Source organism: Pogoniulus pusillus, chromosome 3 (genome assembly GCF_015220805.1).
Source record: "Pogoniulus pusillus isolate bPogPus1 chromosome 3, bPogPus1.pri, whole genome shotgun sequence".
Lineage (NCBI taxonomy): Eukaryota > Metazoa > Chordata > Aves > Piciformes > Lybiidae > Pogoniulus > Pogoniulus pusillus.
Genome location: NC_087266.1, coordinates 23,900,046 through 24,044,224, shown reverse-complemented (window position 1 = coordinate 24,044,224; position 144,179 = coordinate 23,900,046). Strand labels below are relative to the sequence as shown.

The window sequence follows — 144,179 nt, the reverse complement described above, 5'->3', positions numbered from 1 at the left end:
AACAAAGCTCAGGAGCTGCTGCATTCCACATGGCACCAGTTGGGTAGAAAAGCAAATAGCCCCAAGTGCTGGTGACTGGAGTGCTACTTTTTTTTTTGTGGCTGGAAAACATTCTATTTATTGAACATTTGTTCACACTTGAGAGCTAAAAGCTTCTTTTCCCCACCTTCTGTTGGAGACGCATGCACCTCCAGTGTGTAACCAAGAACAAGCTGCCTCATGGGGGAGAGGAGGCTAAAGACTCCTGGAGATTTGCCTTTTGCTCAGCTTGTGGGCTGTAATGCCCATGCAGAATCACAGAATCACAGAATGCCAGAGGCTGGAAGGGACCTCGAAAGATCACCCAGTCCAACCCTCTTGCCAGAGCAGGATCACCTATACCAGATCACATGGGAATACATCCAAGTGGGTTTTGAATATCTCCAGAGAGGGAGACTCTACAGCCTCCCAGGGCAGTCTGTTCCAGTGCTCTGTCAGTCTCACAGTGAAAAAAAATTCCTCCTCATGTTTATATGAAACTTCCCATGCCTCAGCTTCCACCCCTTGCCCCTTGTCTTGTCATTGGGCATCACCGAGCAGAGCCTGGCTCCATCCTCCTGGCACTCACTGACACAGAGGCAGGGAATTAATGTGGCCCAGTCAGGAATGATAAAAACAGAATCATTTTATTTTCCTGAAAACTTCACCCCCAAACTGTATACAAAACTAGTTTAGGTTTATCTATGGATTTTATTTCAGTTGGGAGTTCTTCAGAGGATGATATGGACAAATCCAGAGATTTAGAAAGTCAGGAAATGGAAAAGGCCAAGCTATGAACACAGCTTTACCCCACTATCCATCAGGCTGAGCAGAGAATTAAGGGAACAGCAGGCTTTACTCACAGAGGTGAGATAGGTGTTGGACAATGATCCTTTGCTGGATTTCTCTGCTGCTCGACTGCCTTCTGAGCTGCAAGCAATATCCAATAGACTGGATCCACGTGGCAGAAGCCCAAGGCAAGTGGCAAAGCTGCCAAACTCACAAATGTCTCAAGACACAGCTGCCACAAGACAGGGATTCATGGAAGTGATGCTGCCTCAGCAGTGGCAGGAGAGAGCCAAACTGCTTGGGTCTCTCCAGTTCAGAATGGCAGCCAGGAAGTTGGCTGTGATATGGTCCGAGAATAGCTGGGTCCAGGTGCTGCTGGGAGCCCTCTCAAATGGACCCTGAGACTTGCCAAGCTTGCAAGTTCGCACAGAATGGTGCAAAAGTGGGGAAAACTGTCCAAAAGCAGGGACGGTCCAAAACAGGAGTTCTGTCACAGCAGGAACCTGTCCTGCTGGGAGCTCCGTCAAGGCGGGAACCACCTGGTGCCTTCTCCCGTGCTCTATTTATGCTTTCCTAGGCAAAGTGTCCATTTGCCATTTTATACTGGGCATGAAAACCCAGCCAACCACCAGCCCCACTCCAGAGCGGGCCTCCACACGGATCAATACACATGTGGAAAGGTGCCTCCTGCTGTTACCCCTTCAAGCCTGCAGTGTGGGTTGGGGGAAAGCTGTTTTCACGCTTTCTTCTTCTCCCCATTCAAACCCACGTTGAGGAGGGGAGAGAGAGAAGAAAGGAATTTGGAATGCTCTGGAACATTCACCTCTTACATATTTATGAACATTGATGAGGTCACTTCTCAGTCTCCTCTTCTCCAAGCTGAAGAGCCCCAGCTCCCTCAGTCTCTCCTCATAAGAGAGATGTTCCATTTCCTTAATCATCTTCATGGCTCTGCACTGGACTCTCTCAAGCAGTTCTATGTCCCTCTTGGACTGGAGAGCCCAGAATTGGACGCAGTACTCCAGATGTGACCTCACCAGGACAGAGTAGAGGGGCAGGAGAACCTCTCTTGACCTACTAGCCACAGCCTTTCTAATACACCCCAGAAGGGCATTGGCCCTCCTGGCCACAGAGTGCACACTTGCAGCCCAGAAGGCAAATCACATCCTGGGCTGCATTAAAAAAGCATGGCCAGCAGATGGAGAGAGGTGATTCTGCCACTCTACTGTGCACTGGTGAGACCTCACCTGGAGTACTGCATCCAGCACTGTGGCTCTCAACGCAAGAAGGACATAGACCTGATGAAGTGGGTCCAGAAGAGAGTCATAAAGATTATCAGAGGGCTGGAGCACTTTTCCTGTGAAGACAGGCTGAGAGAGTTTGGGCTGTTCAGCCTGGAGAAAAGAAAACTCCAGAGTGCCCAATGGCCAGGTCGGTGTCAGTGAGGACTTTTGTTTGGGTTCAAGGATGAATAAGGATGCTCTGAGAGCCTCCAGATCTCCTCTAAACTCAGGGGTACCATTATAACTGTGCTAGTTTGAGGCTAGCTGGAATATTTTGGTAAGGAGAATTAGATTGTAGGCTCACAAGCCATCTTGATGGAACATGATCCTGGGCAACCAGCTGTAGATAGCCTTGCTTGAGTAAGGAGGTTGGACCAGGTGACCTGCAGAGGTCCCTTCCCACCTCAGCTCCTCTGTGACTCTGAGATAAACTGCCTTGGGTTTACCAGAGACTGAGTTGTCTCAGAGGCACACTGGTCTGGCATTGCCCTGGCATTGCCCATCCTCACTTGCACCATCACCACAGCCGTGCTGCTGCACAACCTTGTCTAGTCTCACTGTAAACCAGGTAGGAACCTGTCGTTACCTTGTGCTAACAGGTGCAGCCTGATGCCTACTCCCTCTGAAGCAGAAGACTCCACATTTTTATATGAGCTGTCAGCCCTGGTCAGACCGCAGCAGGGTGATCCCCACCAGGAGATGGGCAACACTGTGCACTGGAAATCTGCAGAGATCTCCTGCCACAGTGAAGTGAAGGTCCTTGGTTTTCAGTGCCTCCCAAATACTGGCAGCTTTACATTGCTGCACAAATACACACCTTGGATTTTAAACGTGGTGCAGATCTCCATTAGGAAAAACCATGTTGCAACTGCCAGGTGCCTGTGCCACTGGACGTGACCCAACAGTGCTGCAGCTGAGCAAGCTCCTCATGATATGCTGCACCTAGGCTTGCTCCTGGCCATGCTGCTGTACCACGGTCTGGACCATCTTGAGCACAAGCCCTACGAGGAGAGGCTGAGGGAGCTGGGATTGTTTAGCCTGGAGAAGAGGAGGCTCAGGGGTGACCTTATTGCTGTCTACAACTACCTGAAGGGAGGTTGTGGCCAGGAGGAGGTTGCTCTCTTCTCTCAGGTGGCCAGCACCAGAATAAGAGGACACAGCCTCAGGCTGCACCAGGGGAAATTTAGGCTTGAGGTGAGGAGAAAGTTCTTCACTGAGAGAGTCATTGGACACTGGAATGGGCTGCCCGGGGAGGTGGTGGAGTCGCCGTCCCTGGAGCTGTTCAAGGCAAGGTTGGACGTGGCACTTGGTGCCATGGTCTAGCCTTGAGCTCTGTGGTAAAGGGTTGGGCTTGATGATCTGTGAGGTCTCTTCCAACCTTGGTGATACTGTGATACTGTGATACTGTGATCTTCACCATGTGTGTTATGTGCCTCTGGTCCCACTGGTGTGGATGACACCTCTGGGATGAGCGGTATGTTCTTCCTTTGTGTTTCCTTACAAATACAGTGGAGAGCCAATGCAATGAGCTGCAGGTGCTTTTCTGTCCTGGAGGTGCAAAACAGCAATGGAGATTGTCAAATTAATTCTCATAGTTAATTAGTTTTCTCAGTTTAAACCTGCTTCAAGGGACGTCTTCCCTGCTGACTTTTCAGCACGCATACGTGGGCTGTCTCCATTCACACTGGGGAGTCAGGCTGTATGTTGTGGATGAAGCATGATGGTTGTGGTCACTGTGTGCTGTCTGCTTGCTTCTACAGTAAAACCCTCCTGGGAAGTATTGCACATGCAGATAAAGCACAAAGAAAGCCAGAATTTAAATTCTGAAATGGACCTCAGGAGAGAGGAGAGAGAGAACACCTGTGACAGAAAATGGACCCTGGTGGCGCATCTCTGCCTTCGCCTTTGGGAAGGTAACAAAATCACTGCTGAAGGCAGTTTAAATTTGTTTGCCACACATGGGTGCTCATCACCCAGCAAATTGTCTGGGTTCTGGGTATCAGGTAAAAAAAAATCCCTCAAAATAATTTCTGGGCTGAAATTCCTCCCACCGAGGCTCTTTGCTGATGTTTCTGTATGAGTCAGGACTCCTCTGATCTGTTTACTGAGGAATGATTTGTCTGTAACAAGGTTGTGCCCTTCCTTGTGGCTCTGTGGTGCATGAGGCAACCCTGCTGACCACTTCAACATGGCAGAGCATTTTTTGGGCAGGGGGTGGATGACAACAGGACAGCCTTCCACACAGGGGAACGTGAAGGGCATAAACTGTCTCCATCAGAGCCAGGATGAGGCCAGCATCCCTGCTGCCCTCACCCACCCTTGGGTCTGGGGCATCCATAGGCACAGGAGGGTAACACGTGCCCACTCTATCCTTTCTTGACGAGAGGCATCCCAAGGGCCAAATCGAGCCCTCACCAGGCAGTTGATCCATCCCGAATGTCCAGCAGTCCCCAAAAACATGGAGCATTCTTGTCACTTAGATCACAGATTATCCTGCAGAGACGACGAGCAGGCTCCACACTGCAAAGCAGCACTGAGGATGGGGAGCGAAGGCAGACGACAGCGCCTACCACCATCTTCCCTGCTGCTTTCCTGATCCCATCGTGCAGGATTATCCCCCTCACCTTTGCATGCGGAGTGCGCACAGCTTGGCGTTGCAGCCTTCGCTGCGTTAGGCAGGGTGGAGCTGCCCTCTACCGTCTCACTTCCATACAACTGCTGCTTGGTTATGCCTTGGTATGGATACGCTGCTCTGCAGTGAACCGGGCTCTTTGGGAATGTGCCAGGCTTCCCTGCCATGCCACATCTGCTTGGGGAAGTGTTCAGAAATGGCATTTCTGCCGGCTGGCAACTTCCCCAGGCTCAGTCGTCCATTGTACGGTGAACGAGTAAGCGAAATCGAAGCCCTCAGTGCTGGGGCACCAATACTGCACAGAGGAGGACAGAGGTGCTTGGTGCTATTCAGTGCTTCAGTGCCCCTGGATGCTGCTTATGCTTCTGGATTTCCCGGTGTTCTTGTGTTACCCCCAGCCATTTCTGCTCCCTGCAGAGGAGATCCGGCAGAGAGCTGGTTTAGCTGGATGTAAATCCAAAGTCCCATGAATAGAATAAACCCAAAAACCCACATGCAAATACTAGTTTAAGTAAATCTGTTGTCACAGAGGAGAATTGATGCTTTCATGCTGGTGTGTTCAGCAGTGAGTGTTGTATTGCAGGCTGTCTACATTTAGACCGTATCTGGGACTAAACTTTAACAGTCACTCTCTTGCCCAAAGACCCCTTGGGAGCAGAGAAGCAGTTCAGGAAAAGGAGAGGAGACCACGGGCTGAAGTGAAAACAGATTGGATGAAGCAGAAAAACTGATACCCATGCAAGTGTAATGTGAAATACACAAAGTTATACTCAACCCAGCAGTCATAATAAACAGGAAGGTAATCTTCAGGAGCAGAGTGATAAGCAAGCCCTTCCAGGGATCCCCATCTAGAAGCAAGAGGAGAGGGAAGATGAGGAGCAGGAAGAACACAGACAGGAGGAACCTCCTGTCGTCAGCAGTCTTCCCCCTCTATAATAATCATGATGTTTATGGTTTGGGATACACCTGTGAGCCAGCTCAGGTCGGGTGCCTTTACTGACTCCAAATTGCTGGATGCCTGCAGACCACGTCTGGCGTGGGGTTCTGTCCCAGCAAACCCAGAACACAAGTGAACACAAAGAAAGCAGAAAGGGATGAATTCTCCTGTATTTACTCTGCACTGCTCTTAGTGTTTTGGGGTCCAGAAGTTCAGTGCAGCAGAACAACACCAACTACAGGCACATGGCCTGCAGAGTATCCAGCCCTACCATCACCAAGCAAATGACAATGCTGTTGGCTCCTGTGGTCTACATTCAAACAGGTAACAGAGCTGTTCCCGATCGCTCACACACATTGCTCAGGTTGTGGCAGTGGGACTTCAGAACCTGGGTTTATTTATTACCTACGACCAAAAAGCAGTTTTTCCTGCCTTTCTGAAGACTGCTAGGTCTTCTTAAGGCATTCTCAAAGATGCTATGAGAGATGCTCTATCCATCCATGCCGAGGTATAGACACAGATGGGAAACAGAGGGGACAGCTGTGACTATAAGCTGGGTTTTGAAGCTGCACTGCTACTGAGCTTCAGCTGACACAAGGATGCAGCGTAACCCCAGGTTTTCTGTAAAGCCTGTAAATGTGAGAGTGGCTGAAATGAGATAGCAGGTGAAAAAGTGCCTGGCTTTTTAATGCCCAGACAGGTGTTCTCTCCAGCTGTTACAGTGCCAGGCTTTGCAGGGAGAGCTCTGGAAATGCAGTCAAAACGATGAGTCAAACCAGGAAGGCCAGGCACAGAAAAAGACAGCCTTTGCCAATAGTGCCTGTGGGCTGTGGAGGAGAGGAGAGGCAGGAGCACCACTGAGCCAGGGACTATGGGGATGCCTGGGTGAGGTGTTCAGCCACAACAATCCATGGAAATCTCAGATCCACTATGGCATCTAGTGGAATATCTATGTGGACAGCTTTCTTCTGCTGAGCTTCATTTTTTTTCTGTTTTCTCTTTCTCTCCATCGCAGTCCCCAGCGGGCTCAGCTCTCACTGGAGCTTCCTGGATACCCCAGCCTGCATTGCTGGGTGCTAGGCGAGCACCATTACAGCTTCCCTTCCCAGCTCCTATCATCCTCAAAGGAAAACCCTCACATCTGGAAGCACCTGAAGGCATTTACACTGCGGTGTAGTCTTGTGGTTCTAATTGGAAAGAACAGACACTTTATTTCTTTTGCTCATTTTGGAACAAAAAAAGGGTGATTTAAAACGGCACCGTTGCCTTCATGTCTTCTAATTTAAGGTGATTGATGGCAATTTGGCTGGACAGCTGCAATTCTCACACACACTTTGATGTCATTTCATGGAATGGAAAAAAAAAGTGTTATGTTGGTTTGAGCCACAGAATTACCAGTGGCTGCTGGTATACAGAGCATACAGATAAAAGTAACACCTCTGGGACAGTTTGGGATTGGGACAGTAAAGGTAGCAGTGGTTGCTGTTTTCAGGAAGTTGTAGATGGAGTGATTCAATGTCAAGTATTTCAAACATAACCAGCAATACAACGATGTTTTAATTAGAAGTGCCCAAAAGTAATGAATTGTTTTAACAATTCAAGCAGGATATAAAAATCAGGTTCTCGCCCTTTTGTAAGTCACCATACTGCGCTGTGTGAAGCAGGAGGCTGTTCAGGGATGGTCTTTTTTTCTGGAGAAATGAAGAATTTTTCTGGACCTAGACTGTGCATCCCCTCCCACTCCCAGGGTTTGAGGCCAAGGTGTCCTGGTCTGGCAGTTTTGTGAGATGCTGCAGAACCAATATCTCCACGGCTGCAGCACTTTGCAGCCATTTTGCCCTTGTGCTTTAGAGGGAGCAGCTATAGGAGAACCCTGGCAGGGACACCCAAGGACCGGGTCTGGTCCAAAGAATCATAGAATCGACCAGGTTGGAAGAGACCTCCAAGATCATCCAGTCCAACCTAGCACCCAGCCCTAGCCAGTCAACTAGACCATGGCACTAAGTGCCTCATCCAGGCTTTGCTTGAACACCTCCAGGGACGGTGCCTCCACCACCTCCCTGGGCAGCCCATTCCAATGCCAATCACTCTCTCTGCCAACAACTTCCTCCTAACATCCAGCCTAGACTTCCCCCGGCACAACTTGAGACTGTGTCCCCTTGTTCTATTGCTGTTTGCCTAGGAAGGAGAAGAGGCCACCCCCCACCTGGCTACAATGTCCCTTCAGGTAGTTGTAGACAGTAATAAGATCACCCCTGAGCCTCCTCTTCTCCAGGCTAAACAACTCCAGCTCCCTCAGCCTCTCCTCATAGGGTTTGTGTTCCAGGCCCTTCGCCAGCTTTGTTGCCCTTCTCTGGACATGCTCCAGCACCTCAACATCTCCCTTGAATTGAAGAATCATGTATCAACATCCTTCACTACTGAAAATGCATCTTCAGGACAAAGTTATTTTAAGAAGAAAGAACTACTGTCCTCTGATGCCTGGTGAAACTCCATGAACTGCTGACAGCCTCTGGGGCTGGCAGCTGGTGGCAGCCTGCGTAGGGTCTTGCCATGATTGTGAACCACAGGCCCTCTGTTTTTACTGTTGCTGGAACCTGGCTGAAGTTGAGCATCTGTTTAAAAGCTTGAATGCAGGGCTGTCCACATGAGACCTGGTGATTTGCTTCCCCCGTCAGACCTCACGGGGACTCAGCATTCTCTGGTCTAGAGTTATATAGAAATTAACACTAAATCCACCTAAATCTGACAGTTGTTGCTGCTCTGTACAAATGGATTTTGGAAAAGAGTCCTCATCCTCGCTGCATTTCCCATCCCAGAGAGGGCTGTAACTCTGACACCATCTCTGCCTGGACGGCAACACAGCAGAAGCAGAAATGATGGGAAAGGGAACAAAGATGCTATTCTTGTTGCATTTGTTACCCAACCCTTGTTTATAGAAGTGAGTATTTGTAGTCATTTCTCACCAGCCCTCCATAAGGAGGCACCAATACACATTGCATGAGGTTTTCTGCCAAAGCTCTCACTCAGCTGCGCTCCTGCAAAGCCTCCTTCGCCTGGCGCTTCGCTCGTGCTGGCGGCTATGTGTAATGCACTGTGTGCATAATTACCAACACAGATGCCTGTGCCAATGTAGCAAATTACAGGACAGATAGCACATGACAGCCTCTAATTGCACTGCCAGCCTGGGCACCAGCACCGAGGGTTTCTTGCACTCAGTGCATGTATTGTTGCTGAAGAAGACGACTGTGGGCACAGGAGAATGAGGAAGGCTTTGATCCTCAGCGGTTTTTTGCTTTTTAAAATGAGTTTGTTTGGCTTTGAGGAGGGCCAAAAGAAGAGCTGGGTGAGAGATGGTAAACTGCTGGCTAGGCAAGCACATGCTCAAGTTTCACTGCTACAGCACTGCTGATCCTGTGTGTGCCTCAGCAGCCTCTGAGAGCAGCTGAAGGGCTACAGCAGTTAAAAAAAAAAGTGTTCCAGCCTTTTGTTCAAGGACTTGAGAGCTGTCACACATTCTCTGCCAGGCAGTGAGCTGCAGGGCAGAGAACTGTTCCCCCTTCCCATGGAAACACCACCCTGAGCACCAAGATGAGCAGGCTGTTCCCCACCCCTAGCACAGGCAAGCAGCAAGCAGTGAACTAGTCTAGTCTAGGGGGTAACACAGCTGGCAGAGGCATGCCCATGGGGGCTCAGGAAAGGTGGGGAGCGGTGGGGAGAGGTAAAGTTATGCAATCTGCTTCTCCATCCTTTGGGAGTCAGGTGCCAGGGAGGGAAACAGCGCTTTGGTTAGGCTTGGGGGAGCTGCTGCTGCAGGACTTCACCTGCATGGTGCGGGTAAAGAGCACCGTGAATATGCTCTGCTCATCTTGCTGTGTCAGTGAGATTTTTTCAGACATTCGGCCTACATTTCTGCTTTCTTAATTTCACTCCTAATGCTCTTTGCATAAGCCCTCAGGGCAGTAAATAAGAGGCAGGTTAGCAGGAATAGTTAAGTAGCTGTAATGAGATTTCTCTCAGGATGGTCTTGCCTCCTTATTCATCTGCATCATGCCTGAGTCAGCGTCCCCTAGAGACATGTCACTTGCCAAGGTCTTCCCCCGGGATTTATTTTTAGTTCTTTCCAATCAGAGCCAGTTTGCTCTGTATGCCTCTCCCTCTGTACCTGTGTTTCACCTGCAACTGCCGCAGGTTCTTCAGCTCCTAGGAAACACTGGACACCGTAGGTCCTTCCCAGCTCAATTCTGCCCATCCTCATTTACAGCTGCTGCTCACAGTGAGGTGATTTTCTGCAGTGTTTCCAAGTGTAGCAGGAGAGACACTGATGTATTGGCTTTGGCATCAACTTCTCACAGACAGGGAAGAACTTTTGCCTGTCTTGAGCTTCTTTTCTGCTGTAAGAGCCACTCTGTCCTCTTTCTTCCCAAGTTTTACAAGATTCCTGTAAGACTCCAATGGTTACTGCTTTCCAATGACTTTATTTACTTTTCACTTTTGTCCTACCTCATTCTTTCTTAATTTGCAATTAACTTCTCTTCAATTAAGTGGCTCCTCATCCCCTTTCACACTTCCTTTTTCCTCCCAGGATTGAGATATTCACTGGATTGAGTCAGCTGCTACAAAGGCCTATAGAGACTGGAAACTATTTTAAGCCCTAAAATGCAACCCTAAATGAGAGCTAACATCCTGTTGGCCTCAGTTTCACCCAGCTGATGGGAAATTTGCCTCCTGAGACTGCTCCAATCAGCCCACACTTAACTATGGCATGTCAAACCTGATGATCCCCCAGTACAGTATTCCTGCAGCACTTCTGCTCTTCATGATCCACAAAGGCCTTTTGCTACACCCCAAGGCATGCAAAACGCACCCTTGGCACCCACTGCTATGAGAAGGCATCACTCTAGCAGGATGTGATGTGGATCTTCTTTTCTTTCGGACTCTTTGAACTGGAAAACCAGAGAAAAACAGCAATTACACCTGATGATTGTGGGGACATGGTGCAAGGGCCCATGCCTATGCCAGCTCTGAGAGGCCAGGACACCTCCCTGTGGGCTGGGCACAAGCCACCCTGCACCTGTGGGGATGCTGTCTCCATCACAAGGAGAAGGTCAAAGTGGCTGCTGTCAGATGGGGAAGTGCCTGCATTTGAGAGCTCAGGCATGCTTAGAGGCATCATCGATGTGATGGTTTGGGTGTACCCCATCCCCCCACACTTTAGAAATACCCAGACTAGACTCAGCTGGCTCTGGGAATATAAATAAAGCTATTTATTTACAGCTAGCACAATGTACAAGCAGATATTTACAGTATATACAGTTACAGACAGACATATACAAGGTAAAAGGTAATACAGAAACACAGCTCCCCTCCCAGAAACCTGAGTCCCCAGGAGGGGCTCTCAACCACCCCTGCACCTTCCCCCTGCCCCTCTCAACCTTACCCCAGTCCCAAGGAAGAATAGAGGTTCAGCCAAGAGGTTAAGAAGCAAAGGTGAGTGGAAGGTGAGGTTAGGGAGATGCAGCTCAGCCAGCAGCCCAAGGCAGAGTGAGTGAAAAAAATGGCGAGAGTGTTAGCTAATGTTTTCATTTCTTCATCCCAGACTCCTTTGCGAGACTCTGAGGGGAGCAGACATCACCATTGTTTTCCTTCCACAGCCTATGATCTAGTTCTTCTCACCAAAACATTCTAGCCTGCTTCAAACTAGCACAATCAATATGGGCTTGAGCAGTATGAGCACAGTCTCCTGATCCCATAGGGTGCTAAGATGTGCTGCCCGAGTTGGCTGACCTCACATGGACCAGCTTCTCCTGCAGTTTGCAGAGCCCTCCCAGGTGTCCACTCTTCCTGGAGAGGACACTGAGGTGCAGAGGGGCTGGGTTGGCAGCACAGCAGCAAGGAGGTTTGTTCTGCATACAGCGATGAGTACTAATGGATGTAGTGTCACTCACTTCTCCTCTGGCACTGGGTGGCCTCCTGCTCACCTGCTAGCTGAAGGGAGCCTGCCACCACCTGAGTGCCCAGCACCCAGATGAGGAGCAGGGTGAATTTGTTGAAGGGAGCTATCGAGGGCAGTATTAGAGCATTTCTTATTCAATGTACTTTTCTGGAACCCTCACTTCAAGAAGGGCAGCTTGAAAGAGTCCGGCGCAAAGCCACAAAGGTGATTAAGAGAGTGGAGCATCTCCCTTATGAGGAGACACTGAGGGAGCTGGGTCTGGATGAAAAGCCTGGATGAGGCATTTAGTGCCATGGTCTAGATGACTGGCTAGGGCTGGGGGATAGGTTGGACTGGATGGTCTTGGAGGTCTCTTCCAACCTGGTTGATTCTACGATTCTTCGTTTTGGAGGAGACTGAGGAGTGACTTCATGGCTGCTTACAAATATGTGAAGGGCGAGTGTCAGGAGGAGAGAGCCAGGCTCTGCTCAGTGATGTCCAGTGATAGCACCAGGGACGATGGTTGCAAGCTGGAGCATGGGAGGTTCCACATGAACAAAAGAAAAAGCCTTTTCACTGTGAGGGAGACAAAACACTGGAACAGGTTGTCCAGGAGGGTTGTGGAGTCTCCTTCTCTGGTCACATTCAAAACCCAAATGAACGCATTCCTGTGTGATCTGGTGTAGGTGATCCTGCCCTGGCAGGGGGGTTGGACTAGGTACTCTTGAGGTCCTTTCCAACCCCTAATGCTCTGTGAGTCGGTGATATTCCTTGCTATTGCACAAGGTTTTGACACAATGGTGTGTTTAGCACAGTCTAGCTTTGAATGTGGGTTTTTTTTCCGCTAGAGGTCTGAAGTTTTTTATAAGATGCTGGGACCTTTCATAGCCTGTAGGGTGTGAGGACACGTGAATGGGCTACCCCCAGGGTCTCCGTTTTCCGTCAGTGCGTTATCTCTGATGGATGTTGTCCCTCACAGGTCCATGCCTTTGCTATTGTATTTTCAGCCTCAGGCCTCCTCCCATACTGTTTATCACCTCTGAAAACACCCACAGCAATTGAACCAGTCTGTTTGGGAGGTAATTGATGTTATCAGATGTGTGTGTCAGATGGAATTTGTCCCTGGAGCAATTAGGTTAGGTGGTTGTCTTTCATGGGATCTCTCTTGATTTATATAAATTGCAGTAAATATAGGCTTGGCCTCCTGTTAGTCAGGATGAAACAGGTCTGACCAGGGTGATTAAAGGCTCCTGGGTTTAATGTCTCTATGTATTTTCTTGTAGGCAAGTTCCTGTATTCGGTGCCTGCGTGCGTGCAGAGGTGGTCCTGCCTGAGCCCTGCAAGTGGCGGCCGCACACTGCAAGGTGGAGCGAAGCAGCTTCGCATCGCCCCGAGCCATCCCATAAATCCTAAGCGGACAAGCTGGGTTCAAATTCCTCCTCAGAGCAGCTGGCATGAGATGTCCTCTTTGGCTCTTCCTGCTGTGCTACAAATTGATGCCTAAGTAGTAAGCGATGCAAAGTGCTGCCCTTCCTGTGGCAGCCGCGGAAGAAGGCAGCCCCTGTCACACGCAGGCAGGCTCTGATCCAGGCACTTCAGGGTCTGAGTAAGCTCATTATTGATGTGCTTCAGATCTATCATGTCTGCTAAGTGCTTGGCTGTGTCATACCCTGAGGAAATGCCTGGCGGTCCTAGGAGACAAAACAGCCTGGGATGAGCTGGGGCAGTGACCTGAGGAAACGCTTGCCCCAGGGTGAGGGTGTGCTGCGGGCACGTTTGACCTGCAAGCAGCTCCCCTGGATTCCAGGTCTGGAGGCCCTCCCCTTGCGGTGCTCCTGCTCTGGGGGAGCAGCGAAGTCGTGCCTCTGGTCACAGGGCAGATCAAGGCATCACTCTTCCAGGGAGCACTCCTGGAAGAGCTGAAATTGTGCCAAGACAGAGCTGGCAGAGCCAGTTTGCCCTCATCAGCCAGACCTCAGACCTGACCCATCTTTTTGCGAGCAGCCAGATCCCCTCAAACCCTCCTTCTATTGAGGCGTCTCCTGATAGTGACAGCCTCCCCCTCCCACATGGGAGACTCTACTTGCAGGTTCTCAAAGAGCTGAGCTGAGGTCTTCAAGCCTGTTTCTGCCATCCCAATGGTTTGGAAAAACATGAAGCAAGCGAAAAATGAACCAGTGCTAAGGGCCCTGGCTGCAGGGGCTGGGACAACTCATGGACATGCACAGTTTCCCAGACCAGAACTACTTCCACCCTAGCAGAAGTCATGATGAGATGCCTCCTCCTTCAATTGCTTTCTTCTCCTGTGCCCTCCCTCGTTATCCCTCCTCCCCTGGCCCACATACACAGCCTGTGATGCCCACTGGCACAGAGACACCCGCTGGGGTGGGTGAGCATGCTTCCTGCAACCAGGGGCTTTTGCATGGCCCGTTTGCAGCAGGAAGGGCAATTTGGCATTTCCACCCTCACGTCCTTACTTCTCTTCCTTCTGCCACTCTGTAGCTCGTATGTGGGTGCTCACCACCAAAAGCCATGCCACTGCCACCAAATGAAACCTTGTGGCACTAACCTACATGTATGCCCTTGGCTTACCTACTTGCACCAGCAAACACTCCCGTTTAAACTGGCCAGACAAACGTGCTCACAGTGAGTTGTTGCAGCACAACTGACAGGTACAAAGAACTTCCTGAGGTGCCACTCTCTGAAACACACTAGATTTGTTACTCAGGATGAAGAACTATAACCTGCCCCAAAATAGAAATCTTGGCCATGGTCAAGTGATGCTGTAGGTGCCTCAGTGAACGTTGCTGATGGTGCTGCTCACGTATCTTACTGCATCAGAAGATAATTTTAAACACCCTAAAATGTCTAAGAGGTTGCATAAATAGATGTTCTGGGCAATGTTCATGCCTCACATGCAAACATAACTGTTAAGCAACAAACAGTAGGTGAGTAAAGAGAGGAAGATGCTTGATTGCTGTCCTAAAGGACACTGGAGGTGCAGAGCAAACTGGGTTTTTTTCTGTCTTTGCCCAGAGGCAGTTCTTTAGATTTTCATTTTCAGACTTCATGTGTTCTCTAAGGTGAAGGTCTTGAGTCAGGTGTTGTTTTCTCTGCAGCCAGCCAGCAGACAGCAGAACAAATCCCTGGATTTTTTTCTTGCTGTGACTATTGCATGTGGGTGTTTACTATTTGGTGTTTAATTAAACAGGAACATGCGTACATTTAATTATAGTAATAATGATAAAAGACAAACCCAAACGACAGAGCACAAGAAAACACCACATTGGCCTGAAATTAGTCAGACTGTCAAAAATGAGAAAAATGCTAGATGTCAGTGGAGCCTTAACTCCCACTCACCTTGGGCTGACACAGGTTGAGAGTTTGTAATTGCACTGTGACACACAAGGTTGCTTGCAAGGCTGGGGTGAGGGGTTTGGAGAGGAAGAAGGTATCAAAAGAGGGGAAGCAAGCTTCCCAGTGCCAAGCATAGCCAGCAGCAATGGTCACCCCAGGTCCCAGCTGGGCATCCTCTCCTGCATCAGTCATGGGACTGTGTCTGGCATCTTCATCTCCTTTGCTTACCTGCTTTCTGCCTTTACTGTCCATCTCCAATGTGTGGCTTGGTTGTGTGCACCCAGACAATCCCTGCACAGGCTTTAATCATAAAATGACTAATTCCCTCACAGGTGATTCTGCAGTGCTGTCGTTGTGGCAGCAATCTGCAGCCAATAATGGTGGTATCTTTTCTGTCCCTTTGCAGGCAGTCTTCCCCTCTTAGTTTCGCAGCAGGGGAGCTGAGGTCAGTCTGTCCATCCATCTGGGATGCTCAGGACAGGATATTTTCAGTGTGCAGAGCAGATTTCAGCACAGCTGTGTGTGTATAGCTTTCCTCAAGATCACCCATCCCTCTCACTGCTCTCTGGATGTCTGAGAGATGGGGAGGTCAGGCCACCTTTGCGCTGATGGGTTGGTAGCACAGCTTAGAAACACGATAAGTTCAGCAAGGGCAGAACCCCATTCTTTAGCAGAGCCATCAGCTCCTTTAACCATTCAGTTTAACAAGTCACTGTCTCTGTTGCCTTTCAGTCTTCTTCTTCCCAACTGCAACACACAGGCAGGGATCCTGCAGGCAGGAGCTTTTCTTGTGCACAGTTCAAACATGTTCCCTCCTGCCGCAAGTGGGAGCAAGGGTCCCAGATGATTTACTGTGTCACATGTAATTAATCTTCCTAGTGCACAGGTTAACTGAAAGCTGCACAAACAACTTTACTTGCTGCCAAAATACTGCTAAGCAAGAGGGAGAATGTATTGTACTTGTGTGCCTTAGACCAGGTATTTGTTATACCATACACCATGCTGGTAGAAACATGTTCTGAAGGATGAGCCTAGTGGTATAAAATGCTGAGTTGTCATTTTTTTCTCTCAGCACTTTGATTACTTTTTATTTTCTGTTTGCACACCACCACCTAATTCCAGCTTTCCCTCGGGTCTTAAACTGTAAAAACTGCCAACAAGCCCTGCTTTAAAGGGAGAGCCAACCCTTCACAATGGTCTTCAAAAATGCAGTTGCTATGAGAGAAAGATTACAGGTGACCCTTGCTATCCAAGTAACAGTGCTGCCCTTCAATAGTCCTCCCAAAGCAAGGCAAAACACTTCAGCATCTTCCCCATCCCCAGCTCTTCCATGGTGATGATTTCATTGTACACCCCAGTAAACCATACATTTAGCAGCAGAATTATCCACAGTGTAATGACACCTTCCAGGCTGGTGACAGGAATCTTTCTGCACTTTCTTGTAGTGGTATAAAAGCACAGACAAGTCAATGGGATGTAGTTTTTTGAAAGTTTACACATGAGGGCAAACTCCTGCTGAAAGGCAGCAGCCTTGTCTACTAGAGCCATAGGCCATGCTGTTAGCACATGTCTGGATGGGGATCCTGGTATGGCCTGGGTGGAGACAGGCACTATGTGAGTGTAAATGTGTGCAAGACAAACATGAAATTACTTAGCAGCTGGGACAAGTGAATAGAATTTTGTGATGGTTTGGGTATTCCCCACCCCCCCACACTTTAGAAATCACCCAGACTAGACTCAGCAGGCTCTGGAAATATGAATGAAGCTATTTATTTACAGCTGGCACAATATACAAGCAGATATTTACAGTATATGCAGTTATAGACAGAAATATACAAGGTAAAGGTAATACAGAAACACAACTCCCCTCCCAGAAACCTGAGTCCCCAGGAGGGGCTCTCAACCACCCCTGCACCTTCCCCCTGCCCCTCTCAACCTTACCCCAGTCCCAAGGAAGAATGGAGGTTCGGCCAGGGGGCTAGGAAGCAAAGTGGATTAGTCCAAAATGGAGGCTGAGGTTAGAGAGTAAGATGCAGCTCAAAGTTCTCCAGCAGGAGAAGTGAGACTCCCTTATCTATGTTTGGATTTTTGGTTTTATACATCTCAGCAAGCCAATGAGTGAGGTAGACATCAGCCTTGTTTTCCTTCCACAGCCTATAATCTAGTTCTTCTCACCAAAGCATTCTAGCTAGGCTCAAACTAGCACAAATTTAAAGAAAATCATGTTGCTACCTGCTTAGGCTTAGATCAGACCCAAGGAGCCTCTGTCACTCAGTGTGCTCCAGTTGACCATCTTCTGGTGGTCCAGCCAACCTCTCCTGCAGACTCAGCTCTGTAGTCATGGATGAAAGGCTGCTTGGAGCTTAAAGCTCCTTCGCCATGAGAGAAAACCCCCTCTCCTTCCTCTCTCAGTGTTACTGATTCTCAGCTTACACAGGGAGCAGTTTGTAGCATCCCTGTAACACCTCATTGGCAGCATTTGTAATGGAGGCTGGGTGCAGTCATCCCCGGAGCAGTACCCTTAGCAACTTCTTCAATGCTTAACTAAGTCCCTAACCCCTGAGAGTCTTAAACACCAACGTTCAAAGCTTCTGTGCAGCCATAACTTAGTCCAGTGAGAGGGATCCTCCTGATGAGTCACATTCAAATGCTGTGGACACCCTGAAGCACAGTATTTTGGATAAACTCACTGATGGAGCTCTGCATGGTGCAGGCAGCGGCTGACAGGCTTCCTTGCCTTGCTCCAGCACCAGTGTGTCCCCTGCACTGTGCTGCCCTTACACTGAAAGCACAGTACTGCAGAGCTTCTCCAGAAATTCAGCTTTTGGATGAACAGGCAAACTTGAAACCATTTTGTTTGCAAATGTGGAGACATGTCAGGAGCTCAACTGAGCCTATGGTGGTAACTGCCCACATTATGATGACAGAGGCACTGGAGCAACTGACCTCCACCCTGGGATTCAGGGGACACCAAGACATCTAACTGAGGAGTGTGGGTGGTGGGAAGCCACCTCACGTAGTCCAGAATGTACAAAAGGTGCATTCATAGAATCACAGAATCCACCAGGTTGGAAGAGACCTCCAAGATCATCCAGTCCATCCTATCACCCTGCCCTAGCCAGTCAACTAAATCCATGGCACTAAGTGCCTCATCCAGGCTTTGCTTGAACACCTCCAGGGACGGTGACTCCACCACCTCCCTGGGCAGCCCATTCCAATGCCAATCACTCTCTCTGGCAACAACTTCCTCCTAACATCCAGCCTGTACTTCCCCCGGCACAACTTGAGACTGTGTCCCCTTGTTCTCTTGCTGGTTACCTGGGAGAAGAGGCCACCCCCCACCTGACTACAATGTCCCTTCAGGTAGTTGTAGACAGCAATGAGGTCCCCCCTGAGCCTCCTCTTCTCCAGGCTAAACACCCCCAGCTCCCTCAGCCTCTCCTCATAGGGTTTGTGTTCCAGGCCCCTCACCAGCCTTGCTGCCCTTCTCTGGACACGTTCCAGCACCTCAACATCTCTCTTGAATTGAGGGGCCCAGAACTGGACACAGCACTCAAGGTTTGGCCTGAGCAGTGCTGAGTACAGGGGCAGAATAACCTCCCTTGTCCTACTGGCCACACTGTTCCTGATGCAGGCCAGGATGCCATTGGCTCTCTTGGCCACCTGGGCACACTGCTGGCTCATCTTCAGCCTACTATCCACCAGTACCCCCAAGTCCCTTTCCTCCTGGCTGCTTTCCAGCCACTCAGTCCCCAGCCTGTAGTGCTGCTTGGGGTTGTTGTGGCCAAAGTGCAGAACCCTGCACTTAGCCTTGTTAAATCTCATCCCATTGGCCTCTGTCCACCTATTCAGGTGTTAGGTGCAGCTTGTTGGGTACTCTGAATGTCCTGTGCCAGACACACTGGCAGCTGCAATGGTCTGTAATTTTGACTATTCTGTTAGGTTGTATGGCAGAGAACAGTAACAGTGGGACACAGTCTCAGGTCCCTGCCACCCCCACTTTGGGCATGCAAGTGTGCAATAAGTGTGCAAAGTGGTCCAGATGGCTGCACGTCCACAGTAACACTGTCTTACCTGTGTGTCCTCTGGCCTGAGTTCTGGTCACCTGGTATGTTGGCTTTTTGTTGTTGTTGCTCTAGGAGAGCACATCTTAAACATTTCAGTATCAAGAAAATAATGGTCAAAATGAGAAACTTGGGGTGGATTTTCCTAGCTTGGATCTGAATAGTGACTGAAAGGAGAAGCAGCTGTGGCCACCACTTTCTGGGGAGCAGCTGTGAGCAATCCTCATGCCAGCCACTCCTGAAGCCCACTCCCAAAAGCAGGATCAGTTTGTCACTCTTCCTGGCTGCAAGAAACCATTCCCTGGAGAGACAGGCAAGGGCAGAAATGTGAGGAAGAGTGAGGCAGTGGTTCCCTGCCATGGCAGTCCTTTGCCATGCAACAAAAGCCATGGTGAGGGTCTAACAGGGAGACTCTGCCTCCTCCCCATACAGACTTTGTTTCTTGAAATTAAAAGCTTTAAACCAGCTTTTGCTGCTGTGATGGAAAGCCTTGGTGGCTCAGCAGGTGCACTGCCATGCCTGGAGCATAGTGTTTTGGCGGTTCATCACTCGGGGTTCCTCTTTCTCTGAGGTGAAGCATGCCAGTGAGACAAAACAGTGCAGTAGCAAGCCCAGAGGCAGAGTGATACAGAGTCCCCACCGGAAAGAGAGCAGCTGTCACTGCTGCTGTCTGCCTTACTGCTGCCATCCCACCACATGACATTGACCAGGACTGGTGCCAGGCCCAGCTCCAGAGACACTGGAGCATCATCTCCACTAAGCAGCCTTTATTACACCTCCTACAGCAGAAATCAACACTGAGGGTGAGTGGAGGCCACCTCTGCAGCACAGGCACAGGGGGCACCATGACTGGTGGTGGGTTCAAGAAAGCCCTCCTTCACAGTGAGCTGTGGGCAGCTCTGGGCTTGCAGACAGCAGGGAGACCAGAGACTGGTGCCCCATGCAACATGGTCATGGCTCTGTGCTGCCTCTTTTCTGCTACCACATCCATTTAGTCCCCTCTCAAAGGAGCCAGCAAGGCTCTTGTGCCTGGGTGATGCACTGGCCCTTGCATCCTGAGAGGGGTACATGGGGGTGTGGATCACTTCATGCAGAGACATCTTGCTAGTCCAGTGCAAAAGCCAGGCCAATTTCCACCTTGCCACAGGGCCAAGAAATCAGCATATTCACTATAATGTCTGTTTTGGTTTCCTCATCTGCAACACTTGCATCCCTCCCTGAAATGGTGATTTGTTTCTGTCAGGCACCAAGAGCTGGTTCTTTCATGCCAAGTGCACTCATAAGTCACCGTATAATTTGAATTTGATGTGGGACACAGAGGAGCTGTGCATGGTAGGACCAGAGCATTTTGATCCTCTTAAGGCTGAGCACATGGAGCAAAGCCTAGAGCACCTTTCTCTTAGAGAGAGGAGCATGTTGGAGAGGTAAAATTCATGAAGGGGCAAAAAGCAGCAGAGGAAAGCAAGTTGGGAGCATACAGTATCTGTTCATGTCCCTGATGTCACTCTGGTAAGACAGCAAGAGTCAAAATTCTTAACAAGTGGAGCAATTGATGGAGCTGACAGCAGAGATGGAGCTCAGATATGGTCTACCTTGTCTTTCCTGGCTGATGCACAGCTCCTGGGCACCTCATGCCACAACAAACCCTCTGTCCACACAGTGTGGGCTCTCACTCCCATCTGGAATGTTTCTGGAAAGGGAACAGTGGGTTTGTTGAAAGGAGAGGCGGTATGCTGGGGACTGTGCCTATACACTGTGATGTGGCTACTCCCACACAGTTCCTCCTCTTTCACCTGGAGCCAACCATCCCAGTGCTTTCCTGACTCACCTGCCCAAACCACCTCCTCCTGCTCTGCTCCTGGGAGGAAGCTGCAGTGTGAATTTGCAGATTTAGCAGAGGTGTGATGCTAATAATGAGGCACAGGGCAATGTAAACAGGAAATCCTGCCATGAGACACCTCAGGCACATAATCAGGCTTTCAGAGCCAACCATTACCCCAAAGAGAGGGAGCAGCCCTATATCCACTTGTAATGCCGGGTAGGAATGATGTCAGGGTGACAGAGCACAGTGCCTGGCTCAACTGTCCTGCCTTTGGCAACTGTACTCTCCCAAAAGCGAATGCAAATGGGAGTCAAATATCTGGCAAATCCAGGGGAGAAAGGTTGACTTGTCAGAACTGTTTAGTCTACTCAAGGCAGAGTAATAGATGCTTGTCTGAGTTGTGTCTACTATTAGTGGACATATTCCAGGCTGGTAGGAGATGTGACAGGAAACAAAAGCACTTCCATTTTAATAACTAATTAAACAGGCTAATGCAGCCAGGAACCACTGCCGTGGAATTGAATCCAAAACCTGAAAGTAGTGGTGGTAGCTGTTGCCTGAAGCCTTACCAGTGAATAAGCGATAGAGCAAAAACATCTGTCCCTTGGAAGAAGGTCAGAAAAGCCTGATAGTCCTCTTGCAAATGGAGAAAAACCTCTCCAGTCTGGGAAACAAAATTGCTTCTGTTGGACCTGTGCCCCTCAGTCACTCACAAGCCAGCCAGCACGGTGACAGATGCTCTGTCTGCTGCTGGGGTTCAGGCATATGGCTGTGTGTGGGCTGTGATGGTCAGAGGTTAGCATGAAGCTGGGGGATGCTGTGCTGCTGCCAGAGTGGCCGAACTGCTCCAGTCTGGAGCTGGTCCTTCTTGTGGTGTTGCAGGTTTATTAAATCATTGGATGAGCTGACAGCTCCCCGGCACCCTCATGGCTTTGCCTGCAAAGATGGCTTAATTTCTGGTCTTGAAACAGGCTGGGAGCACAGTGTGTGAGGACGTGCAGTTCTCAGTGCATTTACTGGGGAACACCTGGCCTTTTCCATCAGTGTTTGGGTCATCGCAGCCTCCCTCATCATATTACACCTGTGCTAGGGATCACACTCACCTAGGCTTCCTGAAGTTCCATTGACACCAGCTTTTTGTGCAGTGCTCCCCAGCATAGAGGGCATCCCATCTTCCTTGAGTGCCTGTAGTTACTGAATTCAAACAAAAGTGCTTCCTGGGTCACCTTTGCCTCACCACCATGTTGGCTGCAGTTGGTCAGTAAGGTCAGAAATTACTCCAGAGAGGAGCAGGAAGGCAGGAACAGATGTTCGTGTGTATGCTCAGCCACAGGAAAGCAGGCTGGAAGTGACAAGGTGCTGGGGTGTCAGAATTCTCAGGTGCTGGGGTACATCTGCCAGCACAAAGGGGCACAAGGCCAGCAGGGGGGCCTGGCAGCAGCAGCAGCTACCGAAGGACAGGAAGAAAGCTCATCCCACCTGGTTTTGCAGCCAAATCAGGTGGAAAAAAAAAGACTCAGCAGGCACATCTGACAGCAAAATCTTCTTTTCTTTTTCTCTAACAGGTTCCTCAGGCAAATCTGGAACGACTCAGAAAGGATGAGCTGACTGCAGTTTATGCTTAAAGTGGGCAGTCATCTCTTCAGTGATAGTGTCTTATTTCTCTCTGCAGGCACAGCTGCCAGGCAGAGCAATAAATCTTTCAGATGGAAGGTACTTGGCATGGACCTAAATGTACTTTCCTCTCTGCAGCCCTCTCAGCTGTGCAGCAGTAGCTCCTAACATTGCCCTCAGCCCAGTTACCTGAGCTTTTCAGAATGCTAAAATCTGGCAGCCCTGGGTCATATTTAGTGCTGTTAGTTTGGGATGAGGCAAGAAAAAAGGGAGTCTTCTTGCAGAGGTCCAGACTGAGTTATTTGAGAAGGCAGTGGCTGGACTGTGCTCTTCTCCATGAGAGATTTGCAGAGCCTTAGACTCGTGGATGCGCACAGAGCAGCCCTGGCACAGCCCTGCCACCACGGAGGACTGGAACCAACTTGGTAATTTTCTGGCAAGGATGTTAGGAAGCAGTGCAGCTCTAGGTGCAATGCATGATTGTTTGTTTCAAAATAATCCACAGGGTACTGGTTGTGCTGCTTTGGGACCTTGGAGCTGTGGTTTGCTCAGAGGCCTCTTCTCCTGACCTCCAGGCTGCCAGGATAACAGCTTCTCTCCTCTTATCTCAGCTGATTCTATCACTTGTTCCTCCCATGCCTGCAGATACATGTCGTGTGGTAAAACCTCTCTCCAAGGGAAGCTGCTTTCCCAGGCCAGCGTGATCCTTCATCCGGGAGCGGGGAGGGAAGAGGTCAGAAATAGATGCTTCTTTCCCTTCTAAAGCATCTTTGATCCAAAAAAGCCTGCACAGTACACTGCCTTTTGATCCGTGTATGAGAGCTGGTGAGGGAAGATTTCAGCTTAAATCCCTCCTGGTGCAGAGTGTGACACCAGACTGTAAATCTGAATTGTTCCTGCTGCCAGCTCCCGTGTGAGGCTGGGCAAGCCACTCACCCTAGCACAGGGAACCAGGGCAGAGGTGGCCCTGCAAACAGTGGTTTTCTTTTGTGACAGTTTGGGTGTTACCTGCACCCCTACTCTTATGAAATCACCCAGACTAGACTCAGACGAGCTGGAAGTTAAGGAATGAAGTTCTATTTACAGATCAGCACAATATACAAGCAGATATTTACAATGCATCACAAACAGATACAGAAAATATACAAGTTAAAGGCAATACAGAAACACAACCCCCCTCCCAGAAATCAGAGTCCCCAGGAGGGGCTCCCAACCACCCTTCCACCTTCTTTCTACCCCTCTACCTTATCCCAGAGTTTGTCTTATGTGCAAGATGAGGTTGGATGTGCAAGATGAGGTTGGAGGATCGGCAATGGGGGTTAGAAAGCAGAAGGATTAGTTACACAGAAGCAGCCCCAGGGAGAAAGTACAGATTCTGACTGAGACCCACACACACTGACTTATCTATGTTTTGTGTTCTTGTTTTTATACATCTCAGCAAGCCTGTGAGTGGAGTAGACATCACCATTGTTTCCTTTTCACAGCCTGTAATCTAATTCTTCTCACTAAAACATTCCAGTTAGCCTCAAACTAGCACATCTTTCTTTCCAGTCTCTGCCTTTTGCCACGTGGGGAGAGACTGATTCCGTGAAAGCCACGTGCTAGGGAAGCTGGTCTCTGGACTGGAGCTGGACATCCAGGCAATTGCCTGTTTTGCACAGAAAAAAGCCCCTGGTTATTGTACAGATGTGCCTGTGTGCACACCAACAGATCTTCTTGTGTGTGCTCCTTCGACAGCAGCTCTCAGGGTTTTTGCTGAGACATTGGTATTTTGCTGAACTCAAACAGCCCTGACAGAGAGAGCTTTGGCAGCATCACACCTGAAGGGACACAGAGCCAGCAGCTGACACCAAGGAAGGAGAAATGGCAGCAGAGCTTTCTGCTGGCCAAAAAGATGAGTGATTTGGGCTCTTCCACTCTCTGCTTTTTAAAACACAGTAGTGAGTAAGCCTTGCAATATGCAGCTCAAAAGACAACTCTGCAGTTGAAAAAATAGTAGAGAGCAGGATTCCTGTATATACATCTTGCTGCTGTTTTCCTGTGTGCCATAATCACTGGGTGTACATGTCCAAGAGAACCAGGGGGATGGAAGGTGAACAGAATCACTCCTCCTTACCTACCTAGTGATCAGTAAAGTCTCCAAAGATGCTGAGGCAATGCTTAAACATCCCAAGCAGATGGGCTGAGTGGCTTTTCTGTGCAGGAGGGTTTGGGAGGGCAGCTGTCCATCTGGGCTCAATAGTCTTCTTGTAACACACAGGTGAGATCCAGGGCCGAGCACCGGGCTCTTGATTATAAAGGACACAACATCCCAGAGGGTTTGGGTGAAGGCCTAATGATGGCAGGGCTGAGCCTGGAGAGAAGGCACATTCCGTGCCTTGCATAACCAACTCTCCTGACTCTGCTTCAGTAGCCTGGTTAGGGGCTGTGCCAGCAGCCAAGGCTGCAACTGGTGGGAGCAGGACCTCCAGAGACAGTCATCCTGTCCTGCAGGCTGACAGCCACCTGTAGGTAAATCTCCTGGAGTTGAGTTTCTCTCTCTTCAATGTGCTGCCTGGACCCCTCTTGTTTTTTTTTTTTCCACCAGCACATCTCTTGGAGAGATGTGGGTTGTGTTCCTTCAGTCCTAGCTTTGTTCTCGATTTGACAGGGCTCAAAATAGTAAAAGAAAGGGAGTATGTGGGAATCATCTCATTTTTATGCCACATCCTTCTCAGCACAGAGGTTTCAGGCAACCCCCTGCCTGCCCGAAGAGCTCAGGACCAGGGATCACTTTGTGCTTTGTGAAGAGACACCAACACAGAGGAGCTGCCAGAGCCTTGGAGCTGGAGGCAGAAGTTCCATCTTTGCCGCCAGTCTGCCCATGCCCAGTCAGGGCTGTTGGGTGAGGTGCACAAACTCTTTGCTCCCTGCCCCGCTGTGACTCACAAGGTGCCTGCTCTGCCCAAGCTGCTGTAACCGTTTCAACACACACTGCAGTTTGACCTGTTTCTCTGGCAGGTGTTGCCTCAGCAGGTCTGTGGTGGTCCAGTGTCCCTTGCAGAGCACCCTGCCCAGCATGGACAGCTGCTTGTGGACTGATGCAATGCTCCTCCTAAAGCCCTGTGTCAGTCCTTGTTCCCAAGCTCCATGAGCAGCTGTGAAAGCTGGCACCACCTGTATGCCACAGAAACAGGGCACAGGTATTGCAGAGATACCTCTTTAATTGTCCTGACAACTACCCCTCCAAAGTCACAATCATCCTCTGACCTGTCCAGACAATCATGATACTATTTTTGCCTTATCTGGATCTGTGCTGCAGTATGTCATAGCAGCGGAGCTTGTCATCATGATAGCTCTCTTCCTTTCTTATCTGTAGTCACTGTTGATGATCATGCACAAGAGAGTGACTCCTTTCCTGTGATGGAGGAATTAGTTCCTGATAACCCATAGGAGAGCCTTCCTGGCAACTGAGTTACCCTGTTTTACACTTTCTGTCCTGAAATCCACTGTTTTGGCTCCCTGCTGTCACACAGAAGAGATATCCAGGCCCCTGCTTTACTTTCTCTGCTACCTCTCAGGACATCTGGCTGCCAAAACCACACTGGAGTTTGCAGAGCTGTGCGTTGCTGTGGAGAAGCAGCGGACAGCTCCTGGCAGCAGGGACTAGCTCAGGGGAGCTATCAGGAGGGATGCCCAGAGGCGTTACCGTGAAGTGCCCATGGCATGGGGCAGCTGAGCTCTCCAAGCCATCTTTCTGTCTGCAGTATTTGAAGGGATCTGCTGGGAGGTGGTCAGGGGATGTTCAGTCACCCTAGGCTCCCCACCATCTTAAACATCTGATTAGACACAGGCCAGCCTCACTCCCAAGGAAGTAAGGAGCTGCAGACATTCACACCATGCCTGTGCCTACATCTTCAGCATGGCTGCTGAGGCATGTGGTATTAGGAGAATCACAAACTGGTGGGACAGAAAGGACTCTCTGTGTTTGCACTTGCCAGGAGGCTGAATGGAGCTCTGGGACTTCTTCCAACACACCAGTAATGTCATAGTCCCCTGATGCAAAAAGCATGTCTAGAATAAAAATGCCCTGCTGGTGGGAACTTGTTTGTTTGAAAGCTCGTGGATTAACTCTGTGTCACATCACAGACCATCTGTCCCCCTGCAGCTGGTGCAACCCTGTGCCACCTCCTTGGCTAGACTGACAGAAATGCACCCGTGTATGTGCCTGTGTCTAACCTGCTGTGTCTAACCTGCTCAAATGGGTGATTTTGTCACATTTACTAGTGACAGAGCCACAGGCTCCACCCTGGGGAGCACATCTTATCCCTGCAAGGTTTCATATGTTCTCCTGGAAAACCCCTCGAGTTTCCAAAGAGACAAGAGCGGCCAGAAACACTACCTTCTAGAGAAATTAGGCGTAAAATCCTCTTGGGAGAGGGCAGCACTTGAATCTGAACCACATCCCTGAGAGATTTCAAGAAACTGAAGGAGTTTAAAGGCTGCTGTGAGCGAGGTTTTCACCTTCTGAAGGCAGCCCAAGGACCCAGGCACACAAAGGCACCAGAGGAGTTTCTAGTAAAGCAGTGGGAATAAAATAGCTTCATTGTTGGAGCCAGTGCCCTTGGCTCACTCTGCAGAAAGACTTCACAGAGGGTAGGTGTGGGGCCTTTTTTCTGCATATACATTTGTAGTGGTAAGGCTGTGGTTCTTGAGAACACCCAAGATCAAGTGTGAAAATCAAAAAAAGGCTTTATTTCAGTTCCAGGACAGGAGCAAATAAAATGGCCACCCTGCCATAATGAGTGAGCATTATCAGCCTCAAACCAGGTAGCTCAGGCTCTGAGCTTTCACAAAGTGAAGCAAAATCTGTATTTGATATGTGTGAAGTTAGGAGGGCAGGAGCACTCTGTGAGAATCCAAAAACTCATAAGGGGGAAAAAAATTATATATCTCTTGTGTTAGGCTTACAACCAGCAATGCTCAGCTACCTTTCACTAGGTTTGCTGTTCTCAGGCACAGCAAGCAGCATGCTCACCAGACTGAATCGCTTCAGAGCCGTGCTCAGGACTGCTGCTTTGCCTTTTTACTCTCAGTATTTTAAAAAGGAACAATGTTTACTCTTACTTTCACTTTTCACATAATTTGTATGTGAATTATAGATAGAATCATAGAATCATAGAATCATAGAATCAACCAGGTTGGAAGAGACCTCCAAGATCATCCAGTCCAACCTAGCACCCAGCCCTAACCAATCAACTAGACCATGGCACTAAGTGCCTCATCCAGTCTTTTCTTGAACACCTCCAGGGACGGTGACTCCACCACCTCCCTGGGCAGCCCATTCCAATGGCAAATCACTCTCTCTGTGAAGATCTTCAGAGTCACAGAATAATTCCAGTGGGAAGGAACCCAAGGAAGGATCAGCTCCTAAGATGGGTCCTCAGGCCTTCAGTTCTGAGTTTCTCCAAGAACAAAGATCCCATTTCCTCTTTAGGAACTGATGGCAGTGGTTGACCACTCTCATGGTTAAATACTTTCCTTAAATCAAACTAATTTCCCTTGTCACAGCTTCTGACCATTGCCCTGGTCATTTTTGTGTGGATTTCTGGTAAGAGCCTGCTTCCATCTGCCATGTATAATCCCTTTTAGACAATGGACAGAAACAGTAGGTCCCCCTACCCTGTAGATAGCATTAACATCCAGCCCTCAGGCTCTCTGCTCCCAGTACATCCACGTTTCCTTCATAGTGGGCAGCCTAAGACTGGGCACAGACCCCAGATGCAACCTCATAGATACCATGTAGATGGGAATTATAATTTCCCTCTGTGTACTGGGTATGCTTTTGCTTTTAACAAGCAATGGTGTATTGGTCACATAGTTTAGAGGGAAAATGCCATCACTGAAGACTTCCTTAAGTATTTGACTTCTTAAGAAGCCTAAACCCTGTATTTGCTTAGAATAAGAGTAAGAGGATGACTTGAGAACTGAGAAAGAAGGAAAGGGACATAATCTAGTAAAGATACTCAGTCTTGGTGAAATGTATGAATAAATATTTATCATGGGTATTAAACAAGCTTATTTTCCACTGAAACCAAGTTTCTCCTACAGCTTAAGTGGAAAAAAATAGTTCAGCTATGAGGATGAGCACATGCTGTTGCCCCAAAGTCCAGGCTGCTGGCCCATGAAGAAAGACCCAGCCCGAGTGACATGCTTCCCCTTCTTCTCCTGTCCCTCAAAGCATTTCCAACCCACAGGAAGCCAGGCCAACCTCCCTTTCTGCAGGCTGTCCAAATCCTCAAACAGCTCAGCACAGACAGGAAGCCTCAGCCTGTCTCCTGGGCTCTTGTATTCCCATCACTGCCAGTGTGCTTGTAGCACAAAGGCTTGGGCTGCATCAGTCTTCCTGACAACTTGTCCCTGCAAAATAACATCTCTCTTCCTTCTGCTGTCTCTTAGTTTTAATCTGTACTCCAAATATATTTAACCAGGCAGGTTTTTGGTCCATGTATGACACTGTGACTAGCCAGTGATGGTAGGGCTGCTATATGGAAAAGTTCATGGCATGAAGTGGAATCTGTCCTGGGATCCCCAGCATCTCAAGAGGGACAGCCATTGGAGAAGATGTGGAGAACCTCCTGCACATGTTGCTGCTGGGATCAGCAGTCTCTTGGAGTGCTCCTCATTATGCTGTCTCAAATTGGGAGCTAAAAGGCCTGTCACACAGAGTACCTTTGAAGCACTCCCTCTTCTTGTTTCACACTGCGTCACTGCCATCACCTTCATTGCTCTGACACCACTAGAAATCTGGCTGTACCAGAGTAGCCATGGCTTGTGCTGGCCAAGTGGGCAACAGCCTTTACAAGCAGCTGGTGGATATCTCAACCAGCCAGTTCACAAACACACACCCGTTTTCTTCTTCACTTCTTCCTCAAGCTACAACAAACCCATGACTGTTGGCATGGCTTCTTGCTGATGTCTGATCTCTCATGCTTCATCCTCTCCCCTCACAGCTTGGACCAAGACTGCAGAGAGGGAAGCAGGGAAGGTAAGGCACATTTGCTATCTGCTTGATAACAGGAAAGCATGAGTACAGCAAAGCCAGCATCTCCTATCACTCCTCCCAGTCCTTGCTAGATCACTCACATCATCTCAGACCTAGTGTATGCTCCCTGGTGCTTCAGTGAGTCACTTGAGAGCCTTCTGACAACATGTGCTCATTCACCAAATGGGGCTGCCTTGCCATCATGTGCTGCACATCATGACTCACGCCTGACTGCCCTCCAGTAGAGGCACCAAGATGCCCCAAAGGGGTTTCATGGTGGCCCTCTAATTCCTGTGCCTTGTTCTCAGGGTGGCTGGACAGACTGCCAGCACTGTTGGCAGGCATCTAGTTAGAAGTGGATGCTGTGAAGAGGGCTTCTGGATGTACTGGTGTCATTACTGAACTACATACACTGCTATAGAAATTTAGGACACGTAAATCTGACTGACAATTGGCTTTTACCACCCTTTTTTTCCTTCCCCCCCCATCAATTAAAGGAAATTGCACAGCTAGACCTGCTTTTCTGAGGAGCTGGACTGGGAAATCTTGGCTGTCATGTGATGGTTTCAGATGTTGCTGCTGTGAGCAGCCATATGCATGCTGACAGACCAGGGTAGCACTCAGGGAACAACTGATCCAGAATGGGTGCTGAAGAGGATCTGGAGAAGCCTTTTGCTCTGCTGGGACCTTACACTGCTGCTAGCAACACAAGACGGAAGTGAGATCAGATCCTGGGTTTACTGTGCACCTTTTCTCCACCCCCAAAATACGTGATCTCGCAACAGCAGAAATACTCCTTCCTAATTAATGATCTACCTCTGAGCCTACAAAGCTCTGCCAAGTGTTTCACAACAAATGCTGTTTGCACTTTACAGCATGCTATGATAAGATCTTTAAGTATATAAATTTGATTTCCTCCTGTAGATCCTGGATAAAAGCAAAATAAGGCCTCATTCGCCTTCAGAAATGCCAACTGCTCCACAAACACCACTGATTTGTAACAGCCATGCTAGTATTAGTCCCACTGCAGTTGTGCTTTTGACCTGCCTGTTTCTTTTGCTTTGAAAGAGAGACATCAGGGCACAAATAACCACACAGCAAAGAACCATTCAAAAGTTTAACCAAGGACTTTAACAGAAGTGTTTAGGAAAGAGTTGAAATGGACTCCAGAAGAGTTTAGGAAAGAGTTTGAAGAAGTGGGACTTCGTGCCACAGCCAGAATTTGGCTGCATGATGCCCTGCCAAAACAGAGCCTGGACCAAACCTGATGGCTGTTGTAATATGAGCCACAGTCGAAACATCCAAGACAAGGAACCAGCAACAGAACAAGGGGACACAGTCTCAAGTTGTGCTGGGGGAAGTACAGGCTGGATGTTAGGAGGAAGTTCTTGCCAGAGAGAGTGATTTGCCTTTAGAATGGGCTGCCCAGGGAGGTGGTGGAGGCACCGTCCCTGGAGGTGTTCAAGAAAAGCCTGGATGAGGCACTTAGTGTCATGGTCTGGTTGACTGGCTAGGGCTGGGTGCTAGGTTGGACTGGATGATCTTGGAGGTCTCTTCCAACCTGGTTGATTCTATGATTCTATGATTCCATGTCTGTCTGAAAATGTTGCTATTTCTTATACAAGTCCAGAGTATCAAAATACAGTTTGCATCAGAAAGGGCCTTTAGAGGTCGTCTCATTCAATCCTCCTTGATGTGGGTTAGGAACTTTTCCCCCAACACCACTATTGAAATTTACTAGATCAACTCAGATGGCTTGGAAGTAAGATGAAGCTATATTTACAGTATGGCAAAATTCACAAGCACATATACACAACATATTTACAAGTGTGTACAAGTATTTACCATTATATACAAATCAGAAATAATACAGACATCCAAACTCCCTCCCAGACAAAGGAAACCACCCAGAAGAGGCTCAAAGCTACTCTTCTTTCTCCTTTTCTGTCTCCCATCCCAAACGAGACCAAAAGCAGCAAAGCTTACATTGTTGTTTGCTAACTGAGAGCTTAGAGCAAAGTGAATAGGGAAATGCCCCAGGACAGAGTGAGAGATTATTTACACTTTAGCTTTTTATCCCTCTCAGCAAACCAGTGAATCATATAGACTTTGTCAGTATTTTCTTTTCACAATCAGTGATCTAATTTCTCTCATTAAAATACTCCAATTAGCCTGAAAGCAGCACAGCTCTGAAGCGAGCAAGGACATCTTTAACGAGCTCAGGTTGCTCAGAGCCCCAGTGAACCTGAGTTTGAGTGTCTCCAGTGATGGGGCATCAACCACTTCTCTGGGCCACCAAGCTCAGGAGCCATCCACTGGCTTACCTTAGTGAGTCTTCTCTCATGTGAGCACTGCCATAAATGTCAGAGGAAATGAGTGCATGCCCAGCAGCATGGGAAAGCTTTGCACAACCAGGCCTAAATATAAACTGGACATGAGAGATAAAGTCTCCAGTAAATATAATTGTGATAGCTCGGGGGCCCAGCCAGCTCGTGTTAGTGTCAAGGGGTGCTGGTTCCCTGACCATCTCCTGGCTTCCCTCAAATCAAACATCCTTGAAATTCAGCCCATGGCTAAACCCCCTTTTGTTTTCTCCAAATGAAAAGCATTCTTATGGTAGCCCCTAATAACTGGTGTTTCAAAAGTGCCATAAAATAAGACGCTGAGCATCACGGCTTCTCCTCACATTTAGCAGTCAAGGCTGTCTTCCTCTCTACATAGCAGTCAGGATTTTTATTGCAGCCAGCCTGATGTCTGCCAGCTGGTGGGATGCTCTGGCACCAGAGTTTGTACCTGTGTCATGTACACCCAGCATGCTGGACCCCATTCAGAGAGCAGAGATTCAGGTAATTGCCTCCCTGAGAGCCAGACTTCCAGAGCATATAATTGAGCTCAAATTAAATTGCTCATCCACAGGTAATCAGCTGCTCCACTTCATTTGCTAAGTCATAGAGCTGATGTTTTCCTGTGCCTATGTTTTCTTCTCTGACGTGTTGCAGAATTTAAGGTCAAGGTGGGCAGCAATGATTGGCCTGTCCTGTGTGCCAAAGCCTGGCTTCAAACTCCAGCCTCAAAATACCTTGGAGTTACTTTAGGTTGGAGGGCTCATATACACACCATGAGCAAAATTATGCTGCCACACTCTTTTTCTGACATTTCTCTTGTAAGAGACATTATTTCCCAGACAGCTTTCTGAGCATCCCAGCTGCTGGTTTGACACAGTGTGACCATTTCTGAATACACCAAAGTGTCTGCAGTGAGGATGCTCAGGCTTTTGTGCATGATACTTGAAGGGTATAAACCTATGGCATTAAAGAATGGATCTAATCCTGTGTGATGCTGTGGGTTTCTGATGATGTGCTGATGCTCTTACTTACTGCTAGTGATTTCAGGAGATGCTCCACACTTTATGACATACAGGCAGCTAGCCAGGCTCTTAAAAAAACAAACCAGCAAACCCAAACATTAAAACAATGTGCTAGTTTGTGGCCTGAGTTTCCAGAGGATTCTTAGGACCTTTTGCACTGGTTTCAGCATGAAAAATATCATCCCACAGGGCAGTGGTTTGCAGGAAAAGCAGTATGGCTTGCCTGTGCACCCAGACAGGGTTTCAAAAGTGATGCAGATCAAAGAAAAAGGCTTCAGACAAAGCCACAGCAGTGGGCACTAGGCACATTAATGATTTAGAAACAGTCGAATGTAAGAATAGTCCAATGCAGGCACTGAAGAAGTCACAGGGCTTTTGAGGTGAGTACAGCCCCAGGCAGAAGATGGGTACCAGTGCAGACTGAAGAGCTCTTGCTGCCTGGCTTTTCCTGTCTTCTCACTAAGGGAGCCGATGAATGCTCTTCTCCTCTTTGGAAAGCCTGGAGGCATGACACAAACAGGTGAGTGCATCTTTGGGACAAAAAAATCTGTTGGTTTTTTTTTTTGTGGGGTGTGTGTACAGAAGCTTTAGAAAGTCCTGAGTGCATAGACTACATCCCACTGCTATCTGTTTTGTGCTCATGTGTGACTTGACCCTTAGTGTGCCGAGTGTGGCCACCTGATAAGAAAGCATTTCCTGGATAATAATTAAAGATCATTAATAAATATTAGGGGGATGAATTTTTTCTTGGGAAATAACAGATTTTTAATCAAGCTTTGATTACCATGTGCTACAGATCTTCTTTAAACTGAAAATAATGATTTTTCAGTGTGAGTTTTATTCTTAGGTGATTAATTGGATATTGGAAAATTCACTTGGTGATTTTTAGGGCTGAGCAAGAGAGGGCATAAAAAAGCCTGTCAGAAAAATGCTGGTAATCATGCAGCACTGGTGGCACGAAGAGATGAAAATGGGAATTTGAAGTGGAGCTTCTTTACAAACTCATCTCACAATATTAAGGTATGAATTTTAGAGGCAGCCCACATAATGGCTTTGAGTTTCAAGTCACACACAAGATCCATTTTTAGTGGTACTATTTTTGTTGTGGCACTTCTGACAAATGGCCAGAGAAATGTCAGTCTTGGCAGGCCATAAAATTAGCACAATCCTCCTAATAGAGCTAAAAGAGGGAGCTGCTTTCCAAATTGGTAAGGGCCAGAGCTGCCCTGGGTTTGCAGCAAGTCTCAGGTTTCCCATTGCTGCAGAGGTGGCTTTCTGTGGCACAGGAGAATCTCTTCAGGTCCTTGTGCCGCTGCTCTTGGTCTTACTGGATGTGCACATCCTGATGTCCAAACTAAATGTATCCTCTTTCAGTTTGAAACCTTTAACCCTCATTCTGTCCTTGGTAAAAAGCCTCTCTCCATCTTTCATAGAGCCCCCCTTTAAGTATTGCTGCTATCAGGTCTCCCCTAAACCTTCTCTGTGCTGAATAACCCAAACTCTCTTATTCTTTCTTCACAGATGTGCTCCAGCCCTCTCATAATTTTTGTGGCCCTGCTCTGGATCTGCTTTAACAGGCCTGTGTTCTTCTTATGTTGGAGACCCCAGAGCTGAACACAGTACTGCAGGTGAGATCTCACTAGACCAGAGCAGAGGGGGCAAATTGCCTAGCTTGACCTGCTGATCACACTGCTTTTAATACAGCCTATGACGTGATAAGCCTTCTGGGCTGTGAGTGCATATCGCCAGCTCAAGTCCAGTTTTCATCCACCACTATCCTCAAGTCCTTCTTCACAGGTCTGCTTTCAATTCCTTCATCCCCCACCTTGAATTGATTCTGGGAGTTTCCCCAACCCAGATGCAGGACCTTGCACTCGGCCTTGTTGAATCTCCTGAGGTCCCACTTTTCAAGTCTTTCAAGGTGCCTCTGGATGTAAAATCTCCTTTCCAGTGTATCAACTGCACCACTTAGCTTGCTGTCGTGGTGCCATCTGCAAACTTGATGAAGGTGTTCTCAACCCCACTGTGTTTGGTGATGAGATTAAATAGTATTGTTCCCAGCAGAGATCTTTGAGGGGACCACTTGTTATTGGTTCCAGTTGGATATTCAGTCATTGACTATAACTTGTTGGACACAGCCATTGTGGTGGAGGGGCCGTAGGCCCAAAAACAGAGGCCTCCCTATGCCTCTGCATGCCTGGGCATGTTTTTCTGCCAGGACCCTTGGTAGCAAACAGATTGTTGTGATGGTTTGGGCTCTTACCCGCCCCCCCACACTTTGTATTTGCCCCAGCTAACTCAGACGGACCCTGGGAATATAGATGAAGCAATTTATTTACAGCTAGCAGAATTTACAAGCAGCTATTTACAATATATACAGTTATATACAATTATATACAGAAATATACAAAGGATAAACAATACAGAAGCACAACTCCCCTCCCAGAAACCTGAGTCCCCAGGAGGGGCTCTCAAACCACCCCAACACCTCCCCCGGCCCTCTCAACCTTACCCCCGTTCTCAGGAAGAAGAGAGGTGCAGCCAAGAGGTTAGGGAGCAAGGTTAGTAGGAGCAAGGTTAATGAGATGTGACCAGGTCTGAAGGCAAAGGCAGAAGAAGAAAACAAAATGGAGAAAAAGTCTTTCTTCTTCCCAGAGTTCTCAGTGTGGCTGTGAGAGAAGGAGACACCATGTTTTCATTCCACTGCCTGTTATCAAGTTCTTTTACCAAAACATTCCAGCTTGCTTCTAACTAGCACAGTTGTGTAACACACACACACACAGAGTCCGTGTATCCCTGGGGTCCGCCCAGGTGATCCCCATATTTGGGAGGGTCCAGGCAACCAGCTCCTACCTATTAAGGTAAAGTTTGGCTTGCTGCCAACCTGACTGGTCACTCTGGAATGGCCAAAGGGCCACGAATCTCGGCCCACAGTCTATAAAGAGGGGTGCAAAGGTGCACCACGTGTTCAGAGTGTTCAGATTCAGCTGTTCAGCTTCAGACTCAGCTCTGGTCAGATCTGTTCAGCTTCAGCTCTCTGACCCTGCCTGCAGCACAGCTCAGCTCTCTGATCCACACTGCAGTGTCCTGCTGCCTGACTTGCTTGCAAGGCCTAGACACAGAGTCTGGCCCTCACCTACATGCTCACTGAGGCTTAGACCTCATGCATTGATTTCAGCATGCAGTTAACCTGTCTGTGTCCCTTAGAAGCAGAGCACATTCAAGCCTGCACCTGACACATATATGGGGAGCCGACAGCCCCTAAGCCTACAGCCAGCCGTGCATACCGGCCAGCTAGCTTGCTTTATCTACGGAGCTCAGACTCCCAGCTTTGCCTGGCAAGAGAGCCAGGACAGCAGACCCCTGGATTGTCTGCACCCACAAACACAGCCTGCTAGCTGTGAAAGACTGTGCCAGAAGCTGCATGGACAACCTCCTTCTCCTGTTCCTGGAATCCTGCCAGCTGATCATCCCTGGACTCATCGTATCCAGCAGCAGCATCGAGGCAGAGATCACTTCACCAGGACAAAAGGTTAGAGGAAACCTGTTTACCCCAGAGACTGGGAAGATTTATCATGCCCCCTCAAGCTGGGAGGATTCACCTAGTTTCCCTCTCAAGCTGGGAAGATTCCAGCCCCACAGAGTCCGGACACTGGGCACAGGCTGTGACACAACCCCGGGAGGGTGACTGATAATTAACAACAACATTCATAAGTAAAGCTTTAATTCCTCTGTAATATAAGTTACCTCTGCCTTGGAGCAGACAGTTTTCAGCCCCCGCTGGGCAGACAGCATAGTTTGCAAGCGGCACTAAGCCTGAGGGAAATCTTTCTCTGTGTCTATAGTTGCTATTTGACAGTTATTAACCAGATCCCTGTATATATCATATCCTAATTGTTTTCATAACTTTGCACTAGAACTACATATTATTACACAGTGGTTGGGGGTGGCAAGAGTTTGTAAATATTGATTTTAATAATTTTTTTTTAATAAAAAATTAATACTGCCTCAAATTAATCTCTCACCTCCCCCAAATAAGGGAGCCTAGAGAAACCCCCTCCGTAACAGCCATCCAGACACTTCCTTATCCATCTAACTGTCCATTCATCAAACCCATATATCTTGAAATTACTGGTGATAATGTTGTGTGGGATTCTGTCAAAGACCTTAAAGAAGTCCAGGTAGGTGACATCATCAGCTCTTCTCTTGACCATTGGTGCAGTTACTCCATTGTAGAAGGCCACTAGATTAGTCATGATTTGCCTTTGGTGAAGCCACAGAAGGTGTCTGTGCCCACAGTGTACAGCAAACACTTTTAGGATGAGAGTTTCCCTTAGACTAGCTGCAGCAGGGCAGGATGCCAAATACCTGGGGGGAAGATGCTGAAGAGCCCCAGCACTGATTTATCAGTGAGGCAGTGGACATTGCAGCTTCTTGATGCAACTGACTGCTCCATGTCATAGAGAGGTCCGGTCCCTTGCAGACTCTTTGGACCTGACTTTGCCCATGCAATCTTGTAATACCATGTCAAGGTCCGGAGGAGCAGAGATGAACAGTATCTCTGTCCAGAGGAGCAAGACCAGTTCTTATGGATTCTGTGTTGTGAAATTAAGGTGCAAACGAGACCATATATCACCATGAAACTGTTTATTAAAGGATAAGGTTGGGCAAAACAGAGGGAGAGAGGGGAGAAGGGGGAGAGAGAAAGAGATAAAGAGAATGATGGAGAAGAGAAGAAGGAGCAGGGAAGGAAAAAAAGCCGTGATCATATTACCCTCGGTCGCAGATGGAAGGGAGAGAGAGAGACGGGTGCATGGCCCAGGGATGATCTTCTGTGGAGTTTGTCAGAGTTTCTTTGGGTGGTGTGCAGCTCTGGTGGTCTAGTGGTGGTCCTTTCTCGGTGGTCCGTAGAGGTGCCACTGGTGTTCCGGTGGGAATGCCACTGGTGGTCCGATGGAGGTGCCACTGGTGGTCTGATGGAGATGCCACTGGTGGTCCGCTGGGAATGCCACACCTTGGCAGACATTTGTCCTGCCCTTTTATACAGTTTTCTGATCAGTGTCCAGCTGCAGCTCCCCAGGGAATCTTCCTGTGCATTCTCCTGCATTCGCAGGGGTCCGGCGCCACCGGGGAGAGGGCCTCCGCCCCCTGCCGGGCTGCACTTGTCCACACCCTGAATGCACATAAACCTTTTCCCTTGGGGGTAGCTGAGATAAGATGTAGGCCTCCTGGGCAGTCCAGCCAGGCTGAGGTCCAGGAGTTTCAAAGGCGTTGTCTGTTGATTTGCATCCCTGAGCTTTGGGCCAAGCACCGAGTCTGAGTCCCAGAAGTAACAAGATTAAGGAGAGATGATGCAATCTTTATCTTTGTTGAAGAACGAGAGAGAGAATTTAGACTCTCACAGACCATAGTTGCTGGTTTTCCCCTCAGCCACCAAGAGGACACTAGCATCTCTGAAATAACCCAATGGAGACCCTGCTGTAGCTCCAAGGCATGCACAGTGGAAATGTGCTGTTTGTCATGGGCCAAACCTGGGGGCCAGCAGCCTACCCAGGGCACTGTGCAATGCCATGCTGGGTGCAGAATCAGCCTTCAAAGAGGAGGGCCAGGCTGGGGGCAATGGAGGGAAATGCTTACTCAGCACATAGTCTTGACAGGCCTTTTAGTTTAGGAGTTCCTTACTATACCTACAGCCACATATACTTATATATACACATGCTTTTATAGATCTCAAATCCAAAGTTGAAGTGCAAAGGCTTTTAAAAGCTTTAAAGGACTTAAAGGCTCCTAGTAGGCATGATGCTGGCACGAAAAAGAGAGAAAATAAAGGTTTGGACTGTCTGGGAGAGCAAAAATGCAAAATGGTTGCCATGGGGAAACCCAACGTCAGCTTCTTGTCCTTTCTCAGCCTTTTTGTCTGCACATGAATTGTGGTCCGTGTCTGTGAAATGGGGGCACTCAGCCTCTTCACCACCATGGTTCCTAGTGTCCTCTGCTTGCAGGCTACCCTGTGGTGCACAGCACAGTGGCAATCCCACTCCCTTATGCTGCTGCCATAAAAATAACAGGAAATAACAGGAAATGAAGCTTGGGTCAATAGCTGCTGACTGGAGGTGAATGGAAGGGTAGGAATTTCAGAGTGGGCTGGTACTGCACGATACAGCCAAGAGCTGATGTTTCAGGAAGCTTTCACAGGGGAACGTGATGGGTTTTCTCTCTTTTCTTTTTCTCTGGATCTTTTTTTATTGATGTGTAAGAGAGAGGAGTTCTGTGGCTGTGATATCTGAGAGCTTGTGGTATCTCATGCTTTTATCTGCAGCCCTTGTCTCTGTGATTGTTTCTGGCTTCCTTTGCACTGCATCTCGGGCTTTCTCTGGGAGGCTTTTCAGGTGTCTGAAATTGAAGTTTCTTCATCAGCCCCTCACCTGGTCTCCCTGCTTCCACTACTAACCAGCATTTTTCTTAGCATCCTGAATTGATTCAGTATTTCCATTGGAAGCCAGGTGTTTCAGATGAAAAAAACCACATTTTGGTCATGAAGCTTCACCTCTTCCTTCAGCCTCAGCCCTCCTTCTGCTCACTCAGCACACAGGAGACTGATTCAATTCTCCCACATCCTTCTCCAGCACAAGATGCTGGAGCAATACTGCAGCCTTGCATTTCCCTCATTTCAGTGGTGGTTTAGAGCAAGGAAAACACTCAGCCCCTCTTACATCCTTACACTATTTTTTTTCTGGTGAAGTAGGTGTGTGTTTCCATATTGGCATCTGTGTGCTCAGAGCACAGGAGGGAAAAGTGTTGCCCTACTGCTCATACCTTCTCCTCTCTTCTCTGAACCTCTCTGCCTAGCCAGTGTGGGCCCATGACAGATGGCTGCTCAGTTTGCATCAGCATTCAAGTCCAGAGACATCAGCATTTCCCAGGCAGAGTGGAAAGTGGACACCGGGATTCTCTGGCTTATCTCCATGCTTAAATGAAGATCCCCTAATTAGGGAAATTACCTGCAGTGACACTTAAGACTGATTCTCCCCCTCAATTCATAAAGTTCTCCTGCACCATGTTTCACACCTAGGTCTAGGCTGGATGTTAAGAGGAATTTCTTGCCAGAGAGAGTTATTTGCCATTGGAATGGGCTGCCCAGGGAGGTGGTGGAGGCACCGTCCCTGGAGGTGTTGAAGAAAAGCCTGGCTGAGGCACTTAGTGCCATGGTCTAGTTGACTGGATAGGGCTGTGTGTTAGGTTGGACTGGATGACCTTGGAGGTCTTTTCCAATCTGATTGATTCTATGATTCTATGAAACCAAGCCACAAGCTAAATGTGAGGCTTATCCCTGAGACACTGCCTGCTCTCACCTCTTCTGTAGTGCCCACTTCATATGCCCTTTTGCTGCCTCTTTGCTCAACAGATGATGCTCACTTTTTCAGTTGGAGATGTGCACATTCCTCTTCCCTTACCTCTCAGTGGTTATTCCAACATCACCAAAACCACGACTCTACACCCAAACTTTTTTAATCCACCACCCCTTGCTCAAATCCTACTAAAATCTCTTCCAGGCCAACTCATACCAAAACTTTCCTTATCTTCCTTTGCTACATGTGCATGACTTTTATAAGGCTTTGTGGAAGAACACCTTAAGGAGCTTGCATGTGTACATATTATATTGCCATATTTTTGCTCAAAACAGAGCATACTCTTTTGGGGTATGGTGAAGACTCTGTGCTCTGAGACAAATTGATCTCAGGAAAAAAAGAAGTAGAAGAGAGAAAGGAAACCAACTAAATTAGGCTTGTTAAGTTTTACAGTAAACCACTGCAAATCTGAGGCATGACATAATAGCTGGGGCTTTCAAAGGGCCCCAAGGGATGTGGACCTTGGGCTGACACTGATTTGAATTTGCCCTGTGCTAAAGGAGGCCTCTTTGAAGCAATGCCCATATGCTTACAGATCCCTCAAACAGATGTTTTACCAGGCTGAGCAAAAATTACATGCTCCAGAGCAGCCAGGGAGCCCTCATGCTGGACGGACAGCAGCAGCCAGAGAAAGGGTCTGTCCACCCTACTGCATGGTGGGGGCTCCATAAGGTCCACAGCTTATCTTTTAATAGAGATGTTGATTTTTGGGGGGAGATATGGTGGAAATGTCTCTGTGTACACAAGCAAGATAAAACATTTTCAGAAGAGATGAAAACCCACCAACCCTCAGCAGATTGCAGATTAAATCTATGTAAGAACAGGAAATGAATTTTCTGTTAATAATCCTCAAGGCTAACAAATTCCTAAGAGCCAGAGGGTGAGAAAGCTGCCCAGTTCTGACATCTGCCCTCCAAAGCACTTTTTATTTTGTGTCAGTTTTTAATTGAATGGATTTCTCTTTTTCTGTTCTTTGAATTGCAGAAGAAGCCAGAACAAACTGTAGTTGAAAGAGAATGGAGGGGAAAGTGCAGCTTTCCTGGTTTGAGAAGATTTCTTTTTAGTGTGGGAAGACACAAACCAAACAGGAGGAGTTCTCTCCAAAGGAAAAAAAAAAAAAAACCACCACCAAAACCCAATTCAAGTCCTGGCTTTCAAGCCTGGTTCCTTATCTATACAGCAGGATTTGTCATCATAACTATAGTCACACAGAGAGTAATAGAATAATAAGAGTGAAAATCCATTTAGTGCTTTAATACAATATTGTCCTCTGAATTATTGCATCTTGAATCCCAATGTCTGAAGCTTTGGTTAAGGATCAAGATGCTGCAGTCATTGTGCTAGTCTGAAGCTAGCTAGAATATTTTGGTGAGAAGAAATAGATTACAGGCTGTGAAACAGAAACAAGCATAACGTCTACTCCACTCGTAGGCTTGCTGAGATGCATAAGAGCAAGAGTATAAACATAGATAAGGTGTTCAGGCACTGCCTGGGCTCTGGGATGCATTTCTCTCTAACCTCACCTACCACCTCTCTGATTAATCCACCTGCTTTCTAACCCCCTCTGGCCGACCCTCCATTCTTCCTTGGGGCACAAGGCAGCATCTGGAGTAAGGTAGAGGGGTGGGAGAAGGTGGAAGGGCAGTTGGGAGCCCCTCCTGGGGACTCAGGTTTCTGGGAGAGGTTTTGTGTTTCTGTATTAGCTTTTACCTTGTATATTTCTGTACATAGCTGTATATATTGCAATTATCTGCTTGTATATTGTGCTAAGCTGTAGAGATAAGCTTCATTCAAATTTCCAGAGCCAGCTGAGTCTAGTCTGGGTGATTTCCAAAGTGTGGGGGGGTAACACCCAAACCATCACAAGTCATTCAGCTTCATTCAGCTTTAGCAGCATTGCAACTTTTGTTGCAGTCTCTTCTTTCTCTTCTACATATGGGGGACAAAAGCATGAAATCCCAAGTCCCAAAGATCAGACTTGAAAAAGCTTGTGAAGGATGTCCAGCTGCTGTGGATTTAAAGCCTAAGTGCTCACAAGCATGATGAGGATTTGGGGGTGTTACTGCTTAATCTTTTTCCAGAGGATGCCTTCCCCTGTTCCCTTCTCTCTGTATGGAAAAAAAATTAGGCAGAAGGGTAAAAGAGGTCAAACAACAGAAGAACAGACTTAAACTGATTTGGAATTTTAAAAGAATACTTTAACAATAAATAAAAGATATTTAAGGTAAAGGAGGTTTACAGAGATGTGAGGGAAGGAAGCAGATACAGTACATATACAAAACCAGGTTGGATGGCAGTGGATTCTCTGGATTGAGATGGATTTTCTCCTCGGATGCAGGAGGCAGCAGGGTTGGCCACATGGTTGGGCAGCCATGTGGTTATCAGGAGCAGCAGCAGCAAGGAGATATTTGCAGAGGTGAAGGCAAGAGCAAAAAAGGGAGGAGGAGCTTGACTGGCTCTTAAATAGGGTTGTGGACAGGAAATGAGAGTGGGATAGACTTTGACCTGGGGGTCAGGTCCTGCCCCTGCCTATCTGGGGTCATCAGGTTTCCAGAGTACTCCCCCAGGCCAGCTGGGCTTAACCTGGGACAGGGGGCAACTAGGCAAAGCATCTAGGGCTGACTAGCACGAGACATGAAGAAGCATTCAGGGGTGGGGAAGAATCTTCATTCTGCTTTTGCATGAAGAAGGCACAGAGTGGTCATGGGGCCATGCTGCAGGAGTGATATTCTCAGGGTGCATGCTCTCTTTTAGGGCCTTGTTGGTTCTGCCTGTGGCTACTGTCCATTTTCTCTGCCTTTAAGGAGCAAAGCCACTGCGGTCCTCTTTCTCCAGGGATCTAGCTCCAGGCTCCTGCCAAGGTATCAGTCAGTGTGGGGAGGGCACACATACTGCCATGGAGGGAAACACAACTGGGGCCCTATGCCACCTGCATCTAATGAAATTTGGAGTTTTGCATTAGCTCCTTAGAAAAGCAAATTGTCACAACATGTTGCAGCCTCTCAGTGAGCCTGAGCCACCTCTGAGCTTTGATGTGCCTCCACATCAATCCCTGCTAGCCCTGCTAGAGGCTAGCAGAGCATCTGAATTTCACATCTCAGTTGGTTCATGGCTTCCGGAGAAGAGTAAAATCATGCTCTGTAACCAGCAAAACCAAATAATGACAGTGTCATGTAGATGATTTTTTTCAAAGAGCAGGACTTGATACCAACTTTATGATGGGCAGAAAATGGCCAGACAATCCTGCCTAGATTTGTCTCAAAACCAGGATGACATGAATGTGCTGGAGGGGATAAGGTTTTGCCACCTTGCTGGAAGGGTGGGGGTCAGGTGTCTGTCTTGCCTCAGGCAGAACTTTTCTTCTCCACTGACATCCAGATGCTGTTTTGGGGGCTACATATCAACCACATTGTCTCTCCCAGGTAGTACTGCCTCTCCACAACCAGGCAGGGCTAGCAAGCTTTCACTCAAGGTCCTTGTCTCCCCCCTGCCAAGTACTTTTGCCTGGGTTTGCTTTGTGATTGGAATTAAGTGCTGGTGGCAGCGCTTAATTTAATTCTAAGTTTGCTTGGAAACGACTCAATTTCCTTGAAGCACCAGCTATTTGCAAAGAAATAACAATGTCCTGGGTTAGAGTAACTCTTGGGGCCAGTGATGAGACCACTGGCCCTCCCTCTTGCTTTGCATGATCAACACAGCATTCTAATGTCAATACACACGGCAGAGCTTTCAAACCCACTGAGTAAACACTTGCTGAGAGCAGGGTGCAGATAGGCTTGCTTGCCAAAGGCTGCTGCCCCTTTCCTCAGCTGTGTTTAGTGAGTACACAGCTTTGTTTAAACAGAACAACACATTAAGAGGCACTTCATCTATGAGAGCTCCTATGAATGCTGCCTGCATTCCTGGCCAGGATGTTTAATATACACTAAGTGCAATGTAATTGTGGGACTCTCTGACAGAAATATCAGCAGGCCAGCAGTGCCATGTTGGAGTAATTGAGGTGACTACCTAACTAAGAGAAGGCCAGTCATGTTCAGTTTTTCATCCTGTTTCTCTTTACTTAGGTTTCATGTCCATTGTCCCATAGTCCTTATGGTCATAGAATAGAATTTTGGCCATAGAATCAACCAGGCTGGAAGAGACCTCCAAGATCATCCAGTCCAACCTAGCACCCAGCCCTATCCAATCAACTAGACCATGGCACCAAGTGCCTCATCCAGTCTTTGCTTGAACACCTCCAGGGACAGTGACTCCACCACCTCCCTGGGCAGCCCATTCCAATGGCAAATCACTTTTTCAAGAACTTCCTCCTAACATCCCGCCTGTACCTCCCCCAGCACAACTTGAGACTGTGTCCCCTTGTTCTGTTGCTGGTTGCCTAGGAGAAGAGACCAGCCCCCACCTGGCTACAGCCTCCCTTCAGGTAGCTGTAGACAGCAATGAGGTCACCCCTGAGCCTCCTCTTCTCCAGGCTTCTGTTGGCAAAGAGATAAAAAAAAATAAAAGAAGGAAGAAAACCCCAACAGAAAATGATGCTTCCTACAGAGCCTCCAGTGGCTACAGCTAAGGCGCCTGGGGTAAAGTCCTCAATCACAGTTTTCAAGTGTGACTCCTAGGGTTGGGGTTGGGTTCCTTTAGCTTACACCATGTGATAGCTGACCTCAGCCTCAGCTGACCATCTGGATTTCACGTGCAGCCAGGATCAGTGCCTGGTCAGTGCCACTGCTCTCCCCATGCCCATCTTTCTGTGCTGACTGCGGACAGACACAGGGTGGCTTACCGAGGAGGGACGATGCTGCGTGAGGTGAACCCCAGCTATGAGGCTGCTCATTTTCAGATGCTTAAGTTGAGAGGGGGCAGGGTGCCTGGCTTTTGCAGGAAAGATCAGCCCGGGGGGGGGGGGGAAAGCGAGTTTAAAGTGTGCTGACTAGAGCAAAGATACTCATCACCAGGCCAGGACCTCATCCTGATTACATTTATAGTGGAAATGTAGTTTTGTGCTCCTGTGCTCAGTGAGGTAATACAGATTTACAGCAATGCAAGGCTTGCTCAGAAGTGAAAATTTACAGATGCAGCTGTTCCAGAAGAATTACACCAAACTATCACTCCAAAGCCACATTCCTTTACCATGTTCTCAAACAGATGAAACAGACAAGAAGCTGACTTCTTCAGTTACTGAATTTCACTCCCCAAACATCAGATCCACAGCTCCACAAGTATCTTGGTCTGCAAAGATAACAACAAAGCTGCTTTCTTTGCCTGACAAACATGTTCTGGGAAGAGTTTGTGTCTGCTTCATTTTCCCCCCACCTCAAAAACAAAAAAAATCCTTGCCCTCAGCCCAATAACCACCAATGATCCTGGACTTATTTGGCACCAAGAGAAATCCTTCCAAGAGCTCCCATTGTGAATGGTATGGAGAAGGTCTCACGCTACTCCCTCTGAGTTTAGATACTGGGCTTAGCTACTTTGCTATAATGCAAAGGTTCTATCTGTAAAGAAATAAAAAACCAACAGAAAGAAGAAAAGCTAGCACAATATACAAGCAGATATTTACAGTATATACAGTTATAGACAGAAATACACAAGGTAAAAGGTAATACAGAAACACAACTCCCCTCCCAGAAACCTAAGTCCCCAGGAGGGGCTCTCAACCACCCCTGCACCTTCCCCCTGCCCGTCTCAACCTTACCCCAGTCCCAATGAAGAATGGAGGTTGGGCCAGGGGTTAGGAAGCAAAGTGGATTAGTCCAAAATGGAGGCTGAGGTTAGAGAGATGCAGCTCAGCCAGCAGCCCAAGTGAGAGCGATGCCAAGTGTGTTATCTAATGTTTTTATTTCTTATTCCTAGACTTCTCAGCAAGCCTGTGAGCGAAGCAGACATCACCATTGTTTCCCTTTCACAGCCTGTGATCTAGTTCTTCTCACCAAAACATTCTAGCCTGCTTCAAACTAGCACAATGAGGTTGTTGGAGTGACTTTCCATGAGATGTGCCATACCCAGTGCTGAAGTTAACAACCACTTTTGTTGGTCCCATAGCTTCTGCTCAGCAGGATGGGTTGCAGATGTCAGAGATGTCCTCCTTCAGTCCAAGGCTAATGTGGTTCTTCATGGGACATCACAGATACAGTGATTTCAGAGACTTGCAAGAAAACTAAGTTGTGCCTCAAGACTTCCTCCTAATGTCCACAATGTACCAGGCAGTTTGAACTAAAGTGGGAGGAGAAAAGGGCACCAAGCCTAGAGATAAGCATGCCCATATCTATACAAAAATAAATACTTTGAATAACAGAACTGGAGAAGATGTAGAATGATTTGCTGAGTACATTTCCAACAGGAGACAAATCTGGCCAACAAAACACATTTTGACAGATTTTAAGCCAAAGTGTAGAGAAAGACTTTGGAAACGAGGAAGAATCTATTTGCTTGTCCTGGAAAGATAAATATTTAAGGGTCAGTGACTCTGGTTGTCAGCACCTCACCAGAAAGACTGCACAGGGCCCCATTTGCCAGTAACAGCAACTGAGTCACAGGGTTATGAGTTTGCCATGGGTTAAGACTGGCCTGGCCACTGAACAGGTGACAAATGCTGTTAAACCCTCTTCCCTCACAGAAGGAGAAGAGAAAGGAAAGAAGAAGGAATATAGAATTACAGGTTATAGAACTCCTCTAAAACAGCTTTAATGAAATAGTAACAATAAAAAGATAGCAACATTTGTAAGAAAACAATTAAATATATACAAATACATACCAAACCAGCATCAAAATCCTCCAGAGTCCAGATTGGACTTGGAGGCAAATGAGAACCGAATTCAGGAACTGAATTTAGGAACTAGATTCAGGAACTCACAGATCAGGATCAAAGGCAGAAGAACAGACAGAGTCCTCATCAGATGTCAGCCACAGAGTAAAAAAGCTTGACCTCAGCTTTATATTGACTGTGTCATACATGGAATGGAATACTTAATTTTTCAGGTGTGGGTCAGCTGTCCTGTCCACTCCCCACTGGTGTGACCTTTTTACTTTCTTGTGACCATTTTACTTACTGCACCCCCAACAGGGATTCAGCAGTGACCTTGGTTTCTATAGGAGCAAGATAAGCAAGAGCCTTTCTGCACACCAATCCTTAGCAGCAACTGTAAACATCAAGCTTTATCACTTCCAGAAGCAGACACTGAAAAAATAAGCAGTTATCTTCAGAAAGTGCAGGCACTTAGGAGAGACTGAGCCGAGAAGGAAAATCACTGAACAGAAAACTGGCTCTGTTCTAGCCCAAACCAGGACAGAGTCCCCCCCCTGCCCATGAGATAGACAAGCAAGCAATGTGATATTCTATGGCATCTCTCTGTATGCCTGCACAGATCCAGGCAGTGCTTTAGAGCTGCACAAACACTGCTGTTAGCTACAAATGCAAAGTGCCCCACAAAGAACGGGTACTGGGCAAACCAGTTGACCAAGGAAATGGAGGCTGTTGTAAGGAGAAACTTGAAGTTCGTGGTGTACCCAAAGAAAAGCCAAGAGGATCTGTCACTGCCCTCTGCAAATGTCTGAGAGAGGCAGGAAAGCTATTGAAGGTGAACACTGGCATCAGGAGCAAAAATAAATTACAACCTATCTCCACAACTCAGGCTGCAGAAGGTTCTCTCACCATCAGAGTGATGTCCTGTGAAGTTGTTCAGCTCCTCAGGGAGGTCTTGGAGGCTGAGAACCTTTTGGTGAGCTTCAGGCTGGAGCTGCCGGGTACGCGGCAGTCACTGCGAGGCAGGGGCTGGAGCATTACCATAATGCTCCCTCCAATCAGCAGAGCAACATCTGCTTATGGCACCTAACAATCAACCACTGTCCTGGAGCTGGCAGCCTGCGGGCATCCTCGAGGTAAGCTGCTGGCTGAAGCCAGATCCTGGACACTGATGATGTCTGCAACATCCATCAGACAATAAAATCAATTGACCTCTTTATCATGGAAGGGAAAATACCCAGAAGGATTAGGCCTGGGAATTGCTCCCCAGTCACATCCCTACTCCAAGACAGAAATAACTCTTGTGGGTGAGAATAACGCAGCACAGCCAGAGCTGCCCAGTTTGCAACACTGGAAGCCATTCTGGGCTCACTAACAAGGAGGGGCAAGTGAGAACGCACCGCAGAAGACGCAGTGAGCAGACGAGATGTTGCATCTGGCAAACCTCAGCGAGTCAGGTGGCCTCTGCAGGTGCCAAGGAAGTGAGCAGAGAAACGGCAGCGAATGGCACAGCGAACGTTACCCCCAGAAACCACCCTGCACACCCTGGGAAAAGCCTGGAGGCCTGACTGTGGCTGGTGGCCGCCTCCCGGACAGCAGCCTCCCAGGCAGCTCAGCCTCCTGCCCACACACACAATTTTTCCTCTAACTTTCCTCATTTTAAATCTGGTTTGATGCTGACAATTGCTGTAAACAGGCCTGGTAGTCTGCAGTCCCTGGCCCTAGGATTTCTGGTGCCCTAGATATAGCTGTCAGAGGAGATTGCAGTGACCACGTTTATTCCCTGGTTAGCTGTAGTAAAAGTGGTCTGTCCATGCCAATTCAGAGACACCCTTTTCTGCTGATGGTTTTTCCTGCTGGAGAAATCTAAGTATGCATTTCTCCTTCCATCTCATGAGGGGCTGCTTCCTTCTGAGATAGCCTTACTGGTCCAATTCCCAGGCAACTAGTGACAGGACAAGAGGGCATGGTCGGAAGCTGCACCAGGGAAGGTTTAGGATTGTGATGGTTTGGGCGTTCCCTGCCCCCCCCCCCCCTCCCCCCCCCACTTTGGAAATCACCCAGACTAGACTCAGCAGGCTCTGGAAATATGAATGAAGCTATTTATTTACAGCTGGCACAATATACAAGCAGATATTTACAGTATATACAGTTATAGACAGAAATATACAAGGCAAAAGGTAATACAGAAACACAACTCCCCTCCCAGAAACCTGAGTCCCCAGGAGGGGCTCTCAACCACCCCTGCACCTCCCCCCTGCCCCTCTCAAACTTACCCCAGTCCCAAGGAAGAATGGAAGTTCGGCCAGAGGTTAGGAAGCAAAGTGGATTAGTCCAAAATGGAGGGTGATAGGGAGATGCAGCTCAGCCAGCAGCCCCAGCGAGAGTGGTTATCTGTGGTTTTACTTCTTGTTCTTATACATCTCAGCAAGCCTATGAGTGAAGTAGACACCACCACTGTTTTCCTTTCACAGCCTGTGATCTAGTTCTTCTCACCAAAACATTCTAGCCTGCTTCAAACTAGCACAAGGATGAATATTAGGAAGCACTTCCTCATGGAAAGGGTGATTAGGCACTGGAACAGACTGTCCGGGGAGGTGATGGAGTCACCATCCCTAGAGGTCTGTAAGAAAAGACTGGACCTGGCACTTGGTGGCATAGTTTAACCGATGTTGTGGTGTTATCTTATAGGTTGGACTTGATCTTGGAAGCCTTTTCCAGCCTTGGTGATTATGTGTTTCTATTTTCATGGACTGACTGCTGGGTTAGAAAGGTAAGAGCCCCAGGGAGGTTGGCCATGCCAGGCATTTCCATATCCTCCACATGGCTTGCACAAGGAAGGTCAATGCCATCCTAGGGTGTATTAGAAGGTCTGTGGTTAGTAGGTCGAGGGAGGTTCTCCTTCCCCTCTACTCTGCCCTGGTGAAGCCTCATCTGGAGTATTGTGTCCAGTTCTGTCTCCCCCAGCTCAAGAAGGACAGGGAGCTGCTTGAGAGAGTCCAGCACAGAGCCACAAAGATGATTAAGGAAGTTGAACATGTTCCTTATGAGGAAAGCCTGAGGGAGCTGGGGCTCTTTAGCTTGGACAGGAGGAGACAAAGAATTAACATGATTAATGTTTATAAATATGTAAGAGGTGAGTGCCAGGAGGATGGAGCCAGCTTCTTTTCAGTGATGCCCAGTGACAGGACAAGGGGCAATGCATGGAAGCTGAGGCATACGAGGTTCCATGTGAACCTGAGGGGGATTTTTTTCACTGTGAGGGTGGCAGAGCACTGAACAGGCTGCCCAGGGGGGTTGTGAAGTCTCCCTCTCTGCAGATATTCAAGAACCATCTGGAAGCATTCCAGTGTGATCTGGTATAGGTGATTCTGCTCTGGCAGGGGGGCTGGACCAGATGATCTTTCGAGGTCCCTTCCATCCCCTGACATTCTATGATTCTATGTTGGGTTTTTTTGGTGACTGTACAGCAGTGCTGGAATTTGCCCAGACCTTCAAGGACTACTCAATCCTCCAAGAGATATGGCAGCAACTGTTGGGAGATAGGCAGGGGTCTGCCAAGGAAGAGCCTGATGGGGCTGTGGGAGCTCATCTGTTGAAGCTCACCAGACTCTACTCAGGTGGAAGGATCCTCCAGGCCCTGAGTTTGCCTCCTCCAAACACTGCTGTTCACCAGGACCTGGATTAGGCTGAGTAAAATGTTTTACAGAGATCCGTTAGTCCGCTAAATGTCTAATGCATTTATTGTCCATGTACACACACATGATTATTGTACAGCTCCAGAGTGATGGAGGCAGGATAATTTCTTCAGTTGTAGTCAGGGTCCTGGCCAGGAACTGAACATATGTTTTAAAAGTCATTATTTGCATCCAGAGTGGCTGCACCACAGTACCATGAGAAATAAACTGAGCAGAATACTGTGCTTTCTTTTAAGTGATCTCAGAACTGTTCATAAAAGGAGATGAGGACAGCTAATAAGCAGAGGGATCTAACATCAGTCAAAGGGAATTAAGTCCTTTCAGACAGTCAGTTAAACAAAGTAAGGGGAGGGTGATAAAGGAGAGTAGCTGATGGACAATGAAGACTTAAATGAGCGGTAACTAAATAATAATCTGTTTTGTTTTTTTTTCAACAGGCAACTTTTCTCTAGCAAAGAAATATGGCCTAGCCTCTGAGACATGATGAAGTAGGTCATCAGGATTTGTGGGATTATGTTTCTGGAGCTCCTGAATCCAGACCCAGATTTTTCAGGCCTATGATGCCATGACAAGGAATTACTTGATGGAAAGAGCTGTGCAAAATGAAACAATGCCAAGGACAATGAGGTTATAATGGGCTTGCCTTGCTCACTGGGGCTGACAGACATTGCAAAAGACCTCATTGCTACTTCATTATCAGTGGGACTGCAGCAGTCCTAGGCACCATGTTCAATGGACACAAAGAGCCTGGAAGTTTTGCTCTGTTTGCTCTTCCTGAGTAGAGCATCATGGAGCACAGAGGTGAAGGGACTATCTCAGAATCAGAGAGCAAGTTTGAAGGGAACCTGGGCAGTGAGATCAGATCCTCTCAAGGCCACTTGTTCCTATTGCATACATGTTTAGGCAGGGCTGCTTTAAGGCTTTTACATGCTGTATGCCTTTTTGGCCCAGTCACTGCAGACTTGAGCCTCAGCTTCTAGCCCTGCCATGCTTCCCTCCCAAACAGGACATTCTTCCTTTCACTTCTTCTTTCCCCAGCTGCACATAGTCCTGAGGCAAACCACTAAGGCAAGTTCTTCTTTGCAGCTTCCTCAGCTAAGTTATGAAAGCAATTAAATGGTTTATGCATCTGCCTCCTGCCTCTATTTTATATCCTGTGTCTTTTCTGTGAAGTGTATTTCTACCAAAATTAGCAGCTAACTACACTGACACTGTTTTCTGGACCTGCTGACCCACCCTCCTAGATCCAGAGTGTGCACACACAGTGCTAGGGCAACATGGCTGTCACCACCCTCCAAGTCAACACAGGTCTTTGCAGGAGTCAGAACCAACATGCCAATGTTTCATGGGAAGCTGAAGTAGTTGCCTTCACTGAGTGTCCTAGAGGAAGCTGCTGTGTCTGCTGGACATACTCCCTCTTGCTGTATTGAGCAGCTATTCCAGCTTCCAGGTAGGAGCCTGTTGTCATTAATCAAAGTCACTCATACTACAAGGGGCAGTGAGAAATTGAGGATATTATAAAACTGAAATTAGTTTTTAATGCTTTCTCTTGAGATCAGCCAGTCTCTGCCCAGGCATGAAGCATCTGTTCTCCCTTTCTCCTCTGCCACTTTGGTCCCAGGATTGTGCTGGGCACTCAGCTCCCTGGAGTCCAGGAACTCAGGGTGCTCACCTCTCCCAATCCACTTGTGTAAGTTAGCAGGGTGGTGGGCAGGGACACCCACTACAGCACCTGGTCCAGCACATAGGAGTCACCTGGTGGGTGCCTACCCTTTGTCAAGCACTGCAGTCTCATGGTGATGCCTCATCATGCAGATCCTTGCTGATACACACAGGTGATCTGCTGACAATGAGGGAGTATGGTGGCACTATAACAACCAGATACACGGGGCCATTTCCTCCTCTGTCTCTGCCATCCACCTGGCTCACTCATCTTTCTCCCTCCCATTTAGCTTGTGATGGTTTGGGTGTTCCCGGCACACCCCCCCCCCCCCCCCCCCCCCCACTTTGGAAATCACCCAGACTAGACTCAGCAGGCTCTGGAAATATGGATGAAGCTTATATTTACAGCTAGCACAATGTACAAGCAGATATTTACAGTATATACGGCTATATACAGAAATATACAAGGTAAAAGGTAATACAGAAACACAACTCCCCTCCCAGAAACCTGAGTCCCCAGGAGGGGCTCTCAACCACCCCTGCACCTTCCCCCTGCCCCTCTCAACCTTACCCCAGTCCCAAGGAAGAATAGAGGTTCAGCCAAGAGGTTAAGAAGCAAAGGTGGGTTAGCCCAAATGGAGGGTCTGTTAGAGAGATGTAGCTCAGTCAGCAGCCCAAGCAAGAGTGAGAGAAAATGGCAAGAGTGTTATCTAATGTTTTTCTTTCTTCTTCCCATGCATCTCAGCGAGACTGTGAGGGAAGTAGACGTCACCCTTGTTTTCCTTCCACAGCCTGTAATCTAGTTCTTCTCACCAAAACTTTCTAGCCTGCTTCAAACTAGCACATAGTTATGTGGGGTTCAGCCCAAAGCACACCTTCAAGGTTGTGGTGGTTTTGCATCACATAGAATTTGGGATTTACCCCCAGAATTGAATTACCATGCTCACTCAGAATCTGCAAGCAAAATGAAATCATTATTTACAAAAGTAGGCTAAATGTAAAAGGTAACAAATGTATACAAATACATATGTACAGATACAACTAGACAATAGCCCAGACACCGCTGTACACAATGGCTCAGACCCTCCTGGACAGACCAAAGCCCAGGGGCTGTTATCAGCTAACACAGTATTAACTTTCCCTGCTTCCAGTCAGTGTTCTTACCATGACCCAAACAATGGTAAGGAGGACAAGCAAGCAAGGCCAGAAGAAGAGAAAGAGGATAAAGGAAGCAAGAAGAGAGCCCAGAACAAGATGCACTTCAAACTATATAGACATTTCAGAGACCAATGGAATGGGATAAACATAGCTCTTATATTTTGTTCAGCCCCTTGAAAGTTCATCCCTCTGGATTCTCTCAGATTCTCTAGAAACCTTGTATTTACAATTTTGGACTCTAGTCCTAAAACTGTAACACAGGTGAAGATGACTTCCAATAAGTCTGCAATAATAGTCCAGGATTTTTTCAGCATCCCTCTTGGACAGGGACTCCTCTATAAGCCTCTCAACTTCCCAGACCTGATAGAAGGCCAGCAGTTCCTCTACAGGAGATTTCCTGTGTGCACTTTAGCACCTAGTATTTCTTCCAGAGCTGTGTACTCTGAATAAGCAGCTGCCACGTGTTTGCTGTGCCTGCGTGTGCCTCACCCACCCGGGGCAGCTCACAGTGCTTCCATCTCATAGTCTTTGGAAAGCCTGTAGGTACTTAAGTGCGTTGAAAACTGAATAGAGCCACACCTTCCCTAATGCTGAATTTGCTGAATCTGTCTTCTCAAGCTTACTTCTTCAACCTCCTCCCTGTTTACAGCAGAATAGTCTTACCATTTGGGAGAGAGGTGCAACCAAGCTTTCCAAGGGCAGGGTGAGAGAAGAGGCAAGTGTATGTTCAGTCCCAGCCCTGTCCCTGACTCCACGTGGGGTTCGGGCAAGTCGTGCACAGGAAGATGCACATTAAATCCCAGGCAGCAGAGTCTGTCTCTGGCCAAACTGATCTGGTGGCCAAAGGGTACATTGTGTGGCTTCTGTGGTCTTAGGTGTTCTAGAGGAGAAGGTGTGTCCATTGTGCACTGGGACAGGAAGGGCGCTGGGACTGGCATACTGCTCACCTTCCCTTCCCAGCATGGCTGGTGCAGCTGCTCAGCAATAAGAGGCTTTACAGCTCTTGGAAGCAACTTAAAGACATTCCCCATCCACTCGAAAAGGCCCTGCAAGCTATAAATGAGCCTGGAAGGGAGTGTATGGCTGCTGAAATTGCTTACCTCTGTCTAAGACAGTCAGACATAGGAGGGAAAAGAGAAGCCTGACTGTGTTGCTGAGCAGGCAGCAGACCTGGCAGAGCAAAGAACCATGATCTGCAGTCCTTGTTTCAGGGCTTGTTTCTGAGTTTCTCTCTTTTTTTTTTTTTTTAGCTTCTGCATTACCAAGGGAGATTTCTGCTGCTACCCACATAAAGCCATGCGTCAGGGGCTCAAAGGGAGCCTGTGGCAGAGAGGGAAATTTTGCATAGGTCTTCACAATGCCTACAGAGCTGTCTGAGCAGTGTTTGAGCGTCCTCCAGCACAGCATCCTCCCTCTCCACCCCAAACCCACCGCGCAGTAATTCCCCTCATGCTTGGTGACAGCATGTGTGTGGACCTCTGCTTCCCAAGGCACTAGTTACTCGCACTGGAGTGGCACACCCCCACTGGGAGTGGCACAGCCACCTGTCTTTCAGCTCACATCCACACACCCCCTACCCTCAGCCTGGGACACACAATCCGTGCTAAAAAATCACAGCAGTGAAACCAAAGACTGAGCAGTACAGGGTGCAGAGGGAGATGCAGAGCCGGGTGCTGGGCGAGAGTCAGGGAGGGGACAGAGATGTCTGTGACCAGCAGGTGGCATTGCCACGATCACCGCCCTGCACAGGGAAACTAGGCAAAACCTACTCCTTTTACCTTTCCTCCTCTCCTCTCCTCTCCTCTCCTCTCCTCTCCTCTCCTCTCCTCTCCTCTCCTCTCCTCTCCTCTCCTCTCCTCTCCTCTCCTCTCCTCTCCTCTCCTCTCCTCTCCTCTCCTCTCCTCTCCTCTCCTCTCCTCTCCTCTCCTCTCCTCTCCTCTCCTCTCCTCTCCTCTCCTCTCCTCTCCTCTCCTCTCCTCTCCTCTCCTCTCCTCTCCTCTCCTCTCCTCTCCTCTCCTCTCCTCTCCTCTCCTCTCCTCTCCTCTCCTCTCCTCTCCTCTCCTCTCCTCTCCTCTCCTCTCCTCTCCTCTCCTCTCCTCTCCTCTCCTCTCCTCTCCTCTCCTCTCCTCTCCTCTCCTCTCCTCTCCTCTCCTCTCCTCTCCTCTCCTCTCCTCTCCTCTCCTCTCCTCTCCTCTCCTCTCCCCTCCCCTCCCCTCCTCTCCCCTCCTCTCCCCTCCTCTCCCCTCCTCTCCCCTCCTCTCCCCTCCTCTCCCCTCCTCTCCCCTCTCTCTTTCCCTTTCCCTCTTTGTTTTTTCCCCCTCCCTTTTCTTTTAGCCCACACCTGCACAGTGCTTAAGAGTTACATTTATGAAAGGAAGGTATAAAGCATGCAAAGCCCAATGAAGGAATGCTGTCCCATTTACTTCTGGAAAACAAAGGGCTGGCTGTGCAGCATGCCAAGCGTCCTTACATCTTCCTAACCCGAGGACCTGAGGGTACTCAATGTCTTGGGTAAGGCCCCAAGAGGGCAACATATCTCTTGTGCAGCATCTCGGAGTGCCTGTGAGGTGACAAAGAATTGTGCTGTATGCTGAGCACAGCCTGCTTGCCTGCCAGCTCCTACATTTCACCCTGCATCGCACAAGCCCTGCCTGAGCAAAGCACTGCCCAGGGAAGACAGACTGCGCCTCCAAAAGCAAGTGAGTCAGCAAAATAAAGCTGACTAAGCACTTCCCCGTTAGATGCTGGACATCAGGAACAAAGCATCAATGACTTTGCATTTATTAAGCAGAATTACTGGGATGGCTACAAGCTAGGAGCCTTGAAGTAGCCAAGTACTGTCAAACACACCAACTAAGCTCAAGTGATAAAGATTTCAATTCCTCCCTTCCCAGAGCGAGGCAGATTTGTCCTGAAGAAGCTTAGAACAATACAGTCTGTCATCAACTCTTAAATACTTCTTCTAACACGTCAAAGGGTCAAGCATGTTATGTTTTGCACATACCATTCAAGATTAACTGTAGTCTGTAGATGAACTAGTGGGGTTTTTTGGCTTTAAAACAAACAAAAAAGACCTTGAAAGATGAAATGGAAAACCAGCCTTGGGTTGGCTCCAGTGGATGTTTATGACTACAGCATTCATGGTACAGAAGATTAGAAGGCATTTGAAGTCTCAGGCTTTTGGGTTTGGGGTTCATTTGGTTGGTTGTTTGATTGTTTTTTTGCTAGTCTGTTCCTGGTGGGTCAGAAAATAGTTTAAAAACCATAGGACAACAAAACAGGTTTGTGGTTGAGGTACATAATTTCCTGGCCTGGTTGCCACCTTTATGTGACCTTGAACAGATCACTCAGAGAAAAGTGAGAAAGGAGTGTCTGTGATTTCTATTTCTAAGCTTTTACAAGTTCAAGTTTAACTCCTAGTGACAGAAAACCCCAAATTAGGATCTTTCCCTGATTTCTGGGGCCAGGTCCCACAAAATACCATGGGCTTCCCTGAAGGTGGTCCTGTAGGTTCTCCTTACAGCTGATGAAAGGTGAATTATCCCAACTTCTTTGGGATAGGATAAAGTGTCCTCTGGGAGAACCTACTAAAAAGAACATTTTTGAAGAGAGGTTGTTACCTTGGCTTAGCTGCCTAATTTTGAGATGGCTGGAGATGGCTAGCATGAGTCCTAGCCTTTGAATTAGGAATAACTATCCCTTCTGCTGTCTCATCCCTTTGGATGTTGAGATAATCACAGAAGAGAACAATTTCTACAGCACAGTAGGAGCCTCCAGCAAGCTTTTGTGCCCACTCGTGCACACCCATGGCAGAGCTCTACAGACATCTCTGGTAGCTCTTGGCTGCATGAAGACTTTTCATACATATCTTGTGGGCTCACAAAGGTTTGGTCAGTCCACCTCCAGGCACTGCATGAATGTGGGGATAGGCAGTTACAGTGATGGTAGGAGCACAGCAACACTGGTTTGTAGGCATGTAGCTCAGCTAGACAAGGTGAGATACCTTACTGCTGACTCCCTTCTTGGTGGCCAGGGTTGGACAATACATTTACTGGCAACCCATGAGCTCTCTGTGCCAGGACTGAGAGTGCTCATGCAGGAAGCTGCCTGCTGCTTGCAGCTCTGCCATAACTGTAGAAATCTCCTCAAAATAGACCTCAAAAGGACCACAGAAAGAAGCATCTCCCAAGAGAATCATAGAACAGTTTGGGTTGGAAGAGACTTTTAAAGGTCACCTAGTCCAACTTCTCTGTAATGAGCAAGGTGGAAAAGGACTTGGGGGTACTGGTGGATGAAAAGCTGGACTTGAGCCAGCAATGTGCACTTGCAGCCCAGAAGGCAGATTGCATCTCAGGCTGCATGAAAAGAAGCATGGCCAGCAGATCAAGAGAGGTGATTCTGCCACTCTAGTCTGGTGAGACCTCACCTGGAGTATGGTGCTCAGCTCTGAGGCCCTCAACACAAGAAAAACCTGATGGAGTGAGTCCAGAAGAGTGCCACAAGAAAGATCAGAGGGCAGTAACACCTATCCTATGAAGACAGGCTGAGACAGTTGGGGTTGTTCAGCCTGGGGAAAAGAAGGCTCTGGGGAGACCTTGTAGCAGCCTTTCAGTACCTGAATGGTCCTACAGGAAAGCTGGGAGGGTCTGTTTACAAAGGCATGTAGGACTAGGATAAGGGGAAAGGGTTTAAAACTAGGGAAGGGTAGATATAGATTGGACATTAGGAACAATCAATTTCTTTACTGTGAGGGTGGTAGAACACTGGAACAGGTTTCCCTGGGAGGTGGCAGAGGTCGCGTCATTGGAGACATTCAAAGTCAGGTTTGATGGAGGTCTGAGCAACCTGTTTACTGCAGGGGGGGTTGAACTATATGACCTCTAGAGGTCCTTTCCAAGCAGTGCATTCTATGATCTTCAACTTGATGAGATTGCTCAGAGTCACATTCAACCTGATTGTCTGTTGCCAGAGATGGAGCATCAACTACCTCTCTGGGCAAGAGGTCCTACCACTTCACAGGTCAGCTTTCACATAAATATACCCTGAAGATAAAGAAAAATAGAAGTAGCTGTGATCAATTTATTATTTCAAAGACACTCTCTGGTCATTGGGGGAGAAATGAAACCGCAAATATAGAGTCACAGCTCAGTCAGTTACTGTGCACAAAGACTGTATTAATGGACATGTTAAAAATATCTGCATGGCTGTAAGCCATTAATCATCTTGTGTCTAAAATGGGATTTCATTTCCTTTTCTTTTGTTTTTGTTCCAATTTTTATGAGGGACCCTTTCCATTATTACCTACGTCAATGCTTTACACTTCAGTCGTCATGAGGTAGGGAGGGGTTTTTTAACTGCTAAGGTGCTCACAGCAACAGTTTAAATGGTACAATACAGACAAACTTGCAGGTCCAGTTCTGGTTGGTTGCTGCAGAGTGTGCTGCACTGAGGAGCAGATAACATATCACCTCTCCCTCCAGCTCTGCAGGGGAACAAAGGGGTAAAAATCATACTGTCTGTGTTGAATTGGGAAGTTTCCCTCTTTTGTAGGTTGGGAACTACAGGGTTAAAAATTCTCTAGGGATAGAGGAATCTAGGGGTGGACACAGGAAAATGTGAAATTGTGATTCAATCCCATAATTCTGCTATCTCTTTATAAGCTGTCAGCAAGGCCAGCTCGTTCTCCTTTCCTGTCCCTCCTGCCTGCTGTCTCTGGTGGGAGATACTTACCTAGGTAAACATGGAATCATAGAATCATAGAATCAGCCAGGTTGGAAGAGACCTCCAAGATCACCCAGTCCAACCTAGCACCCAGCCCTACCCAGTCAACTAGACCATGGCACTAAGTGCCTCATCCAGTCTTTTCTTGAACACCTCCAGGGATGGTGCCTCCACCACCTCCCTGGGCAGCCCATTCCAATGCCAAATCACTCTCTCTGTGAAGAACTTCCTCCTAATATCAAGCCTATATTGCCCCTCACACAACTTGAGACTGTGTCCCCTTATTCTGTTGCTGGTTGCTGTTTGGGGCCTCCAGAGGGCTTGTTTGGACCTATGGATGGCAGAGGTGCTGGGTAGGGAGGATTGGAGCACCAGGGATTGTAGATTAGTTTGGTGTTGGGGGAAAATTCAAAGGAGTCGCTGTGTAACTTGTATATGCTCTGTAATTTTTTTCCCTATATCTTTCCTTTCAAATATAATTCTGCATTCCTTCCCAATTCATTTGAAAGAGCCTCATTCTGTCAGCTCTTTAAAAAACCACAACACACACAGCCCCCTCCAATTAAAATTTACCAGACCAGCTCAGACAGACTGTAAGGTAAAGCTGTATTTACCACAAAGCTAAATTCACAAGCATATAAACAAATTATCTTTACATGTATTTACAATTACATACCATTTAGAACTAATACAGAAGTCAAATATTACTCTCCCTGCCCAGAAGGGACTGACACCACTTTCCCTTTCCCCAGACAGAAAACAACCAGCAAAGCTCATGTGTTTTCTGGTCAGTCAAGGTTAGTGGAAAAGTTTAGAGCAGAGTGTTCCCAGGTGGCCAAGAGAGCCAATGGCATCCTGGCCTGCATCAGGAATGGTGTGGCCAGCAGGACAAGGGAAGTTATTCTTCCCCTGTACTCAGCACTGGGCAGGCCACACCTTGACTGCTGTGTCCAGTTCTGGGCCCCTCAATTCAAGAGAGATGTTGAGGTGCTGGAATGTGTCCAGAGAAGGGCAACAAAGCTGGTGAGGGGCCTGGAACACAAACCCTATGAGGAGAGGCTGAGGGAGCTGGGGTTGTTTAGCCTGGAGAAGAGGAGGCTCAGGGGTGACCTCATTGCTGTCTACAACTACCTGAAGGGAGGTTCTAGCTGGGTGGGGGTTGGTCTCTTCTCCCAGGCAACCAGCAACAGAACAAGGGGACACAATATAGGCTGGGGAAGTACAGGCTGGATGTTAGGAGGAAGCTGTTGCCAGAGAGAGTGATTTGCCATTGGAATGGGCTGCCCAGGGAGGTGGTGGAGTCACTGTCCCTGGAGGTGTTGAAGAAAAACCTGGATGAGGCACTTAGTGCTATGGTCTGGTTAACTGGATAGGGCTGGGTGCTAGGTTGGACTGGATGATCTTGGAGGTCTTTTCCAACCTGGATGATTCTATTGATTCTATTGATTGAACTCAAGAGCAAAAGAATAGTGAACAGGTCAAGTGCCCAAGAGCCAAGAAGAAACAATTGCTTATACACTGCCTTTTTATACCTCTTAGCAAACGAATGAACAATATAGACTTTATCATTATTATTCTTTTACAACCAATGATCTAATTTACTTAGATTCTGCACTGGACTTTCTCAGAAAGTACCAAATTCTGTTATTAGAATATTCCAATAAGCCTTAAACTATCACATTATCCTAGAAAAGATCAGGTTGGAAGGAGCTTCTGGTGACTGCCTGGTGTGACTTTCCATTGAAAGCAGAGCCTTAGATTGGATTTTCCAATGTGCTAAGCACTGTGGCAGCCCTTCACTGCACCCTCCCTGTTTTCCAAAGTGTCTTCTGAACTGAGGGCATCAAAACTGGATCAAACCCATGAACTGAAGAGCAGAGTGCTTCAGGGACATGACTCAGATTTGAGGAGCTGCATTTCTCCTTCACAGAAACAGTTTGGGAGGCTGATTTCAGGGGACAGGTGCATAGCAATATGTGTGGCTCTGTTTGGGAGCAAACACGTGTTGAATATACACTGGATATGGCAATAAAAGATAATCTGCTGGATGCAACAAGAGTATTGCAAAAGAAGCAGGGGAATATGAAAGCCTTCTGCACAGGAGCTGCAAGTATTTTAAATGATCATCCAATGAGTTAAACCTTTCCTTCAAAGCAGCCAGTTGTAATTTAGCATACAAATGCAGTGCATTCCTCAAAATGAACGTAAGAATCAGGAAGCTTCTACCAAAGGTCCCAAATTAGCTTTCAGACAGTCTCACACCGCAAAATTCCATGACACTGTGTGAAGAGAGTAGGTAGATCTTCTCTAGCATAATGGTGGCTCTTTGTGAGATGTGGCAGCTAACTCCCCAATTAATATTAGAAATGTCAGAGCCTGCTGGAAGTAATTGGGCCTGGCAGTTCAAGGGCTAATTAACTTTAAATGTTGCATTTCCTCCTGATGCCTCCACAGTTCTAGGTGACTTGTTTACTTCTCTTTTTCTTTTAAAATACAGTTTGTAATGTCCTAGAGTGTGTCCATATCTGCTCATCTGGACATGAAATTTAAGACTGAAGGTGCTAAATTGTGTGTGTGTCACTTTCTGAATCCTCCTGGAGCATCCTGACTTCACAGAAGAAGAAAGCTGCTGTAAGCAGAGAGCTGGTCCCTGGGGAGCAGCTCATGGCAGGAGGCGCTGGCTACAGCCTCCTGTTTGCTCGGAGATATCAGCAGTACCCAGGAGCAGGGATCAGGCTGTGCTCCTGAGACCCGGCACCCCGTGGAGTGGAGCCGGTGTCAGGCACAGCATGGCCATGCCAGCGAGGCAGCAGAGAGCAGCTGTATGTGCCTCGCAGCACTGCAGTTTCGCTGCTGGGCGTTACTGAGCAGCGCTGTGTGCGCTACAACCTGCTGTCTCGGCAAGCCTCCGCTGGATTCCTGCACCAGGTCTCCTGGGGCTGGTGTCCCACTTGTCTTTCTCTCTCTGCAGTCTTGTTTGACCCTTGTCTGAAGTAAGATGAAGGACTTCTGCAGCAAATGCCATCCCCTGCTGCCTGTGCCCGTGCTGAATGACCTTGTGGCTATTGCTAGAAATGCATAAAAAGCCTTTTTTCTGGTTGACAGGCTCGGCCAGAGCACGACTTTGTGAGGGCAATGTGTGTGTGCGTGGACTCCTGAGCCGGCCCCTGCAACTCTTTGGTTTCCACATGGCCAGTTTACAAGGGTGAGTGAGGCAAAGAGCTATCTGGGAGGCATTCCCCATAGGCACACCTGTGCCAGGAGTCATGGGGGCTGCCTTCAAGCTCTGACAGCAGAAGCTCAGCACTGGAGCAGGGTCCTTCGCCAGCACTGCTGGCACTGCCCGGGTCCCTGCTGGGGCATGAGGACAGGGCAGCAGCATCCCTCCACTATCTCCTGCTGATAGGGATGGAAGACACGAGGGCCGGATGATTTTGGTCTCTTTCTGCCTCAGGCATAGCTGTGCCGATTACACTTGCCTTCAGTGTAAAAGAGTATGAAGAATGGGAAGGAAAATCTATTAAACTGCAAACTATTTGGGAGGAAGAGACAGTTTCCATCTGCCCAGGTCTGAGCACAACAAACCTGCAATTTGCGTCTCTAAGTGACTGAAGTTAAATCACAGCAGCAGCCATCTCCCATTTAGCCATTAGCCTCAGACACAGACAGCTTATACCTGAGCAGAAGGATCATCTGCTCTGGAGAACAGGAGCAGGAAAAGCTGTATCTGATTTCTTTGCTCTGCTTTTTAATCCTTGTTTCCTCTCAACTAGGGATTTCTTACAGCTGCTGTGTAACACTCTCCAGACAATCTCTAATCTCTCTGTCACAGACAAATCAAGATGTCCCTTGAGTGCAGTATCTAGGGATGACTGACAACTGTCATTAAGTGCTACTCCTCAAATGGCAAGGCTCGTTTCATTAACAGGATTGCAGATATTCAGCCTGCAATCTCAAAAGGGGGGGGGGGGGGGGGGGGGGGGGGGAAATAAAAAAGCAAAAGCCATATGTTCACACAGGATTTATATAGTGTCTCCTTTCACTATCCTTGCATTTTAGTATGTCAACAAAATGAAGAATGAGTGATGATACTAACCATACATTTAATATCTATCTTTTTGTGGTTTACTTTTAAGTGTTTTGTCAAAGAAAGGAAAGCTTGATCTTACCCAGGATGTTTTCTTTGACCAAATGCTACCCAAATCACAGTAAGTTGTCATAACCAAAGAAATAGAGGTGAAATCTTACTGGAAAAGATGTTTCTGAAAAGTTACTACCTTACAGTAAAGCAGTAGTGGTGGTGGAGAGCAAATATAATGAAACAGAGAGCAAATAGCAGCATGAATCCTTTCCATACAGACATTGTAATGTTTCCTCTGCAGTTATGCCTTTTTTTCCCACTCCTTTTTATTTTTTTTGTTTGATTTGGTTTGGTTTTGTTGCACACATTCTTCCAGGAAAGCAATATGAAAGCACCATTATTTCAGTTTTTCCTGGTCACCTTTCTATCCTGTGTTGAATGATGCCATAGTGACAACACTTCAACACCACCAACTGAAATCAGTCCTGCTATGAATTAAACTACTTATTCAAGTTAGAGAAGGCATGGATTCATCAGACATAGGAATTCAATAACAGAAGTAGTAAGTCTTTTGTTCAGGCTAGAAAGGCTCCAGAAGTGTAAGGATATCACTGCCACCAGCTTCCCTTCCTCAGTATTGCAAACAAGGCACATGGTGACATAGCAGGAGCTGGCGATGCTGAGGGAGGGGGAATGACATTGAGCAAAGAGCCCAAAGCTTCTTGCCTCTGTTTGCATGGCTGAGGTATTTATCCTTTCTTCAGCCTGAAAATCCTCCACCCACTGGCTCCAGTTACTCTGCCTGGCTCTGGGCAGCCAGGACAACCTGGAGCCTCCTTCATGTGAGAAATGGAGCAACCCCACACTGGGTGCTCTCATGCAACATCTCAGCCCATTGATGTTTTTCTGTCTTGTGCCTCTGTCCTTTGCATCTGTGCACAAACTTTACCACACGTGAAGACAAAAGCCAAATGAGGCCCATTTCTCTGTGAAGATGTTGTTATTGGGGTAGGATGCTCCTGGAGTGAAAAAATTAGTTTGCTTTCCTTAGTGAGGTCCAGCAGTGATAAAAGCAGGGAATCACTCCTAAACGTGTAGGTGCTTCCAGCAGCTGAGATTACTGCCCCAGAAATTTTGTAGGCTCATTTTCCTCTTGACTTAGCATGAAATACTGCCTGCATTAAAACAACATTCAAGTTGGGGTTTAGCCCAATTCTTCTTCCGAATAAAGCTGTTTCTTCCTTCCCTGTAACTGATGTGTGGGGAGAAATTAGGGGAAAGATCAGGGTATCTGGGTTCCTGGCTGCCATTGTGAAACCTGGCACACCACTAAGTCCAGACAGACAGACATAACCGTTCTTTGAGCTGGCTGTCAACAAACCAAACCACTGGTGTTGTCACATGAGAGAACTTCACATGGTCTGGAAATAACCAGGAAGAAGAGCAGCTACTTGTGGTTATGCCTCTAGCAAGCATTGTGCTTGCAGGAGTCTATATCTGGATACTGCTACTTTTCCTTTTTTCACTCCACCAAATCCATGACTTTTGTTGCATCTACAAAGCAGAGCAGTAGCATACAGCAGCAAGTGGAACTGATAATATTTACTTGGACCACTTCTGCCTTCTCTGTTTTATGGAGCATTGTTGGAAGAGTGTAGGAACGGCAATGGACCTTCTGTTGCTGTCCCCAGAGAGAGGAATGGTTTTGCAGGTGCTTACATTTTAGCAGATGGAAACCCCAGTGTCATAGAATCATAGAATCAACCAGGTTGGAAGAGACCTCCAAGATCATTCAGTCACTCTCTTTCTAGCAAGGTGCTCAGGCACTGGCCTTTTCCCTGATTCTAACATAGATTTGTCCTTTCTCTCTCCTCCTGCACTCCAGGGACAAGCCTGAAGTTATTCAAAGAAGTTTTTTTTCCTCTCCAAGCCAGAAGGCATTTGGGGATGGTGCTTGGAGCCAAAGCCAGCATGTGCCTTCTCTGGGTGTGAAATGTGGAGTCAAACACTGGGGAAAAAAATCCTCATGGGTTCTTGCATCTGGGTCTCAGTACAAAATTAGGTGATTACATTTTCTGCTTTGTGTGTGTTTGGAATTTTAAAAGGCATAAGCACTTTCTGGTTTCAAAGTGAGAAGCAGTAAATACACTGGAAGAGAAGTGGCTTTTGAGAGTTCTTATTGTCTTTATTTTCCAGCTCCTGCATGAGGAGAGACTGCCAGATTTTGCTTTATGGGATACACAAGCTACCTGGGGCTCTGTGCTATTGCCTTTCCCCTGACTTTGCTGTGCCTAGATGAGACCATTATTTCCATCATACACAAGTAAGAGCACATTGGTAGCGCAGGCGTTTCCAGTGATTAATGCACAGATCCTTTTTTGAGATAGCACTAGCAAGGATTGCTTTGCTGTTGTGCACAGAGTGGTTTGCTGTTTTAAGAACAATAAAAGGTTTTGTTGCTCTAAAATGATGAAGGTTGTTTTATTCCAATGTACTGGCCAATATCACTTGAGCACTCTGTTGCTCTCAGCCCAAGGCTCCTTGCTGCAGCTGGACTGGGTATTTTTCCTTGTTTTACATACCAGAAGAGCAGGAATGCTCTGGCAGCAGGAATATCACAGTACCACATCTCAGCTGAGAGACAGCCACTTTTTAAAATTGATCTGGCATGACGTGAAGTGCTTGGGTGTTTTGGAAAAGGAACAACAGACTCTGTAGGGGGACCTACAGCTACATGGTTTGACTTAGGATTAAAATTTTAAGGTTAGGTTTCCTATCACTCAAATTCAGCTTCTCAGGAGTCAGGTATCTAATCTAAGACAGACATACTGACTGCCTGTTTGGACAGAAAAGAGATGGGTTGCCAAAATATGGTTCATCCTTCCAAAACCAGCTGCCTCTGTGAATGGGATGATGTGCCCTCTGCTCTTGGTTTTCTTTGTCCTTCATTCAAATTGTAAGGTAAACATCAACATTTCTGATGGCTTTGAAAAGAATTTACTTCTAAATGTTCAAAGCTGCTGTAGAAGACTTCTGTCTGAGCTGAGGGACTGATATTTTCTCCGTGAGACTATGTTGTTGGATGGTTTTCCTGAACCAGAATGCTTTCAGCAAATGTGAAACCTGTTAAGAAATTAACAGATGGGGTTTTCTTCTGGCTTGGTTTGTGGCAGGGCTTTTTGGTGTTGGTTTCTCTTGTGGTTTTGTTGCTATTTGGTTGTTTGGTTGCTTTTTTTTCCTCCTATGTCATTATTTTCCAAGGGAGATATTTGTTCTGAGACAGGCTCGTGCATCAAAACCGGGTTGTACTGCCCTCTCAGAAAAAAAGAATTCTCCTTGTCCCTTAGGGAAGAGAAGGTGGCCACAGAGCTGAGGGCAGGAGGGTAAAAGAACAGGGCTCTTGGCATTTCCTCTCCCATTTGCTGACAAAACAAGCCTACCCAACACTTAATTTGGTAGATTAACAAAAGAAGCTATCCCTGCAGAGCTGGAAACAAGCTTCATTACGCCACGTCCTTAAAATTGCCAACAAGTCTCTACAGGACCTAATTTAACACATTCATTTGCTCACAAAAGTGCTTGAAGAACAACAAACTTGTCCTGTATAAGGACAAAGAATCTCTCTATTCACATACTTTGTTGAGCTGAACCAATCATAAAAGTAACTGTAGCCTTCTCAGCTTTATTTGCACATGTCTATCTGATTCCATACAAGTGAGAACACCCACAAAACTTTCATGGGGCCCCAGAGTGGTTTGGACTCTTAACTAAAACATGCCAAATGCCATTCACTAGAAGACTTCACCAAATATGCCAGGCTACAACAAAATATCCAGAGGATCAAGTCCCAGGTAATAGCACTTGCAGGCAGGGCACGTGGGGAAAAAATAAGCAACCACCTTACTCATGTGCACATGCATGTACATTTAAAACAATATGTATGATTTTTATGCATTTCATTTGTTTGTAGTTTTGTTTTCTATGTTGACTTATCTGATCAGTACTTTTCCTTGGCTTCTCCAAGAACTGCTGTTCTCTGGTAGGAACACCTGGACTCTCTTGGGAGAAATTAACTGATCGATACACGACAAGAGCATCCATCACGCATTGCTCTTACACAAATTCCCTGACAGTGAGCCAAAGTAAGACTGGGAAGAGACTGTCCCCGTGGGACTTCTGACAGATCTGGTCACTTACTCTGTGAGGCAAGAGCAAGGAGTGATTCAGAGTCCTTGTTGTCTAGAGCTGCAAATCCAGGAGCTGGTCTGGAAATGGGAATGAAAAAAACAGACCTGCAGCCACACTGTGGACCTTACAAGCAGAACATATGCTAAAGCATCTAAAATGGACTTAAGCTAACCTCTTGAGCTTAATATTTAGAGCAGATCACCTGAACTGCTGGAGCTGTTGAGTTTTAAAAAGAGGAGGCTGAGGAGAGACCTCATTGCTGTCTAAAGCTACCTGAAAGACATTGTGGAGAGGTTGGTGATGCTCTCGTCTCACAGGTAAATAGTGATAGAACAAGAGGGAATGGCCTCAGGCTGTGACTGGATAGGTTTAGACTATATATTAGGAAATGTTTTTTCACAGAAAGAGTGGTCAGGCATTGGAATGGGCTGCTCAGGAAGGTAGTTAAGTCATCAACCCTGGATGTGTTTAAAAGTCATTTGGATGTGGTGCTTAGGGATAGGGTTTAGGGTGTACCTTGTAGGATAAGGTTATTGGTTGGACTTGGTGATCCTGAGGGTCTTTTCCACCGGAATCTTTCTGTCACTTCTGTGATTCTGTGAACTGCTCACTGATCTCCTGAGTTTAGTTGCCAGAGCAGGTGCTTAAGATTGAACTCCAAGGTCACCTGAGGGTTGCCTCATGCCCACAGAGAGAGGATGTCTTCTTCCCACCCTTGGCCAGTGGACATTTGCCCCATGCACAGCAGATAGGATATAGGCTTTCCCAGGAGATGATGAATCCCTTCATAATCTCTGCATAGGCAAATAAAATACTGAACGGAAAAAAAAAAAGACAGACAGATATTCTGCTAGCTGGTTTAATGCAAACAAAATATTCAGGACAAGAGTAAATTAATGCTGTCCAAGCTATTCAGATACTTGTTCATCAACCTGCAGAACATCACATCAAATCCTGCTAAATTAATTGAAAAACACTTTTTAAATGGGAAAACCACTCTCACCTTTTTCATTTTGTCTAATAATTTCTGACTCTATGGAGACCTTGTCTCTACCACTGCTTTAAGTGCTTATTTGTATTTTCTAGCATGCAAATTCCTCTTAAGAAATCAGATGTCTTTAGATTAGAGGGTTGAGTGGAAGCTTCAAATGCTAAAGAAATTGGCAGATTCATTTATTTGTCAACATTCCCTGATACAGTGATCCTGTGATGCATCAGTCAGGTGCTCATTAACAAGAAGGAATGGCACTGCAGTCAGTGAAGTGAAACAGAATCTAATGATGCATGCCAGCAGCAAAAAAATCACTTTGTGAAAAAGCAAACTGTTTCAATTATTTGCTTCTTCAAACCGGTACAGCCTCTGGTGTCACCCACCTTTCCTCCTTGTTGCTCTTGATACAAGTTGCTACAGCAACTTGTTGTTTATTTAAGGATTCTGCTGCAGAAAAGGAAAAACAAATGTGGAGAAGCTTACCACTTTGCATATTTCATATTCTACAAAACACTGCCAATGGTTAAGAAAACACACTAAAAGCACCAGTCGCTTTTGTGGGTTCTTGTGTAATTTCAGGAGGGCACACACTGCTGTTATGGCTCACTGGGCAAGGAAGTGACAATTCAGTGCTGGTGAGAGTATGGCAAACACATGATGCTCAGTTCTTCACTGAACTTTCAGCTCTATATCTGTGTTAATACTTGGGCAGTACATAAAGAGTAAGCCAAAACCAGACGTAAGAATCAGCAGGGTAGTGTTGGTAAATGTCTGTTTTAATGAGAATGTACTGCCTTAGTGCCCATGTTTATGAACTGCTTAGCTTTGTGTTCGTTCCTTTTTATTGCTCTTCTCCATCTTGCAGGCTGCAAGCTACTCTAACTTAATACTCTTGCATTTCCATGTTTACGCTTTTTCTTCCCATGTCTTTTCTAACTTGACTCATATTTGCCACATTCTAGGCTCAGATGTGATTAAGAATCACCAGATGGTATTACTGGAGATGGCTTTGCTGATCTTATTTAAACTGACTTACTTGAGACCATTTCCTTCCTGAAGAAGTAAGATGCATTGGCAGTCTCAGTTGTGGAAAGGCTGATGAGTAAAAACTACTTTGTCTAAATTATGAGGAGTTTTTTTGAAGAGTGATGTGTGAGTTCTGTCTGTTGCAAGCAAGCAGCCAGGAGCCTTGTAAATGTAAAATGAATCTATGGAGAAGTTTGCCTGTATTACTTAGGTTTTTTTGGAACCTAAAAACAATTGTGAAGGTCTGGGACTCTCGGGAGATGGAAAAATCAAAGCAGTATGAGAGCTCTGCTGGATCGCTGGCAATCTACAGAAATGTGCTGCTTTGAAAACTGGTTGTTTATCAAAAGGGTTTGGGGCATATATTGGCCATGAAAGTTAAAATGGAAAAGCGTTTTTTGTTTCATCATGCTATGCACAGTAATCAGGAATAGAACAATTCAGTCTGATAACAGTTTTCACTTCTTTTCTTTTAGGAGAAAAAAAAAACCAACAAAACACAGTGAATAGCTCTTTAGTTTGCAGTACTTACCTTGTTTCTCTGCTCTAATGTGCAGCTCTCACTTGCTTTTTCAACTGCCACTTACTTTCTAAAGCACAGGGAAATTAGTTTTTCACACAAAAGGGGAGAGGTGTTTCATAAATAAGGAAAAGCAGGAGTTCACTTTTACTGCAGTCATTTGTCACAGAAAGGGCAGGGAAAGTGAACAAGATTTTTGTTTGGTGACATTTTTAATACTCTTGAAAATACTCAGTAATATTCTCTGTAACCAGTCTCTGTTTAAGAACTGCCTCTTGCTGTATCTACAAAGAAATCTACAGCAGTGAACTAGAAAGGATACATGTTACAGGTCACATTACAGCATGAAGAAAAAGAGATCTAGGCATGTTTTTTCCAAGCTTTCACATCCTCTTATTATTCTCTATCAACAAGCCTTTAACTATCAGCGCCCTCGGTGTGTCCTCAGTGTCCTAGATAAGGATCCTTCTCGAATAATGAAAGGTTTTCAGACCCAATGCAACTCTCACCTGGGTAGTGGAACTCTGTCCATACAGTTTAATAGCAGCCAGGCTGGGCCTCGAGGACCTGACGTTGCAGACTCCAGAACGACTGCTGTGATTGCTGAGTAGCCTCATTTAGTAAAGCAGCCAGCCTATAACCTCCTCACCTCTCTCAGGAGAGCACTGAGATGTTTTAAGTGATGCCATGATTGTAAAGCTTCCAAAGTTACTTCATCATTTTGAAAACCAAGCTAATTAAGTGACAATAGCAAGTTTTGTGCTGCAAAGGAAACAAAAAGAAGAACATTTTCTTGCCTCGAGGTGATGATTATTTAAGCCTTGATCCTGCCAAAGTTTATGCACCTGCTTAAGTATGTAATTAGTTCTGCTTGCTCTTAGCTCGTTCAGCCTGTGCTTACTGACGTCGGCCACAGTACTACCGCTTCCCTGCAGAAGGTCCTGCATAAATGTCTGCAGCATCCCTGGCATTGGATCTCAGCATCTTGAAGTATGAACCATGCCAGGGTTGGTACAGGGCAGCCCTGAGCTACAAATTGTGGTCAGCGTTCCAGATAAGTGGTGTGTGGAGCTGAAAACACCATGTTGGTGGGGAGAAGTGGAAGAGATTGGAGAGAGATTCACTCTGTTCATCTTCAGCTGTGTAAAACTTAAGCATCCAGACTAAACTAATTGCACAGGCTATTTCAATAGTCAATTGAGTGAAGTTAAATGTCTCATCTAAGAGGTCAAAGTGGTAGATGTACCTTGCTCCACTGATGACAGATGCAGGGTGGACAAGTAGCTTAGATAAAACAGCAAATATTTTTAGAGGAGTTGAATCCCACAATTAGTGCCTGATAAAGGGAATCTGAAAATGTGGCTTATGTTTTTCCACATGGACAAATATTGACACTACTGCTTCTCATTCATTTGTTGTGCCCACAGCTGGCACCCAAGACACCATCCCAGTGCCAGTGACAGACAGTGAGCAGTGAGACTGATGTCTGACAAATTCTTCTTTGGTTTAGCTTGAAACTAAAATAGTTTTAACAAATTAATAAAACTAAAATTAATAAAAACTAATAAATGTCTCCAACAGCAACCACACATATAAAGAACAAACTCTAATGTGGCAGAACATGTCCACTCAGTTGATTAGACTCTGTTGCCTTCTTATTGATGGTAAACCAATTAGATGATTTTTAGTTCTGGCTATTTTGGGAGCAGTTGCCTATAATACACAGGCACCTATTACTGTCTTTGTAGGCCTTGAGACTGGAGTGAGAAAGGGAGGCTAGAATTAAACCAGGCCCTCTTGGGTTTTACAGTCATGATGAGTGAAAGTGAAAGCAGAGAAAAAAATCAATCCCAACACTGGCAGCATTCAGAACCCAAGTGACTGTGAGCTTAGAAATAACATGGAATTCAAGCTCCTATTAATTTGCTCAGTTCCCCTCTCACCTTATTGTAAACCTTGAATCATTGCGATTACGTCAGTGGAACCAAACTCATATAAAATTAATGTAATATCTCAGTGCAGCCCAAAGTCTGCTAAAAAAGAAAAGATTCCTATATGCAAGAGTCCATTCCCCAGAGCTATTTTTTCTGTACTTTCCCCTTTAAATCTGAAAGAAAGGGGTCCTTTCAGCAAAACAAAAAGCAGTTATTCAGTGTTTCATATACTGACAACATTCATCGTCAGGAAGTCTTTGTTGATTGTGCCTTGCATGTATAGTAATAAAGTAAAAGCAACACAAAAGTGTGGTGTCTCCATATCCTATAGATGACATGAGACTATCATTCCATTATGTTCAAACAATGTGCCCTTGCTCCTGGAGAGTCTCCCCAACAACAGTCACCAGTTACCAGAGGTCAGGCAATCTCTTCAACCAATTAAAAATAGCATTTCTAGACACTGCTTCATTCAGATATTGTTTCTGTTTTGGAGCCCAATGAATGATAGAAAATAAGTCAGATGAAATGTTATATCACGTTGGCGCAATGTATGTAAACAACAATTATCTCCTCAGCACAGTTTTTGTTTCAGTTCAAGTAGGATAGAATCAGAGTTGAGTGCAATCTAACTGAGTGCTACAGTTCATTATAAAAAATATTCAGAGAATTATTACATGTGTACCTATAGATTTAAACCCTACCTAAACATAGCTGCAACTGGGTAGGTTTAGATTAGATATTAGAGGGGAAAAAAAAAATCACAGCAAGAGTGGTCAGGCTTTGGAATGGGCTACCCAGAGAGGTGGTTGAGTCACCAACCCTGGATGTGCTTAAAAGTCATTTGGATGTGGTGCTTGGGGATATGGTTTAGGGTGAACCTTGTAGAGTAGGGTTATTAGGTGGACTTGGTGATCCTGAGGGTCTTTTCCAACAGGAATGTTTCTGTGATTCTGTGATATGCATACATATACATGCATATGCGTATAAGTAAGAGCCTTAAATTACAGACACATGAAGATCCTTAAATAAAAAACCCTAATAATTCTAAAAGTCATGTAGATAAGAGACAGGAGAATCAGATGTGCAATAATGGTTCCTTCAATTTAGCATCATTTCTATAAATAGGAAATATGAGCTACAATGGGAGGTCACAAATGTTTAGCTGCTTACTACTGGAGATGCTCACAGTTTAAAAAAAAAAAAAGTTTAAAAATTAAACGAACCTAGCCTCCTGATAATGTAAAAAATAACCTGCTGTAGTCAGCAGGACAGAGGGATGATAGAACACAGTCAGTACTCCAAGGTCCCTGCTGAGTTTGGCTCTGCGCAGCTAATAGGCTACACTCAGCCTTAGGCTGCAGCAGCTCCTATAAGGCACAAATGAAGGCTGGGATCCTGGTGGCACCAACAAGCAATTTGAGCTTTAGCTGCTATGTTTAAGAGGTTTACAAAGCCATTTTCCTTATATATCAGACTAAGAGTAATTTCTGGTGCTCTTTCACTGTTATCTCTTGAATATTTACTATGTATTTTTCCTTCATTATTTTCTAGACAGTTTCTTTTGCAATGCTGAGTTCTGTAACAGACACAAAGTCACAAATTCTTGTTCCTTTTTTTACCAAGTTGTCATTTAATTTGATATGACACTTTTGGGAACCTTTGACCTCCCTCTTCCACAGGAAGTTTTAATATTTTTTTTCCACCACAACCCTTACAACCAGCTGCCTAGGACTTTTTAATTTCCACATATTTGATTTCCTGATATGAGGATCATTTTACTGCTATGGTTTGCAAATCCTTTGATAAACCCATTTCAAGTTCACAGTCTGAGCAGTATTTCAATGTTCACCTCAGTTCCTCTTTGTCAGGAAGCTGACCCAGGAGGGATGCTTCTTCCTGGATCTTATCTATCTTAAAATAATAAGCTTCTCACTATTGTTTTCAGGGTTATTGTTCTGTATGGACTGAACTCCTAGATGTACAGATAGTCAAACCACCTCAAGAATGCTGGTGATTTGAGTGCACTCTAGAACAGGCTTGGGGACTTTTTGTTCTTGTTTGTGTTATTCCTTTCCTTCTCCTTACTTCACCTTTGTACCCTCTTCTATCAATCTTCACCTCTGCCCTTAGGAGCTCCCTAACTTAATTTATGACATCAGTAACTTTAACACCATTATGTCATATCTCTGCTACACCCTTCAGAATAGCCTTGTTTAGCTGTGTCAGGAATAACCTCTGGCACCTGGTATCACTTGGTTCTCTCCTTTTGCCTTGTATTTGTATACTGGCCTTGCAAACGTGACAGGGGAAAATAAGTGCTTAAAGCATGTTGGGATGTTCAGGGGCACAAGGTAAGTCATTTTAAATAGCTGGGCACATTCACCTTCAAACAAGGTCTGTCTTACAAGTAACTTTAAAATTAAATAAATAACCCATTATTCTGGCCAGCAGTGTGTATTATAAACTCTACAAAACTTCAAAGATCCTTTTGTTGCCTTCTTGCTGTTCCTGAGGCAAGTGAGGACTGCTAAATGCTATTCTCAGGAGCCTTTTGGCATTAAAGGAGAGGCTGGTAGGACTCACATGCTGGTTTGGCTTGACACAGAAGCAGCAAACAGGCAAAAATTAATTTTCTTCTAATGGGAAAGGAATTGGTTTATATCATAATGGAATCATTGAATTATTTTGGTTGGAAAAAACCTCTAAGATCATCAAATCCTACTACCTTTTAGTCTCCCCCAAAAATATCTGAAAACATGAAATCTGAGATTCTTCCAGTGGCCAACATTATAAACTGATAGTCCACAAGAGTGGACAGCAGACAGCAAACATGCTGCAGGATCCAGCCCTCATTTCCAGTGTACCTTTTTGTCTGAACACTCTCTTGTAAAATGCCTGAGTTCAGTGGGACTGATTCACACCAAATGAAATGCAAAAGAAAATAAAAAAAGGCCACATGTTTCTATAGAGGCATTAAAACCATCCTGTTGACTAACTCAGTGTGTTTCTTGCTGCCCTGGATATCTTCACTCTGTGGCTGCCAGAGAGGGAAAGAATCCTGATCTGTCTCACAGCCAAACCTTGGAGAATTAAACCCTTTGTCTCAGGAGCCTTTCAATTTCTCAGGCTGCCCTGAAAATCTGGAGACAAAACAGAAATTATGGATGTTCTTCTTGCTTTAAAGGAAATTTCATGATGATGTTTTCTGTCTCCTGAAGATGCTTCTCTTCACAGCCTGCCTCAATTGGAAAACGCTGGAGTGCTGTATGGGGCTGAAAGCTTTTAATGTCAATCTGTGAGGGTAAGTTTGATGTGGTCTCTAACCCCAGCAATAACAACCATTGGAAGACAGTGTTGTTCTTTTAAAAAATGGCAATTGGTCTTTCATGTTATCTATGGATTATTCTAGGCTATAACGGACATGAAGTTTTGTGCTTCAGAGCATAAACCTCTCTCTCATAGCCTTGGCAGCAGTGGAAACTTAGCAAATAAGATGATTATAACACGATTGTCCACTGTGGAGGTCTGTGTGTCTTTGAAGCATTTCATGCTGGCCACTGCTGGAGACAGAGTATGACATTGGCTAGACTACTAACCTGATTTAGAATAACAGAGCTTTTATTCCTATTAAGCACATCTCAGTTTCAACTATTACTGATGGCCCTTGAACACTAAAATCACAGCCCAACCTACTTGTAGATACAGGCACAATTCTTCTCAAAGGGAATACTGCTTGGCAAAAGTCTACTCATTTACTTATGACATGTTGGTTTTTTTTTTTTCAAAAGAGGAGCAAAGTATCAGTTGTATATTTCATCATTTTCCTACATCAATTGCCAGAGTAACGACAACAAATGATTTTGCACCTGGACAGCTAAATTCACATAACAAATTTGAAAGGGAGATTTAATGGAAATGAGAGTTGAGCATCTGAGTACAAGATTAGGTCCTGAAAGCAGAATAGCCTTTTTAGCTCTCTGTGTTGCTAGCACCCCTCCTGAAGAGCACTGCCCTTTTTGCTTGATCCTTGGATGTGGGAAAGATTTGTTTTCAGATGCGAATGCCTGTAGCACTTTCTTGAGGTTCATCTGAAAGCTGATTCCAGACTCAGCATGCAGTTATGCTTTTTCAGGGTCTCTTGCTCCAGATGACTACTGCTGGCCACAGCTCTCATTTCCTCTCCATGCAGAATGAATGCTATCAAAACAGCCTTTCTTAATACATGCCAAAAGGACAGGATCCTTTTTAGTTTTACTTTTGACCATGCTGGATTTCAAATACATGACCTCACCACTACAAAACTGGTGGGGTTTACCCTTGTTGTCATACGTAGTACAACTTCTACCAGGATCATCATGCAGCACCTTTCTTTTTATCATTTATTTGTCCAGTCTAAAATGCTATGCAGCACCTACCAGCTGTGCTAGATCCTCCACTTTTTTGCATTGGGTCATCATAGGTGAGAGTCAGGGTAAAAAAAACATGCCAATGTGATATACATGTCAACTGTTGAGTAAATCCAGCACTGTGAAACTTTGAGGATAGAAACTGGCACATGCTTGTATTCTGCTGTGCCTAATACAGCATTCTGGCCTGTAGACATAATTGTAGAATCAAATATGTGCTACTACTACTAAGAATAATGATACAAAAAGGTATTTTTAATGTCATCTCTTGGACAGCACAGCTATGTGTCAGAGAGGAACTGATCTTCATTTATACAACACTTGGCAGAAAAGCAAACCAACTTAAGTGAATACACAAAGTAGTAAGGACAATCCCTGATTCCTTCTGCACTCTACTCCTTCATCAACATGAAGTGTATGATCCTTAATTTTAATGGATTGTTAAACTAGAGGCAGAGAAAGCAAAACCCACAGAATCATACTGGTTTAGGCTGCAGGCCTTCTGCATTCTTTCATACAGTTCTGTCCTAGGATATCTGTATGTGCCACAGATGAGCTCATCCATCTAAATAATTTAAAAGAGCCATCTTCAATGCAGTGGATGTGCCCTGATGCTGCCAGCTTGCCTTGCTGACCCCTCATACAGTTTGCCTGTGTTTGTTGTTGTCCTTGCTTGCCTGACTTGCTTGGGCACATGGGCTTTTTGATACTCAAGCAAAGGGTATTTCCACATGACCTTTGGCAATTCACCCTGTGAACTGTAAACTATTGCAAAGCCTCTGCCTGCTTGTAGCAGAGGAGGTGGGAATGGGCCATGTACCTCAGCTGTCAGGCCCCACTAAGGACATAATTTTGAGCTGCCACCAATTTCAGTTTACATGAGGAGACAGTTATGAGCTGCACTGTCTGAAAATCAGTCAATGGTACCTATTCTTTTGCCCGTACTATGGGAGTGTTAGCAGAGAAGGTATGGGCAGGATACCTCCTAGATTACACCGAGATCATCTCGAGGCACCAGCACAGGGTTGCTGTCTGCATAGAGCGAAGGGCTGGTCTGCAGGATGGCCTTGGAGTAGATCTCAAGAGTCTGTCTAAACTTGAGCTGCTGTATGAAAGAGGTTTTCATTTTTTTCAGGGAAAAGCCCACATTAATCACATTCTAAGTATAAACTCTATTCAACAAGATCTATTTATAGTTCTTCAGTCTGTCACTGATTTAACCAGAAAGGCATGCATGCCCAGGAATGCATATTATTTGAGATGGAGAGATATCCTTCAAGCCTCATCCTCTGGACCTTCATTTGGACTCTCATCTGTAAGTATAATTATTTAGATGGTTTATGAAAAAAGGGGGAAAAAAGAATAAAAAAGGAAAAGAAGGAGAAACTCTTGTGTTTTCTCTGTCCTTCAAGGATACCCAGTCAGAGAAAAAGTAAGCGATGTTCCAACAATGTGATGTTACTCCCACAAAGATGAGCCTTTTTATCCCTTCAGTGGCTAGAAGATCTGGATATGATGGAGGCTGATAAGGTACTACAAAAACATTTATCAGGGGAGAGTCACAGCCACAGCATCTTTCGTGTTGGAAGGAAACTCTGGAGTTCATCTAGTCCAATCTCTTGCCTAAGGAAGGTCAGCCAGCGCAGGTTGTCCATGACTATATCTAGTCAGGAGTTGGATATCTTCCAGATACAGACTCCACAGCCTCACTTGACAAGTTGTGCCCATGTTGGTTACCCTCGCAGGAAAAAAATATATGTATATATATCTTTTCTCGTGCTCAGATTGAATTTATTAATTTTCTTCTTGCTCTCATTGTCTCATTCTGTCAGAGGGTACCACTGGCTTGGGTTTATGCCTTTCCTTACACTTACAGTGATGAGATTCCTCTGAGACACAATCACAGAATCACTGTGTTTAGCAAAGACCTTTAAGATTATCAAGTCCAAGCATTATCTAACTCTACTGGGGCCACTACTGCACCATGTCCTTGAACACCATATCTAGATGGCTTTTAAATATATCCAGGGATGGCAATTCAACTACTTCCCTGAGCAGCCTGTTCCAGTCTTTGATAATGCTTTTGCTACAGAAGTTTTTCCTAGTGTGTAACATAAACCTCCCCTGTGGAAACGATGTGTTTTCTCTTTTCCTCTCAGTTGTGAGTTGTGAGAAGAGACTCAACACCCCCCTCTCTACAACCACCTTTCAGGGAGTTGTAATAAGCATTAAGGTCTTCCTTCAGCCTCCTTTTCTTCAGACTAAATAACCCCAGCTCTCTCAGCTGCTCCTCATAAGACTTAAGACACTTGAGCAGCTTTGTTGCCCTTCTCTGGACTGACTCCAGCAGCCCAGTGTCTCTTATACTTTGGTGTCCAAAACTGAATGCAGCACTGAAGATGTGGCCCCACCAGTGCAGAGTACAATCACCCCTCTAGTCTGCTGGCTACACTATTCCTGATGCAGGTCAGGGTGCTGTTTGGCCTTCTTGGCCACCCAGTCATGTTGCTAAGCCAAACAGCCCTAGCTCTCAGTCTGTCCTCCTGTGAGACATAGCTCGATCACTGCCTCCCCCAGAAGTGTACCATCTAAGCAAACCAATCTGACAAAGGAGAGAGTGATGTGCCTATAGTCACACAACATGTGACAGCACAAGATCCTCATGGAGGCCATGTGTGTGGGGGGCCACTTCTCCTGGCCCCCAACTCTTCTCCCAGGCATCAGGCATGGCTGCTTGCTGTCAGATCTGTCTTCTAAAGCCAGTAGCTTTGTGCTATTTTGGAACAGAATATTAAGAAAAGAATTATAACCTCTGCAAGGGCCAGTGTCATGCCAGGGATTGCCTTTGCAAGTCTTAAAGAGGAAAGGCAGCCTTGAACTTTTACTATTAAAGGGAACAACTCTTGTCTTAATTTCCTGTGGTTTTACAGGGGATCTGTCCCTGAAGGAACCAGGCTGCATCTGTCACAAACTCCATCTGGCTGATTTTCTTTCTTCTTCTTCTTTTTTTTTTCCCTTGGACAGTTTTACAGTATGAGCATATGACTGTGTTTCTACACATTTCCTCTCAAAAGGCCTACACATTTCTTCAGCAGATTTTTTGGTAGGGTTTTCTGGTGGCTTTGAGGTGGGATACATTTTTCACCAGGCCCAGTCTTTTTTTGTTTAATGCTGGTATCTGGGAGCAGCCTGGAATAAGGAATGAAATACCCACTACAACACACCATTTCAGACAGCATGGATCCATAACAAACGTGAAGCTGTCCAGGGAGTGGGATGACTTCTGAAAGGAGCATTTTATATGCTAAGTGCTCTTACTCCAGATGCTTCCAAGTTGGAAGCCAGCAGTGTGCCCAGGTGGCCAAGAGAGCCAGTGGCATCCTGGCCTGCATCAGGAATGGTGTGGTCAGCAGGAGCAGGAAGGTCATTCTGCCCCTGTACTCTGCACTGCTTAGACCACACCTTGAGTACTGTGTTCAGTTCTGGGCCCCCAGTTTAGGAGGGACATTGAGATGCTTAAGCGTGTCCAGAGAAGGGCGACGAGGCTGGTGAGAGACCTTGAGCACAGCCCTACGAGGAGAGGCTGAGGGAGCTGGGATTGGTTAGCCTGGAGAAGAGGAGGCTCAGGGGTGACCTTATTGCTGTCTACAACTACCTGAGGGGTGGTTGTGGCCAGGAGGAGGTTGCTCTCTTCTCTCAGGTGGCCAGCACCAGAACAAGAGGACACAGCCTCAAGCTATGCCAGGGGAAATTTAGGCTGGAGGTGAGGAGAAAGTTCTTCACTGAGAGAGTCATTGGACACTGGAATGGGCTGCCCGGGGAGGTGGTGGAGTCGCCGTCCCTGGAGCTGTTCAAGGCAGGATTGGACGTGGCACTTGGTGCCATGGTCTAGCCTTGAGCTCTGTGGTAAAGGGTTGGACTTGATGATCTGTGAGGTCTCTTCCAGCCTCGGTGATACTGTGATACTGTGTGTGTGAAAGTTATAATGACTTGATGATCTTAAAAACATCTTTTCCTATTGAAACAATTCTGTGGTTCTGCAATGTTCACTGTGAATCTTACAGGAGCTTTCTTCAATAAAGCTGGACATTTCAGAATAACGTTACATTTAAAAGGAAAAACCACTAAAAAAACACCAAACAAGAACCTCAGTATTTCAAATGCTAGAAAAGAATGTAAGAAATGAGAAATAGAGAGAAATGGTGTGCAGGCCTGGACGTGCCAAGCTAGGCACAAGTGAAGTAAAAGGGTAACATAAAAACGGAGCTTTTTGGGGTTTTTCTCTTTGTTGGAAGCTGCCCCAGTGTACAGCAGAGGCTTGTGTGCTGGGAACGCGGCGCAAGGAGAAGGGGCTCCACAGGAAGCCCCAGACGTCCTTGGTGAAACGCCACCTTGTGCGGTATTTGCCCAGGTGGCGGCGCGGGGTTCCCTGCTCCCACGGCGGGGAATCGGGGGCCAGACCCCGGGGTGCCCCGGGGACCCCATGCTGCGCCCAAGTCACGGCAAGGTGCATGCGGGGCGGCACGAGGGGCCCCGGGGAAAAGGAGAGCCCCCAGAGCCCGGCGGAGGGAAACCCGCATTAAGGTGTGCCGCTTCCCACCCTAGCAACCGTTGCTGAGGAGCGGGGCGGGGCTGCGGCGCGGCGCAGCGCAGCGCGGCGGGACCGGGCAGGCGCCGCCCCGCTCGCCTCGGCAGCCTACAAGCCCCATGGTGCCGCGCGGGGTGCTGGTGCGTGACGCGGCGGAGCGGGGGAGGCGGAGGCGGGGGTCCGTCTCTCCCCTGCCGTGTCCCCTTTCTCGGCTCGGCAGACGCCATGTTGGCTTGAGCCGAAGATGACAGGGGTCGGCTGCGGGCGAGGATCGCGTTGAGGACTGGCAGCTCCGGCTCGCAGCGGAGCGAAGCAGCGCGGCTTGCGGGGAGGTGGGGCGCCCGGAGCCGCCGGACGACGAGGCGAGGGAGGGCGGGCGCGCTGAACAGGCGGCGGCGATGCGAACGGAGACCTGAGGCTGCGGGAGGCGTCCGCCGTTGAACGCCCCCCGGTCCCCGACGAGTGCTGTCGCTGCCAGAGTGCCACGGGGGAGGGCTTTCCCCTCCGGCCATCCCTCAGGCAGCTCTCCCCGGCACGTCGCCCTGCCGGACCCTGTTGAATGTCGCATACCGCCTAGAGGGAATCCGAAGCCCGGCGTCCTGCCCTCCGGCTGCGGGCCCACCCCGGCCCTCCCGTCTTCCTGCCCCGCCGCCGAGGGCAGGACCGAGGTTCTGCCTGCCTGCGCGACCGGGTCGCCTGCGCTGACTGAGGAGGTGACTTGGACGCACCATTATCCCGTGAATCATCCCCTCGTCATTTGTAAAGACTTGGAGAGAAGGAAGAGGGAGAGAGGGGGGAAAAGCCCGCACGCAGCTCATGTGGCGGTGTAGTCCTGCCTGGTCTACCTGGCACCGCTGGTGCTGCTGCTGCTGCCGCCGCTGCTGACAGGGATCTGCTGCCATCTCTGGTCTCCCGCTGGCTCCTCTGGTACAGCCTCGGCACCGCTTGTCCCTGGATATTTTCCTCCTCGGCCGGCCGTCTTCCGCTGCACATCGGGCACCTCTTTTTCCTGGGAAACGTGGAAGTTACTGCCTTGGACACTTGACACTGGTTTTGCTTCGTGAAAATCTCCGTCGGGCTCTTCTTGGTGCTGCTTTTTAAAATTTTAAGTTGATTTTAAGCCATTTAGGGTAACATCAAGATGTCCAGCAGCGTTCCAGCTGATATGGTAAGTAGTGTACTCCTTATTTGAAAGTATTATGTTTAACGTTTACTTCGACCTGTTTTGCCAGAGAAGATGGAAAAGGGGGGGGGGGGGGGGGGGGGGGGAAGTGGGGGACAAAAAAAAAAAAAAACCAACGAGGGGGAAAAAAAAAGTCATGGTTACATGTTTAGGGAACAGAAAGTTCCCAGTTCATACCGCCCTACCCCGCACAAAACCAGAGTGCTGGTTCTGCTTCGCTTTTGGTAGTAGCTACGTGGGAAATCTGCAGCGTCGCCTTCTGTGTAGCAAGGCATGGGGGGGATGTCTGCTTTCTGTTGCCGTTGCAGTTAATATCTGACTGCTCTGCATTATTTTGTATAGCAACTGCTCTTCAGCTCTGCCCGATATTTTGGAGGGGGGAAGAGAAAGGAGAAGTGTAACATTCAGAATGGTTTAAGCGACCAATTTCTCTCTTTTCTCCTTCCTGAACCAGCTGAAATTAGTCTCAGTCTTCTTCCTTCTCTAAAACTTCGCTTGTTTCTTACCGATGCTTTGTCTTCCCATGTTGATGGGAAGTTAATCTCATCACTTGCTCACGGATCAAGAGCGAGAGAGAAATTCTCATGCATTTATTTACATAGCGAGGTCTTTTGTGCACTAGCTGCAATCTGGAGATTTTTCAAGGGCACTCCTTGTACTTCTTATGGCGGACTGTACTTCAGCCTGGGCTGGATACTCGTCTGCCGCACATTTAAAATAGGAAGTTATAGCAAGGCATGAGGAGGGAGGGTGAAGCAGGTCTGCTAGATAGTCGTTCTGTCCAGCACGACTTTCCCCATTTGTATGTATTTCCATAAATCACTTAACTTGGAGGGGGAGGGAGTTGTGGCTGCAGTTTGGTGTGTTAGTTCTTTGTTCTTACAGCAGAATATTTTCGTATATCTTCCTGTATCTGTTCGTATTTAAAGGTTCTTTCATTCTTCAAGCAGCAAACTGGTCCATGCATTTTTTTTTCTTTCAAGATGAAGTTCTGTATTAGAGTAAAACCGGTAGTGATAGCCTTAAAGCCGAGTAGACTTTGGTTCAGCCATCAATATTACAATTAATAGTGCATATGTATGACAAAAAGGCTATTGAAGTAATAGTATCCTTTAGGTGCTTGCTTTCAGCGTTTTTTTCACGGCTTTTGTACTGCAGTTGAAACGAGGGAATTCTGCACAAAAAGCAGGAACAATAAGATCCTAGAGGATTATCACATGCAGCTGTGGATTTTTTTCCCTCCCTTCATCTTTCTCGAATAGTATAAGTAAAATTTGCCCCCTGGAGAGGAAGTGAGATACATCTGACTTTAAACCCTTTCAACTATCAGTTTTCGTGTATTTCTTTTTAGGATATGTCTGTTGGAGTAGTCTGAAGCCCTTATCACTTGCACGTGTCTGACGAGTATTATATCACAGAAGTCCTCGCCTGAGCTGTGGAGGGTTAGATGCAAATCTCTTAGTGCCGCTTTATAAATTGCCTGGAGGAGTCCCTTGAGGGTAGCACGAAGCACTCTTCTTCCCCCTCACCTTGGGCAGAGTGCACTGCCACCTCCACACTGCTGGGTTCTGCCTGCCAGGGGAGCATGATGCTGCCAGTAGGCTTGTAACATTTGACACTTCATGCGAAACATACACATTTTAAGATGGGTAAAATACTATTTTAATTCTATGAAAACTGTTTCCTTCTATTGTTATGATGTAAGGAGAATACCGCTGACAGGGATAACGAGGCCTAGTGATGCTCTTGTTTCTTGAGATCGGAAGGAGCTTGTTATACACAGTGTTTAAATACTGAGTCATTACAAAAACATTTTAATGAAGATGTTACCAATGTTGCTAGTATTGACCTGGGTAAATAGATGTATTTTAGTCTCTTAGAATAGTTCTGTTGAGTTTCTACATTATCAGCTGCAATTTCTTTCTAAAAGTTTCAAGTGTGTTGTAGAAATGTAAACACAGATAATAAACATTGCTTTGTAAGAAGAGCACTTGAGAACTCATTTTGAGTCTCCTTTCGACACTGTCCTCCTTATTTCAAAGGAGGCTATTCAGGAAAGAAAACGGGATTGGTTTTTTTGATGGCTTTTTAAAGAGGAGCACTTACTAGGCTGTCACCTTTTTTATATATATGTTTTTATTTAGTGTAGGATTTTGCAGTTTGCATTTCTCTTATCCACCCACTGTGCAATTTGCATTTACAAAAAATGATTTTCCATTCCCGTAGGAGTTGGCATCAGTGTGATGGCGTGTCATGTTCGAAGACTCCATCACACTTTAGTAAATCTGCTGTGAATTACTTAAGTGTTATAATAATTATGTTTCAAACTGTTTATGTGAGATTCATGAACTAACCCTTTCATCATCATAAAACGGTTATAATTGCTGCTACTTAAAATGTGTTAATTTGTCTTCCTGTCCCACCTTTGAGAAGGATCTGCTATACATAAATTCATAGTAAAATTTCAAATCTTTAGTGATCTTTGTACTTGTATGTAGGCATAATTTGATCTAGCTTCCTTGTCTCTGACATTTAGTTGATTGCTTTCCAGAATTACAGCAAAATTTACCAGCTAAACATTTAGGCATTGCATCTTAATTATTTAACACAGTACTTTATCATTTACATTCCATTAATAAATTGTACAGTGACACACCACATTCTGGGTATTTCAAGTTTGTGGCGCATTATTCCTAGGTAATGTGTGCTGCTTACAGGTTAAAACTCCTCTTCTGGAATGAAACCTGCTAATTTTGCCTTCTCTACTTGAGTAGCTTCATTAACTTAATGACGACTAGGCATGTGTGGGATTGTGCTTGAAAACTGCTACTTATGTAGAGCCTAATTTTATTTATTTTTTCACATAAGTACTGATGGTTGTAGTGGCAAGAGGACATTTCTGAAGATGTTCAGTAATGTAATTGGGTAATTTATCAGTTTTGTCATTTGGTAGCAGCTAAGGTTTGCGAATTGCAGGGCTGTTTGTAAGTTGTATTTGTTTTGTAATAACGAGGAGGCATGAGATAGTTTATGGACTTGTGAAGTAAATCACAGTGTTTTTTTGAATGGACCAAATGGAATTGGTGTGGTAGCTGTAACTGACTATTTTAAAACAAGCTCATAAAAGCCTGTGCTTAGTCCAGAAGTTGGTAAAACAATCCCCTTTGTTTCAATGAAGTTATCAAAAGAGTCTGGTCAGCTGACTCTTGTATTCTGTGTGCCCCTGGATTCAGAGATCTAAGACATTGAGTAAGGGACATGTATCACTGAAAATTGTAAACTGTGTCCACTGTCCCTGTCTTGGTGTGTTCTGTGTAGATAGAAAAAGGCTCTGCCACTACCTTCTTCCTAGGCAGTTCTTTGCATGCCTTCTAGGATATCAGATTATTTTTCTGAGTGGAAATGGAGAATGCTGGTTTTGGCCCATGATGGTTTTGTTTGTTTGGGTGTCTTCTGCGTTTAATAGACAGCAGAAAACTGAAATCTATCAAACACTTGAAAATCATTCAATTATTATGTACAGCTACTGAATCCATATGCTATATTTAAGAGATGTAGGCAGTGTGGAAGAAATTGTTTTTTAAAAAGCAGAATTTTTGGTGTGGGACATTTGCAGACGTGAACAAAGATGGAGTCTGTGGTCTCAAACACTGATATATATATATATATATGGACAGTGTTAGATTGAGGCAATAGGGTAGAAGATGATGAACAAGTAGAAACCCTGCTCAGTTCATGTTGTGTTGGTGTCAGCATCTCTAATGGACATGTGTATATGCCTGTGTTCTTCTTTGGAAAATTTAGTATAGAATGGTGATAAATAGCTTAATGTATACAAGGACTTCCTTTTAAGTACACATTAATGGAGGTTAACAGGGGAGAAGGGTGGATATGTAACCGACACTCCAAATACTGAGCAAGCTTTTGTAGCATATCAAAGTCTCATGTGTAAAGATGAAGAACCCGTTTCTTTATCTGCAGCAGTGGCCAGGGATAAACATGCCAAAGTTATTGAATGTATACATTTGGGTATACTTCAAATAATTTGTGTTTATGGTTTCCCTCATCCGCCCACCTTTTTTCTTCCACATATTTTAAAAATGTCTAATCTATTTATCTAACAATCAAAAGGAAATATCTTACTAATGACTGTCCTTATGTATAACACTGTCGTGGAAATTCCTCAGCATTCTAACACATTAAACAATACTTTTAAACACTGTTTGCATGTCCTTAATCTTATTTTCTTTGGAGATGAACAGCTGTAAGCTGTGGATGAGATAATGACTGATATTTATGCTGAGCCTTGGTACAGCACTATACTTCAGATAGAAACGTAGGCTGGCAGTGTAAACTGTCTCTTCCTTCCTGCCACCCACCCTCGTTGTTGTTACCTGAATCGTTTCTCTCTACTTTTGTTGTCTAGCTCCTTGTAATACTAGAGGAGATGTGTACTTGAAGGACATTTAGCTCCTCCCTTGTTGGGAATGCTGGAAAGCCATCAGTAGCTGCTAGCAGGTTTCAGCAGGGCTAAGAGACAAAGCAAAAATAAAAGGAATGCTGAGTATCTCAGTCTATCAAAATGATCACCTCTGCAGCAGGAACGTTGAATTCTGACTGTTAAAAATTGCCAGGCATCATCTGTGGGAAATGAACAGCTCAACCAGAACCTGAATGGGCACAAGTTACAGCTCTTGGTTGTGGAATTAGGGAAAACGTCAAGTACAGGTAATCTGTATTTCACCTTGGAGCTTGGGAATGCTGTTCGTGCATATCTAAACTTAACTTTTGGCTCATTCAAGACCCATAGCTATCTTCCTTGGCTTGGCTTAAGGCTGCAGTAGAAAACTAGCCTGCCTGAATGTGGTCCTTGCAGCAGACTTGGTAAGCAGTGCTTTTATGGTATTGCAAACAAAATGACTAAGAGCATGTTTTTCTGTCTGGTTTTCGTGGTTCTTTTGATTTTGATTTTGTTTTTGTTTTGTTTTGTTTTGTTTTTTAACTGAGTTCTTCCTAAATGCAACATCTGTGAATGCTGAAAGCCATGGTCATGGCATATGCAGTAAGTGAGGTTTACTACTTTTGTATTCCTGTTCAGTCATCTTTGTTTCTCAGTAAAAGTCAGAAAGTAAACTTCTGGTTGTGCCTCTGTATATATGCTTATGCAATAATGAGCAGAGAATGAAGAGCTCAGTTCTGACTCAGCCTGTGAGTGCTACTCTAGCTTGCAGGAATCCAGAAATATCTGGAATGTGACTAATCATTCTTGTGGTTTTATATGAGAGAGATAGTACATCTTATTTTCAACCTTCTTTTTGTACAGTACTGGATCCACCTAGTTATTTCTCCTTCTAACTATGGTGAAAGGCAGAGCTGTTGATCAATACTCTTTTCCATGTTAAGTCTGGTTGTACAGCAATTAATTGAGCCTACTGAAGCAGCAAGCCTTCCATGCCACAATTTTGGATGCATAGACTTCAGCTCCCCATTGTTATTAAAGGGATATGACTGAGTGCAGAGCTTTCATTGTAGAAGCTATTGAAAATGAACAGACTGTCAATGAGAAATTTGGATGTCATTGTTCTCACGTCAAATCTAAACTCTGAGATCCCAGCTTTTCATCAGTTTTAAATGATAATTTAGAGGTCTGTCTTTTGAAATGCAGCTGTTGTTAAAAACTACCCTGTAAATTCTTTTGGAAGTACAGCCTTAATTTTTGACACCTGTTATTTTAAAGCAGCAACTGGAATACTTTTCACTTGGTCTACCTCCAGACAAATTAAAATTCACAGCTGTAAAACTAACTGTTGCAGACAATGCTGGTGAAGAGATAGTGAGGGAAGAAAAGATGGAAGAATCAACACCCTGCAAGAATTAAAAAAAAACAACAAAAACCAAACAAACTTGCTGAGACAGTTTGAGTTCTGAAAATAGCAGTATAGAGTCCAATACCATGTTTGCTGGAGTTTTAAATATATCTGAAAGTGTATGTGGGAGAAAAGTTGCTATCAGGTTTTCTAAGAACTTAGAGAAAAATATTTAGGAGGTGTCTTTATTTTTGAGAGTAACAAATAAAAAGTTAATGCCTTCTTACAGGTCTACTGGGCCTCAAAAATACAGTTCTGCAGAAATACTTAAGTGTTGTTGCAGCTGAGTACTCATGTGTGTGTGGAAATCTGGTGTATTTTGTGGTCACTGATTGGGATTGTGTTTAGCTCCATGACGGATGATAAATTTGCTGCTTGTAAACCATCCACAGCGATGGGAGGCTCGATTCCTATTAAGAGTCAAGGTGTTAAAATATGACCTTTGAAAATGTAGTGTGTACTTCCCACAGATAGAAATGTTGTTTAAAATGGAGATTTGGCAGATTACACAAATGTGACGCTGCCATCAGTCTTGCATTTTTGGGTAGTTTCTTTTTTTGTGAGTTTGACTTTGTGTGTGTGTTGTTTGGTTTGGGTTTTTTTTTTACTTATTTGGGAGATTCAGTTTCAAGTTAAATGGAAAGTTTGCAGCAGAGTTTAGCCAAGACTTTGTTCCATGATACTGTTGTTATGGAGACAGAAACAAGGAAGAAACTCCTTGAGTTTTATGTATCCCATATGAATTAATCAAGTGAAAACAGAAGTTCTGCCCTACTTCTACCAAAGTTTGTTCTACTGTGAAAAAATATATCCGTGTCTTACTGAAATGTAGGTACCAAAATGGCACTTCATGTTCAACAGTGCAGAGATGCAATCTGGAGATGTTTGTGTTGGTGTCCACCTGCTGTCACTGTTTCAATTTCTCTTAAGAGCTGGTATGGATTACTGCTCAAGCTAATCTCATTTATGTCAATGGCTTGGACCACTGCTGAGAAACAAAGGTGGTCTTATCCTGGTGTGCTCTTTAGCTGCATTTGAGGATCTGGATTTTAATCTGTGAATCTGGCAGTTTGGGTGAGAATGAAAGTTTAGCTCAGTTTTATTTTCTTTCTTTTTAAGGACAATCTTGGTTTTTTCAGGATTTTCTGTTTCATGCTGCATACCAAATAATATCAAGCACTTGATAAAACTGTAGCATCAGCTGAAAAATAAACACAAGGAAACGAAATCTGACTTTATTCCAGAGACTGAAAAGAACAATGAAATACTGTTCTTTTTTAGATTTAACACAAAGTCACATACTTGAGCATTGGTTGGTATCTTCTCAGTGGAGTTATGATATGGTAATGCATTGTGGTCTGGCAGAGATCCACATCGCCATAATCTGTTTCTGATAAGTGACATATATTCTAGATGGTACTACTTAATCTGTCTCCAGAATATGACGTATCTTTTTAACATAGAGAAATAATGGAATAGTGGTGAAACAGTGAAATGCAGTGTTGCTCAGAAGTCTTTTGTAGCTAGGGGTATAAATCTATGAGTCTCTGCTTAAAGATAGATTAGTGCCAATCTAAATGTGCATATATGTGGCATGTGCTTGTAAGTCTCAGGGAAGTTGTTACAAATTACAATATTATAAAATAATTCTAAAATAGTAGTCCTTTTGAGTATTTCTTTTAAGATTAAATATTGTCTAATATTTTTCAGGCACGTTTATGTTTTATATACTATAAGGGACTGACTAGAAGCCTTTGTGTGCTTTTAGAGCCTGAAGTACCTAGTTCCAGTATTAAAATATATATATATATGTAATATATATTTGTGTGGTCAATAAGATGAACATCAAATTTAATTCTTGGAGTAGTGTTTTGTGGTTGCATTTGATGCTCAACACATAAGGAATATTAAATCTAAATATTTATGTAATTTTGCCTTTGAATGAATACAATTTTTTTTTTTGTCTGCAAATGAGTTGCATGTCATAGCACCTGTGGTTATGGTAGTGAAAGCTCACCTCTCACTTCTGAAGCTGTTTTCTTGATCTCTAATGGAAACAAAGTATATTGGACTTGCATGTTTTAGCAATTTTTACTTCATATATTTGTTTAGCAATTTTTGGCAATACCCCCCAAACATTCAGAAAGCTTTAGTAAAAGATACTAAGTGAGGGGAACAGATCCCCATTCACTAACACCGTATGATTGAGTGATAATTAACATGAAATCACGCATAAAATTAGTAACTTCCAATATCTCTGTTACAAATGCATAAGTGATGTGTGTTTGTAAGAATAATTAAACTGCTCTTTCAATAGGGTTGTGTGCGCTCTCTCACAAGGACTTCCTGAGCTTTCCCTTGCATTAATTTTCTGGATTTTAAGTGTTGAATTGCAACGTCCCACATTAAGCAGGACACATATTAAGTAGCGCAGCATCCATGCCCAGTCTAGCTATCTGCTGATGGTTGCTTAGTCTGGACAGTCCTGCCTGAGGTCAGCCTTGCTCTGGCTAGTATAGTTGGGACACTGGAATAGGTGTTCACAATAGCAACTAAAACACCAAAGGAGATATTACCATGAAGGTCATGGTGATATTTCTTGGTATTGTTCTAGTTGACTGTATCTCCAGTCATGAACTCTGTATATAGAAGATGAGAATTGTCTGTAAAGTTATATAGGGGTAATCTGACTTCAAAGATTTTTGTACTGAAGTGTGCTGTAATCTATAGCTTCATGCTATAGATGTTTTGCAAAAAGTGATTTTAAAACCACCTTTATCATTTAAATATGTGGCAAGTATTTTGTGAGCAGCAGCTCTATACTAGATCACTTCAAGCTCAAGTAAAAATGAAGTGAAGCTTTTATTGTGGAAAAAAAATGAAAATATGCTAGTGAGTATTTCTAGTCGTCTAGACACAAGACCAGGATTTTAAGGTACAATATGTCAGATCTGGCACAAAGGGAACAGCTTGTTACAGAGAAATTTGACTTGTTTTGAGGATCTTATCTTTATAACTAATGTCAAGATGACTAGGCAGTGTTATTAAACAGAAACTGCAACTGTGTTTGATTTCTGTTTGCTTGTTGCCTCTGACCAGTATAGCTTCCTAAAAGTCAGGAATTCATGTAAATCTGGAAGTGGATATTTTATTTTCTCAAACTTACATATGTCTAAAATTATTGGGAGGCTTCAAATATGCACTGTGGTGGGTGCAATACTGGGTGAACTGTAAGTGGGGTTGTGATGAGGACTGCAGTGGAGATGGCAGTGGATATTTGCAAAATCATTTTAGCTTGGATATGATTGCTTTTGAATTTTTTTTTCTCACTAAGAAACTGTAGAGTTGATTCAGGGAAAGAAAGCATAGGTGCTCAGAACAGGGCAGCAGAGTGGTTTGGTGATGACTCTAATGCTTCTTCATTAGCAAAAATCTCAAAGATTCTGATTTTTCAGGTTAATTGTAAAAAGGACGGTTTAAGCGTGGAGTTTTGCATTGAACTTGCATCATTTATCTCAGCTGAGGTGATGGGACTCTTCAGCTTTCTCCTACATGCCCTTTGCATTCCTTTAAAACTGTGCTCTTTGTGCCCATATCTACTCTGGTGGAAGATACCTGAGTAATCATACCTATGAAGAGACCTACAGTGTAGGTTCTGTCACTCTGATGCTGGTACTTAATGATGCTAGAGTATATGTGTGCCTCTTGGGCTTACTGCAGGGAAAAAGGTAGGGCTTGGAAAGATTTTTAGTGGGGAATGTTTTGATTGGGATAGACTTTAGAGACACAGCTATATCTTTCCATGAGCTGAGTATGAAAAGTATAAAAACATATCTATAGACAACCTCAGCTTAGAAGTGACACTGTCTTTTTCAGTATGGATTTGTGGGTTTTCAGCAAACACAGTTTATCTTGTATATTTTGCCACTATGAACATGGTCTGCATACCATGGATCATTTATTTTGTACACAGAAAGCCCTTATTAAGAAGGAACTGTACCACTTGTAAAATGAATACAAAATCAGTCATATATAGCAGGATCAAGACTGTTCAATGATATTTATCCATCCTGTGGTATAAATGCATATTTGTCTCTTCTTCCATAACAATGTGCTTTTCCCTTCCTTATTCAGCACGTCCTCATTGTTCAGAGTCTGGATTGATGCCTTACCTTCCTGCGCTGCTTAAACTTTACTTGGACGATAGTTCTTAATCCATTTTGAGCTTTCCTGTGATACTAGCCTCCTTAACGAGCACTTCATAAAAATCCATTCATTTGTGAAAATGAGTTAGAGAAGAGGTTATTATTTATTAAAAAAATGTGAATATTGCAGAATGCTATTTCACTTAAATGTACTCTTACACTAGATAACTCTGCACTCAAGTTGCAGGGAATGAAACCTTATAGTTTCAACTTCAGTTAGAAACAAAATGCAAAAACTATAAAGATTTTCTTGTAGGCTTTTGTTGGTTTGGGTGTGGTTTTTTTAATGATGTTGTGCATTTTAGTCAAATTTGACTAAAATTTGGCATTTCTCTGGTCAATTCTACTTTGGTGTATTTTCAGTGTCTTTCCATCTTGATTGTAGAGAGTAGTCATACTACATGACTACCAGCAATTCTGTTAAGCTAGTATACTCTTTGATGTGAAAGTTTTATTCCAGAAGACTTGGACAGAGTAAAAATGACCCAAAAAAATCAATAAGATATTTATAAATCGATGTTGCCAAGAACACTTGGGGAAAGCTCAGAATCATATTTAAGAAGTTGTAAAAAGTGAGTTTTGAAGCTAATGCTTCAAAGGAAGCTGGTGTTCATACCAGTGATGTTGTAGAATCATAGAATCAACCAGGTTGGAAGAGACCTCCAAGATCATCCAGTCCAACCTATCACCCAGCCCTAACCAATCAACTAGACCATGGCACTAAGTGCCTCATCCAGTCTTTTCTTGAAGACCCCCAGGGACGGTGCCTCCGTCCCTGTAGGGCTATGTTAGTATTTATTTCAGCCTTTGTTGTTGATTATCACCTGATTCTTGAAAGATCTTTGCTTCAGTAAAGAAACAGAAATTCTGACCACTTTATTATCAACTGTTGTCTTAACATAGCTGTCAATTTCCACGTTTCTGCTTTTCAAACAGCTTGCTACCAGTTTAAATTTACAATGCACTCAAGAGGAGAAAACAAATCCACCACAGCAGTTTCTGATGTTCAAGGACATGGGGATTTAGTTCTATTCTTGAGTTATCTCCCTCCAAATTCTGTGGTGTTTTTTTTTTTTTGGTGTGAGATTTTTTGGGGTTTTCTGGGAAATGAAAGGTAGTAAAGTCAGTTTGCCCTATCCATAGAGTACAGAATTATTGTCAGTCACTGCCTTTATCTGGAAATGTGCTGCTTGGTAAATTTCAGTCTCAGTTGGAGGAAAAAAAAAAGGAAAAAAAAGCCTAGCACCAAAGTGAATAATTCAGAGTTCTGACTAATGCCAGATAAGGTGGAATGAAGGTAAATAGCTTCCTTACTTTTACAGTTGATTCTGTTGCTCCATATCTGCCTTGACTTTGACGCTTAAATAAATGTCCTAGGTTATGAATTTTATTTATAATGAGCATGTGGTTAGGAGGTGATTTTTATTCCCTTTTGTTGTTCTCTTCTGGGGGAAAAAAAAAGGCAACAACAGAAAACAAAAGAAAAAAACCCAATGAAACAACAAAGAAACTCCAAATTTTCTGTTTCATCTTGTAGTCCTAGCATATAGAAATGAAGACAAGAGGGAATTAAATTGACATAATCAGTGCCTCTATTACTACAGTTTTGAAGTGATTTTTTTTCTTTGTGGGTTTTTTTACTGTTGCTAGATGTTGTTTTGCAGAAGACAGAAGATACGAAAGACTGCAGAAAATGCTGTTTATTCAAGTACAACTCTTATCATGTAGTTTTTGCTGTAAAATCAGATTGCAGCATATTCAAAAAAAGGGATAGTTTCTTGGAAGCATCATAGCTCTTTGTTCTGGGAGTTTGAAGTTTCCTATACAAAAATCAGTTACTCAGAATCTTAAAATGTAATAGTCTTGTGATTTTGTTCTGTCTCTAACTTTGGAGTAAAGCCAACAGTTGTTTTGTGCTGTGTTGGAAGATGTACTGGCTAACCATGGAGCGTCCATGGTGCTCTTAGGATGGGGAAGAGAAATCTTTTGAATTGTTTCAAAACATTTCTTGCTGGGTTGCTGGAAAATATGATGTTCACTTTCTGTTAAAGGCATTTTGGCCTGCTATAGCAGTTCATAAAATGGGTAGCAGTTGCAGCTGAAAGGAGTACAGGGAGAAGCCAAGTCATGATTACACAACCATCCAGTGACAAAGGTACAGGCACTAAACACAGCACTGTCAAAACCTTCAGGCTGTTTTATGGACAGTAATTTGCCATACAAAAATGATGGGCAGCAAAACCAGTTAAAGAGTCATAGTTCTCTCTTGTCATATGTACTCTCTCTGATTGAATTCTGTTTATTGAACTTTTTTTGTGGTTTTATCAAGTATATCAGATAATAACATTTCTGATGAAGTACGTCCTCATCCTTCCTCTGCCTACCAGCCACAAACATACCCAAATCCGTGCCTTACTAGTTGTGTTTTCAGCATTGGTGCTGAACAAAAATACAAAAGAAGTGTGTGTCACTTTGGTTGGAAAAGTTACCGAGATGTGTCTGTGTAAATGTGTCCATTATCTCACCTTCTGTCAAAAGTAAAGCTTATACTACCAAATACAGGCTCTAAAGCAATAAGGCTTCAGAGACTTTATTCTGTTGCCTAAACATGGTGTTTCAAGTCCATTCACACATGCCAATGTGTTCACAATCGACATAGGGAGCAGACAGCAATGAAATGAATTACAGGAGACTCATTCCCTTCTGGAGGAACAGCTGCACTGTATGCAGGGAGTACTTTACACTGCCTGAAAATAACACTGGATGTATATGTTTAGGTAATTCTTTATACTCTTGGGGCTTTCTAGACCCTCATTTGCAACACTTCCTTGCTGGTTTTCAGTAGGTTTTCTTTTCCCAGCTTGTATCTATTAAGTAGTGCTTTAAAATCATTAAATGTTTTAATTTACAGTAAATCACAGTTCTGACAACTTTGTTATTTCCTACAGAAAACTTTAATGTCTACAATTGTAAACACTGCAGTAGAAAGAACATTTTCCAGCATTTCTCTCCCTTTAGCATAACAGATCTTCCTCTAATTACTACAATTATATGGAAATGTGAGTAGTTGTAGGTGTACTACTGCCTGTTGTGAAGTAGGTGCAGTGACTGAAGATCTTTGCCAAGCTTGATCCAGCCTAGTCTGTTGCACACAACCTGTTAAAAAGAAGAAAATGGAAGCTATAATGTTGTCACAGGAAATTTAAAAGTAAGTTACTGCAGTGGTTTGGCCCTGGCTGGGGCTATGATGCCCACCAAAGCCATTCTGTTGCTCCCTTTCTCACATGGACAGGAGAGAAGGAAAATACAGCAAGAGGCTCGTGGGTGAGGATAGAAGCAGTTTAATAAGACAAAATCAAAGGCCGTGTATGGAAGTAAGAGGAAACAAAGATGATAATTCTCTACTTCCCATCAGCAGGTGACATCCAGCTGCGCCCTCAGAGGCTGTTGCTCTGGAGGACAAATGCTGTCAGTGAATGTTCCCACACTTCTGTCTTTTACGTTTTCTGTCTGACCTAATGTCGAAAGGCATGGAATATCCTGGGTCCTGGGCATCTGGGGAGGAAGAACAACAGGCATCAGTGCAGGTCAGGGGCTGCCCTGCTGGACAGCAGCTTCATGGAGAAAGACTTTGGAGTCCTGGTGGTCAGCAGGTTCTCCACGGGACAGCAGTGTGCCTTGTGGCCAAGAGGACTGGTGGTATCCTGGGGTGCATCAAGAAAAGTGTGTCCAGCAGGTCTGGGGAGGTTCTTCTCCCCCTCTTCTCTGCCGTGGTGAAGCCACACCTGGAATAATGTATCAAATTTTGGGCTCCCCAATTCAAGAGGGACAGGGATCTGTTAGAGAGAATCCACAGAGAGCTACGAGGATGACTGTAGGACTCGAGCATCTCCCCTGTGTAAAGAGACTGAGAGACCTGGGGCTGTTTAGTCTGGAAAAGACCGAGAGGGGATCTCAGTGTCTACAAATATCTGGAGGGTGGATGTCAGGTGGGTGGGGCCAGTCTCCTTTTGGTGGTGTGCAGTAGCATCCCTTTGATCAGTTTGGATCAGCTGGCCCAGCCATATCCCCTCTCAAGATATTGCCCACCTCTCAGCCTACTGTTGTGTGGGGAGTGGAATTTTGGAAAAGCACAGCCTTGGTGCTGTACAAACACTCCTCAGCAGTAGCCAAAACACTGGTGTGTTATCAACACCCTTCCAGCTAGCACTACAGGACAGAGCACTGCTGAAGATGCTATGGGGAGAACTTAACTCCAAACCCAGTCCAGTTACCAAACAGATCAAAAGTTTCTTCACACCTGGGTTAATTTTGAAAATGGTCTGAAGTCCTTCAAAGTCCATCCTTTTTGTAATCCATTGTGTAAAATTGGACTTGAATGGTCTAAGTACCACAGCAGAAATAAGATGTGCTTTTGCCTAAGTGTGCAATTGCTTGTGGAGCATAAGGAACAAATGCTGTGTTGTTTTAAATATACTGAATGTTTTACAATGGTGTCTTGCAAAGAAAGTCAGATGTAGGATTTTGGGGTTTTTTTGGTTGTGTTTTTTTTTAATATTAGATTAGAAGAAAGAGACTTACTGCTTAAAGCTTGACAGGTCTCTCTTGACATTTGGTCTGAAATGTTTGCAAGATATTTCATGTCCTCAGAGCAGAAATTAATATGAGTGGGTTGAAAATTTGTGCTTACATAATTAAATACTGAAGGTTAGGCTTTGGCATTATGTAAGATGACATGCAAGTAAGCTTTTTGTCATTGTCCCATCAAGGTTTCTGTTGTATACTGGAGTAAATTTCATCCTTGACATTTGATAAATACATTTTATATATATATATATTTTGGATGGCAACTTTTGATACAGGTGTGTTGTTAAAAGTTCAGTTATGTATTGAATGGAGCCTTTATGCTGTGTTGCATATTAGCACTTTTGGCTTGGCTTAACAAAACATTAATTTTATGTGAGTATTGGGGTGTGTTGTTTTGGGGTTTTTGAGTTAAGGTAAAAATCTAATGATCATAAATGGAACTATTCCAGCAGAAATTGCTGTAGTATTTGTAAATGAGGAAACAATATCCAAGCTATATCATGATTATCTTGAAAGTAAATGTATTTTGTCTCTGTGTACTTAAAAGCTACATTTTATTTTGCTTAAAACTTCATGTTTTGGGGAATTTTATGTAGAGGAATCTTCCAATGATAATAATCTAAAGAGATCTGTATAAACATAGTCTTCATTGCTTTGACAAGACTAATCTTTGCATTTGTGCTTTTAGCAGACCTCTTTTGCGTTACTAGATCTCATTAGTAAGGGATCAATCAAAATTTTACAAAGTAGAATTGATAAGTCAGGAACCCTGGAAACAACACTTGACCTGGAGAGCTAGATTTAAAACTAACTAAATATTAAGTATAAAGAAGCAGAGAAGTAGCAGCCAACAAGTCTTTTAATCCACCTCTATCCATTTTCTGCTGTGGATACATGGACTGTTACACTTTATAATACAGCTTCTATTTGCGGATGAGTGTATCATGGTTGTTGAATACAGGCAGTTTATTCAAAAGACTTTTATTGTTCAAATTAAGCTGAAAATGATCTGTAGGCTAAAGCTGTGACCTAGTTCTGGATTTGCATGCTTTGGAAAGCATTATATTTCCAAATCTAAACACATGTATGTCTTCGAATTCTCTTTCATTCTCTTTAAAGACTGATAATTAACACATTTTTTTTAGGTTAGTACTTGCATATCTACAAATAGAATATGGAAAATATTTTATTCACTATTACATTTTAGGGCTGAGTTTTTGTGGAAAGAGATTTTTTTTTTCACTCAAAGTAATACATTGGAGAGAAGGTAAGCCTACCTAATTCATGCTGGCTCGAAAGTACCATGCATGTTTGTGGTCATCAGCATGTTACCTATGTAGGGAGAATTTACTGCCTAAGCTGTAAGGGTATTTGAATTTTGTACATTTAATAATGTTCACATTTCTTTACCAGGAACAGTCAAGTCTCTGTAAATGAGCAAATTTATTATTAAAATGTATAAATATTAGTTTTTAAAAGGCGTAATGAAGACTTGTTTAGCTTTGCTTTTCAATCAGTGAAGTGTGGGGCTGTGATACTTTTAATAGTAGCATGACTACATGGAGCTTGACGTTTTGTGTCATTGAACTTCCTGGTTAAGAGTTCACTGGATTTGCAGACATTTATTTGCAAGTTTTAAAAATCTCTAATAGAAATGAGTATTTTCCAAGAAGATACTTTTCACGTTTCCCTATACCACGTGAAAGTGATTAAGGCTTTGATTTGTAAAGTAGTAGAAAGGAACTATACTTGTTATTTAAAACAAACAAATCTCCTTTCCCCCAAACCCTGTGATGTAAAACAAAGACAATGGAATAGCTCTTTTGTCTCTGAAAACAGGGTGTGGTGGCATGGCACTGCATGCCAAAGGAGTCTATGTATGAGGTAGCTTGATAGATATATGAACACAAGGGAACTTTTTATTGTTCAGGGTTCTTTTTCCTAGCAAACAATATAATATTCAGACATTCTATATATCATAGCTGTATCCAAACATAGCTTTTTTACTTAGCGTTCTTTTAAGTTTCTTGCCTGAGGTACCAGAATGTAAACCTAAAACTCCTGATATTTCTAAGCATAGATTTTTTTTTGTTGTTGTTGGTTGTTTTTTTTTTTTTTTGTGTGTGTTGTTTTTCTTTGCAGACAGCAGAAATGTGGAATAGGATATAATCTACAGAAACATGTTTTATTCTAAACATAATTGTATGTTCTGCAGTGAATGCTTACTTGTATTTAATTTGTGAAATATTCTAAGGCTATACTGTATCTCATGTTCAAAAAATTATATTTGGAGGCTGAAGCAAAGACCGATTTCGTAACCTGTGCCACCATCTGTTAAATACACCAGAGCTTATTTTTTTTTCTGGATGGATTTAGCCAGCTGTCCGTTTTGCACTGTTGCTTGGATGGAGGCGTGCATTTAAGAATAACACAGTAGGCTTTCTGTGAGTTGACAAAAAAGCTTTTTATTTTGATCCGAGACTTCTCTAGCTTGTCTGACACTTCCTTATATTTAGTCTCTGGCAAAGGAATGTATTTGAAACCTTTCCCCTGTTGCACTCCTCTAGTCTGTGCTTTCATCTTCTCCCATTTAGTGTGGAGCTGCTCCACAGGACAGAACATGTGCCTTCACACCGAACCCTCTGAGAGGCGTGCAGATGTATTTGCTAGTAGCAACCCAAAGTCCATTCTAATCCTATTGACATCTAACCCAAGTGGCATTTACTTAATCTGTCTGGCACTCTCCTTTCTTTGTCTGACCCTGCACGATGATACAGCTTTTTGTAACTTTATTTTCTTTTAGGTAAGTGTTTCAGGATGGTAATACAGACCAGTAGAGTTTAGTGAAATAGTTTCTCTTTCTAAGTCTTGTCCCCATGATAAGTAAGACCTGTTCAGTAATAGCGAATGGCCCTAGGGTGACACAGCAGATTTCACTGTTACATTGTTATATGCATAATTACAGTTTATGTAAGGGCTGATGAGACAAAGGGGAAAAATGGTATTTACAAAAAATCTGGAAAGAATATTGTGCAGATCAGTTATTAATTCTATTTTGCTGATTAGTTTGCAGCAAAAGAACCTGAAATCTGGAAAAAGTAATTCAGGAAATGGTTTAGAAATAGAAACCAGCTCTTTGCTGACTGCAGTTTAGAGCTTGATTTAGTTCTGAAGTGCAGTCTTAGAAATTAGTTATCTGACTTCCACAGGAGTTTTGCTTTTTTAAGATTGTGAAATACTGCCCAAGTAAAAATCTAGCAGAAATCACATGAAGAAAGCTACCTGAGGCAACACACTCTGATTTCTGATTTGGATTTCCATAAAATGTTGTGTACTGTGTCTGATCACTCACACCTAGAATAGTAAAGCTTCTTTCATTGATTTGCACTGCTCTGTCAGGTTGAGACTGTTGCATTGATAAAGGATTTGACTTCACTCCGTGTGGAAATCCTTGTTTGTTTATTTTTCATCAGAGTTAGCTAGAGGTGTCCGAACCACTCAAAAGCAGGAAACTTCTGAATTCAGTATTGTGTATGAATACTCCAGTATAGTCCCATCCTGTCTACCTTTGTTTTCTGATCCTCTTGGAACAGCAGCACTCTGTTTTGGTGCAGCTTGATGGAGCAGCATTTTGCTTTTTCTCCAGAGTGTAGATAAGTATATGAAATAGAAAGAAGAATTTGTCACTATTGTATGGAGGACATCTGTGCTACTAATCAAGCTATGGTATCAAAATATTTGAAATGCTTGCTATTCTTATATGCATGTGTCAGTTGGATAAAGTGAACTTGAGAATTAATTGCATCCAGTCTCTGCTGTTTGTACATGGTTTGCTTTGGCTTAACTTTACTGGCCCAGCTAATCAGAGACTTACTCTAGGAAGATCAAGGACCTTGAATCTATACTTTCAGAATCTCCTTTGCCCCATCCCTTGTATTCAAAGTCTCACTGGAAGCTTTGCAGCTGAAACCAGGGTATATAAGGTGATTGTAAGACAGTCCATTTATCTGTGTTCCTGGTGGGTGGACAGTCAAACCAAGTGCTTAATGCCTTCATTGGAATGTTTTGATGAATCAATGGGCAATATAGGCCCTGTTCCTGCAATTCAGTTTCCCCCTCTACTTTCCCACCTAGTCAATTGTATCTATGTGTGACTAGCTGTACAACACTTGCCCTTCACTGGCCATGTATCCACCATGTCGTTATTGCAGGATTTAGTTAGTGGTCATGCAGCTGAAAGAGGAATTGGCCCCAGAGTGATTTAATGAAGGAGTAAACTACCAGAAATTTCCACAAATCTTTCCCATACTTCCAGTTTAAAACCACTCATCTGATGATGTGAGGTTCACTAGGTCTAATCCTAGAAAAGGGGAGAAAGTAGGAGCATCACGTTCAGTGGTAGCCTGCATTCACACCAGTTCGAGTGTAACAGAAAATGCACTCTTTTTATGAAGAGACAAGCCAGCTTAATGTTAAGAGATCCAGGCATGCTTACATTTATGTAACCACCAATGTACTGAGACGATGCCAGTCTCCAAGTAGGATTGTAACAATAAACATAGCTTAAAGGATTAGTTGCTTGTCAGGCAAAATAGAAGCACACTCCTATTTTTTTTTCACGAGTCGAATATTAACAGTAAAAGGCACAGGAATACCTAAATACTCTTTAATTTCAAATGGTTATTGTGGTTGTAAACTTCAGACAGAACAAAATAGCCAAGACAAGAATTAAGGAGCTAAATTTCTTACATTGTAGTAGCTTTTTGATGCAATATTTACACCTCACATTCCTGGTGCCGTATTTATCAGATATTAACCTCCCTGTTGGTGATGCTTTGTGTGTGTGTGAAAATCAGAAGACTAGTGAGAAATCTGTGGGAATAAAAAGATCATTTGATCTGACAGGGGCCAAAACTCCTAACAAAGATACAATGTGCAAGTGCTTTGAAGGCTTTCAGAGTGTTAATCTATTCCTGCAATTTTTTTTTGTTGGCTTTTTGGTGATTTTTTTTTTTTTTAAATCTTTAGCTATCAGATGTAGGAATTAGATAATAGTGTGAATTGTTAAGGTAGAATGAAAGATTTTTTTCCTTTTAACTCGTGTAAGAATTATGAATCAAAGGCTGTTGTACAAAGGTATAGTTCTATACTTGTAACAAATTATTTGGGCTTAAACCTATTAGTGGGGCTGCCAAACATGATCTTTGAGGCTGTACTCGATTTAGTAGTGCCTCGGTATATGGAATGCGATTAATACAAGCAGGGAAATCTATATTTATTTATCCTGGGGTCTTAAGGTTAGAAGAAACATCTGAATGTTGTGTAGCTCAAAGCAGAGGTAGCGGTGGTGGTGGTGGTGGTTCAAAGCAGGCTACTCCCAAACTTAGGTCATTTTGATTGAACCTTGGCTACTTAAGTTCTGGGTGTGTCCAGAGATGCTGATTCTGTTGCCTTTCAGGGCTAGAGCTTGAAAAGAGGTCTCTTTGTCAGTGCTCAAACTGCCTTCACTGAGAGGTTTTATCAGCATGTCCAAGTGGGAATTTCCCTCTCTGCAGCTTGTGGCCATCAAGATCAAACAAATGCTGTTAAATGCTTAGTTCTTTGAATAGAGACTTGCAACCAGAATACATCAGAAGTCCTTGTCTTTTAAAATCTGTAAGTAATGAATTTGAAATTTGTAGCAGATGAGGAGTTTGGTTGTGCATAGGAGTTGGAGATACACACTTGTGAGGTTTATTCAAACAAACACATCGTTCTGCATTCCTGATTGCTCTTCATTAGGGTGGTTTCAGTTGGACAGATACTTATTGAAAAATGGGCTTTAGGTCAAATAACACAAAAAAATGCCCATCTCAATCATTTAGGTGAAAGTAGGAAAATAATGTAAATCTATCTTCTGGGTTAAGAGTGACTTAAAATAGGGAGACAGTCCAATTAAAAATAGATGGGTAAATAGGAATAAAGAAAAGAATTCTTCCCGTATGCAAACCAGGCTTTTGTATGTGTGAAACTTTGGAGAGGAGCAATTGATCAGATTTTTACAAGGGGGGGGGGGGCGAATTAGCAAACAAAACCAGAAAAAAACTCCACACAAATAAACAAATAAAACCAACCAGTTGAAAAAAAAAAACTAACAAACCCAAGGAAAAGTCTGTTCTCCTTTTGTTGATGTTTCTGACAGGAAAAAAGTACTCCAAAAATGTGTGTGCAGTGTTATGTTCTTCTGTAAATTTTGGTCTCAAGCCCTAGGAGGAGAGGCTGAGGGAGCTGGGGTTGTTTAGCCTGGAGAAGAGGAGGCTCAGAGGTGACCTCATTGCTGTTTACAACTACCTGAATGGAGGTTGTAGCCTGTGGGGTTGGTCTCTTCTCCCAGACAACCAGCAATAGAACAAGGGGAAACAGTCTCAAGTTGTACCAGGGGAGGTATAGGCTTGATATTAGGAGAACATTTTTCACAGAGAGAGTGATTTGCCATTGGAATGGGCTGCCCAGAGAGGTGATAAAGTCGCAGTCCCTGGAGGTGTTCAAGAAAAACCTGGATGAAGCACTTGGTGCCATGGTCTAGTTAATTGGCTAGGGCTAGGTGATAGGTTGGACTGGATGATCTTGGAAGTCTCTTCCAACCTGGTTGATTCTATGATTCTTCTATTCCTTGCATCTGAGTTTTGTTCACTTGTGCTTTGTTTAACTTCTTGGAGATTTTATGTATTTAACTTTATTTTAAGCCTGCAGGCTACTGAAAGAAGTGGAGAAGGGGAAAAAAAGACAGCATGAATATGTCTTATTTAATCTGAATTTTGTCAATGATAATAAAAGAGGTGGGGGGAAGGGTACCAGTTTTGTTTGAGTTGCTCTGTAAAATGCTGTATTTTATGCATTTCATAATTTGTTGAAATCAGATACTGCAGGTGAGGTTCTCATCTCTGAAATATGCATCCTAGTGGAATTTGGTACCAGCTTCTGGAAAAGAGGAAGGTCTTCTGGAACAAGATCTTTGTTTTTGTTGTGGAAAAGGAAAAGGGCATCAGTCATCTTGCCCCTCATTGGGTATACACCTATGCTTCACTGTCACTATGGATGGTCCACTTGGATGTCCATGCTGTTGCTATATGTTGCTATTTGCACATAAAGACTCCTGCATTTTATTATCTTTTTTTCTTGGCTTTATATAAAAGTAGGTTTTCTGAAGTGTGATAAAACGCTGTGTTCAATCTGTGTTTGGAATTAGTGCTTAGGGACATGATTTAGTGTTGACCCTTCGGTGCTGGATTGAAGGTTGGACTGGTTGATTGTCAGATTTGCTTCCAACCAGTTATATTTTGTGATTCTGTGAAAACACACTCTTAATTTAGTCTTGCAAGGTCATTGGGTCCTGTACTCTTCCCATACAGATAACATCACATCCAACCTATGGTAACTCCATCTGCATATTATCAAGCAATGTCATCCTCACTGCAGGTTGTGAAATTGCTGGGTAGTATTTTAGATGGTGGGACAGTATTTCAGATAACATTCTTCACTTTGTGACTGTTTCTGTGTATCCACTTTGCTATTTCACTCTAACACTAAGTGTAAACGGGCAGTGAGTCAATGAAGAACGGTGTATGTGTGGTATTTGCATATCAAGGGAATGTGAATGACTGCTTATACCTGCTAATGTTTTTGATCCCTTCAGTTTTACAGGAAAAAAAATACCCGTGCTTATCTCTCAAAGAATTTCAATAGTGGAAATGAAACTATGACATAACAGAACACCCAAACAACCTATAAGGCTTTGTAGGCTTACTAAAGGGTTTGGGTAATAATTTAGGGAAGTGAAACTTCCAAAGATTTTAATTTTAATGAAAGTGACACAGTGGGTTGGATTTTTTTTTTTCTCTCTCTCTCTTTGAATATAAACCACAAAGAGAAAAGTTCATGCTGGTTTAATGAATTTTTTAAATGACCTTTTCATAATCTTAGTAGTTACAAGAAGTAATAAAAAGGCACAAAAAATAACTTCAAGTCCCAAATTACTTTCTGAACAGATTTTTATTCCCTGCAATTATGTGTGTCTTTCTAAACAGGTTCAAGAGCTAGCTTATTAAGTTTACATTTATTCTCAATATGGTGAGAAGATTATGAGTAAAATGAGAATAAATTTTAAGTAGGTTTATATACCAACAATTGAAAACATTCTGATAAGACATGCCTTTCTTCTCTGGACTTTTGCCTGGCCTAGAAGCCCTAAAATTCCTGATCTGGTTGTAGGAAATGCTATGTTAATTTGGGTGTTATGTAGACAGCCATATGGTCAGAGAAGAAACAGATTTGGTTTTTATTAAGTAATGGTGGAGATAATGTAGACTACAGCATCCTACAGTGCCAGCTGGAAACTATGCCATGGCCCTTACCAAATTGCTGAAGCTTCCCTTTTCTCCACTTTCTTCATCAGGACTTTTTACAAGTTCCAGTTTCTCTAAGCATAGAGATTAGTCCATGCCAGTAATCAGGAAAACTCATGGTTGGGTCAATAAACTTAGGAGGTAGTGCTTAATGGTTAGTTTCTGCCTGCAGATTGGTTGCAAGCAGACCCACAGGGGTCTCTTGTAGGACCTAGATTGTTTAATGTATTTATCAGTGACCTGAAAGAGGAGACAGTCTCATTAAGTTGATGAACACCAAACTGCAGGTACAGCTGACCTGCTTGAGGTCAGGGTTGCTGTCCAGATAGACCTAGGCAGGCCAGGGAATGGAGCAACAGGAACTCATAACATTCAGAAAGAACAAATTCCTTGCACCTGGAGTAGACTCACTTCCAGAAGCGGTGCATACTGGATACTCATGCTGACTCGCTGGGGAGCAAGGTTGACCAAACATGAGCTACCAGCACAACTTGGCAGAAGTGAAGATTAACAGCATCCTTGAGTGATACCAGGAGGAGCATGAATCGGAGAATTAAGGGGATTGATTGTTCCCCTTTTTCTTGGCACTCAGTAGACTGCATCAGGAACACAGTGTTCAGCTTTAGACATTTTTTTGTTTACCACACTGAAGGATGAGATATATTGATCAACTGCAGCATGTCCATTAGAGGCCACCAAGATTGTCTGGGCTGGAGCACTTCTCCTGTGAGGAGAGGCTAAGGGAACTAAATGAACTTCAGCCTGGAGAAAAGCTGGCTTTGGGAACACCTAACACCAGCCTCCTAGCTCTTACAAGGTTGTCAAGTAAAATCATGGATGCAGGTTCCTTACAGAAAAAAGAAGGTGAAAGGATGAAGGGCAGTGCTCATAACTGGGAACAGGAGAGTCTTTGAATTCAGAGGGGGAAAGCACACTGTAAGAGTAACTGAGGTTTTGCTTCCATATTCATCTCTATGGAAATCTTTTGGTTCATAACCTTGTAGCATATCTTCAGGTTTACTTCCCTATGTCTTGTTGCTTACTAGAGAAGTCTGTTGGTCACAAGAGTTAGTAAAGTAACTTCCTTTAGACAGCTTCTGAGGGTATGTGTTTTATCTGTGTTAAATAGCCAGCAGAGTGTGCTGGAAATGAAGGTGTTTTTATAAACTGAACAAATCCTGAAGTGGAATGGCTGCTTTGTAGTTAATGAATCTGCTTTAGAATGTTTTTTAATTAAATCTACATATAATTTGTTTTCTACTGGAAATACAAGTCAAATGCAGTAGTTGAGAGAATTCTAGTTAACTGATTTACATTAAGACTGAATGTAGAAGACCTCCGTCTTGTATACAGATGGTTTGCCATATTTTATTTCTGGAAACCCACCATGGCAGGAATGCTGTCTTTTTGTATTGCATTCCATATGGAGTTGCTTCTTCTGGAACCTTTTAATTTTTAATTTCTTTTATTTTTTTAAGTCCCTAACACTTAAAAAATTTTGAAAGGCTGTGAACATATTTAATATCTCTCTTGAAACGTTGTAATTAATACTTCAGAGAATGCCTTCCACTGTGCTAAACACAAATACGGTCTTACTTTCTTGAGGTTGGAATTGCAGTTTTAAGTGTCACTTTCAATTGATTTTTTCCTGCTAATGACATGTAAAGAAGACTTAAAACTTACTGTTCTTCCTTCTTTGTCTTGTAATACTTCTAAATCTTTGAGAGAAATGTCATCTTGAATTACATCATCTGTGTCTAACAGTCATTAGGTAACACACTTGTTACTGACATCTGAATTAGAGAAATGTACATATGTCACTATTGGTTGTAGACTTGGGACCAGACGTGTAATAAATTACTTCTTTTTAGGGAAATGCATTTGAGGTACTTTAGGTTTATGGATTGGTTGTTTGGTTTAATTTTTTTTCAATAGTATCTCTATTGGTTCATCTGTAGATGACTCTTAAACTCTCCATTGTTCCAAGCTTTCTTTTAGAGATTTCATGACACTTTATTTGGTACTTTGCTTAGTCGCACTTTGTGCACCCATCTCTGTTCTGTTTCTCCCGGCTATGACTTTACCAATCATTTCCTTGTTCACAGACAGAACCATCTGCTGTGAAAACCTCTAGTCCAGGCTTATCTCTTAGTCCAGCTGAAATCTTTCTGTTCTTCTGACACACTGTTGATTAACTCAGAACTGACCCTAACGCCATCAGCTTTACCTCTGTTCTGGTTAAGTGAGCAGTATCACTTTACTGATCATCACTTGGGCCTATAATCTGGGTGCCACACAAATATGTCTTTAATGAGGTCTGTATCTAAATCTTTCAGATTCTTGTTTCATAGCAACTCTAAGCAACTTTGATTTTCTTGAATCCTCCCAACAGATAGAAATCTCCAGATTCTCTTCTCATCTCTTTTTCTCAGTTACTGCAGTATTCTTTTCTCTGGCCCTTTTTATGTGCTTCTAGAATGATCTGCAAAGGTATAAATGTAATATTTGCTTTTTAGTTATATCTATTGACTATCTCTTTCTTCCCTAGCTCATGAAAAACAGTGAGGATGACAGGGCACAGGAACAGGCTGCCCAGAGAGGTTGTGAAGTCTCCTTCTCTGGAAACTTGGAAAACCCACCCGGATGCATTCCTGTGAGAACTACCCTAGGGAGGTAGTTCTACTGTAGGGCCTTGGCAGGGAAGTTGGGCTCAGTGATCTTTGGAGGTCACTTCCAACCTCTAAAGTTCTGTGATTCTGTGATGTTGCTTATCTTTGTATCATAGTCTTCTATTTCCTTCTGGATTGTTTGCCTCCCAGTGATAACTGCTGCTGCACATGCACTTAATGATCCAATGAGCGCATCTTGATCTTTACCTCATGCTGCCTATTCTGTTGAGGAATAATAGTGTATATGTCAGTTTTGCAGTGGACATTTTTTTTTTCCTATAAGAATTTTGACAACACCTAAGTGATGCTTTGAGACTGCTTACCTTAAGAGTCATCAGTGCTGTCTTTGTGGTTTGTCCATAGTTTTTTGGATTTCCTTGGTAACTTTGCCTTAAGAGGTGGTGTCTTTATTCTGCTCCCAGGTGTTAGATTTGATTTCTAGGTAGTGTTGCAATACAGATAAGCAAGGAAAAGTGGAAAAAATAATGTTCAAGGCAATCTGAAAATTGTAACATATGCCTAAATAATGGAAGTCCTGCCACTCACAGCAGTCAGGAAAATGGGACAATAGTAGCAGATACAAGTAGGACCAGAGTTTGGGTTTAAAGTATGTGTGTTACATTAATTGTTAGATGTGTAGGCTACTAAACTGAGGAAGTTTGTGTTGATTCTACTGAAGTGCTTCCTTTTCCTTTTCATAACACAGTATCACCTGTACTTAACAGTTCTAGAGATTTTTGTCCTTACTGTAGCCTGAAATGTATTTAGTCACATATCAAGACATAAGGCAACAAATTGTTTTAAAATGCAAAGTGTTTTTTTCCCACTTGCACTGCTGTTAAAACACATGAGACTCTGTTGTGCTTTTTGCTCTGTTTCACCCTTTGGATACTGAAGTTCAGTCCTGCAGATCTATTAGGTGTTTAAGGCCAGATGGATGAGGCTTTAAGCAGTCTGCTCTAGTGGAGGGTGTCCCTGCCAATGTCAGGGGAGTTGAAGCTAGATGATCTTCAAGGTCCCTTACAACCCAAACCATTCTGTGTATGTATGAAAATTAGTTTGTATAATGACGGTTAAACATGTGGACACAAATGAGTTACCTTGGCCTGGGTGCTGGCAAGTGAGGAAGCGTTAGGAAAATAGATAAGAAAACTGATAGGAGTCTGAAGTTTTGAAAGGGACAGGGAGAGCAAAGAGCACACAGGATCACAGCAGTTCATAGGAGACGGAATTAAACAGGTTGTTTTATTGCAGTTCTTGTTCACCTTCTGGAAATAAATTGAGTTTTTGGCTTCCTGACAAGCCACAGTCAAACAGTAAGGGTGATGTAATATGTGTTTTCTAGTGATTTGTGCTGTTGCACAAATCTTTCTGTTGAAAGAAGCAAGAACTTACCCACCTAGAAAAAAATTAAGTTGTATGGGATGATTCATGAAGGAAGCTGAATATGATACATAATGCTTATAAAAGGTTTTCTCAGCTGTGTTGCTGTGGATGGTTTGTTTCTTAAGTTGTATTTACTTCTTTATGTAGTTACTTCAATTCACAATGAATTAGATGTAAGAAATAAACCTTTATCTACAGAACAGTAATGTTAGTCAATGAATTAATTACCAGGAAGCTATCAGCTAAAATGACATCTGCAAAGGATGACTTGTTACAGAGCTTCCTGAAAGAGCTGCATCTCAAAGGAAAGGAGTAGACAGTGTGCTCTGATATGGTTTCCAAGCTAACTATAGATAGGTGAATTTTATTCTCTTGCCTTAGAAGGTAGCTTTGTATAGATTGTCAGTTAATATTGAACATAGGCTATGTCGCTCAAGCCTAACCACTGCACCTTTCCCACTTTTATTAATATAATTGTTTCAAAACTCTAACAAAAAGAAATGGCTTTTAAAAAAATACATGGATATGCCTCTCCTTTTTCCTTGTCTCTTCACTTCTCTCAGAAGTGGTCATTTTGTTCTGGTCCTTTTTGGAGTCTCAGAGTATTGTGTTTAGTGGCACAGAGCTTTGTTGGAAAACCTTGGTCACTGTTAACCATTTCTAACTTTCTTACACTGTATGTATTGCTAATGTAGTAACTGTGGGTCTATCTTCCTCTAAAAATGTTTTTCTAGATAAGTTTGAGGTGGATGTACAACTGCAATTTTGTACATGAAACAATAGGATGTTTTTTAAGAGCAACTAAAATAATTGTGACTGTTCAGAAACCAAAACAACTTTACTAACCCTTTATTGTACATAAAAAGATCTATTGAAAGATACTCTTTATTTATAGTTCATGAACACTTAATGCTTGCACTTATGGAGAGGGAAGCAATCAGTGTTGTTTCTAGAGATCAAATATTTGTCCTGTGTTCTTCGCTGCTTTCATACTTAAAGGTGTGCAAAGGGAAAAAACATTTTGACTAGTAATACAATTGCTATACAGAGCACACTTTAAAAAAAAAGATAAATAAAAGGAAGCAAGCATAAAAATACATTAAAATTCTTTGAGTGCTATTGGAGTAAATGACAGCTTTTTACTAAGCACTCTTAATCAGAAGTTGCAAGGTCTCTAGCTGTGCTTGAACACAGGGCACTTGTTTTGGTTGTGGTTTGGTTAGTGCTTAGCATCCGTTCGAGGAAAGTCTGTTAGTTCTGGAAACTGGTGGTTCAGTAGTTTTATTCTTTGCATTGTGAGCCACTGCTCATGGAAAATATTGGTAGAAAAAGAGAGGGTTTGTTTCTGGTTTTTTGTTTGAGAGCATGTACTTGTAGTACATTTACACTTGTTAGAATGTCTAACTAAAACTACTGAAAGTGTGCACAGGTACAGCTCAACTTTCAAAATGGAAACGGAAGGCTTTTATTAGGCTGAGGCTTATGCCTTTGGCCTATTTTCATGAGTTTAAGATTCAGTTTGTTGCTCTCCCTGCTTTGCTTACAGGATAAGGTTTTTTTCCCCCTATATGTATTTCTTAGTGTTTCCATCTGCATAGGTTTCTGTGCAGGAGGAAAGTCCTATGACAGCGTATCTGTTTTTGGACAGACAGAAGGAGACAGAAGGGAATCCACTTAGCCACTTGTCATCACTAATATTTTTCTTTAGTTTCTTTTTAAACTCTTCTACAAAGTAGCAACAACTCTTTAGGAAAATGTATTTGGCTTCAGCCTGTTGCTGTGGGGCAGCAGCAGCCTGGGGAGCTGCAAGTCAAACTTCCAGTTCTCCCTCAAGCACATTGGAATGATGCAGAATCCCCTCTTGTAATCTTTGCCTGTTGAATCATTGTTGGCCACTTGGCATCCATTCAGAGGACAGCTTAGTTGATTGAAAGGGATGGGATTGAGAATCACTGTGACTTTATCTCTTGTGGCTTGCAATGTCAGTCGTGCTTCCTTCCTTGATGAAACAAACAGTGCAATAACAAAGGATTATTACTGTTGTGTTTTCCTTTGGCAAATTCCAAGTTACTAACTGAAGAGTATCTGTGAATGTAGCTTGTGAAGCAGAGAAGTAGAGTGAAATGCTCTTCAGTTTATGTCCCTCTACTTACCACAAGTACTGTGTCTCTGTGCAAGTGCTGTTACCAAACCACAAAAGAAACAGTAGGTTTTACGTTGCAGTTTGCAGAGCTCTGAAGAAATGTATTTCTCTGTATGTGCATGTGTTTTGTGTTAATGACTATCAGTATTTAAAGAAAGAACCAAGTTATGTTCTTTGAAACCTCCCCCTGCAATTTTTTCTTAGTGCAGTTGTATTTGACTTGAGCTTTATTGATACCTGGAAATATCACATTGTGAACTACGTTTACTATTAAACATTAACTTAGAATGGGTTCTGAGTAACTGAATTATTAGCCCTTACATTCAAGGAGAAATGTGAAGTTCTGGTATACACAAAGGTAAAAATTCTGGTTTGGGAGTAAAAGGACACTTTCTTGAATAAATACAATCTTTCATAATGCACCAGACTCCAGAGGGCTACATGCTGAATAACTGCTTTTTGGACACGAAAAGTAGCTTAATCCGTCATTTGATAGTAGAGAAAGGGTGAGGAAGTGCTGCATGAGTTCATGTCTACATCAATTGTCTTTGGACAGGAAGCAGAAGGATTTTAAGATTTAAAGAGCATAGAGCTTGTGTGAGGTAAGTATTCAGTAGAATTTACTAGGTTGTTTTAATGAGGAGAAAGTTGTAATTTACCAGTAAGAATCCTTGTGAAAATTACTGTCATGATTTATGTCAAACAGCTGTTAAAATTAAGACCAAAACCAGCCACTGAGGGCAGGAAAACATTCTTCAGTTGTAGCACTGTAGAACTGGGACTCCCTTTGAATATTTTACTCCTTTCTCTGAAATATCTGAAATAGAATTGTGTCAAAATAAGACTTGAGCTATGTTAACGTCCTCGACTTAGGGTAAGCACTTCTCAGCAGTAACTGAACACCAGTGTTTTACAAACTTTATTCTCCCTCTGTCCTTTGTTTTGTAATTTCACTCTTCTGTTGCAAAATTGACACAATACTCTCTGTGTTGTTTTGCTTTCATTTTAAATTCTGTATTAAAAATTAAATGTAGCAAATTTGAACATTCTGGAAGCTACTCCAATAAGAGTAGATTTAGTTGGGATGTCTGAGATTCTTATACTGTAATTTAATAAGTGATTACAAAGTGCAGTTTTGCCCTGCATTAAAGTGCACCATGGGGAGATCCATCTGCAAGTTAAGTTTTCTTCATCGGTAGAGTTCAATTACAGTGTTACATCTCAGTATAATAATTGTAGAAGTCTTTGCTGGTATATGGACTTTACTCTTGTTCATTTAAGGACTCTGCTGATAGGGAAATGCGGAGGTGTCATTTGGCAAAATGCCAATAATATTTGAGTTGTGAAGAAAGTATCTCAGAAGTTTAAGAGAAGCTTAAACTTGTGAGCTGACAAACATTCTTGAATGTAATATTGAAATATGGCCTTGATTTCTCTTTCACATTGTGAAAGTGTCAGTAATATTGTATCTAGACTCAGTATTAATAAAACTCTGTTCTACGGACAGTGTAATGTAATTTTTCATATCAACAGTGAATGTGAGTTATTTTTCATTGTAATGCAACCCAAATGACTCAACATACGAATTCCAGGTAATACTGAAAATACCACTGTGTTTTGACAACAAGAGTCACTTTCTTACTTCTTAATCCATTTCCTTACATGAACTTGTGTACGATCTGTTTTGAAGTTGCAGATTATTTTCCCTTCTCTTGCACTGATTGTTATAAAATACCATTATGGACGCTGCAATTCCATGATTATGGAGAACAGATGTGTTCTCTGTTCCAGAGTTTGGATGGGTGAAAGGACTGTGAGGTCTATGCTACTTAACACATGAGCATACAGGCAGTCTTTCTTACATTGTTCTAAGATGATGACACCAAGGCTATTGAGATTCGACTGTTAGCGGGAAATCACAATAATGGTCTCTTCTTCTTATAGCAGATAGAACTGACAATTTTACTCATGCACTTGGGGAGGAAGGTGAGTGTGATCAGCTGGTTTAGTACTTGCATGAGAAGCTAATGAAACTTTAATCCTGCCTTTTGAGGCATGTATTGGAAAGGTTGAAAATACCATAGGTTTTGAAGAGAGACACTTTGCTTACTGTCTGTTACTGTTCTCTGTGCTGAAGTTTTTGTCATACAAAAGTACTTTTTGCCATACGGAATATTTTTTGCCAGTGCAGCATATAATTGATACTTGATTAAAAGGTTTGAAACCTTTGACTTGGAGGTGCTTTGCCAAGTTTTCATTTGAGGCATTGCATGTTAGATCTATTTAACTGATATTTATTTGAAAGGCTTTCAGACTGAGATTCTTAGATGATTAATACCTTGGGCTTACCTATTTTTAACCAGTTGGCTATGAATATTTGTGGCCAGTTCAAGACTTAAAGCCTCATAGGCATCATGTAGCTTTACAAAGATCGTAGTTGATGACCACCAGTCTCATTCCATGTATTTGATTTTCTTCCTTTTGCTACTGTGCTGTTTTACTTGCTGACATTATTTTTGCTTTATTTGTAGTTTGGATTTGCATTGAATTTGTTTGGCTGTTGTTTGTGGATTTGAGTTGTTTTTTTAGGATATTTTACTTGTTTGTTTTTCTGTTGCTCTTTTGGTCTTGTGTTTGTGGTGGTGTGTGTTAGGGTTGTTGGTTTTTTTAATAAATATGTGCCTTGTTTGTTTGTTTTTTCCAGGGACACAATTTCCAGGTTTTACAAGTTTTTGTAGCTTGTCATATTGTGCCACTTCTACCAGTTCCCTTTTTTGCTCTTCTTTGAGCTGCCCTTGTTTAGTTGCTTTGTAGAGGTTTTGAGCATTTTAAATTAAATCTTAAATATATGTTGAGCATCATTTACACTTAGTACCACCTGGGACAGTTCAGTTCTGATTTAGTCTGTCCTGTCAATTAGCTAGCACTAACAAAAGGATTTCTAAGACTGAACTTTTCTGTAACATGATGTTCAGAGATCCTGGACAGTATCTGTGCGTAAACACTACACAGTGTTCATGCAACACTTACTTTGCATAATTTGATAGGCAGTTTTATAATAATTAAACAGTTTTGCCTGTTGGAAATAATCAATTAAATAGTTTTATGCACATGAGAATTAATTTATGTTCTTTGAAAAGTAGTTTCTGAATGAGCATGTTAATATGAAAAGCAGATGATGCCATAGTTGTGTCTGGCACCACTGAGTGACAGTATCACTAGTCGCAGGTTGATGCTAATTGACTCTCAGATGAATAGTGGCCCAAGCCATGGGTAGCTTAAGACAATAGTTTTCTTGATAGCTGTTTTGTATGACAAATGCAATGCACTTTTCTTTCTAAATGTCAGATTTTCCTTTCAGCCTTTGTGTAATGATTTGTCTCCCAAACTATTGGGAAGAATGGAATAGTTCTGATTATGTGGACTTCCATTCTCTTTCTGTAGAGCAGCTGTATTTTTCTATACCGTTGTCTTGAGTATATGCTAGACCCTTTGTAAGAAAGGGTCTGTAAATAGCTGTATCTGTGATTCTGCTACTGTGCTGCATCTTAGTAATTTGCTAGAAAATCAGTTGGCTGATAGCTAGAATCTTCACAACTACATCACTGTTACATGCACAGGATTGTCATTCAGTCAATACATAGTACAAATATTTTTTTTAATAAGGGATATTGTGTCTCATCCTGAATTCCACTCAAACTCTTCTCCAGATGTATAGTTCTAGATTTTTACCAGAGCAAATGCAAAGATGGCATCTTACTTTACTATAATGAAATTTTCTCTTTTTTTTTATAAGTATTTTTGTTAAACATTGGTCATCATAGTTGACATGGATTTCTGTCCACAACTCCCAAGTTGAACATGTTGAGTCCCAATAAGAAGGAAGACCTTCTGGCTTGTTTGCTTTGGGGAGAGAGTGTTTGCTGTTTCTTACAACATCAAAAGTAATGCTTCAATTGTGATAGTTGTAAAAGTTTAGTAATTGTCCAGGAAATAATTCTCCATTAACTATATAGTTAGTCATAACCAGTGGTACCAGTGAGATTTTTCATTGATGCTATCTCTCTAGACTGTTATGCCTTTTTCCTTAGTGACACTTGATGGTGAGATGATCTTTAAAACACATTATAGAATTTATGGAACTAGTAATAAAACTATTCTAGTTTTAAAACATCTGTTCTGTAAATGAACTCTATCTTGGAAGTATATACAAAGACTGAGAAGCTGTCATTAAAAGACAAATAATTTGAATACATGAGAAAGAAAATGGAAAGAGAGAGACAGGTCATCACCATGTCTTGGAGAATTTGGATGTGCAGAGGTGATAAGTAGTACATGCTAGCCGTATTGACCACATGTACTAACAGGATGAGGACAGCAAAGTTTAAAATGTGGACTATGGCAGGTTTAAATTATTCCAGCGAAAGATACATGGGGAGAATATCCTGTTAAATTATTTGTTCTCTTTGCCTGTATATATATTTAAATAGATTAGTTTAGAGGAGTAGTACTATTTCTTTTTTTGAAGGTGCGAATCATAGATACTTTGCAGAGCTTTCAATAGCATACCTCTGTAGTTGTCCATACATAGTGTTTTGTAAACCATAATTAAGATGCAAGCTAGAACACATGTTGCCCCAGATTCACAGAAGCCAACCTTACTCACTACTTTGACACAGAGCAGATGGCTTGCTATAATGTAGTTGTTGATGCGTTAAGAACTGAAAGCAGTGATGGGTGTTGCTTTTAATCGCTACCAATTAAACGACTGCAATGCCGTCAAGAAGGCATTGCTATTCTCCACTCCTGCAAAGGCTTTGTCAAGATCGTAGACCAAGATGACACTTACACTTGGAAGATGCCTCAGTATCAGTATTGGGTCTTAAATTTGTGCTTTTTATATTTGTTTGTAGATAGACTCTTCTAAAGGGCTGGAATGAAGCAATTTTATTTAATTTGAATTTTTTTTTTGGTATGTGGACTCTGCCCATACCAGACAAATGCAGAAAGGAAAGGATGCTTATATGTGTGCTCTTTAAAAAGCTTTTCTTATAAAGTGGGGGGAATTGTGATTTTTTTTCTTTTCTTTTCCTTGATAAAATCTTGTTTTCTTTAAGGAAAACTCTTTTTTTGTGGCCACTTTGCCAGGCAGATGCAGTTTGCTTTGGAAGCACTTGACTACTGTGGTTGCAAGTTCTTCACAAAGCTATGTGATAGGTATGCAGGAATACCTTCATCCAAGGAAGGTGCGCAGTAACTAGCATCTGGTAAATTGTATGTTTCTGACACCATAGAAGGCTTAACAATAATGGAGAAGGAGGAGGCCAACATGAAAGGGTAGCTTTAACTGTTTCAGTCATTAGTAAGCCGTCTGAATACAGTAGTGCTCTTCATGATGTAAATAGGATAAGAATTACTATTAGAGTGCTAGCTGGTTGGGAGAACACAAGCACTTGGCTAGCATGCAGTAACAGAAAGGTGGATAAACTATGCCTTTTAGTATTCAACAGTGAAGGCAGAGCACAGTAAATAACTGAATCAAACCTTATTTGTGATGCCACTCCCATTAATCTCAGAGTTGACTTCAGCAGGCTATGCTTGGAGATGAGTTACTGCCTTAATGTTTAAATAGAATGAAAACATGTAAGTTTTCTAGAAACATGCCTTACATTTTTGCTGAGCATTATTAAGGTTAACCCATTGACAAAGATAAAAATGGGAGGTAAAGAGTATTCATTATTCTGTTTTGAGAGGTTCAAGCATAGGTCAAGGTCAAGTAGTTTGCCTTGAAGAGTTACATTTTTTAAATAAATTGGAATCAGCACCACTGTCCTTAATCTTTTATCACATAATTCAGTGTTTTCTCTGGGCTATTTCAGGAGGAAAACAACTAGAAAAGGTTATGTTCTCATTCATATTCAAGTTGCATGCTTTTGCTAGAGTAAACAAGATCTGTGGTCATTAAAACATCCATTTTGACTGAAATATGAACTGTATATTTGCATCAGACAAAAATACATAATGTGTTGTCTCTTGCCTTTAATTATCACAGCTCGGTGATTTACATAATGCTTTGTAATGGTGAAGCTTTGGCTGACTGCCATAATATACAGTAAGCCCAGAGAAGCTAGGAACTGGTAACTAATAATGAAATAAATAAACTATTTTTATGGTATTTCTGCCCACGTGAAGTGAAATATTTGTCTAAGTCAAGGTACAACTCTTTGCCTCTTTCAAGTTTTAAAGGATGCTTAAGACTTTTTCCATTATGTTGTTGATACCATCCCAAGGCTTGAAGATTTTGGTATTTTAGTGCTGACCAAGGTAGAGAACCATGAGAAATGAGACACTTGCCATCAGAATCTCAAAATGACTCTAGAGTGAGAAGCTATGAACTTACCTCCTGTTGCTGGCCTTTCCATTGAAATATAGGTCCTGAAAAATCTTGGAGAACGTGGGGGTTTTATTCATACAAAGTTCTTCTAGCTCAGAGCTGATATGAGGGAATTTCTGAGGGTCTAAAGTCACTCTTTATTTGTCTTTTGGGAGTGGTTTTCTTTTTTACTAGAAATTTTCATGCAGTGTCTAGTTGAAATGGCAAGTAGTGTTTCTGTGACCTATAATCCTCCACTTAATCGCAATGTGGTTTTTGCACTGCACAGTTAACTGCATTAAAACCATATAATGCCACACTTACTGCAAGAGAAAATAGAATAGAAGGCAAAATTGGATTCAGGAGGTTGTTTCCTTGCTCTTCAATTATTTCTCTTCTGCTTCAAATCAGGCTATTTTTGTACTTGGTTGTCAGTGTCCCTTTTGTGGGGCCTGAAGACTAGCACGTTTTAAAAATAGGCTTTGCTTTGGAAATTAGTTTGTTTCATGAGATGACACTTTTCTTCAGAATCTTTATGCTTCATACAAAGCTGATGGGTGGACCTTTAATTTCCAAGAAAGTTGTGTTTGGGGTTTTTTTGTCCTTTTAAAATAGATGCTTTTTCTTACTTAAAGATTTTCCACTGGATTTTCTAAATTGATTAATGACTGGTGTCATTTTGGTGAGAACTGAAAAATTAGTAGATACAATTTGAAGTGATCTTTAGTTGCTCTCCCTGTCTCTCATGGCAGAAAGTAGGAGTAGGGGGAAAAGGCAATTTGACTTGTGCAATAAAGATTAACTCAGGAATGTAGAGACCCCCATACATGTTTATTATGTTTACACAATCTAAAAGAAGAAATATTAAAACTCTATTAAAACCAAAACAGAACAAAACTCAACCAACCAAAAAAAAAAAAACCAACCCAAAACAATTTGCCCCCCAAAAAGCTTAACAATAGCAAAAACTCTGAAACCCCCTACTTGTCCCTTCTGAAAGTTAGCATATTGAACTAGATGATATCCATGACCATGCGCTGCTTCCAATTACCATTGTTGTACTTGCCCCCATTAATAGTAGCTGCCTTGAAATGTCAATTTTTTACTGTTCTTAGTGTTTTCTCTGTGATCACTTTTTTTTTCTTACTTTTCTTTTTTATACTTCAGTTTTGACCAAATGGAAGCTGATGTTTGCTTTCATCCAGGCCATAACTGAAAAATTGCTGTCAGCTTTCTCTGTGGTCTCACTGACCTGTTCTCGTTATAGAACTGCAATGCCTTCCAGTCCGGGTATATTGTTCTCAGTTTTAGAAATTTCCATTATGCATCAGGGAACTCATTTTTCTGCTTCTCTTTTCTCATAGTGCATAAACAGAGCATTCAGTGTACTCTTCCCTGCCCAGCTATGAGTTTTTCTTTATTTTTAACTGTGTGACAGCTGTATCTGAAACTTGCAGGAATGCAAGTTAAATCAAATTGAGCCCCACAAAATTGGTTAAAGATAGGAAAGAATAATTGATGGATGACTAAAAAGGGGTGGAGGGTATCTGTCTGCCCCTTGGATTTGGACAAAGCAGCTTTGTATGAAACTGGTTCCTTTCAAATTTTCTCTTTTGTTAGCAGCAGCTTAGAATCAGTAAAGGTTGGAAGGTACCACAAGACCATCCAGTTCTAGCCTCACTGCCATGGGCAGGGACACCTCACACTAGATCAGGATGTCTACAGTCTCATGCAGCCTCGCCTTAAATGCCTCCAGGGATGGGGGTTTGACCACCTCCCTGGGCAACTTGTTCCAGGGTCTTGCCACCCTCATGGTGAAGAACTTCTTCCCAACATCTAGTCTGAATCTACCCATTCTAGCTTTGTTCCATTGCTCCTAGTCCTATCACTCCCTGACATCCTAAAAAGTTGTGTCCCCCCAGCTTTCTTGTAGGCCCCCTTAAGATATTGAAAGGTCACAATAAGGTCACCTCAGAGCTTTCTCCTCTCCAGGCTGAACAGCCCCAACTCCCTCAGTCTCTCCTCATAGGAGAGGTGCTGCAGCCCTCCGATCATCCCAGTGGCCCTTCTCTGGACATGTTACAGCATATCCATATCCCTTCTATAATAGGGGCTCCAGAACTGGATGCAGGACTCAGGTGGGGTCTCACCAGTGCTGAGTAGAGGAGGATCACTTCCCTTGACTTGCTGGCCACACTTCTCTTGCTGCAGCCCAGGCTCTGGTTGGCTTTCTGGGCTGCAAGAGAACACTGCTTGCTCATACTGAGTTTCTCATCCAGCAGCACTCCTAAGTCCCTCTCCTCGGGGCTGCTCTCAAGCCGGTCACTGTCTGGACTATATTTGTGCTTGGGGTTGCCTCAATCCCATTGCAGGACCTTGCACTTGATCTTGTTGAACTTCATGAGGTTGGCTTGGGCCCACCTCTCTAGCATGTCAAGGTCCCTCTGGATGGATCCCTTCCCTCCAATGTGTCAGCTGCACCACGCAGCTTGATGTGGTCATCAGACTTGCTGAGGGTGCACTCAGTGCCACTGTCCGTGTCGCTGACAAAGATAATGAGCAGGACTAGTCCCAGGACTGATTCCTGAGGGACTTTATTTGTCACTGGCCTCCACTGGGACATGGAGCCATTGACAGCAGCAGTAGTAATCACTTTCAGATCCAAGATGTTAGGCATTTCACAAAATAAGCATTTACAAGTCTTGCTCTTTTTAAAGATGACCCTAAGCTGTTCTAAATAATATTTTTAAATATTCCATAAATATTCTTGCTGAAGAATACGTGCGTTGTATCAGATGCAATATGAGTTGTATCAGAAATAAATTCAAATTTAAGGCAGTGCTTAGCATTATCATTCATATGCACACACTTATGTAGTAATTTGTAATTAAATAACATATTATTATTATTCCAATCTTTCAATACCAGTTGGTATGAAAGGCTGACAACAAGGTGATGTGGCTTATCCAGGGGCAACTCCTGAGAAGAGATGGCAAGATGGTAACACAGATAGTGTCTGCTTATGTTAAATTCTGGAGTCAATTGCTGGGATATGTGTCATTAGAAGTTATTTTTAGGAAGATAGAAATTGAAAATATAGAAACAGACACCTTCTCTCTCCTACTCACATGCTTTCCCACTTTAGAAAGAAAACCTGGGATGCTCTTCTCTGCTATTACTGTGTGTGTGAAGAAGTCACCAAAGCTTGTCTTTGTTGCCTCTTTACTGCTAACTTCACATAGTACAGGCCAAGGACCCCCCAGCATGGGAGGGTTCTACTTTCACAGAATCTCAGAATGTCAGGGGATGGAAGGGACCTCAAAAGATCATCCAACCTCCTCTGCCAGAGCAGAATCTCCTATACCAGATCACACAGAAACACCTCCAGATAGGTTTGGAATACCTCCAGAGGGGGAGACTCCACAACCCACCTGAGCAGCCTGTTCCAGTCTTCTGTCACCCTCACAGTGAAAAAAATGCTTCCTCATGTTTATGTGAAACTTGTATATGTCAGCTTTCACCCACTGGCCCTTGTCCTGTCTTTGGGCACCACTGAGAAAAGCCTGACTCCATCCTCTTGGCACTCACCCTTCACATATTTATAAGCACAGATGAAGTCACCTCTCAGTCTCCTCTTCTCAGAGCTAAAGAGCCCCAGCTCCCTCAGTCTCTCCTCATAAGAGAGATCTTCCATTCAATCCCATGCACTGGGAGTCTTTCCTGAGAGCAGAAGCTCTAAAATACTGGGTTTATCAAAACAACTCTCTCTGACCATGCTCACCAAACCTTACCAGTTCAATCTGCAAGTACCAGTTTCTCATGTACACGTTGCCATTTGAAGCATTTTATTATTATTTCTGCTTTTGTGTTTTGAAGTGACTGGTTCAGCATGGTATACTGCTTGATGAAATGGTTTCTGCCACAACTTCATGTTAGTCTGAGTATCTCAGTTTCTCTGCTCTGTGTGTTAGTCACTTTACTACCACATAAAAATACACTTGTCCCAACACCAGCTTAAAAGGATGAACTTTGAAAATAGCAAGCTTGAATGCCACGTGGTCATCTGTTTCTGTTGGTTTTGAATCATAGAATCATGGATTCAACCAGGTTGGAAGAGAACTCGAAGATCATCCAGTCCAACCTATCCCCCAGCCCTAGCCAGTCAACTAGACCATGGCACTAAGTGCCTCACCCAAGCTTTTCTTGAACACCTCCAGGGACAGTGCCTCCACCACCTCCCCGGGCAGCCCATTCCAATGCCAATCACTCTCTCTGGCAAGAACTTCCTCCTAACATCCAGCCTATACTTTCCCCAGCACAACTTGAGACTGTGTCCCCTTGTTCTATTGCTGGTTGCCTGGGAGAAGAGGCCACCCCCCACCTGGCTACAATGTCCCTTCAGGTAGTTGTAGACAGCAATGAGGTCACCCTTGAGTCTCCTCTTCTCCAGGCTAAACAACCCCAGCTCCCTCAGCCTCTCCTCATAGGGTTTGTGTTCCACGTCCCTCACCAGCTTTGTTGTCCTTCTCTGGACATGTTCCAGCACCTCAACATCTCTCTTGAATTGAGGGGCCCGGAATTTGCTAATTATTTGTATTAAAGCTCGATTCCACAACTGTCTTGTGTATGTTGTAATCTTCATGTCACAGTTATGATGGGCTGAGACAGTTCTGTCCTAAGAGAAATGCATTTTTCATGTGCAGGGTAAAAGTACTGAGTCTCTGGCCAATGAGCCATCAGGGTAGGTCTTTCTTTGAATCTTTTCTGTTGGAGTGTATTTACTTGGGGTCCAGCAAGAGATAGGTTAATTCTGTACTCTACAATAAAGCATGCACCTGAGATACAGCAGACAAAGTGCCCTTTGAGGTGAGAAGACCAATTACTTGAGCACTTGCAGTATTTCAGGTAGCAAAGTGCTTCTGTTATTGTGTACTGCTGGGAGAGAAATTACTTCTGGGCAGGTATTTCTGACCCTTATTTCATCAAACTATTGAAAAATCTTTTGTTGATAGAATCAGTATATTTCAAGAAAAGGTGGTTATTCTGGTTTTACTTAATATTAAATCTGATTTCCAGTGAAGATTCTTACTTATTTCCAGATAACGTTTGATATGTTGTGTTCAACCTCACCCCTCTGGGGAAACAAAACAAAACAGGCAAAGAAACCCCAAACAAACAAAAAAACCCCGAACCAGCCATGCTGAGAGTCACAGGTAATAAAAGAAATGGTATGTAAACTCCACTGAAGTGATGATTTGTGATATTATCTATACTACTTTATTTTGAAGAACAATGTTTCCTAGGTATTGCTTCTCAAAAAGGTAGCCCTGAAACTCCTAGGCGGATATTGAAGAATATATTGCCATTGTTCCTGTATTACTTGAACTGAAGTGAGGAAAGGGATGAAGTGTGACTGAGCACTATGATTTTCAAGTTCAAGAATGTGATGGTTTCTATGGAAACAGCTGGCTTTCTCATAGCTGCCAAGTTAAATGCTTACCGGATTTTGCTTTTTCCTCCTCTAAAACATGATTATGCCTCATTTTGGTTTTCTCTTCACTTCAAACTTCTCTGAAGTTTGCTAACTTAATTTTTAGTTCAAAGCTGCCTTAGGCATTCCCTGTTTGAGAAAGCAGTTGCACATAAAAATGTGTTTGTTTCTTTTCATAGTAATCTACAGATTAGCATGGAATTGATCTGGTTATGTAGTTGACCTTAGAGGGGGATGCTGTCACACTTTTCACGGTGTCACGTTGAAATCACCCTACATCCACAAATGCTGTGGTTTCAAATGAGCAATGCAGGTCTGTCAGCTGACTGACAGTGAAACCTCAGAGCCTTGTTCAGTCATACTGACAATTTATGCTACTTGTTGTGTTCTATGTCTGTTATTTATTTGCTGATACAAAGTAAACTTGACTTAAGTGTATGATTTTGTAAGAGTAAAGCAAAACCCCTTTTGTGCTAAATGCAGGAGAGGTGAGCGTTGCCAAATGTAAATTGTAGGTGTTTATTTGAGGAAGTGCAATTAAGATACCTGTAATCCCTGTTAGGTATTGGGTTAAAATAGATGTATAGAAGTGTGACTCATAGAGATTTTTTTATCTCTAATCATGCAGAGGAAAAGAGGGTTAGCAGAAATGGTCAGCATGGATTCACCAAGGGAATAGCCTTCTATGATGGCATGACTTGTTGTGTAGATGAGGAGAGAACAGTGGATGTGGTCTTCCTGCCGCCTCCCATAACATTTTTATAGGTATGCTTAGAAAGTGTGAGTTAGATGATTGGACAGTGAGATGGATTGAGAACTGGCTGAAGGACAGAGCTCAGAGGGTTGTGGGTAGAGACCAGTTGGAGGCCCTTTGCTAGTGGTGTTCACACAGGATCAGTACTGGATCCAGTCTTGTTCAACACATAATCCTCAGTGTATTATCACCAGGCTTGTGATGATATTTGTATCACTCACTGGGAGAAGTGGCTGACACACCATGAGGTTGTGCTGCCACTCAGCAGGACCTGGACAGGCTGGAGAGCTGAGCAGAGGGGCACCTAATGAAGTTACAGACAGTAAATATAGGGTCTCGTACCTGGGGGAAAATTACTTGCTGCACCAGTACAGGTTAGATGTTGACCTGCTGGAAAGCAGCTCCGTGGGAAAGGATGTGGGAATCTTGATGGACAAGTCAGCCATGAGCCAGCAGTGTGCTCTTGTGGCCAAGAAAGCCAATGACATCCTGGGATGCATTAAGAAGAGCGTGGCGAGCAGGTCGAGTAAGGTTCTCCTCCTCTACTCTGCCCTAGTGAGGCCACATCTGGAGTATTGTGACCAGTTGTGGAATCGCCAGTTCAAGAGAAACTGGGAACTAGTGCAGACAATTTAGTTGAAGCTATGAAGATGATAGGGGACTGGACTATCTCTCTTACAAGGAAAGACTGAGAGATCTGGGACTTGTTAGCATGAAGAAATGAAGACTGAGAGGAGACCTTATCAAGACTTAACAGCTAAAGAGTGAGGGTCAAGAGGATGGGGCCAACCTCTTTTCAGTGGTGTGCAGAGATGGAATGCAAAGCAATGAGCACAAGTGAGAAAGACATTTGTCTCAGCATAAGATTACAGAGCACTAGAACAGGCTTCTTGAAGAATCTGGGAAGGCAGGGCTTGATGGAGAGCGTATTACTTTGGAGAAGATGAAAAGATAACGATTCAGTGTGGAAGTATCAGGCTGGCAGTTATGCTTAGTGGAATTCTTTACAGATTTATTTTGGGTCCAGCTATCTTTCTGACTATTTCATTTATGTCACTGACACAGGGAAAATCAGTATGCTGATGAAATTTGTGGATGATGAAAGTTTGGAGGCACCAGTAGTACAGATGATGATTATAGTGTTGTGTGGAAAAGACTGGATTATCTGGAGAATGGAATACATAGAAATAAAATTAATTCCTTTTAATATAAAAATATTATGTATGTTATGGTTAAAAGCATCATTTTATAATGCAAACCTGAAGGCTTAGGTCATGCAAATGACAGAACCAGAGTAAGACTACTGCTCTGCAAAGGGGAGACAGTTGTGATGTTCTTATGCAAAATGGAGAGGCGTTTGCAGTCGATCTGAGGCTTTATTATAATTTTATAAGTTCCTGAGATGTTATGTATAACTACAGTCATTCATACTTAAGAAAAATGAAACAAAACTGAAGCAAATGCAGATAAAAGTGAATTGTAGAATCATTTACTTTGGAAAGGATCTTGAGAAATTTTCTTGCCCAACCTACTGCTCAGAAACAAGGTCACCACTGAATTCAGACCTGGCCACTCGGGGTTTGTTATCTGGGTCTTGAAAACCCCCAAGGAGAGAGCTTCCAAAGCATCTCTGGGTGGCTTCTTCCACACTGCTTTGATGTTCTCAGAGTAAGAACTTCTTTCCTTACCACAGTTCAAATTCTCACTTCCATTTATGACTATTGTCTCTTGTTCTTCTGTCTTAGACCTCAGTGGAGACTCTGTTATCTTGGTAATTAGGCCCAGGAAGGTTGTTAATAGGTGCCTACTGGGCCTCCAGGCTAACCAAGCCCAATTTCCTTAACCTCTGTTAGTGTTCTTCAGAGCTTTGAAGACAGTGATCACACCAAGGGCCAGCCTATTAATGATGCAAACCTTTGTTTATTTTAGCAAAGCATGTCCTTGTCTGCAAATGTGAGAAGAAAGCTGTCACAACCCCAGGGGGGAAAAAAGCTGATTATAACTAAAACACAGTGTCAGTCTGACATCAGAGTGGAAACCTATCCAAGAGTAAACTTCTGCTGAGAATTCAGAGAAAGATCCACTCAGTGGGACAGGTTCTGGAGCAGGCTTCCAGGGCGTGTGAATACTGAAGTACTTCACTGTATTCAGATGGATGCATTCCAGAAGGGTTTACAGGAGATGATACATCTACCTTATGGAGTCTAGATCCTTCATGTCCCTGCTGACTTGGATGGTATAATGCTGCTATTTCACTTTGACTGTCATTCAGTCTTGGTTCAACCTCTTCTGTGAATTTGGTGTAATTCAGTCTTTGGCCTAGAGTCCTTTGAAAACTTTGATACACTTCTGGAGAATGAACTTAGTTCTTACAATGTTGTGAGATGATTCTGTGTACTATGAACTTGAACTAGGAAGTAAAAGTAGTGGGTTTTGAGAAGTAAAACTTCAGTCTGTATTTCTGAATGGTCTTGTAGCTTTTCCTTCTGGTCCCATTGTTATTTTTAAATCCAGTTTCTATTAAGAAAAGTTTTTTAAAATAACCTTGAGTACATATTTTAATCTTAAACACCTAAAGAAAGGAAGTTAGCTAAAACTTGGTATAGCATGTGGCAGTACGATACTTTCCTCCTCTGCATTTTAATTGTAAGATGGGAAGAATCTTAAGATGCTACTGCAGCATAAAGTTAATAACAAAATAACATGCCTTACTGAATAGATGGGAAGTCACTTAAACATCAAGAAGCATTGTGTAGGTTGTAAATCTCTCAATTTTTGATGTTTAAGTGACTTCCCATTTATTTAGCTTTAGCTGTGAAATTACAAGCACTGTGGCCCTAAGACAGTTTGTAGTTACACCTTTAAAGAATAAACACTCTGTTGCAGATGCTTATAACGAACAGAACAACTTACTCTACATATATATCTGTGTGCGTATCCAAGAGGGAGTATATTTAGGCTGGAGAAGGGTAGATTTAGACTGGTTATTAGGAAGAAATTCTTTGCAGCAAGGATGGTGAGACACTGGAGCAGGTTGTCCAGGGAGGTTGTGGATGTCTCCTCACTGGAAGTATTCCAAGGCCAGAGTAGAGAAGACCTTGAGCAGTCTGATCTAGTGGAGGGTATCCCTGCCCATGGAGGGGGGTGAGAGCTGGAAGTAGATGATCTCTAAAATTCCTTCCAAAACAAACCACTATATGATTCTGTGACCCAAATTTGCTGCAAAAGTCATTGTCAGAATTATTACTACAGCCTCTGTGTGTGTGTGTGTATGTTTTAATATATGGGATTTGGTTTTCTTTATAGTATGTAACCAGCACTGAGGTTCTTTACTGTGTATGCAATATAGCTGATGGGGTATTGGCTGGAGCTGTAATTATGAGATTGGTGTTGGCTGTGGTGTGGGGGGAGGGAGGGCAAGGTTTGCATGCCTGAGATCACAAACAGAATGTGCTATTATATAACTCTGCAGAAGGGATATAGTCCACAAATTGTATTTAATCCGAGTTTTGATACTGTGGCTCTTCTTAACTGCTTTCATCAGTAACATTACAGTTGGTCCTGTAATGCAGAACTACGAGGATCTGATGCTTATCATTTTGCTGTAGCAGAAGGATGGAATTCCCCGATAGCCTAAAAAAAAAAATTAAACATCAGGGTTGTCTTTATGTTTGCTATGGAAGAGCAAACTTGTCAGGGCCGTGAGAATCATGAAAGCCTCTCGCAGCCAAGACACTTTTAACAAGAACAGGTGGAAGAGCTTTAAGCATGCAATGGATAGAGATGCAGCTTCCTTGATAAACTTTGTCATAGGAAATAGGATACAGGGTACCTAAAATCACCAAGTGTCCTTTCATAAATTGCAAAATTAAAATCTGCTGCTATTACTGTAAAACTTCTCCACCTAATCAGGTGGTTTTTTTTCTTGTACTTCCCATTGACTGAGTATGTATACATGCATGCTTTTTTTCCCCCTCTCTTTTATATATGAACTTTTATTAATGGCATTTTGACATAGATATTTTAGATGCCCTGTAGTTTATATGAAGCAGGGTTCTCAGGCTTGTAAACTAAGTAGTACATCACTTGCAAGCCATTAAATTTCCAAGGGCTCTTGAGTGGAATGAGATTAGATTATAAATTTCAAGACAAGATTGGAGATTCCTTGCTTCAGACTTTTTGAGGTAGTGTCATGTGCGTGCAACTCCAGACTAAGATTCCTTCAACAAGATTAATAAATATAAAGAGATATATAGATATCATATATTTAGACAAATATGCAAACTGAATGTGTCAGGGGCATGCTGTGCTATAAATAAGAAAATACTTTTAACCTTTCATTAGAGCAGCTGTTTCCTTGCACTTGATGCAACATCTGCTTGACTGATTTAAGGATCTATTTTGGGCTTCTACTGATACTTGGTGATATATTTATTTTTCTTCCTTTTTTTTTTTAAGTAAAAATACTCCCCATGCATTTTACACATGCTTTGTAGTACATCTTGTAGAATTCTTAGTTTATCTTGATGTGCCTTAGATGTTTCATAGTAGGACTCCAAGAATTGCTTCTCAGTAGTTATCCATCTTGGGGATGTGGGGGAGGGAAAGGGAACTAACATTTTTCACTCCCTCTTCCCACCTTGCTTGTTGCTTATATTGATTCTACATTGTATATTAACTGCAGCAGCCACATTATTTTTAGTTATTTTTCTGTGATGTTCTTCTTTCTTTGTTGATCTTAATGTGCCTGCTTAGTGGGAATAAAAAGAAATGTCTCTTTAATGTTAAGCTAGATGAAGAATAACTTCAGTTCCGTATTAATGTTGTGCCCTAGTCAAATTATAGGTACTGCAGAGGACTAATGCTATGGGTTTTTAAAATCCTCTCCTTGTAGGATCCAAAACAGATAGTTCTAGGGACCTAATGGTTTGGTGTACTGTCTACTACCTAGGAAAGTGTTATGAGCTCCAAGACAGGTAATCCCTGCCATGGACAAACTATGCAGATGAAGGAAAAAAGAGCCTTAAGATAACCTGCATAAAATCAGAGCTGAGTGACTGCTTGGCCAGAGAGAGAAAGCTCGTGGGAGGGATGTCTCAGGGGCCAGTTAAAGTAGAGGAAATGAAGGTGATTGAAGTGAGAGGCAGGAGGGCTGCTGCTGGTGAAGAAACTCCTCACCACTGCTGCCTACAGCAGGCACTGCTGCCAAATATTGGGAATTTAAACAGGTGGCCCATGCCAAAGTACAGCAGTTTGTGACGCAGTCTAAACCTCTTAATTTTTTGACAGTATGTTGGTGTTGTAATGAGATGCATTAATGCTTAAAGGACAAAGATGATGAGGTATAAAGAGAGCAGATGGAGCATGGCACACCGTACCTCCAAAAGCCAGAGAGTGGCAAGCTTGACTTTTGATGAAAAGAACTTATTTTCTGTGTAGACACTTTTATAGTTTCATTTGAATATGTACATAGTAACTGATGTGGTGTTTTAGTGCAAAATGTGGGTCAAGTAGGAGAAATTAGGATTTAACAGAGCAATTATGTCTGTGTATAGGGGCCTAACATAAAAAAACTAGCTGAGAGGAGGGAGGAACCAGCTTACAGAAAGGTTGTTATTGTAATTGCTATGGATCAGCTGTCTGAAGCATTGTTGTGGTGTGGAATACTTTCCACCTGGGCTTGTTTCCCCAAGAGGGATGAAGTAGTAGGAGTCAGGTGAAATATGGAGCCTTGTGCTTTAAGACATTACAGCCAAAATGTCAGTTACGAGTTCAGAGGCTGCATAATTGTAAGTATCAAAGCACAGAAGGGTACTAAGTAACTGAGAAATTGTGTAGTGCAGTATGAAGCTGTACATGCTCTTGGGACACCATCACGGAAGTTGTTTTCATCAGACAGAGGAAATTAATGTTGGTATTATACAAGTATCTGGTGAGACATCATTTAGTATGCCTCAGAAATAGCCATCTGTTTTGAGAAGAGAAAAAAATGAAATGTGCAGAAACTGGTTCCTAGGATTGATCACAGAATATCTGACTGGGAGAGACCTCAAAGATCATACTATCCAACACTTGACCCAGCACTGAAGGGTCAACACTAAATACTAAACCATGTCCCAAAGCACCAGGTCCACACATCCCCAGGAACTCCACCACTGCCCTGCACAGACCATTCTAGTGTTTGATAGCCCTCTCAGTGAAGAAGTACTTCCTAATACGTAGCCTAAACCTCCCCTGCCACAGCTTGAAACCATTTTTATAGCCCTGTTGCTTGACACCAGGCTGGCCCACTCCTTACTCCAACCTCCTTTCAGGTAGTTGTAGGGAGTGATCAGGGTCTCCCTTCCCCTCAGTGTGTAAATGGATATTTCACTAGAGAAATCTTGAGGAGCTGCTCTTGAGTATTTAGCTGAAGCATTGTCTATAGATAACACAGGTGGAAAAAGCTTAGACTCCATCTATGTATTTTACTTAATCTGAAAGACAATACAAGCAAAACAAGTGGACATAGTCTAACCATCGTTAACTTTAGGCACAACATTTTGAAGATGTAATTATGTTAGTCAAGTTTTTTGAATAAACAGGGATAATGGAACTTGATCTGCTTTCTGCCAAATCTTGGTAAGATTTGAAAATAATTCTCTAGTCATTCTGGAAATATCAAAGAAAATGGAACTTTAATGTTTATAGCTAGATGTGTTCTGAGTTTGGTGAATAACTGCCTTTGACTAAACAGCATTCCTGCAGTTTTTCTCCTTTAAGGTTGAATCTTTTTTTCCTTTTGGCAATTTTCTGGTATGCAGCAACACTCATGCAGTAGTTATGGTACTTTCTCAGAGTCAGCTTCCACTTGGCTTCCTTCCTGGGCTAATGGCAGAACTTGTGTGTTCTGAAGGGCATTAGCAGGGAGTCAGAGAGGGGAGCCTAGTCCTTTTATGCTAGCTCTTTATCCTTGCTACACTTTGAAATAGAGACTGAATTGCTTTATGGAGGGGCCATTTTCTTCATTGACCTTGAAGTGTGCAGGGTGATAGAGATTGTAAATTGGATATCTCCATTAGGCGCTTAAAGATAGGTGGGATGAATCCAAGTCAAGAGAGAATAGGTGTGATCTGGAGAGCTTCTGAAATAAGTGGTGAGTAGGTAACTGAGGCAGGGCTGTCATCTTCAGTGGATATGGTGTGCTGAGATTTTTGACTCTGCAGAAGGCTTGAAAATGTTGGATGTCACTGTCAGTTTTTCCATATTTATTTAATCTAGAAAACAGTTTATTAAATTCCATCAAGGAGAACTTTGTTGACTTAAAATGAGAGCCACAGTTTGAGAGTGTGATTTGGAAAAAAAAGTATCTGAGCATTTAGTACGCCAAAAGTTGATGCAGTTTAGGCTTATAGGCCAAAACACAAAAGCAGCTAGACTGAAACTTGTCAGGGGCATTGGTAAGTGCTAGGTACCCAGACACATTTTCTGACCTTGCTAGCAGTTGCTTGGGGAGCCAAAATAGAATCTCTCTTGCTTGGTAAGTAATACTATAATGAGCTCTTCATACAGGTTATTTTAATGCTACACAGAAAAGGAATTCTATTCAGTAACTTGCAAATAGAAGAGAGGAAAATTACAGCTGAAGATGTTGATGGTTCTGTAAAGAAAGTCAGTGGCAGAAACACTGTGATGTAGTGTTATGTCTGTGGAGTTCAAAAAATCTACTTGTAGTGAAAGGCAGTGGTGGAACAAAATTTTGGATTCAGAAGACTGACAGAGATTGAACTTCTGTGTCAGCTGGGACTGAGGAAGGATGCTGCCTGACTCTGGGTTAATTTTTCAGGCTTACATTTCTCTTTTTCATTCAATAAAATATGCTGTCAGTGTGTATTGACTGGAATTTTTATATACTCTGCTGAAAGCGCAGTTGGTTCACTCACTGCCTATCAAAATCTTCTGGTGTTTATCATAAAAAATGCCAGCTGTTAGAATTTCATCTTCTTAGGTTAAGTATAAACAAGTAATTTTATCGACCTCTGACCCTATTTTTAACAACATCTTAAACCATTTTCTCAAGTCACTTTGGCGCTTTCTTCTAAAACCAATGGCAAGTTTTTGGTGGCTTAAAAAAAAAATAAATCAAGTCTTCTTTGAATACTTTCCTAATGCTTTTTTTTTTTTCCCCAGATAAATTTGCGCCTCATCTTGGTAAGTGGGAAAACGAAAGAGTTCCTGTTCTCACCAAATGACTCCGCTGCAGACATCGCAAAACATGTGTATGACAACTGGCCCATGGGTGAGTATCCATGTCTGGCTTTGGCTTCTAAATGGTGAGCTAGGAGCTTCCCTGTATTTTCAGACTAAAGTGTCAATAAACCAATCTCTGTTCTCAGCGTTCAAATTAAGTATGTTTATTGTGTATTGGGGCATAGATTTACATAGAAATACAATTGTCTTATTGTCTTCTTTTCCCTATTTCTTCAGTTGGGCAAATACTTAGATGTCTGGACTATTTCCTACTTCATTTCTGTTTTTTTCCCCAGACTGAAGTACTTTTCTTGATCAGTTTTGTTAGAGGATGGAGTAAATGTGTAGAAATGTTGGAAATACAAAAGTTCTTATGTAAGCTAATCTAAAATGTGGCATGTCAGAAGAATATATTAGTGAAATTGGGTATGAAGTACTTATTCTTCACTGAACTGTATTGGGAAGGATCTGTAATAGTTGTATTTTCCCACAAAGGAAAAATAAGAAAGAAAAAAACACCATGAATATAAAAGAACTTTTAAAGAGACAGTAAAAGACTGAGGGAAACTGAGGTTGTATGGAAATATTTGGTGTTGTGCAGGAGTACTACCCTCTGAAAATGAAACTGAAAACCTAAGATGTGTATTCACATATATGAATAGTTCCACAAAAAAAAAAAAAACCAAAGTGCTTCTGTTCTCACCAACTATGATTTCATGGGAAAATAGCCAGAACAGACGTAGCATTGCATACAATGAAAGAAAATGCTTATTTTCACAGTATCACAGTATCATCAGGGTTGGAAGAGACCTCACAGATCATCAAGTCCAACCCTTTACCACAGAGCTCAAGGCTAGACCATGGCACCAAGTGCCACGTCCAACCTTGCCTTGAAGTGCCCCAGGGACGGCGACTCCACCACCTCCCCGGGCAGCCCATTCCAGTGTCCAATGACTCTCAGTGAACAACTTTTTGGTACAGGTTTCATCTGGGTTGCTGTTCTGATGTTAAGAAAGACTACTCTTTACACAAACTAAACCATTGCAGCATCTATTTCAGTACAGCATTTATCAGACATACGTGATTCATGCAAAAAAGTTAGTGTTGATAATCGTTTTTTAGTCCTTAAACTGGTCTTTCAGGTGAGGAAGAACAGAGTTTCAGGGGACTTGTTTGTTGTTTGTTTTGCTGGGATGTGGCAGTATGTACTTAATAGAAGGTGCAGTGAAGGAGGAGGTTTTTAGTCCTCTGAAGATGTAAAATACTTTCACTCTTAAGAAATATGGTTGATGTATCATTTGTGTAGCTACCGTATGTATTTTAATATGTGCCTACAACATAATTGTGGTGGTAAAGAGTTCTTTGTGTACTTTGATCTGTATTGGTAAAGGCAGAACAGTTTTTTTCACTCATTTTTTTTTTTTTTACTGAACACAAAGGTTGCAGATCGAGTTTAAAGTTGGGAAGGTACCCGGACCTTAAGGTCTCTTTATTACAGCAAAAGAAAAGTAGAACTGGACATGGAATCCTAAGTTCAAATACCTGCTCTCCCAAGGGAGTGCCGTAAATCTTGATGAATATTTAGTTGTCTGTGCAAAGAGTAGTGTCAATTTAAAAGACTGAGGAGAAATGTACTTCAGAATAGCATATAGGTTTATACAAACATTAGCCCACTAGCTGTTTTCAGACTGAGAGTGCTTTTCTTTGTCACAGGACTGAGAAATTTTCATGAGGACTGAAGTTCCCTTGAAAAAGGCATGACATGAAATTATTATTTCTACCTTCCGTTTTGACTTGTGATCTTGTCAGGGGGGAAAAAAAAGTCATGAAGTAGCCTCAGTCACATGTTGTCAGAATTAAGGGATACCTTCTGCTTTTGGCAATACAGTTGTTAATTAAGAATCTCTTGACTTGTAGTGGAAATCACCAAACTTCTATTTTTATCTAGGTACTTGGACTCCCCACATTTTCTTCTGAATGATGTTAATTTTTTTTTCTTGTAAAGCAATTATTGCTTAACTTAAACAGAAAAGAAGAAGTTGTAGATAAATATTTTCTCCTTGGCTCATTTAGTCACCAGTGGAAATTAAAATTTGAAAATGTGTCAGGAAGAAATGTTTCAGACTGTCAGCCAAGAAGCAGGAATTAAAAGGATGGGTAAACTGGCAGCTTAACAATGAGCAAATACCTGTGCCAAAATACAGGCTGTCTTCTTTTGATTACTGTTTTACGTCATTATGGCACTGTGAACTAGCTGAACCTTGTCTCTCTCCAGCCATAGCCTAGTGGAGTTCAGACCTATGGATTAAAAAAAAAGAAGTTTGGCATCTTCTGATATATCATTTACCTCTAGCAGTGTGGTAATACTTATCTTTATCATAGCTAACTTCACAGAGCAGCAAAAAGGGCATGTGCTTGAATTGCAAGACAATTGAATCAGACCCTGAGTGGAAATACTTGAAATTCAAATAGCTCTGGGTGCTTAATTTGATCTAATCTTATAAACTAGGCACATGGCAGCCCCTGGGGATATTGCAGCCTCTGCTGTGGATGCCAGCCCTGCCTCCTCCACCGGGCTGCAGTGGCTCGTGTGCCTGCCTCTCTGCCTGCTCGCTTTCTTGCACCAGATGCCTCTCTCAGCACTCTGTGCAGCCGTGGCTTTTGTTAGACAAACTTCCCCCTTCTCCTCTTTTCATTTCTACTTAATTCGTGGTGCCAGTCGCTACTGCCTGTATGTTAACTGTGTGTTCCCAGTGAACAGGTCGGTGTCTGTTGCTTGTCCTGATCCCTTGCTGAATATTCATTTTGGTATATAAACACTACAAAAGCAGAAGGAACCACCATTTGTGAACAGCTGTTGCCAGATATCTGGTCAGCTAAGAAACAGAAGACGTTGTATTCCCAGAGAGTGCATTGAAATTCAGCATTTCGAGTTATTATAATATTTGTTCTGAAAGAAAAAAAAATAAGTATGTATTTATTTGTTGGTCACATTGTAACTGGGAATAGTAAAAGAGAAGGAAAAGATCATTTAAGCTTAATAAATTATTGATGATGACTTAAGCATTATAGGAAATGCATTACAGGAAAATGCATGCTTGCTTTTCCTGAGTGACTGTTTGCCACATTAAAGACATCCCCAGATCGTCCTTTGAGAAGTTCCTTAAAATGTGTTCTGTGAGAGCCCTCTGCTCCGGCTCTCCACGGTGGCGCTTTGGGGCTGCTCGGGTCACTGCCCCCTCTGGACATTTAACCGGTCGGATCTGGCCATCATCGAACACAGCTGAGCAGCCTGTCCAGCGCTCTCGGTGCTGCGAGCTGAGAAGCCTGTTTCAAATGGCCCAGCACATTCGCTTTGGATGTGTGTGTGGCTGCTTTGCGTTGCTCGAGAGCGGCTCCAGCTAGACCATGAACTGGTCAGGGGTATGGCTTAAGAATTTTTTTCTGGAGGGGAGGAAATTAAGGCACTTTTAACCAAGTGGCTATTGAGCCTCAGGAAGTGACTGGTGAAATAGTTTATAAAATGTTTTGTAAGTAGTAAATGTGTAGCAAATATCTCAATCAAATTTTTGTGTAGGACTTGTATATGTAGTAAATACTTCAGGCAATCAGTGTAGCACGTTAGTAATGTTTATATTTGCAGGCATAAAATGATGTGTTTCTATGCCCAATGTCAAATAATAAATTAAAAATAGATTTCAGAGCTGCTAGCCTTGAATTATCTTTGTGTGTCTGCAGTCTAGGCTTTCTCTGCAGTGTTTCCTGCAAGAGAATCCTGTTCTTAGCTTTCTTCCTGAGTAAAAGGCAAGACAAGGAACAAAACGTGTTTTTATTGCAACATAACTGTGAAAATTCTCTCTTTACAGACTGGGAGGAAGAACAAGTCAGCAGTCCAAATATCTTGCGGCTTATTTATCAAGGGAGGTTTCTTCATGGCAATGTGACATTAGGAGGTATGAAAATAATTCTCATACGTGTTACAGCTGGGTGAAGGAGACATATTCACAGTGCAGTAAATACTGCTTTACTCTTCAAGATCACAATATGGCTTGCTGTTTGTCCTTAAACTTTGAGAGGTACCACCTGGCAAGCCAAATCTCCTTTTGTATAAGAAACAGTAGTACAGCTTTTATTTGTTGTTTTTCTAAATTGAATGCTTCGTTCCTTCAGCCTTACACTGCACTTGCAGGCTAAGCTTCTTAATAAATGTGTGAAGTATCTTTAGAAGTTGGGTAAAGATCATGATAATTGTTAAACAATACTTTAAATCTCAGTGCAATGAAGGAAGGCACCTTATGAATGAGAATGAGGGGAAGCATTCTTGCTGTCCAGTGCTCTCCCAGGGATACAATTGCATAGTTATGCGAAAACAAAAGTAAATGGCTTCGCTTCATATGCTAAGGAAATGCAATTCAACTATGCCCCCTTGTGGCAAGTTATTTCCCACAGCGATACGGTTTGATGGGTTATCTTTGGAGGATATACTAGACAAATCTGTAACAGTAATCTTTCCATTTGTAGATAAAAGCTGCCGGTGTGAATATGAGCTATACCCATGACTAAACAAAATTACTCTCTTCTGTGCACCTCTTTAAGAATAAAATAATGCTCTTCCTTTCTGTCTGTGTTCAGATTGCTAATGCACTGGTCCTCAAGTGCAATACAAAGAGCAGAATATAATGCAAAATCACCAATGAAATATCTTTGAAGATAAGATAAACCTGAGAAGAGTATTTCTGGACTGCTAATGATGGTCTTTCCATGAAGAAGTGACTGGAATGACACAGCCATTGATTCCCTTGCTACTGTTACCGATTTTGGCTAGTGATGTACTTTTAGAATAGATTTACTCTCCATATAAATCAGTCTTTAATGCTGCTGTATATACAAATGAGATCATTGTCAGTTCAGCTGGGAGAACTCTGACAGTTTTATTCACTCCTTAATTAGTATGTTTACCAGGTGCCAATGAGTGCAGCTAGTAACAGTTGAAGTAGGGTTGGAAGACAAATGTTACGGCTCAGATCAAGCTGCCAATTATAGATAAGGTGCTAGTTTTACTTTATATTTTCCAGGCAAGGATAGCTAAATGGAGTTTTCTTTGCCATTCATCTCGAGGTATTACTCTTGACCACCAGTTCCCTTAAGTGACATTTACCTAAATGCAAAATTGCTTTGAATATTTGTTTAATACATGTAATATGTCGTTTAACAAATTGAGCTGTGAAAAAATACTTGCATGCTGTTGACTCTTGCATTAACTCAGGTCTCTAGATTTTGAACACTCACTTGGATTCAGGGCATTGTAGTTCATGCTAAATCACTCATGCATTGCAATTTAATCACCGTGATTTTTACTGTAAGGATGTTCCATGTATGTTAGTGCTTTTCAAAGATCTTTTTGTTGCTATATTGTTTTTAAGAAGAAGAATCACCAAAACATAGGCTTGCTTCATCCAGTCCTAATAAAGCTATCTGGAGTTGGATTCTACAGCCAAAGAGGAACAGCTAATCATGAAGCAACCTGAAAAGACTGTTGCTTCAGTTTGTGGTGTTGGTTTTATGTAACCTGAAGTGAACCAGTTACCTTTAAAAGGGGGAGGGGAGTTTCTTGCTAAACACAATATTTAGTTTCCTATGCTGTTACAATAGAGTTCCATTATGCTTTTCTATCTGCAGCTCTCTGTAACTGTGTTTTATTTGCTTTAGGTAATTAGGAAATATTGACTGGAATTTGGACCAACTGTGTACTGAGAGTCACTTTACCAACTAGTGAAACAAAAGTTTCCAAGGAAACAGTTCAGTGCTTCCTTCTTCAACAAAAGTCCATTTTTGTTCATATTTTAAAATGACATTGTAATGTTCTAGATGTAACCTCACATATCTATGTAGCACTTCAGGAATTTGAGACTCCTGTAATCTAAGAAGCATCAAAAAAATGACAAATTGATAGGAAAAAATGGCTTTTTGAGTAGAAAAATTTCTTTTAAAGAAGCCATCTCTTTTGTCAGCTTCTCTGAATGCTGTGTGCCTGGAGGAATGCTAGGGCTAATGGCTTTGGAAGTGGTAAAGAAAAATAAACCCGCCTGTAAAGCTTGCTGTGCCAGATTTGCCTGCAATCCTTGAGCCACGCTGTTGAGTTGTGCCCTGTGAAGGGCTAGGGAGTTAGCTAGCAAGGCAGAGTTTGTTGTTCAGCTTCCAACACAAAATTTCATCCTTCAGCTGATTTTTGGTCTGCAGCTTGCATATGAAATAATGTTAATTAGGGAGGTGACATATAACTGGCAGCTCTTTTTTTCACAGATAATGGTAAGCAGCAACATTTTACTTCCATATTTAATGGGGAAGAGGGAAGGAAAGCCAACACACCATGTGTTATAGATGTGCCAAAAGAAGGCTGACAATAGAAAATTTGGAATAAAAGTGGAATTAAACACATGAGGAGAGAGTTAAACAGAAGTATAGTTTAAGTGGAAGAAAGGAATGAATGAAGACAAGAGCAAGGAATGATTAGTGAGCATAGGTTAAGGTACTCAGATTGTCATGGTGCTACAAGCAAGGAGGTAGAAATAGCTAGTAAGAACTTGTGTGAGCTGTACACACTGAAATTAGTTAATTGAAATATTGGCATATTTGACTTGATTACTGTAAATGTTTAATCTCCACAGCTCACTAATCAAGTCTCCTCAAGTGTCTTGATACTAGAAAAAACCATCCCTAATCTGATTAGTTTATATTGTTTTGCTCTTCCTTGTGATGGCTCCTGAGGAGTTTGTCATGAAGACAACTCTTTTCCTTTGGATTTACCAGACTGTTAATATGCTCTTTGCAGAGTTTTCAGTGGTTTGACAGAATCAAGTAGCTGAAATACTTAATCCTTGTCAAACTGAGCTATCAATAACTTCTAGTTGCAGGCACAGGCCATGCCTCAGGAAAGCCTAAGCAACTGACTTTGTAAACTAAAATTGGAACATTTATAGAGATGACTTTACCTGAAGCCACTTCAAAGAAGCTTGTGGAGCTGTGTACCCCTTTGTAGGCTTACACCTGTGTTTAAAACATAACTTGCCTTTTATTTCTCCAGACAAATGCATGGGTAATGAACATGAATAATAGCACTGTTGTAGCTCAGCTTGTATTGAAGACATGTAGTAACCAAATACAAGGTTTATTAATTTAAATTTTTAGCACCAAATCTTGGTTATTTTCTGTTGTGATTAAAATAGAAGCATTTTTCTCTTCAGTTACCTTCAGGTTTGTTGGACACTTGTTATTCATTTATTCACTTAAAATTTCTTGGTATGCTACATGTGAAAATAAAAGATGTAAGCTGAATTTGAGACAACAAATTCTACTCAAGTCAGAAGGACTTGTGTGTTTAGGGTTAAATTGTTCTTATATTCATCACCAACATTTTTTTCCTTTATAAAGGAAGGAGGACAAAACTTAGAGTATCTTTTACCTTACATTTCTCAGATAAGAAAGATCCTTAATCTTATGAGCTGGGGAAAGGAGATAAAACCACTAATGTAAAATAACTTGGGAAAATAACTTCACTCCAACCAAATAAGTGGAAGAAGTCAAAGCTCAGAGTATTGAATCTGGCAATGGGAGTCTGCTAAATATAATGAGCAATAGAGAATCCTTTCCCTTCAAAGAGACTAAAAGTTTTGATAAGTGTTATACAGTGCTATACAGCCATAAATATATCATGTTGGTATGCATAGATCAGAGCATGAAATCCATTATTTTAGCATCAGAAACAAGTAGAACTGACTGCAGAAAGCTCAGATTTGGTTATTTTGTGTCACTGAAACTCACCAAGGCAGCATTGTGAGAACTACCATATCTGTCTTGTAATATTACTCTGTAACATCAGCAGCTGCATGTGAGAATAGCAAATTTAAAATGTTTAAAGGCAAGAAGTAGATAGTTTTTTTTTTAAAAATCTGTGTCATGGATCAAAGTGAGTTTTGGGAAAATCTGTTTTGTAACAGTGGCTCAGTATTGGATGTCTCAGGAATTGGCCCTTTTTTTTCAACCTTATCAATAAAGAGTACTTAGCACCTGAGCCTTGGTATGAATACCCACTTCTACTTTTACTTAACAGAGAAGAGCTGTTTCCTAGCAGAAATATCATGTCTCTAAGAACACAGTGGTTTAAGTGGTGATTATCAGGTCCCAAGACCTTGATCTATAAAGCTTTAGCCAGAAACACCTTTATAAATCCATTTAATAAGTGATTCAGACCTAATTCATAGAATCGTAGAATCAACCAGGTTGGAAGAGACCTCCAAGATCATCCAATCCAACCTAGCACCCAGCCCTAGCCAGTCAACTAGACCATGGCACTAAGTGCCTCAGCCAGGCTTTTCTTGGAGACCTCCAGGGACGGTGCCTCCACCACCTCCCTGGGCAGCCCATTCCAATGGGAAATCACTCTCTCTGTGAAGAACTTCTTCCTAACATCCAGCCTAGACCTACCCCACCACAACTTGAGACTGTGTCCCCTTGTTCTATTGCTGGTTGCCTGGGAGAAGAGGCCACCCCCCACCTGGCTACAATGTCCTTTCAGGTAGTTGTAGACAGTAATAAGATCACCCCTGAGCCTCCTCTTCTCCAGGCTAAACACCCCCAGCTCCCTCAACCTCTCCTCATAGGGTTTGTGTTCCAGGCCTTTCACCAGCTTTGTTGCCCTTCTCTGGACATGCTCCAGCACCTCAACATCTTTCTTGAATTGAGGGGCCCAGAACTGGACACAGTAGTCAAGGTGTGGCCTGACCAGTGCTGAGTACAGGGGAAGAATAACCTCCCTTGTCCTGCTGGCCACACTGTTCCTGATGCAGGCCAGGATGCCATTGGCTCTCTTAGACACCTGGGCACACTGCTGGCTCATCTTCAGCTTACTGTCTATCAGTACCCCCAGGTCCCTTTCCTCCTGGCTGCTTTCCAGCCACTCAGTCCCCAGCCTGTAGCGCTGCTTGGGGTTGTTGTGGCCCAAGTGTAGAACCCTGCACTTGGCCTTGTTAAATCTCATCCCATTGGCCTCTGCCCACCTATCCAGCCTGTCCAGGTCCCTCTGCAGGGCTCTCCTACCTTCCAACAGATCAACACCTGCTCCCAGCTTGGTGTCATCTGTCATCATTGTATGAACTTCTGAAGAGTTGCTAATCCAGTGTTAGTTTCAGTTGGGTATTTGGTAGAAATAAGACTGCTGTAATGTATTAATACATCTCCCTTTCTCCTTTTGCAGCATTAAAACTTCCTTTTGGCAAAACAACAGTGATGCATTTGGTGGCTAGAGAAACATTGCCAGAGCCAAACTCTCAAGGTACACTGTCCACTAGATGTATTTTGTACTCAAGTACACAGCAAAGGAGTCAAGTCTCTCACAGGCTTTTTGAGTATTTCACAGTAAAGTTCTTCTGGTCTTCTGTGAAGGAAAAATGCTTTTGTATAGGTTGATCATGGAAAGCTAAGAAATTAACTTGCTGGGTTAATATTTTTGTAGAAACTTACTCAAAGTTAAGCATTAAAGCTTTAATTTTTATTGTTCAAAGCTAGTTCTGGTTTACTTTTTTCAGTTAGATCTGCATGTGTTTAATAATAATAAATAAAAAAGCCCATACTTTTGTCAAGCATACTTACTCACAGAATGATATCACTGCTTTAGAAATTGTAAGCAAAACTTTTTTCTTGCTCCACAGGTCAAAGGAACCGTGAAAAAACTGGAGAAAGCAATTGCTGTGTCATCCTGTAAACCCTGTTAGCTTTACCTGCTAAGTGTGATGTAATATAGTCTTTGTCTTTCATGCTGCTGGAATAGAAGAGGCCCTACCTTGCTTCAGACACCTGTAGGAAGAGCCTGTCTGTAAATCCATGGAACTGAAATATTAAACGAACACTGTCTCATTAGTCAGAAAGATCTATGAACACTTTCATTGGATTTTATTGTTCTGGTTTTGTTTTTTTGGCGTTTGTTTTTTTTTTAATTCCTCCTTTTTGTTTGTTGAATAATTTTACAGTACATTGATTCTTGAAAGAACTCATTCTCCAGAAAAGTTAATGTGGTGAGTTTTGGTTGGTGTTTTTTTTTTTTCTCATAGCAGGAGTCATTTTGCTACCACAAAAATCTCCATTAACTGGATCTAACCAGTCAAGCTTTCTAGATGCAATTTGCACTAAATATGGTTGACAGTGTATTTCTCATCAACGACCTCTAACAATATTTGAGACATCTAATAATAACCTACAATGTGTAATGCAACACTGGAAAAATAGTATGAGTAAAACAAATCTCACTTATGGCCAAATCAAAGGAAAAAACTGTTAAGTCAATTCTACCTACGTCAACCTTGGTGGCCAAACTGGCACAGAATACTAACTAAAGCAAGTCTAACTATATATATTTTCACTGCAACAAACAAGCAAGCAAGCAAACAGAAAAACTATGTGCCTGTAATTTAAAAGCACTCTGTAGAGGGCTGATGAAACTGATTTTTTTCGTTACTGCGTGCACTCTGACCTCGTACGTTAGTTGAGTGCTTATTCAGACAGCACAAACAAGTGCAGAGAGTGCATTTCCTAGCCTTAATATGGGAGGGGTAATTTCCTGTAGTTCATAGGCTTTTATTATTGTGCATAAATGTTAGAAAACATCATTTACTAATCGATTTTATGTATTTGAATATTGGCAATTGGTGTTTTTCAGTCATTTTCTCATCTGTACCTTAGCATCCAGTGTCATGCTTCCTCATTAGAGACTTCAAAAGAACTATTAAAAGTTTAAACAAACAAAAAGAAAAAAACCTCTGCCATAGTACTAGTTTTGTTTCTTTATGCAGTCTGCATTCGGTATTAGTGCTTGCAATTGTATTAAAATCAGAAGCTGATTTTTAGAAGGCATACATAATTAAAAAGGATGCCATTCTTTTATTTCATATCAATAATTTAAACGTTGATATGGCGAAGAAATTTGCACAGCACTAAAGCATGAGCTAGTTTCATCTAAACCTGTACAAAATAAAAAATAAATAATAATAATTAAAAAAAAAAACTTAAAAAAAAAAAAATAAAAGATTTTATATTTTTTTTTCACTGAGGAGGAATTCTTCCTGGGTGAAATTACAAATACCTGTAGAATATATTTAATTAAAGAAAAAAAAAATCTTATAAAATACATAACTATAGAAGTTAAATATAGATTGGCGTGTAGTATAGTAGAACAATATTCCATATAAATAGCTTTAGCCTTTAAAAAGAAAGAAAAATGAGTCACAGGTTGACATTGTGTTCTGTACTTAAGTGTCCACAACTCTTACTGGTGTTCTGTGTAACCATTTGGTTTGGTTTTGGTTTGGTTTTTCTTCCGAATGATTGGCATCATTGAAATGTAATCAGGTTATTTTACTCATTGTTACGGCTTTGATGAAATGCTTTATATGCGGTAGGTTTACAAACAAATATTGTTCATACTGATCAGAATTAAATTTGTATAGAGCAGAGTTTTAAAATGAAATGTAAATAGCACTAAACATTTTCTTTCTGCAACCTGTACTGATAGACTCTTCTGTAAACTAAATAAAAGAATATTGTAGTGCATTTTGGTGGTGGCTTAAGGGTTGTAATTGGGTCTGTATAACTGCTTTTAATATTACTTCTTGATCTGGAAACTAAGGATTCTATTTTATTTATTATAAATGGCAGGGGAGGCTGCAAAACCTGCTGAAAACCACTAATGGGGTTTATCACTTTGGGTTTATTTTCCTGCCCTGTCAGAAGAAGGTGGCCTTGAGGGTTGGTGGTTTGTGGTCTTTTTTGTGTTAGAGCAGAATGCAGGCATAGACAGCTGCTCTTGCAGGCCTGTCACACCCTGGTGTACCTCTCTGGAACGTGTCCAGAGAAGGGTGACAAAGCTGGTGAAAGGCTTGGAATACAAACCC

General features: G+C 43.3%; 1 protein-coding gene across 1 annotated transcript; it reads left to right on the top strand.

Moving 5' to 3' along the window:
* Positions 1-81,110: 81,110 nt before the first annotated feature.
* UBL3 (ubiquitin like 3) lies at positions 81,111-143,838 on the top strand. The gene is made up of 5 exons (XM_064172637.1): positions 81,111-82,134; positions 132,178-132,286; positions 136,104-136,190; positions 141,491-141,568; positions 141,945-143,838. The coding sequence occupies exons 1-5, from the start codon at positions 82,108-82,110 to the stop codon at positions 141,995-141,997; spliced, it is 354 nt and encodes a 117-aa protein (XP_064028707.1). The 5' UTR covers positions 81,111-82,107; the 3' UTR covers positions 141,998-143,838.
* Positions 143,839-144,179: the final 341 nt, after the last annotated feature.

Coding starts and splice junctions, on each gene's coding strand:
- UBL3 (XM_064172637.1), top strand. CDS start 82,108: ATGTCCAGCAGCGTTCCAGCTGATATG. Junction 132,287..136,103: donor GTATGACAACTGGCCCATGG/GTGAGTATCCAT, acceptor CTCTCTTTACAG/ACTGGGAGGAAGAACAAGTC. Junction 136,191..141,490: donor TGGCAATGTGACATTAGGAG/GTATGAAAATAA, acceptor CTCCTTTTGCAG/CATTAAAACTTCCTTTTGGC.